Source organism: Homalodisca vitripennis, chromosome X (assembly GCF_021130785.1).
Source record: "Homalodisca vitripennis isolate AUS2020 chromosome X, UT_GWSS_2.1, whole genome shotgun sequence".
Taxonomy (NCBI): domain Eukaryota; kingdom Metazoa; phylum Arthropoda; class Insecta; order Hemiptera; family Cicadellidae; genus Homalodisca; species Homalodisca vitripennis.
In genome coordinates this window covers 18,244,614-18,388,792 of record NC_060215.1, presented here as the reverse complement: position 1 = coordinate 18,388,792, position 144,179 = coordinate 18,244,614, and the positions used below count along the sequence as shown (strand labels likewise).

The 144,179-nt window shown below is 33.1% G+C and overlaps 2 protein-coding genes across 2 annotated transcripts; both read left to right on the top strand.

Annotated features, from left to right (window-relative positions):
- Window positions 1-60,940: 60,940 nt before the first annotated feature.
- LOC124368484 lies at window positions 60,941-91,080 on the top strand. The gene is made up of 7 exons (XM_046825731.1): window positions 60,941-61,103; window positions 83,889-83,961; window positions 84,967-85,107; window positions 85,430-85,552; window positions 86,473-86,586; window positions 87,540-87,896; window positions 90,449-91,080. Exons 1-7 carry the CDS (start codon window positions 61,033-61,035, stop codon window positions 90,851-90,853), a joined length of 1,284 nt encoding a protein of 427 aa, XP_046681687.1. The 5' UTR covers window positions 60,941-61,032; the 3' UTR covers window positions 90,854-91,080.
- Window positions 91,081-97,737: 6,657 nt separating this feature from the next.
- Window positions 97,738-132,965, top strand: LOC124368483. Its single transcript, XM_046825730.1, has 3 exons — window positions 97,738-97,884; window positions 127,355-127,623; window positions 132,256-132,965. Exons 2-3 carry the CDS (start codon window positions 127,462-127,464, stop codon window positions 132,514-132,516), a joined length of 423 nt encoding a protein of 140 aa, XP_046681686.1. The 5' UTR covers window positions 97,738-97,884; window positions 127,355-127,461; the 3' UTR covers window positions 132,517-132,965.
- Window positions 132,966-144,179: the final 11,214 nt, after the last annotated feature.

Genomic DNA, 144,179 nt, shown 5'->3' with positions numbered 1-144,179 from the left:
TTTATAAATAATTATGACAGTATTATAATATTAATTACAGTATAATTATGACAGGAAAAGGGACATATTTATGTATTGGTCATCAACTATTTCTTAGTGGTGTAAAAAAGCAAAAATATCATACTTGTATATTTCTTTTTCACAACTAATTTTTTTAATATTTACTTACTGTTCGATGTAGAGATACGTACCAGAAACACTCGCGGCGAACTGAGGAGATCTGTGGGACATGGGGGAGGCTGGAGCGCGAGGGATGAACTGGTGCCGAGAAGACGCGTCGCAACGCCGCCGTCGGCGGGGGTGGGGGCGACCGTGGCGCCGGGACGTCCCCCCACGGCCACCTCCCGCAACAGAGTCGCGCCGCCGCCACCACGGCCGCCACAAACAAACAACATTGTTTACATCAGTTGACACACTTCGTTCTCCTTGCTATCGAAGATAATGAAATTAGAATACACGTTTAAATACGACGTATCAAAAAATATTAATACTGCATTAATTTTGAATGGGAAATAGTATTGAAATTGTAAATATACAACGAGCTTTTTGCACTAACTTCTAATTCTAACCACTAATTCTGAATTAGAAACCATCTTTTCTCTAATAACATGTAAAGTAAAATAACGTAACAATTAGTTTTTTATTGATGGTAAAATTTAAAATGATGAGAAAGTTCTTAATTTAAGTACACAAAATGTTTAAAGAAAACTTTTCAAATTCCAATACCCTGAATTCTCTTCGCACCCAAGAGACTTGGTGTATGGGCTTTGACATGTTGGTGGGTACAATACTAGATAATGTCCATTCATTAAAATTTTGATCTACGTTTGGCATGGATTGGTATCATCAACAACATTTACCTCGGGTATTTACGTTATGATGTTTCTAAGTAAATACTGTCCAAGTCGGGTTCTGATAACAGCGTATTATGGTTTAGTTTATCCCCACCTCACTTACGGATTGGCATTTTAAGGTGCCTGTGCCAACAATAAATTTTTAGAGGGTTTAAACCTAAATCAAGCGGTCAACATTACATCTTGGGGACGACGACATACTGTATGTACCGTGCCTTGGCCAATTGCCGAGATATTAATTCGTACGGGACTAGAGACAGAGATACCTACCGGAATGAGACATAAGACGGTGGTTTGAATTAAGAAATGCCCCTAATCTTAAGCCGTTTAAAAGTCGTATGAACCGCTCCTTAACGTCAAATACATTTTATGATGTAAACGATTATTTGAATGTGTCTGGGAAGCTACGCAATAACAAGACCCAATAAGTAAATTAAGTGATAAACATTGGAGAAATACGTGTCTGGCTGGAAGCGTAATGCGATATGAATTTCAATATTTTGGAATTTTTTGACGTTTGATATGCAAATTTATTTTGTTCACGCAATAAATACTTATCTTATAACTACTGACTATAGACTAATAATATTTGAAAGACTAACAGTCTAGAAATTCGCGTCTTAATTATAGACAGTAACTATCGTTTACAGGGTTCACTCATTGTTTGATCAGGAAAGAACAATGTTTGATTAATATGGTATTGGATTTATGTTATATATAACTAGTTCATTGTTATCCATCCAGATATATAACTGTAAATATTTTGAACTGCACGTATTCTTTCTTTCAAATCGTCCATTATAAGATGATTAATTGAAAGTAAAGTTTACGTATGTATTGATACCCCGATTAAATAAAGGGATCCGGGTTAAAAGTAAAATAATGCCTTATTTTACCAGGTGACCTCTCTAACGCTTAACCTGGGGACCAACGGATTAAAGGTGACTTCCGAGCCACAACGAATGGCCGAGCAGGCGGCGTGCTGCTTGCAAGGACAGGATCGCTCAGCGGTCACCCATCCAAGCAGAAGCCAGGCTAGACGTTGCTTGATCTGGTTATCTTGCGATAGCCATTGTATCCGCTAAACTGCACCATTGGTATGTATAACAATGTATATGATTAAAAAATTAAAGTTATATATTTCACACTATCATATTAGATATACGCATTTTATTATTTCCAAAACGCTATTAAAAATAAATTGAATTTTTTGTTAGTTTATTTGGATGTTCTGTTTTCCCTCAATTTATTTGGATGTTCTGTTTTTAATAAATTTAATGCTTAAAAAGTTTTAACATAAGTGTTTACCATTTTTTGACAATAACAACTAGGAAATCGTACAGGATACATTCGGTTTATAGGATACTAACACGCCAATAGTTATCTGAACGCTCAACGGTGGTAGACCATTCAAACCGGGAGTTGGAGGAATCGGATGCCTGAATTTCTCGTAATATCTACATATGACACTGAAAGTCGGAGAAGTGAAATATAGATGACACTGCTGGGGAAGGAGTACACAACTATAAAAGCTTTATAAAAAAATACAGTTTCAGAAACTGTGCCTTGTTTTCTTAACACCTAGGAAAAGGAGCTAAGAAACCTCCTAAAAATAAAGTCCTAAAAGGACCTTTGCACTTGTCTTCAGAATCTTCTCGCGATAACTGCTGTACCCGCTTCACTGCACCATTGGCTTAAAAGAGGAACATACGAAGCCTAAAATTAAAGTTATCAGTAGGTATTGCAATACCTGTACATAAACGCTTAAGAAACTATTTATATACTTTCTTTAGGGTGTAAACATATTTAGTTTGTTATAAATTGATTAAATTCAGGGTGTACTCGATTGTTTGTAAGTAAATCTCCCAATAAGGTATTGTTGTTCTTGTTCATTAATTTTATTTTATAAATTAAAAGCAACCGAGTTCGAGAAGGTACTATGTTTCCATTATGGATTAAGGTCAAGTATAAGTTCGTCAGAAATGGGATATACTGTAGATACTTTATTAAGGTCCCGCCAAGTTCTTCTTAAATATGTTTCTCCTTGTGCGACATAACTCTTTATACAAAAGTCGTAGAGCCTTGAAACTTAGATATCTCTTGGTCCAAGGTTGAACTCTATTGATTTTGGACTCTAAAGGTCAACAAAGTTTCTCTTACAGTCAGACAGTTGCAGACAGTTCGTTACGTTCTGTAGGATCACTCAATACACCCGTGTATAGATGTATTCAACATGCTATGAACCATTTTGCTGGATATTCAAATCCTCAATACATCTAACTATGGAATTTATTGAAAGACATATTAAGAATTATTAAGTAAACATTTAAGAAACAAATAATCAGTCCAGTAGAACATAGAAAAAATAATACAAAATTGTATGGTTTCCTATAGCGTATCTTGTAAATTTAAGAGACCACTTTGAACAATTTTAGGTAATTTAGTATTTTAAATGTAGTTGCTAGTAAATGTATTATCACAAACTTATTAAATACCCGAAATCTCTTTCTAGAAATTGTGTCGTGTGTCAGTCAATAATTCTGGACAGAAATGTCCTAGAATCTTAAAATTTAGTACATAGGTTCTTCTTGGCCCATGGAAAAACTATTGAATTTTGGGTTAAAACGTCAAAGGGCAGCAAAATTTTAGTAAGAAGGTCATAGGGCTATGCGCCTAATCGGTATTCAATACACGAACTACAGCAAGAGTATGGTGTTGCAGGCGTCGAATAGAAGGCACCCGTAGTAGCCAGGAATGAGTTTCAGTTCGGTAAAGACTTTCGTTACGTTCTGTCTGAACCTACGATACTAAGTTTTATAAGTTTACTAACCTTAGAAAACGGTGTACTGAAATTATTGAAGATTCACTGTTATTGTGCAAAACACCTTGTTATTTTGCGAGGTTTGACGATTTTTTTGGAAATCTATTTATTGTTTGAGTGCGATGCTTAGACGTGATCTTCTCAGACGAAAATGACTCCAGATTCATCCCAAGAAACTTTGTGAAGTCTGTTTATTCTAGTAATACATCATCCACAAGGAAAAGTATTTATGTTCGTTGACGTCACATCAAAAATTTAAAGTTTAAATCATATGACTGCTATATTGAGTGCGATGCTTAGACATGATCTTCTCAGACGAACATGACTCCAGATTCATCCCAAGAAACTTTGTGGAGTCCGTTTATTCTAGTAATACATCATGATCCACAAGGAAAATTGATCCACAATAACATGAAATGTTAGCGCCAATACCCGCTTTAAAAAACTAGAACAGCAATAGTTTGAAGGTGACGACTCTCAGACATAATGACTAATTAAAAATGTTAGATAACGGAGGATCAAACTTTCTAAGTTTTAGTTGGTTGCATTAATGTTTTATAATGGTAATGTAATACCATATAACCCAAAAATTACTTACCCCTATCTATAACCCCATTAAAATTGTCATTTAGTTTAGAAAAATAGTTCAGTTTTTCCCCCTCTTTATTTGTATCGCTACATTTTGAGAGTAATTGTGATATGCATTCTCTATCTCCAGATTCGCCTTATCATTTTAAGTATTTCAAATCATCTAATTTCTCTATTTATCAAGTCTATAAGATAGTTCTTAATCCACTCACTCCTTTTTGAGCCATTACTATTAACGTTTTTCACAGTACTTGATAAATAGAAACACTCTTCATAAATCCTATAAAAATTTGGAAAACAGTAAGATTGACGCATTGACAAACAATCAAACTAAAACACAATACATAATGATCTTATATGTCCAATTCCAATGCACGGCTGTCTACCCTTATATTTTGTAAATTCTGCACAAGAACACGATCAATAAAAGATTTATAGTTACTATATTCTAGTAGGCTCGTTCATTATATTTTCCAAAAATAATGTAAATAATCTTTTCCATAACCGTTATTTTTTAACAAACAGATATTCAAATCCCTTCTACAATAGTATTATTGGAAATACTTAAAATAATTTTAATCGTTTGAAATAATTTTAAAGTGTACTTACATAACGAAAATTGAATTATTTTATTAACTGACCAAAGATAACATGGACGAGCTCAAACAAGAACGATAAGTACTGTATAAGCTGTCGCCTACGTAGATTACATCACTGCCAGCTTGATTAAACATTTACTGTATGGCCTGGATAAAAAAATCATGCTGCAAACTGGCAGCTGTTAACGATGGTCTTTGCTGATCCAAACTTCAGTAAATGTAATGTTATATTGAAAAGGCAAACTGTTCAATCACATAACAACTTTGTCATAGTGTTTTCTTAAGTCCTAATATTGAAATTGAAGATTCTGAAATTGTTCGCTGGACATGGAGCACCACTGGACCAAACTCTCGCAAATCATATAATGAGGCTGGTTTTAGGATATTTTCCAGTTGTTTGGCGAAATACCTTGCCTTGTATCAGTCCAAACATATTTCTACCTATGTTCTCTAGGTTACTTGGAATGATATAACAGGCTCTTATTAATGTGGTCAAATGGTTGTTCACACAGATATCAGTAGACTTGTTAATGCCCTCAACAATATCAGACGTCTTAAGTTACACTTTCCCAAACATATTTCACGAACTTGACGATTCTAGAATTGCAGGAGTATAAGTTTTTAATTCCTTTCCTCTCAGTAGGGATTTTATGGAAAGCCTGTACGTCTATATCATAATTAATGAGGACACTAGCCATGCTATAGATAGCCTCCACTATACTTTACCATCTCATTTGCTCCTTAGGAAATTCAGTAACACCCTCAATTTGTACATGTTGTTTATTTACGAGTATGTTGTACCGCTCCAGCTGTTCAATCCTATTATGGTAAACAAAGCACTCTCCCTTAGCCGTCTGTTCTCTGATTTAAGTGCATTTTGCGATTCTTCTACAAATTTTACGTTATGATAAAATTCAAAAATTACCAATTTTACTGAAATCCAATAGATGCTTTCAGATTATCCAATTGAATTTCTAGTCCCAGTCTATACATTACAAATAGTTCGTTTTATCGTCTTTCCATATTTTAAATAAAATCCTCTGTAATTTATCTAAGTACTGTTTTGTTACGATATCCTTAGTAGCATTAACCCTGCCACTGTAGTAGATACCTGCCTCTCCAAGAGTCTCGATGATTACTGTTCATGCGATTCCACGTGCTTACCAAATTATCCGCACATTTACAATCATACTCAGAACAAAGAGCAAACGTTTATTTTCAGGCAATATATCGCTGCACGAGACACACTCACTCATTAAACTCCTATTAGCTGATAAAAATCAAAATCAAATCAAAATCGTTTATTCTCCGAAAAAAAATTTACAAATGATATATATTAATATATTCATTGTCTAAAAAATACAATTACAAGAAATATTTGGTTTTTAACGTATATTGTGTAAAATAAATTTTTATTTCTAATTTAATTATTTGAGAAATATTCTCACATGGGCTACTAAAGCCTATGCGTGAGAACGAGTCACCACAAAGTACTCGATTGGTATTTCAATCCTTAAAGATTGTTTTATATATCTTTAAGGATTGAAATTAAGTAAAGCAAAATAAATTAAAAATAATGTTTTATAGAATAAGAAATAAAACTAAAGTGAGAATGTATCTAGATGAAGTAAGTGAATTGAAATAATTATTAGAAAGACAAAACGACCAACTGTTGGAGATCAAGACCACGGACAGTCCTTGGTGCAACTCTTAGTTAACAGACGGACATCGGAAAAACTGCGCACAAAATTCACCATTCCTTATCATCGAGGGTTGTTATCTATATTTATGGCATCAACGTATTAGTCTCGCATGACCTCCCCCAGAAGACACACACACTCAAATTCACACACACACACACACACACACACACACACACACACACACACACACACACACACACACACACACACACACACTCGCACACTCATATGTACACAAAAACTAAAACTCGCTCACACTATATTACTTATTTCCTAATACATACTTACAAGCCAACATACATGCAATCATACTAGCTATCTACTTGTCCAAACAAACCCATACGCTTCCAGTATATTTCAAACATACCCACGCACTCACGCTTGTATCCTTACATGCCTGTTACACCAACACTTATATTAATTTTTCCGCCTCCCATCCTAACCCACATCATCCATTGTCTATAATTTGACGTAATCAAGAATTCAGTACGATCTCTTTCCACCAAATTTAGCCAATTAATAATTCAGCTTTTTAAAGAAAACATTGTTATATAATTAGTATTTTGTATGGCATCCAGCAATTTATTGAAAATAATGTGTGCTATATAATATGTATTAGTAGTAGAAAACGTTTTAATTAATCTCGGAACTCTTGTCTGTCCTGTAGTAGCATATCTTGTAGAATAGTCATGAGGCAAAGAGACAAATAGGTTTGGTTGATTTTTAAAAACGTAAATAACTAGTGCTTTGATGTAAAGCTCTCTAACATCCAAAACAACAGTATAACAGACAGTATAGTACGGAACAGACCACCGCATCCACGCATTTTGATTTTTCTTAATGAGATAAAATTGAGTAATTATACAATGTTGCACGATATGACAATATTTATAGAAGTACTGAGACTAATACCATAAAATGTAGAATAATAGAACGGCCTATAAAGAATTTATTGACTGTCATGATGCTTTGACCAACAGGCAATGAAAAAATCTATATACTATACTTCTAAACTCTCAGAAATGAAACTACGTGGCGCCTGGATGGGAGGTCCGAACAAACATACAGACAGACGGTAAACAAAGCAAAACACATATGTACTTTATATGACATTTCTTACTTATTTTGAACAAGTGCTTATATCGCTTTATAGTATTGAACATAAATTTAACAAACAAAATAACAAATTAATCTGTAAAATTATATTTCCTGAAGTTCTTTTCTGTTTATAATTGAATAATTTTAGCTTGTTATACACTATGAATTTAAAAAACAACTCTGTTCAACGTTTCTATCAAAATTTGATTAACTGTCTTTCAACATTTGTTTCATGGAAAACACTACTCCAGTTTTCTTGTAACAATTTTCTCATTCTACAAACGTTTTATTTAGTTTTTTTTTCCTAAAGGTTATCGTTTTCATTTTTGTATTCAGAGTCATTTCTTTAGGTTCAGCTGTTACTTCTAAGAAATTGTCAAATAAAACGCCTTCGTGGTCAGACAAGCAATATTGGAAAGTCTCAGATTAAAATTTTCTATGTGTAAGAATAACAAATGTTGCTTATACTGTGGCTCCTCTGACAGATCTCAGGTTGTTGCTGTAATTTTTTGTCTGAAATTGCAGTCAAAAAACAATATATAATATGGGATTACAGTCTTTGTTATATTAAAATAATAAGTCATAACAGTTGGATAACATTAAAATCTCCTAAAACAAAATATATTAATTTCCGTCCAGCTTTGAAAAGTCTCCTACCATTCCTGAAGTTGGTTACTGTAGTTTTAATAATCCAAATAACTAAACTGTATATTTAGTGAAAATACAAAAGCTCTTGAAAGACAGCTGCCATATGGCCTCTAACAGAGACGGTGAAATGAGCAGTAAAATGTCCCCTTACACAGAAATATAGAGGGTTGTACAATTAGTAGAAAGACAGCATTTCAGAGCTAACAGAGTTATTTGTTTACGTTCACTGTTATTCATTAATAACACTAATTTTCTGACGATGAATTCTGGCTAATAAGGCTTTTCTAACCCAACGGTCACCTGAATACTTCATTCACAAAATGCAATAATCACATTAATTTTAGCTAAACCCACTGCTTCCCTTAATTGAATTTTCCGCCCGTCGCCTTTCTTGAAATCAGATGGAATCCAAAAAGATGAAAAATGTCCCAAAAACTTGATTTAGGATGAATAATAAAAGAATCAGTATAGTAAATTAGTCAAACATATGTACAAACGTAGTCTCACAAATACCCGCCTATAACATACACCAATAAATTAGCCTTTTACCGAGGCAGTGATAATTATGAAATAAAATTAAAACACACTTAGCCTATCCCTAGAAGGGTTAAACAGGTGCGAACCTAACTAGTTTTAATTATTTGCAGAACGAAAAGGAAAGTTTTTACAGAATTTTAAATTTTATGAATTAAATCTCTATTTAATTGATCTACGGTTGAAAAATTTCAGGTTGTGATGACAGTCAATTCACTATCAATTGGATATCCTCATCACGGGAAAGTGGTATCAGTATAACCCAGCAACACCATGGCAATTGGATTATATTCGCATATCTGAATGCAATTCCCCAATCTCCTTTCGATCCTCCATATCTAATTTCAGTACCCTCTAAGTCTAAACTGGGAAACCTCACATGAACAGTGTTCCTGAACTGTCTAAAGGGAGATATGATCATAGGCATTTGGAAAAATCTTAAATATCTTCTAACTCCTAAAAAATCTCCTATCCTTACTCCATGGCTCCGAGATCAATGTTAAACCCCAAAGGCTTCCCAGTGAACCGTCGCCTAGTATTCTGATAACATAAGTAGAAATTCCCCAATCATCTCTAAGGCTTGCTATATTTATATAGTGATGTCATGGTCGTCATGAGAAAGCCTGACCTATGTATAGAGTTATGTTACCTGACCTAAGTTCTGTTTGGTTTTTTTCCACGATGGGCTATGTACATTTACAAGTTTTCATCTATAACTGTGAAATATTCCCTTGCGACACTGAACTCACTCGTGGTTAATATACTCAAAATTCTGTACTCCCAATACCAAGGAACTAGTTTTCAAGAACTAGTCTTCGTTATTCAGCCAGAAATAGATTTTATTTTTGATTCAATGTCCCCAGACTTGTATACTGTTAATATAGACTAAAGTGTTTGGGTTTAATTTAAACTATTATGGCTCGTGAAGAATATTAGTGTAGTTTACTCAGCTTATAGCGGGTACAGAGAAAACTTCCGCCTGAAGTAATCGAGACCGAGGGTGACAATGTAGCTGTGTACAAACGGGTGGTGGGCGAATGTCTACTCCGTCTCAGCTGGGTGGCTGTGGAGCTTCTTTCTTTCTTTATTTTTTAATATAGAAAGCATATATCCGCAAATATATGCAAATTCCCACAAACTAATACAACACGCAACCACAGACATACACACAATCATATATTTACAAAGATACTCAATTCCCCACAATTTAACGAGGGTAAACAAACGCCAGACTTCGGGTCACCATGGAAAGAAAATTTCACATACACACGACAGCAGTTATCCCTTGTCGGAGAGAGACTCCCAGAGGTCTAATGTTTTATTCAATTTAATAGTGCTGTATTCATATATTGTATACATACAAAAATGAATGGTGTCACATATAAACAAACATTTTATCTATCATAAGTAATGCGTAAAGGTAAAGTTTCAACTAAAATGAATTTGTCAATTCAATTACTCAGAGAGTTCACTAATACTATATATTGCTTTTGTTTCAAGACTGTTTTTCAAACTAGTATTATTATTATTATTATTGTTGTTGTTATTGTTGTTGATAATTCCTCTTGAAAACACAATAAAATATATTAATATTAATGAACTAAACTATACAAATCAAATTTAAATTTAAGCAATACTATGAAACATAACAAAAATAGCGAAGAGCTCAACACTACAACTATAGGAATAGAAAGATTAATACCAAAGAACTCTTCTGTTGAGCTCATAAAAGTGTTAATAAAACGTGTTAACAGCAATTATTGATTTAGTTTTAATCAATTTCCTGTTCTCCCAGTAAAACTGAGAACACTCGGCTCTGTGTGTTTTGAGCAGAATCTGTGATATTATGCGATTGAGAAAGCTCCGTGATATTTGCAGGGTAAACAGATGAGAAATTTCATGTGTTTAATGTTTTATCTGATAAAAGAGGTGTTAAGTGGATTTTTCACTCACTCTCAAAAATTGTTCAGGATTTTAGGTTTTTAAACTTAATTACGTTTTTTCTAACCAAAGGCTCAATCTATGTAACAAACTTTTATGTACCAGCTACATTTTCTATCCAGATAATATTGAAAATAATTAGGTAACTATGTCAACTATTCAAGTTGTTAACCAAGAACGTTATCATGTTTGAGGTTATTTGGCTACCTCTAGAGTTACTTTACCTCTGGATTTTTACACTTCTTTTTGGGAAGCCCTGTATACACATACTGCATATATACCACTGTTATACAAATCTGAGATATGTTTCAAATTTTTGCACTAGATCTTCATAAAGATTAAAATCAATAAATTATTTGTTCTGAACAGACAAAAAAGTGAGTTGATTGATAGGAAACTCTCAAACTACTATTCATGAGATAAATGCTCTATGTCTCATGCGCGTATATAAGAGGTAGGGACTCTGGCGGCTCAAGTTCCTCCTCCCGAAATTTTGAAAGACACACATTAAAAATGTCACCAAGTAGTTTCTTTAAAGTTGGAACCCATTTATGAGATTTTAAAGCTCAACAACTTCCTGGGGGAATATTCTAGAGCTCCTATTTTTGGAGGATATTTCATACTTCCCAAGACACCCAGTGCGTCAGCCCCCCCCCTTATAATTTTCTATATACGCCACTGCTTTGTCTATTCAATTTTTCATCAGTAGTCAATAAAGCTCACTAAAAACCTTTACCGTGCCGCTTGCTATGAAGTTGAAATTTCATTTATGCGAAATTGTTCAAGCACTGTTTAAATCAATCAATATTCTTATTATTAAGTCACATTTGTTTATATGCCACTGATAAAGATCATATGATTAACAATTAAAATGACTCTGTTCACTAAATCATTTATTTTGTGTTTTTATCCACAACATAAGACCAAAGTAGCCGGGGCACTTACTTAACATACAGAAATAAGGATTTCCGATGGACGGTGTTAACAATTTTCAATCACGATGTGGAGGGAGAGACTTACACCACATTTCACCCTCCAGGTCAACTCGGGCGAGAGTTATCGTGCTAACAGAAAGACAGAAATCCAATTTTTGTTATCAAATGTCAGAAGAGTTTACACGAAACGCTCAGGTAATAATACCATGCATACCCACATCTTCTATAATACGTTTAAATCAACACAACCGAAACATTAAGTAACAGAATGTATAAATTGGCATACGTAACTCTGAATATTCTGCCGACACAATCATTACTTTCTACTTACTACCCATTTTATGTATATTTGTTTAAGTATTAGAATATAATAGCTCATTATATATATATATATATGTGTGTTTTATATATTGTTTTATGTTTGCTGTGAAGCGATGGACTGGCTGCATGACTCAAGTTTCAAATACATATACCTGTATGTATTTTCTGATGGAATTCCTCCTATTTTTATATATTTTATTATAGGTTTTCCAGGATTGTTCACTTCTGGCTGGTTTATACTTTAGAGAAGGTAAACTTAAACTAGGTACAGCAAAAACCGACCTGCACTTAAATCTAGGCAACCTTATGGATGTCCAGGAGCGGCATATTACTAACCGCAAGTGTCGAGATTCTGGGGTGCAAGGGCAATTTGATAGGTTTAGTCTACTGCGGTAGACGACTGTTGGAGTTTGGTGGGGTTCGTTCCCTAAGAGTCTAGACGTAAGGTTGTGTCATCTCCTGCCTTCTTTGACTGGCATCCCCTTCTTCGAGGGGGTAAAAAACTATACACAACACTAATCATTAAAACTGAACTACGGAATATAGGTCACAATACATCTTCATTCGTCTACTAACCACATACGACTGACCAGAGGGCACTAGCCAATAGTAATCGTCACGGCAGACAAAAACGGCAGGTATTGTGACCTGTATTTCGTAGTTCAGTTTTAATGATTAGTGTTGTGTATAGTTTGTAATTATGTTTTAGGTTAGTTCTTTACCTGAAGAAGAGGTCAGATTGCAGATCTTGAAACGTAGTGTTACTGATTTCTTGTTTCACTCAACGATGGTAAATGTCCGGAAAAATCCTGTTTCCTTCACAATCCTTCCATCGTCAAAAATAACCTTCAAACAAAGAATTCTAAGCTTCTATCCTAAGATAATCCTAGATTAAAAAATGATGAATAAAATATACGAACTTCTCCTTCGGTACAGATTCCTCCTTGCTTCTAACATTAATGCCACCCGCAGAACATTAACATAGTAATAATAATGCCTTTATTGTCAAGCACTTTTCAATTTATACTGGTTTACAAAAGTGGTCCAATTATTACATTAAAATCCTAGAACCGATATTAAAAGTAAATAAAAACAATAATATACTATCCTCAACACGAATAGCTAGATAACATGATTGAGATCCACTTATTATTATGACAACGACATAATTTATAGCAAACAATACATAATAATGATTGTAAAATGAGTATTAAATAATTACTTATACAATATAAATGACTTGAACACTGATGTAAACTAAGGTGACATAATATCGACTTTAATTCACTTTCAACCAGTGCGCGCCAACTGTTTACGTTATGAGTGAGGTCATTGTTGAATGTTGGTCCACAGTAACAAAACTCTCTCTCGCTAATTTCGAGATGAACCTCCAGGAAGCGGAGGTGCACGTTGTCTAATATATAAAATGAGATTTTCCTTAGCGTCCATAAAAATGGAAACCCCCATAGCATTTCTAATGAAAGTCATGGTTTTTTGTAAAAAGTAGATACTCACAAGTGTAAACATTGAAAAGGTTCCTTATCTTATCCTATTTCGCCATCACCTTCGCTCCCAACACTGTCAGGAGATTACACCCTTTGTTTGAAGGTTATTTTTGACGATGGAAAGATTGTGAAGGAAACGGGATTTTTCCGGACATTTGCCATCGTTCAGTGAAACACGAAATCAGTAACACTAAGTGTTACTCTAGTGTTACTGATTTCGTGTTTCACTGAACGATGGCAAATGTCCGGAAAAATCCTGTTTCCTTCAGATTACACCCGTTAGAACCATAACTATGAACTTCTATGTGTGAGCATATGTTGACACTTTAATGATTACAGTAAAAGAAAAGCTTATCTATTTCAGTGTCTTACTATTAACCATGCCACATTTTTAAGGATACTAACTTAGTACAAATCCACTTTTTAAATTCACTTATTAATTGAAATAAATGTTTTTCTTGGTTAATAGGTTTGAAAAATTAAATACAACTTGTCCAAGATGGATTGATAAATTGTAATATGTTCTTCTATGACATTATTATCCAACTTACACCTCATAAAAGTCTGTTTGGAATACATTTTTACGCACGTTATTATTTATACTATAAAATGACCTGGCTAAATAAATATGGCCTTGCCTTTATTGATAATACTGCTTGTATAGCATACGTATACAACTAGAACCAAAATGTCTCTAACGTTGTGCAACCGTGTGTACTACAAATACCCAATTGCTCATATAGTTCCGTTTAACGCCGCTAGTAGCAGCACTGCAACGCTCGGGGCTCTGCTTTGATCCAAAAACGGGAGCATCAGATTTGGCTGCCTCTCCATGATTGGTGGAGAATTATTACAATTTGATTTACATTGAAGCCTTGGGGCGACTCTGCTTTGGTTCGTGAAGACTCCACAAGTTTTATGTTTGATTTCAATTGATTCTTATATACACTATTTCATTGTATATAAATAGTTCATTATATAGATATTATTTATAGTTTTTTATTTTTCATGTTTTTACAGGGGGGGCTGCCCCATAACTCTTATGGAAACTCTTATGGACGGGCTCTACTGTTTATAGTTTTTTCTAATTCCAGCATTTTAACTTGTCTCGCCACTCCTGGAAACACCATATACTCCACATAAATCACAATTAGTAACTTTCAAAAAACAAAAAAAATCATTTTTTTCTTAAATTACTGTTTAAAGTCAATATCATCAGGAGAAATCTATATCCCTGCACGGATTCTCCACAACTGGTTTCAAGCCACTCCCACAATAAGACATCATCTATAACATTGACTTGAAAGATGAAATGTTCTATTTATGCAATGCCGTCATGTTGCCCCATGTCATTTCACTGTTGACTATTGACTTAAGAGTGTCACCGGAACTATTCTAAGTTTAAATTCTTCTTAATTTCTCAATTTAATACAATATTTGTATTATATACAACTATTGTATTAAACGTTTCCATTAATTTAATATTGTATATGAAAATGCTGACACATCTGCCAAACCTGTGAGTGAAGGGGGGTTCCTTTTTTTAAACCTTTTTATCAATGATAGAAAACGTTTTAAATATAGCAATGCAACAAGCAAGATTTAATATTTAAAGTGAGTTGCTCTAAAATAAGAAGAAAAACTATGTGAGCGTATGATAGCTAGTGTGATAAACAGTAAAGTTCTTAGCATATATGAAGTACGTCATAAACCCGTATGGTATTTTAAACACATCTTTGCATTATATTCTGTTTTGCAATTCTTATAATATATTTTAACATAAGACCCATTTGTGTTGTTGCCATGGAAGAACAGAAAAAGGGAAAGTTTCCCTAGCATCTATGATTTAATTAATGGTTATATAAAGATGCCTGTGCACTACATCCAGGTTCACCCAACTGTGAACTTTATTTTTTTATTTTTTTTTTTTTTTTTAACCTGAACTGTTACATGAAGGTCCCTAATCTATCCTAATCTCTGCCCAATTTGGTATACTATACAGAAACTCGACATAAAAGTAAAACTATCTCAAGCATCACTGAGTTAAGTTGTAGTAAATGGAAGAAAACCACATTTACGCATAATATTCGTTCTTGATTTTTCACAACTAGTTTTATGTGCCTTCTAAAAGGGGTATTATCTGGAACAGTGGCATTAATAATAACACGAATTCGCATCATGGAAATGTATAAAAATAATTTTAGTGGTCGCAATGTTTGTACTCCACTCTGTGTCGTTCCTTCAGAACGGATTCGCATAGCATCTGACAGGAATGTAACTAGAATCCTTAATACGACTATTTTACTATTAAAATGTTCCTTAGCGTCCTTTAGGTAAGTGATAGTAATAAAAAGAACGTAATTATCACAAGTTATTCCATATTGTTCCGTGTCACCTCCAAAAACCTCTACAGCAGTGTAGGAAACAAGATTTTTCCGGACATTTGCCGGACAGTGACAACTACATCGTTGAACTACAGAATGCAGGTCACAATAGGTCTGTATTCTCTGACCAACAACCTACGACTGAGTTAGGTGGTTGGTCAGCGGATACAGACCTATTGTGACCTGCATTCTGTAGTTCAGTTAGAATGATAAGTGTTTTGTTTTGTTTTTTATTGAGTACATGTTTTAGAGTTAGTAATGTTGACTCACGACATTCCTGACTTATACGTGTCACAACGCTCTGGTATGATTTGTTCATTTTAACCTAGTTTTTAAATATGTGTTAGGTTATCTATTTACCTGAAGAAGAGACCAGATTCCAAATCTCGAAACGTAGTGTTACTGATCTTTTTGTATCGCTGAACGATGGCAAATGTCCGCCAAACACTTGCGTCCTTCACAATCCTTCCATCACCAAAAACAAACTTCTCTTCAGTAGATTATAACCTAGAACTTGAATATTATAATATTATAACCTTCCCTTATTATATCTGAGGTTTTGGAGCTTTCTCAAAGTGGTCACTTAGAGATATCCCACCCATCCTGTCCTGTTGACCAGAACATATTTTCGGGATGAACTCCAACTGGTGCGCAACTCTAAACCAAAGCGTTTCTCAGCAAAACGGAGGCAAGTTAGAGTAATATGAAGAAAACTACACCCCTCCAATCCACTCAATTTGGCTTTTCCATAATGGTTTATACAGAAGTTCTAAAACATCCGGGACAAACAAATTACTTTTTAACGAATTACGATAGACGAACCAAGTTTTGTATCCTGTTTAAGGTGGAGGTGTCATTAGAACTGGGCAAAACTTCTTAAATAGAAGCGTAGTCTTGTTATGCTGGGATCAAGACTGGGGTTTACCTTTCTCGGTACCCCTGTAGCTGCTGTTAAGCTTCAGTTTAAACTTCACCCTCTACAACTTCGGAGTCAATGTACAGATCTAACTGTGCTCTTCAAGTTGATGAACGTCCTGCTGGATTGTCCCGATATCCTGAGCAACATCGCGCTGGTGGATCCTCGCGGCAATCGCTCAATAACCATCTTCCACAGGAGATATGGGCCTACTTATGCATACCACGGTGGCATGCCTAAGCTCCTAAGGTTCGGAAGTGAGGCTGCAACCTGTACTGACTTCTTCGGGGTATCGCCTTGCATCTTTCAAAATTGCCATCTTGACTAATGTTATACTTAGCCACACTTAAACCTCACAAGCTTATACATCTGTACAGTCATTCATGACCATTATATTGTCATTACACCTTTTTGCTTGCTATTATTACTTTTTTATAACTCTTGCCACTGTTACGTTGTTATTTTGTTATACATTGTTGATTATTCCTGTTACAACTGATTTATTTATTCTCGTTTCTTGTTATCATTTGCATAGTTTTTTTTATTGTTGTAATTATTGTTATTTAGTTTATATAATTTGTTACAAAGATATTGTTTAATTTAGGATGTGTTTGCACTCACTGTTACTACTTAAATGTATTCCATTTTTCTTCTGTCACTTGGAATGTAATGTTACGATTTAAGTGGGCATGTTAAATGTAAATTGGTGTTGACCGTTGAGATAAATAAATAAATAAGCCGAAATTGCACATAATTAAAAACATTTTCAACTGGAACACTTTGAAGAAAAATCTAACCTCAAAATATTGACGAAATGGTGGACAATGAAATATTAGTATTCCGGGTACATAATATGTCATATCATAGTAAAATAGCCCCTTTAATCGAAGTAAACATTGGCTTTGAAACTATTTTACTGTCAGTAATAGACGCTTGAGCGATAATGGAAATCGGGTCAGACAGAGCCTGAATACGTGTGGTAACATACATACAACAGATTTACAGTCATGTAACACCGCATTGATGATATACAGTTGGCGAGCCGCTGCTCTGGTAACACCGAGATAACGCTGTTGTCATTTCTTACACAGTCTAGGCCACAAAATTGATTATAGCTTTTTTTGCAGTTCTGACATAGTTTCTGAACTTTTCTAACATGTTATATTATATTAATCTTTGCTGTTACAAAATTAAGTTGTATTCAAAAAACTATAATACAGTGTTGGTACCATTCTGTTACAGTTTTACATAATGTATACATTGATCATTTAGTTACAATTAAAAAACATATTTTATTATTATAAGTTGTATAATTTTATTATTATATGCCAATGCACTCAAATAATTAATCAATAACATGTAATTGTTTTATTTTAATTAAATTCGTATGATTTATTTTATTTCGGAAACGTGACACAACTTCTTTTATTTGAAATACTGTCTATAAATAATATGTGTACGTATCGCGTTTGATAAATATGAAGATCATGAAACAAAGTTAGGAAGGTACAGGTTTTTTACTTATAATGCTTTAAAAAAAAAATTAAAAAAAAAAAAAAAAATAAAAAAAGGAGTGACCGAACCCCTTTTAAGCCTTATTCTATCCGTCCTCATGGGCCACTGGCCTGTGCGAGGATCTTACTTATCAAACAGAATAAAGGGGAGAGTCGATACAGTACAAGGTTGATGGTACTGATTAAAAGTGCAACGGTCACAGACAGGACTTGAACCTGCGCTATCTCTAACTCAGACCCAAAGTCCAACGACTTAGACCACTCGGCCATCGGCACTCCCAACGTATGCGTGTATGTACGTTTCAATTAATTATTGTGAATAAATGCAACGGGAATAAAACAATGTCGGTAACAGATATTGCAATATTTATAGATACGTATAAACAATATGTATATTAATAACATGTTATAAAAAATGAAAAAAACTTTTATTTACCTTGAACGAAAGAGGGTGTAGTATTTTAAATCATAATATCTATTATAAAACAATTTTTTTTCTAATCAATTTCACACTGTATGTTTATACCTGGAAACTTAATATTCTGTTTCAATTGACATAACTAAGGTTGTTACATAGATTTATTTTTTTTCTTCCACTTTGTATATGAGAGAGGCCATACTAAGTGTAGCGTTTTTAAAGCTACATTGGTTAATTTTTTTAGTTAAAAATTTTGGAAAGAAATATTGGGATTTAATTTTAATTATATTGTGAGAAGTTAGGAAAAAAACAAATATGTAATCCTTTAGCAAGTTAGTTCTGGTAACCTGAATTATTAGGAAGGCGGTTCACTGCCTTGAATTGATCAGAACATGTCTGGTGTACTGCAGTTACGTCAGATCTGACAGGGCTATTGTTTCTCGAGTTGGATACGGCTGGGCCAATGAGGGAACACCGCGGCTGTCCATCAGAAGGCAGGAAGGGGAACTATAAAACCGCCAGTCATAATTTTCGCCCTTCTTTTGGTTATTATCGTGGATTAAGTTGATTACAGTGCGCCGTGTTTCTAATTTTTTTCCGCGAGGGATTTTGAGGTAAGCACCAAATGTTTTGTACGTTGTATTGAAATAGTCTTCCAGATCTGATATTAAATTAATTTGATCTCTTTTTTTATAGGAAAAATTAAATTTTATAGAAACTACAGAGCAATTTGCATAACTGATTCTTGATGAACTATAGAGCACAATTGAATCATACAAGTTACATTTTGTTCAAACTTGCAAGAAAAGTGAACTAAAATTGAACTTTGTTAATAACTTTGATTGAATTTTGGAAATTTAGTAATTTATTAATATTTAATTTGTACTGTTTTATTGTGAATTATTAATTGGAAATTAATTGAACTTCAATAATTGTTTGAGAGAGTTGTATCTGAATTGTAAAGATTTGAAAGTTATGATACAACTAGTAGAAAGAGAAGCTTGATTTTTTTATTTTGAATTTTGAGTGAACTTAGAAGTGAACATTTTTATTTTAGTTATTTTAAAGTGGTATTTGATTTTTATTTTATTTCAGAAGAGAGCTCTGATTTTTAATTTGATATATTTTATTGATATTTTTATTTCTTTGCCAAAGAAATTTTTTTTTAAATTACTAAACGGTTTTTGTCAATTCTTTGTGGAAAATACAATGATGAAAATTCTGAAACATTGTACTTTTTAATTTGTCAGTTTAAAATAAATCCATTATTTTTATTTAGAACTGTGATTTTTATTTAAGACAAACCAGATAATATTTACCAGTTAAGAATCTAGTAATAAATTTTACTGAATATTCACTCGGAGCTTACTAATCAAAAAATATTTTTTATCGTCTTGGATGTCTGAATATTAATATCTACAATCCAAGTCGTGACCTGTACTTGTCACTTGTGTGGTGTAATAAGTACTTGTTTCCTGGAGGAAAGTACTTTTGTGTCACAAAATTATTATCTATTTAGGTTAGCTACATATTATTTGCAGTGGTATTGAAACACTGCTTAAAATGTTGTTTTCCCTGGTGTAGTGATATCAGTCGTAGACTCGACAAATATCTCGTTGCGATACAGGCCATCATAGTCAATGTAGGCAGCATGCTTTTTTTTAATTTTCTTACAAAGTTGATTTAATTCCAAATTTTTAATTATTTAATTTCAAAGTTTTGAAAACGGTATTATAGAGGCTCGTCTGACCAATTATTATTACTATTATTATTAATTATTATTATTATTATTATTATTATTACTAGATCTAAAAGATCTCATGTCAACGCTGTAATTAACTAAAATCAAAATGGATTTTCTTGTTTTCATTGCAACTATTTTAGACCAAAGAAGCTCAAATCAGCGTATTAGTTAGTGCCAAATGTCTTCTTGCCAGCTGGGTTCTACTAGCATCTAATAGACGGGTTTAGTAACGGGAATTTGCTAAGGTAATGGGTTAGTGACTGGATTTTGGCAAGGTAGTGGAATGATGGTAAGGTAGGTGGATTTTGGCAAGGTAGTGGAATGTCTGCAATGCAGTGGGACATGAGTAAGGAAGTGGGATGTTTTAAGGCAGTTCAACAGAAAAAAATATTTGTAGTGTATTTTTTTACAAAACTCCCGAATATTGGACTGTAATAAACAATTTGACTTCATCTGAATGTATCAGAGTATGTCATGTTGTACCCTGAAGTGTCAACTGATAATTCCATATTCTTAAATATTGTGATGCACTTTCTTGCTGTATGTTATACAAACACAATAAAGACAATAAAATACCTACAAAAGCACAATCCCAAATAATCTGAAGGCGCCTTCAATTAAGCATATGGAAAATAATTTCTTAAATAAATAGCAGATTGCTGCTCTTAATTACGGGCGCTTCATGCAATGTCAGAAATTATATGGACAATTGTATTACACTGTTTATTTACTGTTAAATTGCTTTATTTGCAGATAATAATTATGAAATTAACTGTACTTTCGTTATGACCGCTAAATACTTTATTATTTTTAACGTATATGAAATGCTCCGAGTAGATTATTTATCACTAATTATTTAGTTACTTAGTAAGGTACGTGGATGTTAGGGAAAAGTTAGTGGTATCGTGGCAAGATAGTGGTGTATTGGCAAGGTAGTGGGATGATGACAGGAAAGTGAGATATTGGAAAGGTACTGTGATATTTTGCCAAGGTATAGTGGAATATTGGCAACGTTGTTAGATTATGGAAAAGTAGCGGTATAGTGGTCAGGTAGTAGGGTGTTGACAAGGTAGTAGAATAATGCCAAGGCAGGTGGGATGGTAGCAAGATAGTGGGTTATTTGCTAAAGTGGTGTGATATAGGCAGGGTAGTGGGATATTGATAAGGAAGTGGGATGTTGGCAACGTAGACGGGTTTTATGGCAAGGTAGTGGTATAGTGATAAGGTAGTAGGTACTTTATTGTTTTTTTTTTTTTTTTTATAGTTTATGCTCTGAATATATTATTTATATTTAATTTAGACCGTCAAAAAGGGATATTAGAAAGATAGTGGGGTGTTTGGCAAGGCGGTATTGGCAACGGTGCAATTACGGTTTAATAGAGGGAAGTATATGTGCATTGAATTTTTTACATAACTCTTGTTTGAATATTGGACTGTACAGAACAATTAGAATTAATTCTGATAATTTCTTACAGTCAAAGTTTTCGTTTATGCATTTTCTTGCTGTAAATACATTATAGAAGCGCAACAGACAATAAATTAATAACCTATTAAGCACGTTATTGGACTCTGTAGGCGCCTTCAATTTAGAATATGCAAAATTACTTCTAAACAAAATAGCAGATTGCTGCTAATTAACTGCAGACGCTCATGTTATATCGGAAGTAATACGGACTTGTTTTACACTAATTGGTTACTGTTGAATTTCGTTTTTCTGCAGATAATTACTGCACGCAGAGAAATTCTGCAGTAATGCCCATTCAATTAGAATATGCAAAATTAATTCTTAACTAAAATAGTATAAGTGTAAATTGCGTTATGAATGTTATTTAGATTTTAAATACTTTATCTGTTTTTTCGAATATTTTATGGTCTGCATAGTTAGATGTTGGTAAGTGGGTATTGGCAACCCTGCACTTACGGATTAACAGAGGGAGAATATGTGTTGTATTTCTATATAACTCTTTAATATTGGGACTGTACAGAACAATTACAATTAATTATGAGTATCAAACTGATGATTTCATATAAGCAAAATTTTCTTGCTGTAGGTAAATTTATAGAAGCGCTACAGACAATAAAGTAACCTGTTTAAGCAAAAAGTAGTTCGACCCTGTAGGCGCCTTAAATGTTGAGTATGCAAAATATCTTCTTAACTACACAGCACATTGCTGCTATTAACTACAGGCGCTCTAGTAATAACGGAAATGATATGAAATATTGTGTTATACACTGATTGGTTACTGTTAAAACTATGCTTTGTCCCTGGCGATAATTTTGAAATTAAGTTTACTTTCGTTATGAACGTTGATTGGTTTTTAAATACTTTATTATTTTTATTGTATATTTAATGTTCTGAATAGATTATTTATCATTAATTATTTAATTACCGTTAAAAAGGGATATTGGCAAGTTAGGGGGGTGTTGGCAAGGTAGAGGGATATTGCCATGGTAGTGGGATGTTGGTACTAAATGTGGTCTGTGGTTTTTGAAACATAGAATTTCAATCGATAATAGGCTCACCAATAAAGATCTTCTAAAAGATGCTTTCTGGGAAAAAAAGCTCAAAATGCTAATGAGGACTTCTCTGGAATTAAGCCCTAAAGTTTAATTTTGCTGTAAAAAATGAAAGTTGAGTCTGCCATAGAAGAGGGCGTATGTATTTGCAAAGTTGGATACCTCCAAACCATAACCCAGTTCTAGACCATAAGTTGGACTTTCTCCAAGTGTTACGACTACGGCTCACGATGAAGAAAAGAGACAGACCGCCTTCTTAAAGCGAGGTCAACAGAAAAGTAAAAGTATTCCACGAAGCTCCTAAAAATCAATGATATATAAAAGAAGAAGGATTAATACCATCAGAGAAGGAAACTCAAAATGCATCAGAAGATATTTAGAAAGTTAAAGAAGAATTTGATTTTTTTTACAAAAAACTAACATTTTCAAATTATGAATTTATTTAATATTTTTATTAATTATTTTTATTGAGCAAAACTTTAAATAGCTTTTGAACCTAAAAAGATATAACCGTGAAATTTGTTGGTATGATGACTTCATATTGCATGCTAAATTTTAGATCGTGGAAAACATTCTACGAGGATAAAACTTACAAATATAATTATTTTATATGTAAAAAAACGTTTTAAGACCTAAAAAAGTAAATCCGTAATTGCGTTAGCATGATTTCTAAACTCAAAATGTCACGTTCACTCATGTGCACTGAAAACAAAAGATATAATTTATTTGTGTATTTTAAGATACAAAAAGATTATTATTTGAAGTCTTTTGAGTATAAAAAACAACAAAAATTACAAACTACATAAATAAATCAACATTTCAAAATAGGTCTAAATAATCTACTGTTATGTATTTAAAAGTAAAAAGGTATTGAAAATCTATGAATTTCAACCATAAAATAAAAAAGTTATTAAAGGAGCAGAATCAACTTATGCTAATTTGTTACTTTTTTAATGTTCACTATTATTTTAACTCTTAGCGGATATTTCAATTCTAATTGAATTGGTAACTATTATTTCAGAATCTTTGCAGCAGAGTTTTTATTAAATTGATTACTTATTATATGTTAATTTCAATCACTCAGTAACATAGTTTAATAATGTAGTCAGGGACCTAGAGTCTCCTTAAAAAATTTGGAATGTTTTTTTTGCAAAATTTATGATGAACCTGAATTAATATATTTTTCCGAATATCAGGCTGTTTGAAATGATGATTATAATGTAGTTGGAAATACATCACTCTGTATCTGATTGATGTTGGGTAAGCTAGCTGACGTATGTATTTCAATCCAAGACCTTTAAGAGTGTAATGTCCAAAAGTGTACGGAATGCTGAGAATCTTTTACTTTAAAAATTAAAACAGGTTGTCAAAATGAAACTGGGATCAGGGGCGGCGCAAGATTCTGGCGCTTGGGGCAAAATACCCTTATCCCCCCCCCTTCATTTTCTAGAACGCTACGACAAAATCGTGAACTTCTTCCACGGCAATGTTTAGTAAGGAGACCTTAATTAGCGACATAAAAGAGTCCATGATGGTGTATTGTATCCCAAATATAAACTTTACGAATAAAAAACAAAAAAATATGTCCAATCACAAGGGCATTGCGCAAAAGCCCTCCTCACCACCACCACCCCCCACCCCACCACCACAACTAACCACCCCCAGCGGGGACAACACTGACACTGCGGTGTCGTCACTGTCACATAGAGGGTAACTAAATAGACCTTTCATACTTGTCAAGGTAAACGCGTAACTTTTACATAGTGTTTAGCCTGCCATACCACTTCAAGCTTTGACGGATTAATCAGTCTGTGAGAAGACATTGCATCTAATGCTAAAATCCATTCCTTTTGTAACAATGTGGTTGTGCTTCTATCTGGCTGCAAATAGCGGAACCAGCTGTTATAAATGCATTACAAAAAAATCTATTATATACAGGTAAAAAAGTCCCGCACGGGCTTGTAAAAATTTCAAACTGTTCTCAAGGACCGGTCTTTAATGACATTTAACGTACTCCATGTATAATCTAGATTTATTGATAAAACATTGTTTAAATGTATGACAATGTAAGATTTATCAGATTTTTTATTTTAAATCCTACACCGTTATAGAAAATAATACATTTTAAAATTGTATAGTTTTAGTATTTTGTAGTTTTTTTAATTTCCAAATGAATACAGATAAAGCAATAAAACTTGGCAGACCATTATTGCGCCTATAAATCTTACTACTTTTTGAAGGAACTACCACTTTTATCATGTCAGAGAGGGATGGTGGCCCGCAGGGTCAGTAACAAATTTTATAGGTCGAGTAGTACATCAAATTAAAGGTCTATATTAGTAGATTTACCAAATCCGGTTTAAACAAAAAAAAAAAAAATTTCACTGGTTTGAAGTTTGAAACATTTCCTGTTCTAGATGGCTTAATATTCTTGTTTTGGCTCAAGTTGAGAAAGTTAAAAGTTAGTAAATAAATAATTCTTGGACGTAATAAAAAGTTGGTGACTCTTCACATCCTATGGCGGTTGATCTTCAAAAGAGTTCGGCCAACAAAATTAACGAAAGCATATCTCAAGAAGTACATTGTTTTAAAGTGTAATGTAAAATGTACTACGTCAAGTTAAAGTGCAAAGCCCAACTTAAAAATAAGAACTTTATATTATAATAATTGATTCCTGGATTTTCTCTTTATCATTCATCTCTGATAAACATAATCAACTAAATTAATCAGGCCCATGGAAAACACGGCAAATCATGTCATGTTAGTAATATTTATATGAGTTACTACTACTTTAGACTTATTTAGTTTAAGAAATTTATACGTTTTTATTTTAATAAAAACAAGTCACACCCCACTAATTTGCAAATTTATGTTTAAAAAATGTAATATACTTATATATATTAAACCCTTTTTGTAAGGTTTAGTTGCAAGACATTCTTGAATACAAATTTAAAAGACAAAAAGTCCTCGTGGGTATATAAAAAAGGACCTTAAATAACAATGACTATCATTCATGAAAGAAATAAAACTAAACATGTTTGTTGGTCCAGACAAGAATGTAGCCAGGAAAATACATGAGGGGGGGGGGTTAAGACGAGTGATATTTTTCTGTAACTATCTGAAAACTATCTTTCAGCTGTACACGTCGATAATACTGATTTACTTTATTTATACTTTACACTTTACAAATAATAATAGTCGTTTTAAAAAGTAATTTAATACATTTTAAATTTGGGAGGGGTCCGGATTTCTTCACCCCCTCGCTGGCTACGTCCCTTGGATCCAGACCGTCAACATAAATAGTAGCAGAAATTATGTAAGTTTGTATAAACATTTCATCAGCACCGGTAATTTAGGACAGGCAAGTTTTATTTACTTAGGTTCAGCTGAAGTATTTCCTGTTATTGCAGGAGCATTTCGACAGAGAATAAAGTCCTTTACTACCTATTAGTGCTGCAGTAGTCACGTCGAATATTCCATCATCAAATTACACATAAGGAATGTCTCATATATTTTTATTTTACTTACAAATACAAATATAATACAAAATACTGTCAAGTTAAATAAGTTCTTTAAAATGACATGTGTTCTAAAAACTACTGTTCTTAAATTGCTGAATTAGGCGATACACTTAACTTAAGTGATAGAGAATCTGAAGGTCTAGAGTCTCTACAAAGTACCGGTACTAATAATTTTAAAAATCCTATTTTAATTAGTAGGCTTAGTTGTAGTGTTACTGCCGTTACTAAAATTGTCATCCTTAGATAGGGTACTCAATACTCCCTCGAGTTTACTACAAATAAATACCCTGATTTTTATTTGTGATGTTAAATTTTTTATTTATTTTGGAAATTTAACCCAATTATTTAAACGATAATATCTGCCAAAACACTTAATAAAAAGTATCGGACTGATAATTTTCCCATTATAAACGTATTTATTCATCATATGACCCAGATATACCACCAAAACATTCTTATTTACTCCCTTTAACAAATAGGATTTATTCAAGGTTTTTCAATGATAGTTAAAACATCCTTATAGATCTTCAGAACATAAGAAAAGTTCTGAGCATATGATTAACACATAGTCTTACGTTATGAGAAACAAAATATATTGATCCGGCAAAATCGATTATATTCTTCTTTAAGTAGTTGGAGAAGTAAACTACTGGCAGGGTTTAACGAGAGTTGTTCACGTAATTATATTTTCTCAGTGCTCGTGGATTAGCCTTTCGAGGCTCTGAATCTTTATATCTTTAACTAATGGTAACTTTTTAGGGATTCTAGAGTTTATATTTTGAATGAGATGACTTTTCAAAAAGGCATTTACAAAAGCATAGCATTATTGGGTCAGGGAAAGACAAATTGTTTGTAAAAAAACAACATGTAATGATTTTATTGCAAAAATGTATAATACGATTGTTTTGACAACGGTAGAGGAATTAAAAGAAAACAAATACCATTCAAGTTGATTGAATCCCCGACAAAACGTATGATGGGCCAATTAACTTTTATTGCTCGCTATGTCTTAATGGCTGTGCTGTGAGATAATATTCGTTACGTTCTTAAGTATGGAAAACTATACTGACGCTGAAAGGCAGACATGGTCTTGAAAATGGTTTTATTACTGGTCATGTCTATTGAAGTTATCAGCGGCCAATCGTATGCCAAAAGCCTCAAATGTGTCAGAACATATTCGGTATTGCAAGCCCAAATCGCCCAATTGGCTGCTCTCTTCCATCAAACTCTGTTATGTTGTTTATGCAACATATGGGCAGTGATCGATACTATGATCTAAGAGACAATACAACAACAACAACAATCTGAACTTGTCACCTCTTGCCCTGCGACGTGACGTGGCTGATGTTGTTCTTCTCTGGAAGATAGTGAATGGTCACATGAACTGTCCAGATCTCCTAGCTGAAATCGACCTCAGAGTTCCTGCAATCACAAGATCTCGAGATCTGCTGGGTCGAAGATACCACTCAACCAACTTCGACTTCAACAGTCCTTTCGCTAGGTTTATTCGCCTGGGAAATCGGGTTGCGTCTGGGTGTGACCTGTTTCGATGGACTTCACCAGGTTCGTCGGCAGGCCTCCTCTCTTCTTCTTTCTGTGAAAGACTAGAAATTAAAACCTAGTTAGCTTTAAGCTGTGTTAAGTGCATGTGCATTGTATTATATGTTTGTTGTATTTATTTAATTTCTATTGTTATTTGTTAAATTTTATATATTATATATTTTTAATTTATTAGCACTATTTATTTATGTTCGCTGTTATCAATCTTATAATTTCGTTAGCTAGTTGATTGCTTGTTCCTGTTGCACAAAAAGTTTTTAATAAATACTTTTTCCTTTACGTAATTATTTATTATTCTACTTTTGTGTTGATATCTACCTATACTTTAGTTGTTTTTTATGTGAAGTAAAATTTATTTAAATCAATTTTCTGAGTTGTTTCCATACTTGAGTAATTATTGTTGTTTGTTAATCTTTATTTTTATTTTTTGTTATGTTTTGGATATTTATAACTTGTTATATCTTTGGATACTTATTATTTATTAAATTTTTGTTTACCTATTTTGTTACTTTATGTAGATTTTTTCATCTGATTGTATTAATTTTTTTCCGCTGTAATTCTACCATATATGCTTGTCTTTGTAAATTGGCTGCTGCCGTTGGAAATAAATAAATACAAGGGCTGCCAAATGGCTGACATAAACAGCTTTACTGCTTGATTACTGTTAGTTTCAAAAAACAAAACTCTTTGAAACCTCATAGGAAAAGCCAAAATCCAAGTCCGCAGCAACATTACTGAGGACATTTGTTTCATACTGGAAATTTATAATGCATCCAACTAAACCATGCAGAACATTCAAACTGATCTTGGAGTTGTTTGCAATTTATAAAAATTCCCTTGAAGAATATGTAAAGGCTTACGCGAAAGATTTGATCATTACGACACAAAGTGCGTGGAAGTGTGTAAAAGGCTGCCGTCTATCATCTAGACTCTAAGAGAGAAAAACTTTTTACGACGAATCAGGTGATTATCACAAGATTTTGCCGGATCAATATATTTTGTTTCTCATAACGTAAGACTATGTGTTAATCATATGCTCATAACTTTTTCTTATGTTCTGAAGATCTATAAGGATGTTTTACTATCATTAAAAAACCTTGAATAAATCCTATTTGTTAAAGGAGTAAATAAGAATGTTTTGGTGGTATATCTGGTCTCATATGGATAAATAAGTTTATATTTGGAGAATTATCAGTCCGAAATTTTTTATTAAGTGTTTTGGCAGATATTATCGTTTAAATAATTGGTTAAATTTCTACAAAAAAATTAAATTTTAACATCACAAATAAAAATCAGGGTATTTATTTGTGGTAAACTCGAGGGAGTATTGAGTACCCTATCTAAGGATGACAATTTTAGTACCGGCAGTAACACTACAACTAAGCCTACTAATTAAAATAGGATTTTTAAAATTATTAGTAACCGGTACTTTGTAGAGACTCTAGACCTTCAGATTCTCTATCACTTAAGTTAAGTGTATCGCCTAATTCAGCAATTTAAAGAACAGTAGTTTTTAGAACACATGTCATTTTAAAGAACTTATTTAACTTGACAGTATTTTGTATTATATTTGTATTTGTAAGTAAAATAAAAATATATGAAACATTCCTTATGTGTAATTTTGATGGAATATTCGACGTGACTACTGCAGCACTAATAGGTAGTAAAGGACTTTATTCTCTGTCGAAATGCTCCTGCAATAACAGGAAATACTTCAGCTGAACCTAAGTAATTAAAACTGGCCTATCCTAAATTACCGGTGCTGATGAAATGTTTATACAAACTTACATAATTTCTGCTACTATTTATGTTGACGGTCTGGATCCAAGGACGTAGCCAGCGAGGGGGTGAAGAAGTCCGGACCCCTCCCAAATTTAAAATGTATTAAATTACTTTTTAAAACGACTATTATTATTTGTAAAGTGTAAAGTATAAAGTAAATCAGTATTATCGACGTGTACAGCTGAAAGATAGTTTTTCAGATAGTTACAGAAAAATATCAGTCGTCTTGACCCCCCCCCCCTCATGTATTTTCCTGGCTACATTCTTGTCTGGACCAACAAACATGTTAGTTTTATTTCTTTCATGAATGATAGTCATTGTTATTTAAGGTCCTTTTTTTATACCGACGAGGACTTTTTGTCTTTTAAATTTGTATTCAAGAATGTCTTGCAACTAAACCTACAAAAAGGGTTTAATATAAGTATATTACATTAAAAAAATAAATTTGCAAATTATTGGGGAGTGACTTGTTTTTATTCAAATGAAAACGTATAAATTTCTTAAACTAAACAAGTCTAAAGTAGTAACTCATATAAATATTACTAACATGACATGATTTGCCGTTTTCCACGGGCCTGATTAATTAGTTGATTATGTTTATCAGAGATGAATGATAAAGAGAAAATCCAGGTATTAATTATTATAATATAAAGTTCTTATTTTTAAGTTGGGCTTTGCACTTTACTTGACGTAGTACATTTTACATTACACTTTAAAACAATGTACTTCTAGAGATATGCTTCCGTTAATTTTGTTGGCCGAACTCTTTGAATATCAACCGCCATAGGATGTGAAGAGTCACCAACTTTTTATTACGTCCAAGAATTATTTACTAACTTTAACTTTCACAACTTGAGCCAAAACAAGAATATTAAGCCATCTAGAACAGGAAATGTTTCAAACTTCAAACCAGTGTAATTTTTCTTTTTTTTTTTTTTTAAAACCGGATTTGGTAATCTACTAATATAGACCTTTAATTTGATGTACTACTCGACCTATAAAATTTGTTACTGACCCTGCGGGCCATCCCTCTGACATGACAAAAATGGTAGTTTCTTCAAAAAGTAGATTTATAGGTGCAATAATGGTCTGCCAGGTTTTATTGCTTTATCTGTATTCATTTGGAAATTAAAAAAACTACAAAATACAAAAACTATACAATATTAAAATGTATTATTTTCTATAACGGTGTAGGATTTAAAATAAAAACGTGATAAATCTTACATTGTCATACATTTAAACAATGTTTTATCAATAAATCTAGATTATACATGGAGTACTTTAAATGTCATTAAAGACCGGTCCTTGAAAACAGTTTGAAATTTTTACAAGCCCGTGCGGGACTTTTTTACCCTGTATAATAGATTTTTGTAATGCATTTATAACAGCTGGTTCCGCTATTTGCAGCCAGATAAAGCACAACCACATTGTTACAAAAGGAATGGATTTTAGCATTAGATGCAATGTCTTCTCACAGACTGATTAATCGTCAAAGCTTGAAGTGGTATGCCAGGCTAAACACTATGTAAAGTTACGCGTTAACTTGACAAGTAAAAAAAGGCCTATTTAGTTACCCTCTATGTGACAGTGACGACACCGCAGTGTCAGTGTTGTCCCCGCTGGGGTGGTTTGTGGTGGGTGGGGGGGGTGGTGTTGAGGAGGGCTTTGCGCAATGCCCTTGTGATTGGATATAGCTATGAACTAGTCTTGACGTGGGACATATTGCCATGTCGTTGCTGTATTACCATTCCTATTCCGCATCATATTTAAACTTTTGGACTTAAAACTATTTTTTGTTTTTATTCGTAAAGTTTATATTTGGGGTACAATACACTATCATGACTATTTTATGTCGCTAATTAAGGTCTCTTTACTAAACATGCCGTGGAAGAAGTTCACGATTTTGTCGTAGCGTTCTAGAAAAGGAAGGGGGGGGGGATAAGGGTATTTTTGCCCCAAGCGCCATAATCTTGCGCCGCCCCTGATCCCAGTTCTCATTTTGACAACCTGTTTAATTTTTAAAGTAAAAGATTCTCAGCATTCCGTACACTTTTGGACATACACTCTTAAAGGTCTTGGATTTGAATACATACGTCAGCTAGCTTACCCCAACAATCAGATACAGAGTGATGTATTTCCAACTACATTATAATCATCATTTTAAACTGTCTCATTATTTATACGGCAAATATATTAATTCAGGTTTATCATAAATTTGCTAAACATTCCTAATTTTTAAGGAGACTCTAGGTCCCTGACTACATTATTAAACTATGTTACTTGAGTGATTGAAACAAACATTTATAAGTAATCAATTTAATAAAAAACTCTGCTGCAAAGATTCTGAAATAATAGTTACAAATTCAATTAGAATTGAAATATCCGCTAAGAGTTAAAATAATAGTGAATATTAAAAAGTAACAAGTTAGAATAAGTTGATTCTCCTCCTTTAATAACTTTTTTTATTTTATGTTGAAATTCATAGATTTTTCAATACCTTTTTACTTTTAAATACATAACAGTAGATTATTTAGACCTATTTGAAATGTTTATTTATTATGTAGTTTGTAATTTGTGTTGTTTTTTATACTCAAAAGACTTCAAATAATCTTTTTGTATCTTAAAATACACAAATAAATTTTCATTTGTTTCAGTGCACATGAGTTGACGTGACATTTTGAGTTTAGAAAACATGCTAACGCAATTACGTAATAATGGATTTACTTTTTTAGGTCTTAAAAAGTATTTTTTACCTATAAAATAATTAATTAACTTTTGTAATTTTTATCGTCTTAGAATGTTTTCCACGATCTAAAAGTTAGCATACAATATGAAGATATCATACTATACATTTCATGGTTATAGCTTTTTAGGTTAAAATTTTATTTAAATTTTTGTTCAATAAACTAAGTAATACATTATTAATTAATTCATAATTTGAAAATGTAGTTTTTTTGTAAAAAAATCAAATTCTTTAACTTTCTAAAATCTCCTGATGCATTTGATTTTAATTCACTAATGATATTGCTTTTTATTCTTTTATATTCTTTGATTTTAGGAGCTTCGCAAATCTTTTACTTTTCTGTTGACCTCACTTTACGAAGGCGAAGGCTTAATTCCAGAGAAGTCCTCAATGGCATTTTGAGCTTTTTTCCCCAGAAAGCATATTTTAGAAGATCTGTATTGGTGAGCCTCTATCGATTGAAATTCTATGTTTCCCCACAGACTCATTTAGTACCAAAATCCCACTACCGTGGCAATATCCCTGTTTAACTGTAATTAAATAATTAATGATAAATAATCTATTCAGAACATTAAATATACAATAAAAATAATATAGTATTTAAAAACCAATCAACGTTCATAACGAAAGTAACCTTAACTTTCAAAATTATCTCCAGACAAAGCAATTTAACAGTAACCAATCAGTGAAACACAATATTTCATATTATTTCCGCTATTACTAGAGCGCCTGTAGTTAATAACAGCAATGTGCTGTGTAGTTAATAAGTTATTTGCATACTCGACATTTAAGGCGCCTATAGTCGAACTACTCTTTACTTAAACAGGTTATTTATTGTCTGCCGCTCTTCTATAATTTACTTACAGCAAGTGAATGCATCACGATACTTTGACTGTATGGAATTATCAGAATTAATTGTAATTGTTCTGTACAGTCCAATATTCAAGAGTAAAAATTCACTACACATATTTCTTCTGTTAAACCGTTAGTGCAGGGTTGCCAATACCCACTTGCCAACATTTCACTATCTTTTTGACGGTAATTAATTAAATAATGATAAATAATCTATTCAGAGCATAAAATATACGAAAAAACAATAAAGTACTTAAAGCCTAATTAACATTTAAATCGGAAGACACTTATACTTCGTAATTATCTGCAGACAAAGCAACTTAATTAAACGATTAGTGTAGTATAATATTCCATATTATTTCCTACATTAAATGAGCGATTTTAGTTTGAAGCAACAATCTACTATATAGTTAAGAAGCAATTTTGCATATTCTAAATTGAAGGCGCCTGCAGATTCGAACTACTCTTTGCTTAAACAGGTTAACTTGTTGTCTGTTGCACTTCTATAATTTACTTACAGCAAGAAAATTTTGAATTATATGAATTATCAGTTGATACTCAGAATTAATGAAGGACTGGTATACAAAATTAATGAAATGCATTTCTCTTTAAAGATATTTAAACTGTCAAAGTGAACATCAATGTCGGATCCACCCAAAAGCATTGCGTTATAACCCCTCATCATCCGCAACAGAGGAAAAGACGATCGCATCACTGTGCGTGAGTGAGGTAAATTAAAAAAAAACTTGTTTCTTCTGCTGTTAAAGTTTGGTACGCGATAGCTGAGGGTCCCCAAACAGTACGTCATCCACCCGACCACGGACCAGGCCCCACAGATGTACTTGCTCCAAAACCCGCCTCCTCAGGCTCAGGCTCGTCAACACAAACATCTCCAACAGCTCATTGTATGGAACTAAATACGTGTAAACATTAAAACACTTGAAATATAAATATCTCAAAATCTTCTTTTGCACTCTTTCAAGTATATCATTATAAATTAAATGTGTAGGATTCCATACAATGGCGGCGCTTTCAAGTCTCGATCTGACCAAGGATGTGTACAACACCATAAAAGACCCGATGTTTCTAAAATTCACACCTTGTCTCATAATGAAAGCCCATCATTCTACTCGCAGCATTCACGCAAGTTCCTATATGAGTACTGAACGATAATTCGTTATCAATTGTAACGCCCAAGTCTTTAACTAAATTGACTCTGTCATAACGAAAGTACAGTTAATTTCATAATTATCTGCAAATAAAGCAATTTAACAGTAAATAAATAGTGTAATACAATTGTCCATATAATTTCTGACATTGCATGAAGCGCCCGTAATTAAGAGCAGCAATCTGCTATTTAGTTAAGAAATTATTTTCCATATGCTTAATTGAAGGCGCCTTCAGATTATTTGGGATTGTGCTTTTGTAGGTATTTTATTGTCTTTATTGTGTTTGTACAATATACAGCAAGAAAGTGCATCACAATATTTAAGAATATGGAATTATCAGTTGACACTTCAGAGTACAACATTATATACTCTGATACCTTCAGATGAAGCCAATTTGTTTATTACAGTCCAATATTCGGGAGTTTTGTAAAAAGACACGCTACAAATATTTTCGTCTGTTAAACTGCCTTAAAACATCCCACTTCCTTACTCATGTCCCACTGCATTGCAGACATTCCACTACTACCTTTCCAAAATCCACCTACCTTACCATCATTCCACTACCTTGCCAAAATCCAGTCACTAACCCATTACCTTAGCAAATTCCCGTTACTAAACCCGTCTATTAGATGCTAGTAGAACCCAGCTGGCAAGAAGACATTCGGCACTAACTAATACGCTGATTTGAGCATCTTTGGTCTAAAATAGTTGCAATGAAAACAAGGAAATCCATTTTGATTTCAGTTAATTACAGCGTTGACATGAGAACTTTTAGATCTAGTAATAATAATAATAATAATAATAATAATAATTAATAATAATAGTAATAAGAATTGGTCAGACGAGCCTCTATAATACCGTTTTCAAAACTTTGAAATTGAATTTATTAAAAATTTGGAATTAAATCAACTTTGTAAGAAAATTAAAAAAAAGCATGCTGCCTACATTGACTATGATGGCCTGTATCGCAATGAGATATTTGTCGAGTCCACGACTGATATCACTACACTAGGGAAAACAACATTTTAAGCAGTGTTTTCAATACCACTGTAAATAATATGTGGCTTACCTAAAGAGATAATAATTTTGTGACACAAAAGTACTTTCCTCCAGGAAACAAGTACTTATTACACCACACACGTGACAAGTACAGGTCACGACTTGGATTGTAGATATTAATATTCAGACATCCAAGACGATACAACATATTTTTTGATTAGTAAGCTCCGAGTGAATATTCAGTAAAATTTATTACTAGATTCTTAACTGTTAAATATTATCTGGTTTGTCTTAAATAAAAATCACAGTTCTAAATAAAAATAACGGATTTATTTTAAACTGACAAATTAAAAAGTACAATGTCTATAGCTTTCCACGGACCTCATATCGCCTTTTTTTTGGAAATTGGAGTGATAGAGGAAAATTTTAGTTTGTCTGGAAACACTCCAGTTTGAAGGGACATGTTTACGGAGTGGGTATCAACAACTCTTTAAGTTTTGCACAGGCAATAAGAATTTAGTTCAGTAGATCCTATTCTGTCTTTGGTCTTCTTAAAACAATTATCAGTTATTAATTTATAGGAAGCCTCGGTAGGAGGTTTTTCACTATGGAAGATAGTTCATTTGTTTTATAATCAGCAATTCCTAAACTGCAGTCTGGTCATTGGTAATCAGCTGATCGCAGCGTTAGTAATCTTAATTTATGGATTAATTTTTCAGACTAGTGTGTTCGAGGCTTTTACAAACAGGAAGACATCATGTAGAATTTTGTAGTAATTTCCCAATTCCATTAACCTGTATTTTAATTTTTGGGAAAAAACAAAGAAATGCTATTTTGCCTGCCATTTTGAAACCGTCAGAGATATGGGAAAATGTAAAATGTAAAACAAGCTCGGTTTTAAAATACCTTTAACCTAAGGTATAATACGACTTAACTTAGTACCCAAATTTGTATTTTTCCATATTTGAAATTTTACTTGGGTCGTGGGATGAACTCAAAATTTTAAATAATCCTGCCCTGTGGGGTATTTTTTGAATTTTATTTTTATGTAGAGTAATAAATTAAAACCAAATCGAATAACAGTAACCCTAATTTGAGGATGAAAAATATAAAACATCCTAATTTTAGATATTTAGCGACCATTTTGAAACGGATAAATTTGAACATAATTTCAAAGTTGTTTTTTATAAAGGAAGCTTTAAACTTATGTATCACTTGACGTCTGTTTACATTGAACTTTTCTATATTCGAACACACGACCCCTTATTTCAGGAACACCCTATAAATTGAAACATTTATAACTAACTTACACAGACAATTAATAATTAATTTAGTAGGTTTAAAATTCATTTGGTGGTTCTAGCTCTGCCGTGGAGCTAAAGGTATGAGACACTTAGTGAAGAGCAAAACATTCAAAAGGTGATTTCTCACAAAAAATTGAAAAGTGAGTTTTTGGCAGATTGCTATTCTCTAAGTTGAATCTCACGAGATTCAATAATTAGTTTCAGTCAAAAATGCTTTCTCCTATTAAAAATAAATGTAGAAAATAAAACTGACATCTCAATCAAAAAGTGTTTCCTCCATAGCCTATGTTCATTCAATTAGTGGTTTCTCCAGTGGACCAATCACAGCTGCTCACTTGTCACATGACCAGTTGTCATCTGTTATTACTCGTATTTTCAGCAGATATTTGAGGTTATAGTGAATGTTTAAAGTTATGTTAGACTGTTTTCATAAGTTTTTGGATTAAGTTAATGTTGTTTTTATTATAATTTTTGAAAATAATGGAAGAAGTAGTGGATGGTGTGTTAGTGAGCACTGGAAATAGTGGGGACACGCAAGAGACAGGCAAGTGGTGGGAAAAGGAAGGAAGCCAAACGTAAGCGGTACTCTGCACCATCAGGTAGTAATGTTTTACATCCCATGCAAACACTCCACTAAGACTTTATCATGCTCTGATATTAGACCAAATGATGTAAAGAAACTACGGGACAAACTTTATAAAGTACCAGAAAAACTTCGCCAAGATTCTATACTTTCTTCATTAGTCGTTACAAAGAACGTTTAAACGACGTAGCCTAACATGCCGAACCAATACAAGTCTCTTTCAGCAGGCTTGCCTTTTGCATGCCTTTTCAGCTAATTACTATATTCAAAGTAATGAAAAAAGAATTCCTGTTTGGAAGAAAAGTTTTCTTGCTATCACCAAAGTAGGGAGAAAAAGGCTAGCCAATTTAGTCGTAAAAGTTTATTCTGGAGAGCCTATTGAGGATAAAGCGAGGTGGTGATAGGAAAAGTAACAGGAGTATCGAAAAGAAAAAATAAAGTAAGAGATTTTATTTTCTAACTTGAGGGCATGTGAAAGTCACTATGGAAGAAAAAAGTCTAAACGTCTGTACTTAAATTGTAGATTAAGTATAAAGAAGTTGCACCAAATGTATAGTGACCAAGTAGTTAACAATGACCAGTACAAAGTCAGGTTTGCTATGTTTAGGAGATTATTCGTCAATGAATTCAACATTGGCTTTAAATCTCCATCAAGTGATGTGTGTAGCACTTGTGCACTACTTGATCAGAAAATAAAAAGTTTACCAATGTTATCTGCCGAACGTGTAAACCGTATGACTGAAAAAAGAATCCATAAGCTAAGGGCGAACTCATTTTATTCGTTCATGAAAGAAAACACTGATGAATCAGTTATGAATCTATGTTTTGATTTGCAACAAATCCAACAACTTCCAAAAACAAACATCCAAGATGCATATTATCTAAGGCAGTTGAACTTTTATAGCTTATGTGTAACAAGCTTAGATGGTAAAAATTCAACTTTTTACACTTGGTCTGAAGAACAGGCAAGGAAAGGTAGTACTGAAATTTCATCAGCTCTCTATAGCCACCTCAAAACAATGAACTTAGAAGGTATAAAAACTTTGAGATTATTTTGTGATGGCTGCATCTACCAGAATAAAAATAACATCAACCTTCACATGCTTTTGCATTTTTTGTATACGTCCAATTCAAGTGTTAATGAGATTAAGTTTTACTTCCCAGTGAGAGGACACAGTTTTTCTACCAGCAGACCGTGTTTCGGTAGGGTTGAAAAAGTCCTGAGAAAAAATGTTACATTAATATACAAGGAGCAATATTATGAAATATACAAGATTATTGGGGATGTGAAAGTTTTGGGTGTTGATTGGGAACTTTTAAACACAAAATCACGTAGCGTGCTCTTCAAAAATCTCCCATACATTTTCAGAATTGAAGCGGATTGCTTTTGAGAGATCCCAAGGAAGTGTAAAGGTCAATAGCTTCAAAAACTATAGGTTTGAGGATGAAAGTGAACAACTTGGGATTAAACTTCTGAAAAAAGGTGTCAAACTTTTCTAATATCAAGAAAACGGTCTTGGAACCTTTACCACTCAGTCATCATATTTCAGCTGAAAAGAAAAAAGATGTGGAGAAACTGCTGAAACTTTTGTATGGGGAAGATTGGCAAAATGAACCTGAAAACGCTTTTAAATGGTACAAGACAATCCTGTACGATTTACCAGACGGCAATGACGAAGAGGAAGAAGTGTGTGACTGTCTGGACAATGATATTGGGCTAAGGATCTGATGATGCAGGTTCCAGAACAAACCGTAGACAACAATGTAGGCTACTATTTTACTTTTCAATCGACCTAAACCTGTTCATGTATCAATTTCAAATAAACCCACTGATTTTGTATCATTTGTCTGAGTTTCAATCAATACCATTCAAAAAGTGTTTTATCCCATTGATATTCAATCAAAACGTGTTTTTCTCCTTGAGTTTCGGTCAAAAGGGGATTTATCCAAAATTAAAATGCATTTAACTAGTTTGTTTTGAGGCTAACATCTGCGACATGTCTATTGATTATCTACGGACCATCTATACTAATAAAAAAAAAAAAAAATCAAGGTTAAATCATGTGTTTCTGAGTTTTCTATAGGTTTTTTTGGTTTCCTGTAAAATTGCATCAGAGCGAGAAATCACCTTTTGAATGTTTGCTCCTCGTATGTAAAATGACTTGAGGGAATATGTTTTTATCTATTAAAAATATTAAAAAACCATTTTTTAAATTATATATAATTAAAAAGTGCAATTTCCTTCATTCACAGAACATGACACTTCCTGAAACTACTACCTCACGCACATTGTAAGGAAAATTTCATTTTTATCTTCAAACGTTTTAAGTTCGACCCGGGTACAAAATGCCTATTGTTTGGTTGAATTACTATGGAAACTTGTTTATTATTATTAATAATTTTTTTCTTTAATTATTACGGCTTTAAATTAAACAAAAGTAAAACCAAAAGAGGAAACAGGTAAATCATACAAAATTCTGTTGGGATGATGAGCGCCTGCATAGCATGAATGCAATATGGATACTCTCAGCAGGCACCAGTGACAGTGCGGTCTGCTCGAAATACAACATGGGCTGTATTACAACGTTTAACTTGATAGATTCACTGAATGAAATGATTTTTTGTTCTAATGTCGAATTAAAGAGTTGGGTAAATTAAGGTGTTTTTGAAATTTATCTTAAACAATACCAGCAAATTTTAACACACGGCTATTCCCTCACATTAATTCTACTGCAATTTTGTGTGTTTACTGAAAAAAGGAAAATTTGTCAAACTACATTTTTTTACATTACTTAAAGAAATATTATATTAAAAAAGTAAATATATATTTAGTAACACTGTACTTTGTTTAAATTTAAAACAAATAATTTTGTCTGTGCATAGTGTCCATAAGTTGCATTCCCCCTATATTGTGTCCATTGTTATTCCCCCTATATTGTATAAGAAAGTTTTGTTTTTCTAAGTAATTGAGAATTTAGATTTTGAGATAGTTTCACAGGTTCTAGTTAGACATTAGGATGTATAGTTCCACAGCATATAATGATTCAATATACTACCTTGACACAATAAGCAGGATGTAAAAGAGGTAATACACATAAACCTTATCGTCCATACTGTAACTTGCCACAGTTTTAGTCTTCCTTATGGTATCCTTATATTAGCTTATTTATAATGAACATTTCATAATTCTAGTTTTATTATTGATGAAATTAACCTATCATATTTATCTTTGCTTCAAACAATAAACACATTGTTCCCTAATATTTCACAGGACTGACAGAGGAAAGGTGTTCAGCCAATTTATATAACTATAGGCCTATATCATCATAATCCAATACCTACCAATTTTCCAGGTTTATCTTCATAAGAATTATTATGGATTTTAAACGTCCGAATACCTAAATAGCATAAATCATAATTAATTACAAAATAGGTCCTATAACCTGGTTCAAAACTTCCACGCATATTAGCTTATCATAGCTTATTAGTGTATTATTTTTCCAAGAAAATATTAACACTATTATTCCTGAAATACTAAGAAAATTTGTTTCCTTCTTTACTGACGAGTACGCTATTACATTATTCCTTTCGCGCATAATTCAGAGCGGTAATAAATAAGCTAAACATAGCTGTTTCAGCTCATATCTTCAAAGTGTTGATTGTAACTTACCAACTTATTCAAACTTTGCACTTTGCAATATTAGATAACATTACTCTCTCAGGGTATGAATAGTATAAAACTGCTTTCCCAGCTCAAGAGATAGCATATTAAGGTTTATGGTTTGTTTGGACTCCTCACTGTTACATCTAGGTCAGAGTTTACAGCCGCCCTACTCCTGCAAGTGGAAATATTGACTGAGGCACAAAACATAAACCTTGCATACCGTGAACAAATCACAAACTTTTAATATTTAAAATAGGTAAAAATATTTTGAACTTGATGAAATGTGTGTTTTATAGTTGGCGTCGGTCACAAATCCCTTTAAGTAAGTTCATTAGTGTATCTCGACTAAACATTTATGACCCTGTATAAGAATTCATTTCCCATATATTTTTTCTTTAGAAACAATAAAAAAAGTAAAGCAAAGATATCTTTCTTTAACAGGCTAAGTTAGGGCTAAGATGCCCTCTCTAACACAACCTGGGGACCAACGGCTTAAAGGTGACTTCCGAACCACCACCAATGGCTGGAAAGGCGGGCTGCTTGCAAGGACAGAATCGTTCAGCGGTCACCCATCCAAGCAGAAGCCACACTTGACATTGCTTAATCTAGTTATCTTGCGATAACCATTGCACCTGCTAAACTGCGCCATTGCTATGTATAACAATGTATATGATTAAAAAATTAAAGTTATATATATTTCACACTATCATACTAGATATAATAGCATTTTATTATTTCCAAAACGCTATTAAAAATAAATTTAATTTTTGCTTCATTTATGTTTCTTTATTATGTTCTGTTTTCCCTTAACTTATTTGGATGTTCTGTTTTTCATAAATTTAATGCTAAAAAAGTTTTTACATAAGTGTTTACCATTTTTTGACAATGGCAACTAGGAAATCGTACAGAATACATTCGGTTTACGGGATACTAACACGCCAATTGTTATCTGAACGCTCCACGGTGGTAGACCATTCAAACCGGGAGATGGAGGAATTGGATGCCTGAATTACTCGTAATATCTACATATGACACTGAAAGTCGGAGAAGTGAAATTATAGATGACACTGCAGGGGAAGGAGTACACAACTATAAAAGCTTTATAAAAAATTTCAGTTTCAGAAACTGTGCCTTGTTTTCTTAACACCTAGGAAAAGGAGCTAAGAAACCTCCTAAAAAAAGTCCTAAAAGGACCTTTGCACTTGTCTTCAGAATGATAGGTTTTCGGGATGGTTACGTTTGGAGGTAAGGACCTGCAAGGTAATAAACTTATATTTTCTGTAATACAAATTTGTAGAATATGTTTGATGTTTATATATATTATGAAAAAAATTATTCTAGACTGGAATATCTAAACCAACCTTGTAGTTACAACCCTGTAAGAGCTGTCTTATGGCCGATTTCCTCTGTATGAATAAATTAAATACCGACTTCTAGAAAATAATAAATTTGTCACAATCTGCATGCCACATTTCTTGAAATGCAATGGAAAAGGTGAAATGGACCACTGAAGTTAACATTAAAATTTGTTACGAGACATTTTACATTAACAAGTTACAAAAACAAAATTAAATGTAATTTGAATGAAATTTAAAACATTCTGATTGATTAACAACCTTGGTAATGTCCCTAACATCACGAAACCTAGATTGTATCATTTTTAGATTTTGGTGTGGTGGAGCCGAGTTTGGTTTGAACAAAATTTTTATTTATAGCCTTTTCAGATATCTTCCCTGAATAAAGTAAAAATTAAAAAAATATTGAGGATGACTCCAGGAGAAAATTACAAGCATTTAAAATGTAAAGTGGGACACAAAGACAGGACGGTTTGAGGCCAGACTATAGAACCTTTTAAACAAAATTAAGTTTTTTAAACTAAACAATATGTTATATCCTCCAATCATCTTTTATATATATATATACTGTACAAATTATATCCTTTCCATTTTTACAAAATGTCCCAAAATTCTGCTTCAAACAGCTACCACTACTCGTTGAATAATGAAATGGGTTTTCTAATTTTCCTGCCTTCAGATATAAGACCAGTAAATATAATTATCACATTAAATATTCCAAAATAGAAATATTAGTAAGTTTCATCCGGAAGAAAAAAAGTATTTTCTCCTGGTACATTCTGATAATGCGGAATTCTACAAAAAAAGTTTTCCACAGTATAAAGAGAGAATGTTACTGAAGCCTCTTTTTGTGCTTTTAACTCTGTAGAATACTTCAATTTCTCACGTAGAACTTTAGATGAAGACCAGTTACAAAAGGCACTAAAACGACGAACACAGGAGTTTTTCAAACCTTAAAATTCCTTTTTACAAAGTCAAAGACAAACGTCGAAAGACAAAAGTCAAAGACGGTAAGGCATGCGGTATTAGTTTAGGTAAAAGGTATTTTCTTACCATACACATCCTGTCCTAAGGTGTGTGTGTTTCAGCGAAAATCTGCTGATTCTACGCACTAACTCCTTAGCTGAAGAGACAAATCGAAGTCGAAACAGAATATCCGCAAATATGTCAAGAGCGTTAGCTTAAAGAATAAGTTTGCATTGACACAAAATCCAAAAGCGTTTTGGCCGTCACGGAGTAACGAATCCCAAAAGGGTGACCGGTTAAAATTCCTCTCCTTTGGTTGGATTCAACACTGTCACATAAACTGGCAGAAGAATAATTGTTCCAAAACTAGTTGATATGTTCCATGGTCAGCTGGTTTATATCTTCAGCCATTTCTACATATCTGGAATCTCCATAAAAATGAATCCGTTTTCTGAGGTCTTAAAAGCCGTATAATATTTTTATCCATAACTTTTGACCGCATATTTTCTGAAAAAATGCTACTGTTTAAGATGGTTTAGTGGTTTTTGGTTGGGTTAATTAAAAACATTTTAACTAAAATCTAGAACCCCATGAAATACGGATTTAATATACAGCAAACTAATTTCAAGTAGACTGTGTAGAAAGAGATCCATGTCGAGGATCTTCTATTGCTTAGGAACCACTTTAATCCCAAAACATACATAATTAAGTTATTTAGTAGGTTGGACAGTTTCGAAATCCTTCCTGTTTTGGCCTTACGGTGTTTGCCCATGAATCTATGAAGGTTCTCATACTGCACTGCTTACAACATCAAAATGTTTCCATAAAACGTAACTATTTTAAGAAGATTTGATTCAATATGAATTTTAAATTTAGCTCCATTTCATCTTCCACCCAATGTGGCGTGCAAAATCTGACATTGTCGCAGACTCGACTTCTGGAATCTGGAATCTGTAAAATCCGCATCTATCTGTAGAAATCTAAATAATAAGTCAGTTACAATGAAGTTACAATCGAACTCCTATCGATGTACGTTTCGACATCAGAGACAACGAGACTAAAAAGTAGGTCTGTCTGGTTTTATCCAGCAGCTATCCAGCGGAGTTTAGTTGAAGTGTTTTGTAGCATTGTTTCATCAGGTAACTAAAAATACCTTTGCGCTCGCTTTTTTGGAGCGACAGGATATTCAGGAGTATTTTCCCCCTGAAACATTGCAATTAGCGACAGTAATTCCTTTGTATAAGTCTAATAAGAAATCACAAATGCGGTAAATTTCAATTTTCAAATTTGGATTTAGGCCAAGTAAAAATACTTCTGACGCACTATTTTGGATTATTACCATTAAAATCGACTCCTTACAAGGAAATTATAATTCATTTCTTGTTTTCATTGATATATCCAAGGCTTTTGATTCTATAAATAGAAATTTGTTGTTTGATAAATTAAAGTGTATGGAGTTCAGGGGTTGGCCTAAAATGAGTTTTAAAGTTACGTGAGCAGCCGAATATTAGTAGTAAAGTTCAGGAAATAAATTATGCCGTTGTTGAAGGAAGCAGCTAGGACCGTTATTATTCTTGGTATATATATATATATATATATATATATATATATATATATATATATATATATTTCCATTATATATATATATATCAGATCAATTGAATCTAACAGGAAAGCAAAACTTATTCGTGGATGATACGGTGTTAATTATTAACGGTAAAACTTTTCATACGGTGTACAGTACTGCTTCGCAAGAATCAAGTTTATAGTTTAAATGGTTTTTGATATTATTTTAATGATTGAAATTGATAAGATTAAATGTATACCTATATAACTATGCGCCGTGTAGAATTTCAGGATGAAAACTAATCGAAAGTTTAAAAATCCAAAAATAACTAAAAAAAAATACTAAAAATATAGTTTTCATTCTTAACGTTTGGCAATTGTATTTAAAATTAATTAGTAACCTTTTTAGGATCGAACGGGAAATTTAAACCCCTAGAATTGTTTTAAACATCATTTTATGTTACAAAAGCTGTCATTTTTGACAACACCAGTTACATTGCTTAGTATTATAATTAGTATGTGTGTTTTATTGTTCATATTTGCTGTTGGTGACACTGATGGTAAAATGTGCATCAAAAAGTATGTTACAGATGTTGGCATTGATAACTAAATATAATATTTTTTTTGTTTATATGGTGCACACTTCCGAATTTATTTTACTCTAAACAGCAAAACTGTAATTCTATAGAAACATATTTACTAAAAAGAATGGTTGAGGATCCTGCACTAAAATTATGTCTAGTTTCCGAGCTATGACATAGTGAAGTTGTAATTGTATTCATATCTTTATTGTTTTAAAATTAAAATTGTTATTTTGTACTTTTCTGTTTGTACCAAATCTGTACTTAGATCGTATTATATCTAACTGGTAAAAGTGACACTTAACCCAATTATTTATCTTTTCTTTAAGGGGGGTCGGGAGCTCCATTTAAGCCCATGTTAAATTCTCAAACTTTAAGGAACATTTACCAAAAAACTTTAAATGATAGCACTTAGAACTTTTTTTCTTGATAAAGCACAACAATATACATATTTTAACACAAGATTTTTGTAAAAAAATATTTTTTGGATTTTTGGCAATTTTAAAAGAAATACTCTAAAAAATTACCAGTAATTTTATAAATTAGTCGCAATAAAAAATTTTCTGATTGAAATTTTTTTAAATCCATGTGTTAAAATGTGTAGAATAATGCCCTCTCCAACATAAAAAAAAAAATTGATCTATCATTTATAGTTTTGGAGATAATGTTCCTTATTTACCGAAAACATTCATTTTCGGAAAAAGCCATTTATTTGGAACATCCATTAGCTTAGCAAACTAAACTTGCTTTATAAATGCATTCCTGCACCATATGAGGGATTTTCTGCTTCCTCTGCTTCATAGTCATCTTCTAGCCTCTTTTTTGCCAGTGTAGTCTGTCTTTGACTTTTTTTCTATTTCATTGACGGCTTTATTCGCTTTTGTGATGCGTAGCATGTCCATGTCTTGAAGCACATACACACAGTTTACCCCAGGTACAATCCCTAATTTAGCAAACACTTCGCATCTGACTTATTGCCTTTGTTGAAGACAGCAATAGCATCATATACCCCTAATTCTAGAGTTGATAGCATGACAAAAGTTCGCTTGGGAATACGAGCCCAAATCATGTTATTGAGCGATTCACTTTGGTTCTGTTCAAGCAGGTTTTGAAGAATTTGCAAATTTACAATGTTATTAGTGCCACAGTTACCTTAGTACTTATTGTAATCTGCAAGACAAGAACTAATTTTCTTACTAGACAAACTCTTATTTTGAGGCTCTGGAGGAATTAGGCTTGGTGAACTAGTCCTAGGGTCTGGGCTTTGTGTACTAGGCCTAGATTCTAGACTTCTCACACAGTCATTATCTACAAACACCACTTTAGGCTTCCCTACTTGCTTACGTTTTTTAAAGACTTTGTTACAAAATCTAGGCATTGTAATACCTTTGAAATAAAACTTCTAACACACAGAAAACACCAGGAACTTCAGAAAATAACTTCAAATGTTATTCTTGGTTATAAACAGAAGAAAACAATTACAAACAAGGTAATGAAAGAAAAAAAACAGGTGACAAACAACTGTACCAATAGCAAAAAACGTAATAGTAATACAGCTCTATTTTCCATAAAGAGTTATAGTACAATATAAAATACTGTCTCCTCAATGCTGAAACTCTCACCAAAAATTTGAAGTGCAGCCTTTAGAAAAAGATTTTTTTATTCAAGAACTACTTGACCGATTTTCATGAAATTCGTCTTGAATTAACCGCTATGAATAGCAGAATAATATTCAATAAAAACACAAAAAAAGTAATTTTTTGACCCATTTGACCTCCCGACCCCCCTTAAAGTATTTTATCAGCGTTTTTTCCCGAAATCTTACAAAATCTCATTTGTGATTTGATCCTTTTCGACTCTCCCTGTGTTTAATCATTAATATAATATTTTTTTACAAAACTTCGTTCTCAAAATGCTCGAACCAAAAAGTTTTAAGAACTCTATGACCTCCCTAACCCCTGATAGAAAGGTCCTAGAAACTTTAAACTTGGTACATATCTTCCTCTTAGTGCAAGATAGAAATATATGGAAAAAATGTAACTAGTATTTCCACTTACCGTTACAATAGCCGTACAATCGGTCGGAACAGGAATGCTCGGCAGTCTTACGTTAAAAACCTTCGAGAAACGAGCCGCTGTAGAGACAAAAACATAAGAACAATATTAAACTGCAAACCCTTTCAACGCCCTTATGTCTGGTTCTATAGTCGTGGGAGCTATGGTATCGCATAAATAATATGGTTTTTAATGTATAACAATTACACATCAAAACGCTTTATGATTTTTATTTTAAATTATATACTTTTTGAGGATTTCAACTATGAAATGCAAAAGGTTTCAGATTGTTTGTAAATAACTAATAAAAACATCGAAATAACTAAACAGCGTCTAGATGCGTGTTAATTATATATTTTAAATGAAACAGCTTCTCTCATTCTACGCTAGAAAATAACGCCGTACAAGTGTATGAAGTTGACGTTGTTCTTATAACAACAGGTTGTTGTTAAAATCCAGATGGCCGCCAGTAGAGCTGGCCTTTAAAGGAGCCGTCTCTCGTGATTCTTGGACCCTGTTATCTTCACGACAGACGCGGCGCCCTCGCGCCAAGGCAGTGTTACGTTGGCTAACTTGCACATACCGCATGATACTCAGCAGTCGGCACATATGTTACACATGCGAGAAAACACTTTCTAAGGCTTCCCACTGGGTGATAGCTAGTTACAACGTGCTAGAATTTACTGAAGTATACAAATCTAGACTTTTATTTTAAGTTAAGCCTTAGACAATTTATTTCACTGCTTCACTATGCTGCTGTATATACGTACTACCAGGTAGTAATACAATAAGAACAATGTTTTATGAAATAGTAAATTTCTCTCCGTTACGACGGTGAGTGTTGCCAAAATCTGAAAGAATATTACGGGCTGTTGTGACCCATAGACCTGACCCCGTTATTGGTACTTCCCATTTCCATTTAGCGGAAACTGTTTGTCTAAGAGTAGTTCATATTAACTCCCACCTGCCTTCATATTTGTTACCATGGTGACTAAGGATAGTTAATTCATAAAAATATAATATCCTACATCAGTGGAACAGAGTGGGTTAAACGGTTGTTACAAATTTGATTTCATTTCATTTATAACACACATATGCTGGCGGAGTATAATGATGAATAGAGACAGTTAATTCCCCATAACAAGGTGTCTTACACCAGTAGGATAATATAGGTTAAACTTATAGTATACTACTTTAGCGTATCTTAATTTGTCATTATGTACAATAATGTTTATAATACTTATGTTTGACTAAATATCCAGATTCCAGGAATCGAGTGTTAGATTATGTGTAGTAACCCGTTTGCTCCCCCGTGCTTTGAGATCATGTTTAAAATATCCTAGTACATGAAGTGCAATTAGATGTTTCCTCTGCTTCTGACCGTAGGATAAATAAAGATACATTAATAAGTATAGTTTAAATGTAGCTAGGTCAACTTTATGCTTGTAAAATATTTCTTATTATTAGTACTACTTAACCCGGTGTTTGTTGTGCACCATTATTATCCAATATTAAACAATGAAAAGTTAATTGTCTTAATGGTATTAAAATTATAGTAATAATGCAAGTTTATATATTATTCGTTAAATTATTTAGAACAAATCAAATCAAATCATCTTTTATTGCACTTTTTTTACAATTCAACATTGCATCGCAATCGTCAAGAAACCCCTTATAATTATAGTTATAAGCAACCCCTTATACATTCACACACACAGTCAAACTTACATCTTCATACATTCTCTCAAACACATTCTCACTGACCTCAGATCCTATGCTCTCATAAATCCCAGCGGCTCATCATGAATTCATCGACAGAGTAAAACGCTCTAGACACCAGTAGGCGTCTTAGACGAGTTTTAAATTGATTTTGATTGTTGGAATTCTTTATACTTTCAGGGAGCCTATTGATCAGTTTGACACCAACTTCTTGAGGTAGATGTTGCGACAACGCTAGTCTGTGATGTTGAGTTCGATAGTTGTCCCTGCCTCTTGTTTCATATTGGTGAACGTCCCTGCCACGAATCAGAGTACACCTTGATCTGCAGTACGTAACCACCTCAAAAATGTAGAGGCAGGGCAAAGTCATAAATCCAAGCTCCCTAAAAGATTCCCTACACGACTCTCTGAAACTCAATTTTTGTATGATTCTCACAGCCTTTTTTTTGAAGTCTGAATACTCGTTCCAATCTATTTTTGGCACAGCCTCCCCAAAGTCTTACTCCATACGCAAAGTGTGGATGGATAAGGCCATAGTAGGCCATTTTTAAAACTTTGGGGGAACATAACTTTGCTAGGTTGCGCAAGGCATATATACCTGCGGAAACTCTAGCACATATGTGGTCGATATGGTCGTCCCAGGTCAGCCCTCTGTCAAGGAACATTCTCAGAAACTTTGTAGAGTATGTTTCCTCTAAAAGGACATTATCTACAAATACAGCTGGCCCATCCGAACGTGTATTCTGCCGAATGCAGAAATGTACAAAATTTGATTTGGTTTGATTTGTTTTCAAGTTCATTTCAGAAAAGAATTGAATACATGAATTCACTTCAACAAACGTTGTGATTTCCAGTTCTTGCAGTGTTTTGCTTTTAAAACAGAGAGTCATGTCATCAGCATATTGAACTAGTTTACCATGTTGGATCACCGAGTTCAATCTACTGACATAAATCAGGAATAAAAGAGGCCCAAGGATAGATCCCTGAGGGACACCATGAGGCATTTCGATTTTGTTAGATGTGACGTTCGAAATCTCCACGCTCTGATCTCGCTCCCTTAGGTAAGAAGCAAGCCACAGCTGCGGGAGTCCCCGAACGCCACATTTCTCCAACTGGTGCAGCAGTGTCTCATGATGCACACAGTCAAATGCCTTGGACAGGTCAAGAAATATGCTAAGCACATGTTCTCGCCGTTCCAATCCATCGACAACATTTTCCAAAAGGTTGTTCACAGCGTCAGTTGTGGATTTGTTTTTTCTGAATCCAAATTGCTCTGGATTCAGAATCCGCTTGTTTTCTAGAAAGCTTTCAAGTCTTTCATAGAAAATGTTTTCAAAAATTTTGCTGAACACCGGAAGAATTGATATGGGCCGATAATTGCTTGGAATGCAAGGATCGTCCTTCTTGAAAATTGGAATGGCTTTGGCTGTCTTCAAAAGAGAAGGAAAAGTTCCAGATTCGAATGAGGAATTTATCAGTTTTGTGAGTGGTCCTAATAAGTGCCTGAGGCACCATTTAAGTAACCAAACTGACATCCCATTTGCGTCACCTGTTTTCTTCGAATTCAGTCCCTGTATGACATGTGCTATCTCATCCCCACACACAGGAGGCAGAGCCATGGACGCAACCGGCTCCGGAACACGCCTTCCACAAGATTGAGTTTCCGTGAATGACGGATTCATTGAGGCAACAGAAGAAAAATATTTATTGAATTCATTTGCCACTAGTAATTGATCTTCAACAATTGTGTCATCAACTTTGATCACAAATGATCTGGAACCCTTGTCCTTACTCGCATCTCGAGAAGAATCATTAATAATTTTCCAAGCTGTCCTTGAAAAATTTTCACATTCACCCAAGGCTCTATTGATGTCATAGGCTTTAGCCGCTCGTATGACTTTCTTGTAGATCCTCCGGTATGTTCTAAAAAATTGTTTAAAACGTTCATTTTCAGATTCAATAAAGATTTTGTGAAAGAATTTTAGTTTTTCTCGAGATATGAGAATGCCCTTGGTCAACCATGAAATTTTCTGAGGTTTGGTATTGATTTTTGTTTTTTTAAAAGGACACGCAACATCTAGATAGTAATTGAAAGCATTAGCCTACTAAATGCCCGATACATGTCATTGACGTTTTGAAAGTTATTTAAAAAGTTCCAAGATTCATTTTTTAAAAGTTTGTTCAGATGGCAAAATGTTTTGAAAATTACAAACTCGTGAAATTTTGAATTTTGAATTTTGAGTTTGTAGTTTGCATCCATGAACCACTATCTCCTGCGCAAAATGGTCAGAGACCGCCGTATTCAAAACAGAGACTGTGGTGTCAGAAATGTTGGTAATGACGTCGATGGCAGTACTCGACGTCGCGGTCACTCGTGTCGGTGTATTCACGGACCAATTTAAGTTAAAAGATCTTAGAACATCGCGAAGCCGCTGGGTAAGGGGGTTGGTGTGGTCCATTGCATTGATATTAAGATCACCAACTAATACGAAATTCATTGAATTTTGAGAAAGACGATTTAAGAGATGCTCAAACTTTTCAAAAAAGGAATGTTCACAGCCATTTGGAGACCTGTAAAGTCCAATAACCGTTAATTTACCAAAAGAGTTTGACGAGACTTTGATACCTACGGCCTCAAAATCCAAGTCCAAACTGTTGTCAATTTTAAAAGTTTCGATTTTTTACGATTTTTTCACAAAAATTGCCACACCACTCCCTTTAAAATAATTTCGACAAAAATAGTTTGCCAATTCGAAATTTTGAATTTTGAAGATATTGATTGATTCGGGCTTGAAACCATGCTCCGAGACAACCAGCACATCAGGTTTAAGCTCTTCACACAAAAGCGCCAATTCGTAAACCTTGTTAGTCACAACTTGAGCGTTCTGGTAAATTACTTTAAGCTTGTGAATTGAAATTTTTGAATTTTGAATGTTGAGATTAGAAATATGAGCATTTTTTGATGTTGGATCCGAGGTCCTCCCTAGGTTGGTTCCGTACTGGTCGGCACTGTCAAGTTTTTTGAGACAGGAGAGCGTCCATCGAGACCATCACTAGGTAGTCCTCTCACGGTGTCCGCGTATGAGAGGCGCTGGAGATTTGGAGATGGCTGTAGGGTCCCAGTCGAATCTCCAACAACCTCAGTAAGCACTGGCTCGAGCGGAGAAGATGCGATGGCCGCCGGAGCGCTCTCGAGGGACGTTGACGGCGTCTCTGGACTCGAAGAAGCGAGAGCTCTGACAATCATCCCAGCCAGCATCCGTTTCCCCCGCATGGAGAGATGTTGACCGTGTCTCGTGAAATACCATCGGCCGACTTCATCAAATTTCAATAAGCGGACGTTGTGCCGGGCAGCCAGTTCCTCCACGAAGGCATTCACGAGCACGGTCTCCACGTGTACGGGGTGGTCCAGGTCCAGGTCGTGTCGATGCGGCAGAGTGGCGAGGAGAAGCTCGGTGCCGGCCGGTCTGGCCACGATGTAGTTCTCCAGGTGGCGGTAAATGTTACGCTGCTCGCCGACAGCCAAGTCATTGGTGCCGGCGATTAGCACCTCACACCGTGGTCCAGGGTCAGGTGACGTTTGGTCCGGACGTATGATGTCGAGCAGCCGGGCTCCAGGCATGCTCATGCCGCTAACCGATGTCCTAGGGCCGGTCAGCTTCATCACCATTCCCGCGATGTGACGAGGTGGCTGTCTTCTCTGACGGTAATTGATGTGTAGTGAGGGATACATGTCTGAAAAGATTGGAAATTTGCGTGTGTTAGTTGAGGTTTTGTTATTTTTTTGAACTTTAGGATTTTTGACTTTGTGAATTTTTTTTGCTGCGTTGTCAATATTTTTTTGCTTAGTTTTTTTATTTTTTACTTTTGGATTCGAGGCAATCGTCGTTTTTTCCCCACGTACCTGCTCCTGTGGTTTACTACTTGTTGCTATTTTTTGTTTATTTCTTCCCTGTACCTCCGTCCATGTCTACGCACACTCAAACTTTTCAAGTTGGAGTTTCAAACACTGGTTTTCAGCTGTTAATACTTCCATGGTTGTCTTTAGTGATTTGATCAATGCTATGTTTTCAGTGCATTGACCAACCATACAAGTAGGCTGCTCCTGTAGATCACACTGAACACCTGAGTCCACGAGAGCTGGAGAGGAAGCTGGAGGCACCTCACACTGGACACCGCAGTCCACTGTCGCGGAAGCGCGGGCGGTCTGGTCGACGCGGGGCGAGACACTCACAGGAAAAATGTGATCAGTGAACTGTAGCAGCCGAGTGAGAGATTCAATGGTGTGGTTTAGAAGTTTTTTATATTCTTCTTCAAGGCGCTCAAATTTATTCCTGATTATGTGGATCTCTTCTTCAGGGGCTTCAGGTGTTGGTGAAGTGTTGAGTGATACGGCGTGGGCGGGGGTGGAGTAGACAGGCGGCGAGGCAGGTGCAGGCGGCGCGGCGGGTGCGGTGGCCGAGGGTGCGGCGGGAGCAGGCAGCGGTGACGAGGTGCCGGCAGCGGCAGTGGCAGTCCGGGGCTGGAGTTGCGGCGACAACAGCGAACGCATAGTGACTGGGTGTTCGCCACTGTGTTTTTTGTTGCACACAGTCACTGTTGTCTTGTTTGCATCGGTTTTAATAGATGCGCCGCAGTTTTTTCCGAGACATCGCCAGGAAACGTCACCACTTTTTAAAACCCTATGCTGCCTGTACTTAACATTTTCAAAAAGAATGCAAGGTTTTCCAGTCTTTGTTGTTTCGATGGTAAATGACATCTTTCAATAAATAAATAATTAATAAATAGCAAATTACTCCAACAGAACAACAGCAGCAATAGAATATGTATAACAAAAAAAAAAAACAGCAACAATAACAATATAAAATATAGCAGTTAAAAATAATTAAAATCAATGGCGTTAACATACACAGCAAAAAGTAACGTCAGGGAGTAGTAACCGATCCAGCGTAACCCTGGCATATCAGGTTACGACGATACTGATAACTAACGATGATTGTACGCGATATCAATACCGGCTGATAAGGCTCGGCACTCCGTAGTTGCGTCAACGTGGTTCTATTGCCGTGTACAAGTCTAACCTTGTTAGTTTTGAGGTTAATTGTACAGCTAGAACTCACGGTAAATATTGTCCACGTCACTATAGAATTTCCTCAGCGCAGGTTAGTTAAGATCTTACAACAACAATCTTACAAAAAATGCAGGAACCTTTGTAAAGTGTACGAAATTACAAATGTCTGTGAAGGACGACTTAAAGTATCTAGAAGGTTATTGCAGATTTGCTTGAACTACATTTCTTGAGATAACTGGTAGCAATATAAACACAAAATAATAAAACCATATCCTTTTATTCTACATTACAAAATATATGTACAGTATTGCAGAGTGGTGCAATCTATTTTTGATTTGTCAAATATTTCTAGTTCAATTCAGAACCATTTGAAATAACTCATTAAATACAGAAAAAGTAGTAATTTTGTATCCCTCCACTTAAGACGCAGAAGGGATTCTTGTGCCCGCTTTAATTGGAAGACGCTAGACAGAGCTACCTTCCCCTTTTTACAAGGTATTCGCTACGCCTCCCCATAGGATCTCGACAAGAGGCGGTCCCTTCCCTATCCCCAAAAATTAGCGATCCTGAATATCCTGCCACTCCAAAAGCAAGCACAAAGGTCCTTTTAGGACGGAGTGCAATAAGAAGTTTCTCAGCTTCTTGTTCTAAGTGAGCAAAAAGAATATTAAGAATAAATAATATCAAAACTGTATTCAAGCCAGCCTAAAATGGAATAAAACCTACAAAATTGGGGTTGTGGAAAAATCATCCACAGCGGAACGTAGAAACAAAACTAAACGTTTCTTAGAATTCGACAAAACTGACTCTTCTCGTAATAGGTTATTAAATTAATTGTCTGCAACTACATTTTAGTTTTATTGTGCCAAATTTAATAGGAATGGTTTACTTTGATTGTACGAAGATTTGATTAATGTGGAACAATACACAAAATCGTCCAGCTCATAGCAAACACACCTATTAAGGATGAAGTACACCTGCATATCCATAACGGTACTATAATAAATAGTCATTTATTTGACATGACAGAACTTTACAACTGACTGTGCACATTATAAACTTTATGATATCTGACCAAATTACTTGAGATATTATTTTATTAACAATACTTTAAGATATTGTATAGCTACAGAGTAATAACTACGTTCTACTATTAAAACTAGAACTAGGCCAGTTGGCCTCACACATCGCTACTAAAAGGCCTCTTGCAAACTGTAGAATGTTCTTCTGACCAAGTAGGCTCTTAAGCTGCTTTTAGAATAGTTTATACTATTGATCAGTTAAAGTTAAATTGGTAAAGAGTTATATAGCTTGGATCCATATAAAATCAATAATTTTGAGGGAGTGAAAATCTGAATTTTTCTGAAACAATGTAACTTCTGTGCTTGGTATTATATCGATATTGTAGCATAGAAAAGAGATTACGATTTTTACACATGAAAGGTATAATGTGGTAAATTATTAAACTTGTAAATGTAAACGTGCCTCTTGACCGGACAACTCCCCACAACTGCACTCTGCCCAATACCCCAGACAACCTTGAAAGCCCTACTTGTAGCAGAAAGATTCTCTGAAAACTGCTAGAGGTAATCAAAACCATGTTATAATATCATAACTAAGTATAAAATTAAGCTGCTTGCTGAGATTTTAAATATGAGATTTCCATTTTAATTTGAATCAAAGTAAACTCCTAAAAACCTATTTAATGAATTTTTGTTTAGTTTGTGACCATTTCTGGAAGGATCTGTTAGGTAATTTTGATGAAGGATGGTCGGAAATTTCATTATATGTGCTTTTGAGAAATGTTAAAATAGTTTATTTAAAGAAAACAATGTTTTAAGTTTTTTTGGTAGTATTGTAAAATAGCACAGCAACATGGTTTAAAAATGTATGATTGAAAATAATAATTGTTTCCAACCGCGAAAATAATATAAATCTCTTGAAATAGGGAGAATTTCATAACCAACTATATCATATGCTTTGATAAAATCACAAAACAAGCCTATAGAGCTCTCTTAAGAGTCAAGAGCAAACAGGATATGCTTAGCATCAAAGGTAATACAGACTTTGTATTTAGGTTGGACCTTCACCCAAACTGACGAGGGAACAAAATATCCCATTTTTTTAAATATTTTTGCGTACGGTTTAAAAATACTTTGTCAAAAACTTTTGAGATTATTGGTGTGATGGATATTGGTCTGAAAGAATTTGTAATAGAAGCATACATTTTTAAATGGAAATGCTGTTCTTACTTTTAAATCTATTGGAAATTTATCCTGACTAATTGATGAATTAAAAATGAATGTTAGAATTAAAGCAATTTCTGGTATGTAAAAGAAGAATAAGTATGAAATATATCTTTGGTGCATTTGTTTTCGAATAATTTAGTGATACTGGGGATTCAAGAAGATTTATGTATTGGAAATAAAACTATCCAAATTTTTTTTAAACTGTTGGAACAGATATCAAAGTCGGAGAACATAAAGTAGTTATAGATTTTCTTAAGTCATCTCCTAGATTAATAAACGTGTCATTTGGGACAGATGCACTATAATTAGGACTTTTATGGTCATGCCCCTGTAAAGCCCTCACTGGGATATGGCTAATTACAATGTACTCAGCTACCTTTGTAGATTTAGTTTACATTATAAGTAAGATATGTTGATTCTTCAAAATATGGCAGTACCTTCTCAGCTCCGGAGGGCCGCCCAGCTGCAATATGCAGGCATCCTGCACTCCTACGATTTAAGTTCAGAAATAGAACTTCTGGGTAATCTATTTGGACTTTTGAGAAAAACCGCTTGTTTTTTTTTGTAAAAAATAATAACAGATTTAAATAATATAAGTAAAATGCATTGTATTTCTTAACTTTCTGTATGTCGGGAAGCAAATATTAAGTATACCGTAAATATTCAGTATACTAACTGCCCTCCGATTTCAAAAATGTCTTTATTAGTGCATTTTATGGATTATTTTAAGAGACATGTGATTTTTTGTTCTCGGCGGAAATGCCTTTTTCACTATTTTTGCTTTAGTTTAAATATGGAAACAGCGACTGTACAAGTACTGGAAAAATCGCTCCTTTATACGCTTCAAGTTTAAAATTAAAAGTCTGAGATTTGTAATTATCTATATTGCTATGAAATCTATTAGTGATACAGGCTACATAACTAAAATTTATTATATTTCTTAACCTTATTTAAGTTATGCCTGAATGCTTGCGTAAATGTTAAGTTCACCGCCTCCCACCGAATTAAAACATTCTTGTTTCGATGGATTTTGTGGGAAATTAAAAAAAGACGTGAGTTTTTCGTTTTTGGCGGAAACCTATACTACACTCGTTTATGTCATATATGGGGAGAATAATCATCCAAGTACGGGAAGAGTGGCTCTTTCAATGTTTATAACTTTTAAAATGAAATTCTCAATATATTAATCGATCAAATACGCATTGAGAATTTCATTTTAAAAGTTATAAACACTGAAAGAGCCACTCTTTCCGTACTTGGACGATCATTCTTCCCATATACGACATAAAGAGAGTGTAAAACAGGGTTTCGCCAAAAAAAAACCTCGTGTCGTTTTAAATTTCCCATAAAATTTATCGAAACAAGAACGTTTCAAGTCGGAGGCAGACAGTAAACTTAACAGTATACCTTAAATAATGTTAATAAATATAATCAGTTTCGGTTATGTAGCCTATAACACTAATACCCTTCATGGCAATATAGATCTTTCAAAATATCAGAATTTTAATTTTAAACTGGAAGCATATAAAGGAGCCATTCTTCCAGGATTTGGACGATCAGAGTTTCCATATTTAAGCTAACGAAAGAATAGTGAAAACGACGTTTCCGCCGGGAATAAAATAGCTCACGTCTCTTAAAAAGACCCATAAAATGCATTAAGAAAAATAATTTTGAAATCGGAGGGCAGTCGGTATATTCAATATTTACAATATACTTTACGTGGACCTCTAAATACAGAAAGTTAAGAAATGCCATGTATTATACTTATAACTATATATAATAGTAATAAAGTATATTCAATTTCAAATATTTTTATGCAGAACCTCATGATTATAATTAAGATGTATAAACATCGAAAAAGTTACCTCTTTGTGATAAAAATACGTTTCCGTCGAACACGAAAGAACATTTCTATCTCAAAGTTATCAATAAAACCCGTTAGAAAAAGATTTTTTTAATACGTAATATAATAATAACATTAATTAATTAAAGAGCAATGCCATTTTTATTAGTGTTAATGATTTGGGTATTTTTAGATACTATTAAAATTACATTTTGTTAGGTTCCGCAATCCCATAAAACGTGCATTCAAACGACAAGTTTAGATATACACCTTTTTTGAAAGAAAACTCTTTGGGCTACATTTTACTGATTTAACATACGATATTTATTTTGTAATCGATTATTGTTAAATCGACGGACATGTTTATTGACAACTCTTCTAGATAACCATATCCCTTTGTTCTAACAAGCAAATGACCCCTCCTCATTCCGTATTGAGGAACAAATTTGCCTATTAGTATGATGCTTATATATGATCAGGTCATAAATCTTCTTCTTCGAAACAAATGTTCCTCTTACCCCCTGGGTATAAACATACATTTTAGTTTTGATGTTTGTGTTTTTTAACAGTGAGCGGTAAGAGGGCAGAGATTGTCGTTGAAGAATTCTTCCATTCTCCTACCACTTCTCACCATGATCCAGAAGTCTCTAAAAGTCACTTAAAATATTCGTTTATGCAAGCCTACCATCAGACCTGAGATGCAGTCAATGAAAATGATACTTATAGTTTGTCTTGTAGATCATAGTAATGGATTAAGCTAGTATCCGAATAGCATGGGGTCTTATTTATACTCTACTGAAGTGATATAAAGTTGCATATAACTTAAGATGGGGAGGGTTGATCCACGTCACCTTCCGCTTATTGCACAGGCAATGAAGTCGAAGAATACCTGGGTGATACAGAAAGCGTTTCTGTCTAATCTCATCCCACTCGGACCCGACCACCAGGTCGACAATCCTGTCATCGAAGACTTATACGCTGTTTGATATAAACAACAGACATTAAACAGCACGTATGCACATGTGGTTTAAAATATCGATAACTATATGTGGGTCTCGCTGTGTATGTAACATATTTGTTCTGCAGTTCAGCCAAAGAGCTTCCCTCCCCTATCAGGCAGACTAGAAATACCAAACATGACATAGTTATCAGCTTATCGTCTCTTGAACACACTGATGTAACCTTTTCAGGAAAGCCCACTCCAGTACTTAGCCACAGGAAGGATGAAAATGCTGGTCGTCTCCATGAATCAACTGTATTTTCATGTTTCTTATAGTACCAGGAGTGAAGAAAGTCATTGAATATGAGGTGTTCGTTTGTATCCTGCCAAAACCACCATTAGCAACTTTCGTAGACTCGAAATAGTCGTAGAAACATCAGGTCGTCAATGTTGATTTCTAAAGTTAACTTCAATTGTACTTCCTGTAGATATTCAGTTATCCCACACGGAAACTTACATAACTGTAATTCAAAGAGCTCTGGATGACGATCACTAAAAGAATTTGTCTGAAATCAACAGTTTATTGACAAAAAACAGATTAAAGTTCTATCGGAAGGTTAATTTTATACAAATATCTTGGAACTTTCAGACGAAACGACAATCGTTCAAAGTTCCAAAAAGCAATACAATAGAATCAAGTTGTTTAACAGAATAACCGACGTACTCTAAGACCTTAAATTAATTAATATTTCTTAAGAATTAATAAATAAATCTTAAATAAAACTGTAATCATGAATTTATGATAGGAAATATCCGTCCCTCTTACGACTGTAATGTTCTTGGTAGCAAAGAACCAAATAGGTTCGAGTCATCATATAATTACGCTCTCCAAAACCTAAACCTTTACCAATTATCAACGTAATTCTTAATAAAAATTCTTTAAGACAATCAGCAAACTGTATTAATGTATAATGTAGACGAAGTTATAAATTGAGTAATTCAACAATATCCAGTAATTATATATGAGAAATTCTCATCTAATATATTTAACCTTTCGAAATATGATCTGACTTTTATTAAAGACTCCGATTCATTTAATGCATTAACTTTTGCACACTCATCAACATGTCTTTCCCTGGCATGTTTACGTAATTTATAGATATATATGTTTAATACTAGAACAAACATAAATATAAATTTGTTCACAAATAATATATACATACATATACATATATATATATGAATATGTGTACTGTATACTTTTGTACTAATAATAAGTTGGTACTACCATGACTCGGTAAAGTTGAAATGCTGCGCAGGCGCAGGTGCAGACACAAAGAAGGCTGTTATAAGACGTTTCCGTTGAAGAACGACTACATTCAGCTTTCAGTGTTATACGTGTGCGTAACAAGTCGAGTGATTCTCCGCGACTAAGGACTTTCGTGTTCAAGTTTTTATTGACTGTATCAACATGAAGAAAAATAAATTTTTCATTTCTACTATCTTCTCAGTACTAGTGTTCAATTGTATCATCGTAGAAAGGTAAGTTGTTCAACCAAAATCATGTGTTGTAAGATATAGAATCTGTATAGGCCCTTCAAAACTTGAACAACTTCTTTAATCCGTTTTATAGTCCAACGTTAATAATAGAAGTCGATAATTGTATAATGCCATTTAGTGAAATATTTTTTTCGTGAAATTCTGCCAATATTAAATAAATAATAAACAGAAAATATAAATATTTTATATTAAATATAAATATTGATAAAAATACTTGCATTTTTCAAATATTTGTACTTATATAATTTACTTTACCGTTAAACCAATAGTAAAGGCAGACTATAGCGGTTCACGTAGGTGACGCAAACAACCGAAGATTCTATTATCGTGCTTAGTTTGGAGGCGCCAATACACACGGGGTGGCGCCAATATTGCTGCCATGCGCTGTCCACTGCCGCCCTTCTCATCAACACCGGTGTGCGAAATGCGTAATCACGGGCTTAAGCGATTCTGTTTAATAAGGGCAATAAAATTCTCTGTTACATTTAATTGCGATACCATCGATATATAGTAAAATAAGTAACATAAGAATTTAATGTGTATTCTTCCAGGCCAAATACGTGCTGTTCAAAGATTGTTAAGTTATTCGTTATAGTAATGAACACAACCTTATATCTCCGTACACTGATTTGAATTACATACGGTTTAAGTGTTATTTAAATCGTTTTAGAACACTATATCGAAGTTTAAGTCACTTATACGAATTAAATTTGAGTAACTTAAGAACGTTTTTAAATACGAGGTAGTTCCAATGGAGGAGCCGCAATGGACGAAGAAGGTGTACTGCAAGCTGTGTATTTAGAATTGCATCAAATTATTTTACCAATTGCTTTATTCATTTTATTAAAAGGAACATTTTTGTATGGTGTAGTGATCACTTTGAAGTAGCTACAATGAAACTATGCATTTTTTAAACGATTCCAAGGATCATCAGAGGGCAGAGCCGTAATGGACGACGAAAGTGTACTGCAAGCTGTGTATTTAGAATTGCATCAAATTATTTTATCGACTGTTTTATTCATTTTATTAAAAGGAATATTTTTGTATGAAGTAGTGGTCACTTTGAAATATCTACTATGAAACTATGCATTTTTAAATACGATTTAGTTCCAAGGATCATCGGAGGCCAGAGCTGTAATGGACGAAGATGGTGTACTACAAGCTGTGTAATATACATTTTAATATTTAGAATTGCATCAAATTATTTTATTAACGGTTTTATTCATTTTATTAAGATTTATATTTTTGTATGTGACCACTTTGAAATAGCTATAATGAAAGTATGAATCTTTAAATACGATTTAGTTCCAAGGATCATCGGAGGCCAGAGCTGTAATGGACGAGGATGGTGTACTGCAATATGTGTAATATACATTTTAATATTTACAATTGCGTCAAATTATGTTATTAACTGTTTTATAGAATTTACCTAGAGTGGTATTTTCGTATGAAATAGCGATCACCTTGTAATAACTATAATGGAACTATGTATCCTAGAACTTCAGTAAACACATTCTCAAATTATCACATATCATCCTGATAGTTATTCCATATGTGTGCTACTATAACTTACAATGACCGAATCCACGTTAATACAAATATCATTAGAAATTATGACACATCAAACATTCACTTAATATTTTCAGCAGTTCTTCTGGACACCCTATACCATATTTGTTAAAATTCCAATCAAAATGCGTATAATTCCTTGTAAAGTTATGGAATCGTGGTTTTATATTTATATCTTATGATTTTATAAAATACTTATTTTCTAAAATTTTAACAATAATGAAACCAAACCCGATAGCACCAAGTTGAGGGTTGTATGTTTCAATGTTAGCTCGTTTATTAACACATTGAGGCAACTCTGTAGTTTCTTCACAACGAATGGATATTTGAATTTGTGTCGTATTTTCATCGTTCCTGTAGATATTTAAGTTTCATATTGAAATTTGAATATAACACTTTATTTTTGGAAAGTTACACATCGACAAAAATTGAAGTTTAATGATGAAAAACAAGCCTATATCTCACTACAGATTTTCTTAGAACTTTTCAATATGGCCTTTATAGAAATGGTGTACGGTGCATTGATCTGCAGGCACATTAAGGATACTTAGACAATAATCTAGGATGTGTCTTATGCACACTCTTTTATATGGCAATGTTTTTCTTTGAATTAAAGTTTTTTTTGTAGGAATGAAATATTTGTCATGAAGTTTAGTTAAATTAGTTTTAGTTTCGACATTGTCATAAAACTATGAGTACTCACTTAAGTTATTTTCTTTAACATAAACCGCTTTGCACAAAATTAAATGACTTTATACATTTCGAAAACTATTTTATTTCAGTTTTGGCATCCATTCATGAAACTATGAGTATTCAAAACATTATTTGCTTTAACTTACAATAACCCTTTAAACAAAAGTAAATTACTTTCTATATTGAAACACTCATATAAAAATAAATAAAATTCCTTGAACCAATATTTTATTATTACTAAAATACTGCTCTACATATATGCATACACAGAGTGTGTAAAATATTTAGAAACCCTTTAATGTTTTTTAACCATGAGAGATCAAAACTTCATACTTTGCACAATGTTATACGGCTATCTTAAATGCGGTACTTTATTACGAACTATCACATGTTTACACAGGGAGAACGGCCCATCGTCAGTGTCTTTAAAACTTTGAATAATTCCGTTAAAAAACTGCATAAGCTTTATACATTACAAAATGGTAGCTGTGAAATAACATCAATATTTAAGTTTTAAATGGCCGTCCTTTTGTATATGATTCAAGTTTTAGGGATCACTCTATTAGAAATGCAGCACTTTGAGTGCTGTAAGAATTGAATTTAGGTAAAGACTTTGAATATTGAATTTCGGTTACTCAAAGTAATCGGGAATGCCGATGGCCGAGCGGTCTAAGTCGTTGGACTTCGAGTCTGAGTTAGAGATAGTGCAGGTTCAGATTCTGTCTGTGACCGTTGCACTTGTTACCAGTACCATCAACCTCGTACTGTATCGACTCTCCCCCTTATCGTGTTTGATAAGATCCTCGCACAGGCCAGTGGCCAATGAGGACGGACAGAATAAGGCTTAGAAGGTGATCGGTCTCTCCTTAAAAGAAATACTTTTTTGTTGTTGGTAAACATTAAATTTGATAATATTAATTATTTAAGAACCAACCAGATTACAAATTACAAAGTTTGAAAATGAAAAAATGAAAATGAAAAATGACTTTATTTACAGAGGCGAAGTTAGGACTTAAAAGTCCTCTCTACCCACTTAACCTCCAAGTTTGTGGTAACTACTGACGTTTTTAGGGTGAATTATTGCAAAGTTTTAAATTTAAATTGTAATTTTTAAGATGGCGTGGCACACAAACGAGTGTTTGATACAGATATCGGTTACTGGTTGTATTTGTAAACCTCCACTGTATTGTATAGTCATAACCGTTCTATTAAAGAAGTAAAACTGAACCGATTGAGTACTACCCATAATATTACACCACACTAAGTGTCAGGTAACATGTTTAGACAGATAGACATTCATAGAGAAACATTTTTTACATTCCCCAGAAGTAAATAGAGAAATTGTGCCATCCTACTGAGTGGTAGACTTCAATGACGCTCAGCCAAATTCGACGGTTGGACATTCAGTAATATAAAACTCATTCTTGCGTATGATGAAATAAAGTTTCATGCAAAATTTAAAAGTCTACAAATGAAATATTTCTCTAGATATCTTCCCACATGATACACTCACATATCTTTAATTAGGCTGGGTTCTAAATCAGTGTTTAAAACTCCGGCGAGGTAGGGAGAGTACTACAAAGCAGGGATTTGCGGATATCAAATCTTGTCATTGACTTTTAACATGGACTTTACACCTATTATTTTTTATTTTTACTATTTTAATAACCTATACGTGTTAATATGTCAAATGTTAAAATATCATGTGAACTCGGGTTGTTTACAAATTTATTTACTCCGTTATATTTCCGTTGCTATTATCGTTACCAGGCCCGTAATCAGAACTGTGAACTTGCTGACAACTAATAATGTATGCTGTAATGTTTTTCTTTTGTTAATAGTATTTTCGCGCGAGCTCTGTGAGCTCTTGGGATGTTAAAAAGTATTGTAAACTTTCTTTAAATAAAGCATTTTCTACTGTCACACCACCGGATTTATTTGACAATTTTACCGGGGCCCGGGCTCTCAGGGGGCCCGGGCCGGGCCCCGCCACACGTCTATTTGAAGGGACCGTGTAGACGGACGAAATAGCTCAATCTAATAACAGTAACGCTATCGTAAGCTAAATTTGTAATATCGTTCATTAAAACTTCGAAACAACTTTGGCTATTTTAGAATAATAATCTTAATTTTGATGTAACAATCTTGATTGTGTTTATTTATATAGTGTATTCAAGCGGTAATATCATTAATAGTTCCTGCGATCAAACAACAAATACTAAATTTGGGTCCGATCTAATAATACAAATAAAATTAAAATTCACGTCTTTATAAAATATTTCTCGCAGTCATTAATATATTTTTTTTTATTGAATCGGACAACTAATAGACTAATTATTATATATTATTTGGAGTTTGTTAAATTAATTAAAATCAATGCTTAAAATTGACCAATTATTAAGATTTTTTATACTTATTTTTAGAAACACGTATTGAATCTTACTGTCGTTAACAGAATAATAAGATGTCAATGGGTTAATGGTTTGCAGGGGGGGGGGGTAGAGCGGCGTGACGAGGCCGCGGTGGCGGGAAATTATCGTACCCCCAAAACTCAGTACGGCCCTGGTCGTTACCCATCAGTCCAATTTTAAAATCTTTGCTGTCGCTCAGCCAATTCCCATGGAATGATGTGACAACATTAAACTCAGTGTTGCCTATTTCGAAATTAATGTTTATGCAGAAATTTATAGGTTCAGTTTGTTTTCGGGACATCGTGCGAATAGACAATTAGACAGAAATTAAATTTGTATAGCCCCTTGAGTGATAATCTTCGCTGACACTCAGTAAATTAATGACAACAACTATTTTTCGGCACGAGACTCCCCCCCCCCCTCTAAAAAGTCCTTATAATAGACTAAAACCAATACACTTAGGGAAGATTTTGTACGTAATAATAATACAGGAAACAGGAGAGGTCACGTGTAGTGCTCTGATTTACACCCCTTTTAGTCACGTAAATATGACGTCACGAGTGAGGAGGTGTTATATTTTGGAGAGGGGTAGGTTACTAAATGAGGCGCACCAACCAATTGCAGTGCTCATTCAGAATTTGTTGAAGCAAAAGTTTCAAATAATCAAATTTTATATCCAAGCAGCTTCCTTATATAATATTTCTATTGTTTACGGTTTTACGAAACACTTCTTGGAGTGTGGCTGTTTTAAGGTTATTTCTGGTGGTTTAAAAGTGTAGTAACTGTTGTTATTATAGTAAAGTTAAGTTATATTCTGAATAATTTGTTAAAAAAATATTTCTTAATATACTTTCATATTTTACTGGCAACATATGTATACATATGTATTACTACATGCTTAAGTAATAAATAGTAATTTGTTGTCAGGTTTGAAATGCCAAAGAAAAGTTTTATAAACAACTTATTCTTTGTGGTTTTTTGCAGTTTTTATAGGTTGACTATTGAATTCATGATTTGTTGGTGTTCGATTCATTAATTTTTCAATAAGACCACGTAATCAAAACAATTGGTAACACCATTCTATTATTTTAAGTATCGTATTATGAATTAAACAGATTATCCAATTACTAATTTTTTAACGGAAACTGTATAACTACACCTTCAACTGGATGCATCGGATGTCGAACTGCATAGGTGTAGAAGGGTGTGTAGAAGGGAGAAAGTGAAATCTGTGGGATGCAGGGTGCCGAAGGTGTTGTTCCCGGTACATAATAGACTGCAAATGTTACCATACGAATCACATCAATTGAAATATTTGAGTTATTTTACGACTATAAAAACCGATTTCTAAGACCACATAATGAAAAGCACGGTTTTATAAAATTTCAGAAAATTCAAGTAGAATGTGACGCATATCAAGTTTTTTAGAAGGGAAAACCCAATAAGTTACTCAACTCGAAGGTTTAAAATCTCCCGACAGCAAGACTAATGCAAGGCCATGTCACACTGCCGTGGCGTCGCGTCCGTCCATCCATAGGATGAACGTCCGCGTATGCCGCGACGGTCTCGAATCCCGTCAAACTACCAGACACGCGTCCACGTCTTTCTAGGAGTTGCTTATGCATTTCAATACTTTGAATTTGTTTAGTTATACACTGATAGTGGAATTAATAGTTTGTTATAGCTCTACAAAATTAATTTATTGTTCTGGAGCGTATTCATTAATAATTATTATTATCAAAATTATATTTTCATTATTACATGCAATACTATTTCTATTATGAACTTAGTAATTAGGGCATTCAATACTTTGATATACCTCTTTCAAACTATTGGTTTTTATATATAAGATGCACTTGAATGGATTATTTTGTAATTTTTGTGTTGGTGTTTTCAGTTTTGTAATAAGTCTTTATGTTTTTAAAACAAGGCGTATTTAATTTTGTTATAGATCAAACATAATATGAATAATAACAAATAAAATGATTGCATATAAACATGACACCAAAGTATTCATTAAACCTAGAACTGGCGGTCATTTCATCCTGGAGTGTCGGGCTGTTTTAGAAGGGGTTTTTAAACAAATTATTAAAAATATAAAATAAAAGGAGTAGGCAGTGGCAAGAGCGCGCGGTGCCCCGGTATTTGGGTTGGAAACCAAATTTTTATATATCGTAATGTGAGTGTTAACTCTCTCAACTTCTGTAAGACTCTTAAAGTAATTCAACTTAGTGAGTTCTTGCAGCTTTTTGTCATATTATACACTAGGCTTGTACTTTAGTACTACTTGCTGAAATAAAGTGAGATTTGCTCATGTACTAAGGGGGGAAAGGATAGCTTTTGTACGTTTCAAGCGATTATGAGAACACAAATTTCTCATTTTTCAAATAAGTGTTAGAGGGATGGTTTTTTATTATTGTCAGTAAAGCCTATAATCAACGGTATTGGTTACAAAAATGTAAAAAGTACATAAAACTTGTCTAATGTTTTGTGCTTTTTCTATTAAGGATGTAATGTGAGGTGTCACTTAATAAGTTATGACATTTAAACATATTGATTGATTGATTGATTGCGTTTATTACTATCATTTACACACAGAGCAAAAAAATTTAATCAAACAATTTTTCTAGAAAATTATCCCCTCATGGGCATCAACCTTTATGAGGGGAAATCTGAGATAAAGTAATAACACTAAAAAATCTTAAATTTAAATAAGGGTTACCATTATTAACAACATTTTCATTAACGAATGACATAAAAATATTAAACCTCTAAAAGAAAATGTACAATAACAGAGCACATTTAGTGAATAAAAAATCGACCTCTGAATGCATTAAGCTAATAAATAAATTTAAAATAATAAATTAGGAAAGAGTATAGCTTATGTAAAAGATTAAAGTTGGGAAATTAATACAATACTATATACTTGTAGCCTACTGCCAGAAACAATTTTAACATTGCATAGTATGCGTCACATAATAATAATTTATATTCATCAAAATATTAAAATGCCTTATGCTAATAAAGTAATGTAAAAAATGACAAAAAACGGCAATCAGAAAGACTATAATATAGAATTGTTTAAAATGAGTAGAAAGATTTGGATTTATACACTTCACACCTTAAAAGAGCTCACACACATACAAACACACACACACACCACGCGGGGGCACGCACACGAACACACCACGCGCCATTCTCGCACACGCGCAAATGCACGCCCTCACTGGCCTACATTCCAAAGATAACACAACTTCACCACACACTGGAACTAACATAAATGTTTTACAAAAACATATAACAGAAATTCAATACATCAAGAGTACAGCATAGCTAGGTGTAGATTGAGATACAATACTGAGGAAATATCTCGCCCCAGAATAATAGTAGGTTTTATGTAAAAGGTCTTGTGTTTTTTATATTTTTTGGTAATTTTTAGAAATTTGTATGAGCAGTATGGTGAGATTATGTTGAATTAAAAGTTTTCACAACTTTAGGAGAAATAATTCTGTTATAAATTGAAGATTAAGCAAATGGCTGTGGTTACTGCGAGTGAAAATTAAATTACGATCATTAAAAAGTTTACAAAACTAATGTTCGGATATATAATTGCGAGAAGTTAAAAACGTCTTATTAAAATTCTCCAAATAATAAATTTGTAGGATGAGTATAATTTCACTTCAGAGCTACTTTTATAATGGTGGACTTCTAAGGGAGCTAGGTTATTTTAAAAACAGCCACACCATGCTAAATTACCATACTAGAGTATTGATTGTACATAATCATCGTGTAAAATTTTTAATATGTCCGCAGTGAGTAAACTACGCAGAAAACAAAATATAAAAACAAATTTACGAAGTTTGTTCCGCATGTAAGCTACATGATTACTCCACTTGAAATGATGATCAAAAAGCCACACCCACGTATCAATACCCACACTATCAATACAATCACACAAACACATCCATCCTGGCTACCACATGTATGCAACCGTAGCTTAAAAACAAAAGGATCGCCGTCAGCTCGTATAGAGATTGGCATACATTTAGTTTTGGTTATATTAACTGTGAGCCGACATTGATCAAACCAGCGCTTGACAGTGAGCAGACAGCGCTCAGCCACATCCCTCACTTCCTCCCAGCTTTCACCCTCAAACAACAGAGCGGTGTCGTCCGCATAAAGAAATATCTGTACTTTACACGAATACAATCTTCCTAAATTATTAGTACAAATTAAGAAAGGCAAGGGACCAAGAGTACTGCCTTGCAAACCCCCATACTCAATTTTCTGAGGAGCGCTTGTATGGTCTAAAACATAAACAGCTTAATAGCGATCGGAAAAATAACTTTTAAACCATCTCCAAGAGTTCCCTTGTATCCCAATATTAGTTTTTTAGTAATAATCTTCTATCAAAAGCTATAGCTAAATCTATAAAAATCAACAACGGTTTTTTATTACGGATAATGATTTCGTGAACACTTTTAGATAACAAATATAAATCGTCAATTAAATTTTTATCTTTTCTGAAGCCGAGTGGATTTGTACGAGAATATTATTGATATTTAAGAATTTTTTGAGTTGAACTTGTATTTGAAGTTTACACACTTCTCCAATGATTTAGATAAAATAATATTACATAGACATGCACTATTCATAAAATATTACTCAATTATAATAGCATCATGTATGCTCTAATATTATTATGTTGTTTTGGAATCAAATGCCACTAACCCAAAGAATATTTTAAAATATTGAGACGTCAAGACTTAAGGTTAGGAAGACTTACTTGTATTATGAATTGTCTATATTTAATTAGGCTCAAAATTAATAACATTTCATAATTATATCTATAAATTATACAAGAAAGACATTTATCTTGGTTTTTCCCAATTATTGTATATTTAAGAACTGTAGTTCCATTTTACAAGGCGGGAGTATGTCAGACAACTGTACTAATTGCGTTGTGTAGTTGACCTCACTGAAGTTTCATGCAAAAATCAAGTTCAAAGTTCATAGTTCATTTTTTTCTATGGGATATACTGTGAAAGTCAGGTAGACAGGAGAAATGTCTCCCAACCCAAAAGAGTGATAGGATTCGCTGACTCTCGGCTATCAAAGTATACACTGGAATAACAATGACAGGTTTACGTTATAAAAATTATAACAGATATGACAGCCACAATACTTTATTTTTATTGTGTTACACTTATTCCATATAGCTCTGTTTTCACAATCATGGATTTAGGTTGAATAAAACATGGCAGTGAAACCTAAAAGTAAAGAAAAAGTGAATAGTCATTGATACAAAATATTCTCTATAGTAGATGAAGTACAACAAATGTTCAAAATATTGCAAAGTAGGCCTAATATAATCTTTACAACAAATTTGAATAAAGTACGTCAATTTAGTTACACAAATTGTATAAGTCGTACTACGAGGTAACATAGTATGATTCCACTTCCAAATAAATATGTTATTCACTACACGGATTCGTTAAACTTAGAATATTAAAAACACACCTCATTTTTTATCACCAAATTATTTAATTGATATTTCATTAAACCTAATTTCATTTATAACAAAGAAAGAATACGTTAAGAATCATGCTTAGTGCAAAATTTACTCAGACATTGGAATTATAAAATATCGTTTGACCAAATATAATTGGGGTAAATATGGCGACACTTTTTTCAGAAACGTTTTACCTGATAGAAATAGATTATGATAAAAAGCAGAGGCATTCGTGACAAGTCCTGACAAATACTGAAGACACACTTTTTTTTAATTTCTACACCATTTAGAAATTTTAATACATACGTTTTTATCTATTACCAATGTTGATAACAAAATCACCCCTGGCATGCCCCCGTCACACCGATTCACCTCCTTCCCCTAATCCCATTATTTTTTAATGATATTAAGATTCAATATAGCCTATGTTGCCAAAAAATAAGTACGGAAAAGTACTTAGTAGTCGGACCATTTTCAGCATTGTTTTAATTATCTTGATGAACTCTAAAAATGTATAATAATTACTCTATTAGTTATTTTTAGATATTAACGATTGTGAGAAATCTTTAAAATACGAGTTTTTAAATTTTATTTTTATTTTCAATTAAAGATGATTCGTGTCAATATTTCAGATATGATTCACTGGTTGTCAGTTTTTAAACCACATTTTTCGGGTGAAACTTATGGATATTTAATTTGTGTTGTAAAACATTTAGTCTCCTAGCTCTTCAGCGAATGTGCAGCTTTTTTTATTGTTTGCAACATTATGTGCCCAATGTGAACGATGAGTTTAGCTTTAGTTCACCCTGCTCTTAGTGCAGCGTCACAGACTTGACTGTTTGACGTCTGTAATTTGATTAAATTAATTCGCGATATAGATAAATAGGGCAACAATAAAATATACCTTTTAATGTTATTCTTAAAAAAAAACACGTATCGTGCTTTAAGGCCGTATATCACCAGATGTATTAAAACTTCTGAGTGTGTCTTCTACAGGTCATTACCAATTAAATAATCCTGAATTGTTTTGCCGACAATTAAAGCTGTCACGTCAAGGAGTCAAGTATGTGAGGCTGCACTAAGAGCAGGGTGAACTAGAGCTAAACTTATCATTAACATTGGGCACATAATGTTCTAAACAATGAAAATGTTGAACGTACGCTGAAGAGCTAGGAGACCAAATGTTTTACAAACCTTATTAAATATCCATAAGTTTAGCTTCGTTCCGTAAGTTTCGTCCGAAATATGTGATGTAGTAACTGACAACCGGTTATTGAAGTACACTAAATTATTGTGTTGCTCATCATTAAGAAACAATTCTAACCCGGCATTCTAATAGCCTACCCTTATCTCCCACCAGAAGAAAAATATCAATAAAATTATTTCCAGCGAGATAAGATCATTTTAGTAAATCAAAAGTTCATCAAATATTGCAGAAAGGCGTATAATATTGCAAAGGAATAAGTTATGAAAAGAGATCTTTCCTAGAGAAAGAAGTTGACTTCAATATATAATTATTGTTGTAACAATAATCGTTGTGGGAAACAATGAATTTTTATCATTCTCATCCATTATATCGTTTATATGCTCGAGTAACTCGCCCAGCCGGTTAAAATAATTCAAATGAGAAACATATACTCTTTAATTATATAAGCATACACTCGTACACATACAAATGTTATTAACGATTATACATTACAATTATAACTTATTATTTCCTGCAGTATGAAGCATATATACAGATCTATATTATTATTGTTTGTATATATACATTTGAAACAGCCAATATCACGAGGCAGTTACAATACTGCAGTATTTATTATATTTTAAATCCGTTCAATCACAAATTCTTGATAACCAACTAAACAATTAATAAAAATAAAACGATCATTAAATAAGAACGATGTTGTGTTTGGACATTCATCAACATGTAATATAGTTTCTGAATAAATAATAAAATAAATTATCAAACAGTTAAATCAAATAAATATCCTTAATAGTATAAATTAAAAAGTTCAGACTTTATCTAGACTATTATTTATTGCAATTTTAACAATGAATACACAAGCACATATAACAACAAGTGGGTTCAAACACATGTGCATTACCAGTTTTTACATATTAGGTGCAGGATGTATCAGTTTAATGATAATTTCGTATATAGTTTGCATTTTTTGCTTATTTTTGGAAATTTGCTGACATAAGTAAAACAAGTAAATTTATTGAAAACAGTGAAGCTGTAATCCTCACTCAAAATAAGTACTAATTCAGAAATTTATGGGGCAGAAGTAAGTAATAAAAAAAGATCAACGCTACAGTTTGTTTTCTAAACAAGATCCCTGTCGGAGCCGGGTCCCGGCCATCTCTCTCGAACGCTACGTATCTCACTTCACACATCTACCACATTTAATGTACACCTATATTATCTCGAAAATAATTATTTCACCTTTAGGTGGTATTCATCCACGTGTTCCAGTAAAATAAAAATATGTTGTGTGTTACTGTAGATTGTGATAACCTAAAAATAAGGAGAAATACACAGTTTTCTGATTAAAATTTAGGCTTCTCCAATTTAACTCCTCGTTATTCTAAAAGTAATGTCAGTACATCCTTTTTATACAGCATTTGTTGTACGTCTCTTGAAGAACGACATTCCAAACATTCTAAGAGAATTCTAAGTTTAAGCCTTTAAAATAAAGGTGTAATTAATTTTTTTGTAAACCCTTATGAAATCGGATATTAGTTATTATTTTGAAATTTTTTAAAATACTGTATAATACTATGCGTACTGGTTGTGAGTAGTGATTAGGATTCGTGGTAATTCAATTTTACGCCATCCCAAAAATATAAGGTACTTTTAAAGAGTTTTTATGATTACAACGCGTGGCTGATTTTTGGGCCGGAGGTACAGTCAGGTGACAATTCTGGCCGAGCCTCATCGTTCCCCAGAGGCCCGTGAAGTTCACAAACTCAACTACCACATTTTTCATATATATATATATATATATATATATATATATATATATATATATATATATATCATATTCTGATGACAAATTCTTTAGTTTAGCAATTTTATTAATTTTAAACCCCTGATTGAATGTGAGGAGGTCAACGGTACATAACACGCAGCTTACCAACTTTTAAATATGATAATTATTAGGTTTTTGGTACATGTATATCGTAAGTTCTCGTCAATAAATTATTATATCAGCAGTATTATACATTTTATGGGCTTTATGTAATGTGTAAGTCAACTTCGCAGTGTAACAATTAACTATATTACCGACATAAAATAAAGATAGTCATATATTCGGAACCATTATTTTTCGTTTAGATCATAATTAGGGCTTCCGCTTATGTTAATTTAATTTTCCGTTACTGCCTGTTTGTTGTCATAAAACTGCAATAACAAAAATAAACACAAAACTTTTAATTCAAATCGAATAAGCCAATTTCACTGCATGAAAATTTAACTTACTCACATTACATGTAAGTTATGTAACTTTTTTTCCGGTAAATATATGTATTGTTAGTTTCATGTTAGTTCCTATATGTAGGTTTATATGAATAAGATCACTAAATCACTAGCGGTATCCATTCATCAAAGGGCGATAAAAGAGAATTGTTGGCAAATTAAGATGGAAGTAGCCGCCATAACAGAATAACAGAACAGCGTTTATCCATAAATGAAACTTTGAAACATTGGAATTTGCAGATCGATCATCTATGGTTTAAATACTCTCATCTATGGTTTAAATACACTCATCTATGGTTCAAATGTATGTTTTCACTAGGACATGTGTTGTATTGAGGTTGAGAGGCACTACAGGCCATTGATCATATTAACTAAACGGAGTGGTGTTGTTTTGTCGAACTAGGAATTCCGCTCCTAAGAAATCTACGTTCTTGAAAGGTTCACCAAAGGGTCCATATACGTAGTTGCCCTTTTCATTTATACATTCATTCCGAAAATTTAATGTCTTGTCACTGAAAAGGTTACGGAGGCTAGGTCAGTTCAGTTCGCCCAGTGGGGTAGTTCGGCCTTTTCTTGAATTAAAAATTCCATTATTTAAGAGCGCACAGGCCTAACTCGCTGTTTGTTTTGTGTGAAAATTTTTTATTTTTTTACACACAGGATGCGTTTCATTACAGTAAAGACTGTAAAGATAGTAAATTGCCTGATTTCTAAATAAATACAAGTCTAATGAGTATAAATCTGAGTAAATATTCACACCCAGTACGTAGGGTATCATAGAGTATTTTCAAATTCTCGAAATATTAACTAATAACCGCTTTTGTATGGGTTTATAAAACAATTAATTACGCATTTAATTATTAACTTAGAACTCACAATTTCTAGTATGATGTGCTTCAAGAGACATAAAACAATTTCCGTTTAAGAATTATTTTTACTGTCGTTACTTTTGAAATAATGATGAGTTAAGTGGAAAAGCCTAAATTTTAAACAGAAAACAGTGTTTTCCTCATCATTGTTGGTTGTCACAATCCACAATATCACATAAAATAGTGTTCTTTTCGCGATTACAAAGGCGAATACTGCCTAAACAATAAAACATTATTTCCGTAGTAATATTGGTTAATATAGGTGTATATTTTAATGTGAAATACGTTTGAAGTAGGATGTGTAGCGTGTGAGGAGGTCGCTGGGTCCTGACTCCGTCAGGGATCTGATGTGGAAAAACTATAACTGTCTGTACTGGTCTTTATAATAACAGCAAAATAAATGTATGAAAACAATATACAGAACAAAAGCTAACTAATTAAATAAACACATTGAATTTGATGTATGCTATATGATTAAATAAAATTAATTTATTATTTTCCTCACGCATCGAATCGATCGTGAAAATAGTTTCACATACCGCCGCGCTTGGACATGGTTTACATTTCGTTAAATTAAGATGTTATTTTGAATTAAAATGCTACAAAACAATTTGAATTTTTCTTATAACGGAAATGTGCAAAACGATTGCCTGGAAATCAACACATTATCGTCATGTGTGCTCATTCTAATGCTATATGTTATGTTTTAATTATTTTTCAGACATAATATCAATATCGAAATTGCACAAAGTAATCGACTTTGTATTTATGCAACACATTTGTCACGATTTTTGGACTAAAAATTACGGAATGATTTGAATTATGTCGTAACAGTGTTTTTTATGGGAGTGAAGCAGGTAATGAAGGGGCAGACAGTTGCGCTAACTTGGGAGCCAACTGTCCTCTTACCGGTCCTGAACCAACGTGTGGGGTCTCATATAACTTAGCACGTAGATCAGTTACCAAGTGGATGGTTAACAAACACCTACAACATTGGAGAAATACTGAGGGGAATGTACAAGCAAAGCGGATGCTCAAGGGACCATCAAGGAACATTGCAGCAGATGCCCTTAGAATGAGTAAAACGGAGATCCGAAAGGTGACTGGTTTTATTACAGGTCATTGGATATTCCGAAGCCTCCTGAACAGAATAGGTATTCCAGTTCAGGAAACACTGTGCAGGAAATGTGGCGAGGCTATCGAAACAGCCAAGCACGTCATATTTGAATGTCCGGCATTACAGAGCAAACGCTCAAGATCCCTAGGTGTTCTTATGCATACGGAAGAGGGGTTGGAACAGGAAAGCATTGTTCAGAAGATCTCATGGTTTTGTAAAGGCCTGGGATTTGATACAGCTTAAACCTGGGAGAGGGTGCACAATAAGCCGGATGGCTGAGAGGCAACTACCAGGCCTAGGAAACCTGGCCCTCTAAAAAAAAAAAAAAAAAAAAAAAAAAAAAAAAAAAAAAAAAAAAAAAAAGGGAGTGAATGTAAGATGGCTGACAACTTCAGCGGACTCCAGGTAGGTCAGGGCGTTAGGTGTGTCCTGCACCACTCCCCGTTATATCTCAGGCGTCAGCTTCAACCGATAAGAACTGTGCTGCTGAGAAATACTCAGCTTCTTGCCGTCTTATCGCACAGTCAGTACTGTTATTGAGTATTTCTTACTCAACTGTAACATTTTCACAAATTGGTCATAAACAACACGTGTTGTTAATGACTATGCAAGATGTTGCGCAATACACGCAACCAAGACAACCGTTCCCTGCTTCAATCACAACTAAATATGACAGTGCCCTACTGTTTTATACGGCCGTCTTGCGATCTATCACCTCCCCTTTACGATGCTTCTTAATACCTCTAAAATATTGAAAGTTTAGCTTTTAACCAATTTTAATAATTACTTCATAAACTTTTATTCAATAACAAATAACATACCTTGTCTTGTTTGATTATTAGGGTTAGTTATGAATATCATCATATTATAAAGTATTTGTCGCATAATTTATGAAATCTGTAGCCAATAAATTACAGTTTTCTATTTTTTATCGAGATTTAAGTTACCACGTTTGCTCATCGACAAGGAATAGGCCTCTGTGGCCAGTGTGGGGCTAAATACGTGTACAACAGTGTACTATATGTGTTTATAAGTTTCATAAATAAGTCTTATTTTTATTTGATTTAAAACTAGATGTGGGTCATTTTTACATCTAAATAATACTAAATTGGTAGTTCTTGTCTTATCACGTAAATTATTGGATTGTACTAAAAAGTTAATTACTTTAGTCTACACTATGTCCCGTTAACTTTCTTTCAATCTGCAATAACTGTAGGAATTCTTTAAAGCTCCGTAACCACATCTTTAGACATTTTCAAAACCTAAATCTGTTTCCAGATATATACGAAAACATTTTTGGTACCCCACTCAAGTATTTGAACATTATTCAACACTAGCTAAATATTAAGTGTCACCTCTTTCTCAATGCTACACACATTGTAAGAAATAGAAAGTAAATTTCTAACAGGGAACGTAGCTTTGCTTTTCATGCGTAAACTGAATTAGATTCTCACATATACATAAAGGTTTAATACAATTGATGCATGAAAAAATATAGTGAGATAATGACTAATACGGTTAACTCAAACTATAGCAAAGTCATACAATACCAATATTTTATTTCCGTAAAGGTGTTACCAAACTGTTGCACTTACATAAATGACAACATTTAGAATCTGTTTATGTGACTTTGCGGAAAGATTTAAGTCTTGGTAAACCTTGATAAGTTTTACGCTTTTTCAACCATTATAATTTAGTTTCATTGTAGGAACGCATAATAAAGACATAGACAGTATTATAGTAAAATATAATAATATCGTAGATCTTTAAACCAATAAAAAGGCACAGAACAGTGTTAAGGATAATAAAACTTATTGTATTAAATAATATGTTTCCAACAGTACACATAATTTATTAATATCGATTGTCAATAGGTTTTAATGGAAACTAGATTCCATTACAATTAGTCATTATGAATTAAGTTCATGGGGTAACTAATATGACAAATATTAAACTGATATAAAAAGCTGAAAACCCAATAAATTATGTCAAAACAAAAACATATTCATCGAATTATAAAAACTGACACTCATACAAAGAATCTCCCAAAGCTAAATATCGACTCCTCAGGTGTAAGTTTTGAAGCATATACAGGGTGCTCTGTAACTCTCTGGACAAACTATGTCATATTGTTTCTCAGGTTAGATCCAACACTTTTCACCATATGAACATGGGGCTTAATTGAGCTGCCGTTTACTCAATTTTTGTATTGTTGGTTATTTGCAGCAATCTGTCACAGTTGATCAGGTCTAAATCAGTTATCTATTATTCCATTTAAATTCTTTTCTTGTCATTACATTTGTGATGAAATCCTATAAAGAATTTATATTTTCTCCTTGAGTAATATTGCTGCTTTTTAAATATTTAAAATTAAAAAGTTTTAATAGTCGCCATTTTGAAAATATTGAAGAAAATATCATAGTACTTTTTGGCATTAATTGGCCTTGTACAAATTCGATCCGAATTCGGTAGGATTTCATTTGTTACTTTTTAAGATTTTGTATTAAAAAAACATACAGAAAGACAGGTGGAGAAGTAAGCAAAGGAGACGAGCATATGGTGAAATGTGTTTGACTTGACCTAAGGAATAATGTCATATACCTTTGTCCAGATAGTTACGGGACACCCTGTATATAACATTATTTAAATATTAACAGTTAAAATGATTCTTACAAATCAGTAATATTTTATTAAAATTAATAGCCTTATATTGAAATAGTATCTATTAAAATGCCTATATATGTTTTAGAAAATTACAAACAGAGGTGTTTGAGACTAAACATGTGAGACTAGCGCATCTTAGTATACCTCAATATTTTGGCATATTCTATGACTATCAGATAAAGAATTTCTGCTAAATTTTTCCCAATACTCATCTTAGTTATTATTACGTTATTTTTATTTCCAATATCTGAATGACTGTTAATATCGGGTATCAATTTTGAACTATGTATCTCGTTGGTTTCAAAATAAACCAAATCTTTGACTTAACAATATACTGGGATGATACTTTTCTGCCTAAGGAATTGTTTTGATGTATGATTTTAAGGAGCTGTGATATTACAATTTTAAAACATTTACCCCACCAGAAACCAATTGTAGCATCATAATGAGGCCAATCATCAGTTAAACTGCAATTTCATATCTGGTACTTATTTTAATTAGAAAACAACTTAACGAAATTTTACAATTTTTTATACTATTTGAACTGTTTATTGGTGAGATTAATGTGCAATTGATTAATTTAATGAAGCAATTAACATGAGAACAGTGTTATACACATTTTACAATACTCGTACAAAGTACATGCCACTTGCACTTGGGATATTATTGTTTATTTCTTACAATATTGTTCTTTATTTGATAATTAATTACTCTACTCATTTAATAATATGATATATTTTATGATTACCCAGTCTTGAGTCTTGCCGTATACTCGGTACTAATAAGGTGAAATCATGAGGCTTGTGTATTGAGGCTTGAGTCTTCGTATGTATGAAAAGGCTGCAATAAAAATATTGCCGAAAACAAAGCAATACTTAAACATTGACGTGACCGGTGCTGCAGGTGGATGACGACTTGATTGAAGAATCTCAGATTAATTTAGGGATGTTTTACTTCTTCGTCGTTTTGTTGAAATAACTTTTGAGGATCACCATACAAGTCTCAATATTAGAATTTGGTGCGAGATAAGAACTTCTTGACAAAGTCTCAACTTATTAATATAATAAAAACGGACATCATTATTTTAGTCCGGTAAAATCAATGTTAAATACTAAACGCTACTATCATAACATTAAGTTGTTTAACAATTAATTATAATGCATTTATTTGCTTTTATCTTTTCTTGTTATGTTATTTTTTATTTGAATTATTATGACATCCATACTTGTTGTTTAAAAAATGTGTAAACCTTTATCTTCTTCTTCGTATGAATCTTAAAAATGCACTTTGTTATAAAAGGCCTTTCAGTGGTTTATATTAATTATATATTTATTATGTATCTCACGCTTACACATCCATTGTCTATCATATAAATTTTCCTGTTCAAACAGCACCGAAACTTTTGTAACACAATTAAACTTTTGAAATATTTTGTCCTTGTTGTGAAGTCATTAGGTAAACAGACATAAACCCAAAAACGGCGTGAACCGGATAAGTCTATTACTCAAAATAAGGCCGTAACTCAGTACTTAAGGGTAAAACCAAAGTCGTTTTATTTCAACCGACTCTTTTGCTGAGACTGTGTTATAAACTAGTTTGAAGGAATAATGGATAGTCCAGGTGGAAATATGTTTACGAAGCACTTTTAAAGAACTAAATTTACACCGTATATATGTAGTAGTACCTGTATATGATATATTGTCTACAAATAAAAAAAACATTCGGAAACATTTCTACGCAGAAACTACATACAAGAAATACAGATGGTTGATTACGGTCTGCATACAATGCTACTGGATACAAATCTGCAAATGTGGAAAGAGGTTTATAAGTGTGAGCATACATCTGAACCCCACTGCCTTCAATCCTCTTACGCGAGTTATCGCTGTTCAAATGTTAACCATAATTTTCGAGCTAACCCTGACGAGTACGAATCCATTACTACCGTCAGCGTTTACAATATTCAGAAGGCCGCAGTACCCGAAGGTAGGCTATTACAACCCGCACCAAATATGAGCGCCCACACTCGTACAATCACGGCTCTAACGGTCCTAGGCCCATTCACCTAAATAATTCTTATTTAATTCAGTTAATTTATGTAGTCCACGGTACTATGGTATTATCTGGAAGCCACTTCATGCCTATCTATTACTTGTTATTACTACTTGTAGATTACGTAATCATAAATTTGTTGCTAGTAATGTGCGCCGAAGTCCGCACTGGTGACCAGGAGCATTTCATTTGAACTATATTAATTCAATAAAGACTTTTTAAAATTATTACAACCCCCATGCGGGGGGAAATATGATTTATACAAAAATAAATGTTGCAAATATTAACGTAGGTGATATGTATGACCCACTTATACAGCCTAATAAATAGTAAATATGGACAAAGTGGACTCCAGATACTCGCCAAGTACCAGATCATCATACTAATATAATGAGTGCGAGTTCAAATGCCATATACTCATGAAGTTGTAAAGGACAACAACTTTTATGGAGAGGCGATCTCTTTTTAAGCGTTATTCTGACCGTCCTCATGGGCCACTGGCCTGTGCGAGGATCTTATCAAACAGAATAAGGGGGAGAGTCGATACAGTACAAGGTCGATGGTACTGATAAAAAGTGCAACGGTCACAGACAGGATTTGAACCTAACTCAGACCCAAAGTCCAACGACTTAGACCGCTCGGGCATCGGCACTCCCAATGTGTTGTATAATTTTAATGGTTTACCGTTGGAAATAAATAAATAAATAAAGTTAAGTGTAATACAGATAATCGATTGAGTCATTAATTAAATATATTATTTCCATCATTTGCTGTGTTCTAACTTGATCTAAAGTCCGACGTCTCAGACAGACCGCTCGCTTCCATAGAAATGATTTGAAGTACTTACTCCCTTATTTCCATTTCAATGTGTTACATTTATGCTCACATTTTTTATTCTTCATATAGAAAACAACAATTTTCTGTACGTCATTTGATTAGAAAATGATTAGATATATCTTTGTTATTACTCGTCGTAGGTCATTTACTTTGTTATTATTATACAGTCATTTACAACAACTGTTGTGTCTACAAATAATCTGATATATCGAGACTTTCAAGATAGCCACCTTGCAATGTTGGAAGTATGCAATCACTTTGAGTAAACATGTTTACAAACATCGATTCTTACTTATTGCAGTTAAATCTAGTCTAAATCAATGACATGCGTATAACCGATCAAATATTAAACATTTTCAAGAGCTTGAAGTTTCAAAATGTTTTAAAATATAATATTTTTTTGGCGATCGTTAAAAAATCCGTCATATTGTAGATTTTTTTCAATTTGATATTTCGAAATTACAGCCTTACATGAAATCCGTCTTTCTATGGACTGCACATGAAGTAATGTTTCATTTAATACAAATTGTATGCTTAATAATTAATTTTACAGTATAACTTAAACAGTACGTAAAAAAGTGTTTATTCTATAAAACACTCAATGATTATTATCGTAATTTCGAAGGTAATTAATTATTATCGTCGTAATTCCAGAACCATAAATATAACTTAGAACTGATTGAAACTACTTACTTTATTATTATAATAGAATATTCGATTCTTGGGAGTGAAAGACTAGTAAATCTTGGACAAGATCAACATACAGTTGTAATGTTACAATAGATTATGGATTATATAACACGAATATGCTTAGATACAAATTTAACTTGGATATGATTTTGAATATTAGTGAAATCCTGACATTTAATTCTTTCAAGTTTTAAGTTTGAAGGTTACAACCTTTTCTGGTATTACCTTACTAACATTGTAGTGTAAAAAATTGTTACAGTACATTTCCAATTGACTTCCATATTGTGTTTTATAGTTTCGTGATAATAAAAACAATTTATTTTAATTTCGTTTTTCCCTTCTTTTTGAGGGTAAAATTAACCTTTTTACATAAACGCATGAGCTTAAATATCAGCCCTTTAGATATTTTCATATTGTCCACTTTTGACAAGATTTAAGAAACATAACACGAAGTTGATCCTTTCAAAAAAAGATTAAATATCTCTATGAACCCTTTTGCATTATAAAATTTAAATACGGTGATGTATATTTTCTTATAATTGAAAATCAAAAGTCTCCAAAACGTCTCGCACAGTTAATGTTATTTGTCTCTATTTTTATCATACTAACGTAGACTTTCTCGAATCAGATGACAATCAGAACGGCATTACTAAATCGTCATTTCAGTGACAAATTTACTGATAACGACGATCTGTTATAATTAAATTATGACTTAAGGTACTCTCAAGGTTACATTCTTCATATACTTAATATTTACATACACATACTCGTGTACTATTCAATTACTCTGTTATTTATTTATAAATATCAACTGATAACCTAAACTGATCTTTACCTTGATTTTATCTCAGAAGCTCATATCCATCTAATTTCAGAGTAATGGGGATTGACACTCTGCCTAATGTTGAACCAACTGATGAGGCCGCTGTAAACATCGATATTGATGAGGTAAGCATTTTAATTTAAAACTGAATTATTTCAACAGTTTTTTTTAAGTTTTTTACATATTATTTTACCCATGTTACTTTTTAAATGATATGAACATTCCATAGTTCTATTACTGTACTGATTGTATAGGGAAACATGCAACACTAACCAAAAAAGTTTATTGTGTTTCCATGGCCCTACTTATACTAGCATACAGTTACAAAAATATAGAAGTTATGTCAATCCCTGCCTCCCCAGGGTACCTAATTACTTGAAAATAGTCGAGACTGCGGTTTCTTTTCTGGCTAAATTACTAATATTCTCCATTCTCTTCAACTTCTGTGTTTAGCATTTTACCCTGAATCACTGAATGCCTGCTTACAATACCACACTATTGATGATGATTGAATGTCTGGAAGAATCTGTGATTGATGATAGAATGTCTGGAAGGACCAGTGATACGTCATTGAATGTCGAATAAAATGACTGTGTCCGACCTCCTATATTTTGAAGTTGAAATATGAGCGTTTTTAATGATCGCATAATCTGACTGAAAATTAATTGATGACTGTCTTCTAAACATGTTTTCTTTAACTTGCGCTGTAAATTTCATGTCTAGCTTAGAATCAGTTTACTTGTAGAGGTCGAAGTCAAAGTCGGCATATGAAAGTTTTAAAACTCTCACAACGTTTAAAACAAGCATTTAACTTGTTTCTTAGTGAATCACACACACACATTGATTATTGAAATATTCACCATTAAAGGAAAATAAATTAAAATAACAAACAGTGCACAAACCTCTTGTAAATTCGCCCCTAACATCGCTCTTCTAATGATACGTCAAATCTATCAAACCTGCTAGGCGTGAACAACAGTTGATTAGTTGTCTAGCTTAAGAAGAGCAAATTTAAGTGATTGTGAGGCGATATTACAATACCTTTGTGATTTTTATCGATTGAGATACTACAGTTATAAACTAAGGTCTTATTGTTAGACATATGTTATGCATCTAATGATTGGTTGCAGATTGAGCAAGCCATAGTAACGCCGGGCCAGGCAATCCCTATTTCACCAGAGACTGACGACCTCACGGGAACCCCGAGCCATGCTACTGCCACATCGGCTGAGGAGAAAAGAATAGATGTGGAAGAGATGATTGATATTCAAGTAAGATACAAATGTTTCCTAACTATAATCATTTTTGATTCTTTGCTATTATATCATGTTCAATGTAGACAGAGTTACTTAAAATTTAAATACACATTCATGCTATGTTTTAATTAAAAATTAACAGTTGGTAATGATCCAAAAACCCTCATTAGTACAGAAAGAATCATAAATAATATGTACAGGAATTTAAACATCTCTAGTATTAAGATAGTTTGGTGGGTGAGCTTCATTTTTCAACTACCTGTTATTACTGTAAATTTAGAAGGGACATGCTTGCCTCGTTCTGTAAGTGAACACGACTTGTTATGACTGATTATAGGAAGCCATGCTGGAATGGGAGAATTCTCTTTCTTCTACTAAATCGGTAAATGTTGATGAAAGTGCTACACTGGACGACTCCACCAACACGGGCGGTTCAATGGAGGTCAACATCGATCTCAATGTACGTGCATACACATTACTTAACTCTTTACTCTTTTGATTCAAGAATCTAGAATATTTTATTGTATTACTTTATTGCCTGGTAATAATTCCAATAAATATTTAAACCTCTAATAAGCAGTAATAGGTGAATTTTCAGTCAAGTAGAAGAGTTAGACTAGCAAATGATGGAAATACTATATTTAATTAATGACTCAATCGATTATCTGTGTTACACTTAACTTTATTTATTTATTTATTTCCAACGGTAAACCATTAAAATTATACAACACATTGGGAGTGCCGATGGCCGAGCGGTCTAAGTCGTTGGACTTTGGGTCTGAGTTAGAGATAGCGCAGGTTCAAATCCTGTCTGTGACCGTTGCACTTTTTATCAGTACAATCAACCTCGTACTGTATCGACTCTCCCCTTTATTCTATTTGATTAGATCCTCGCACAGGCCAGTGGCCCATGAGGACGGACAGAATAAGACTTAAAAAGGATCGGCCTCTCCTTTAAAAAAAAAAAAAAAAAAAAAAAAAAAAAAAAAAACATTTGACACAATAAGATGGCATAGCTGACAACACTTGACATAGAAACAGCTGCCCAGAAAGACTGCTATAATATACTTATTAACTATAAATATAAATTACAATATTAACAAGTGATACCCACCTTAATAAAATAAATCATTTGCAACACAAATAGAATAATAAACCTTATACTAAGCATACACGTTCAAATTTATGACAATTTCAAACAATTTCCTCACGCATAAAAAAAGAAAAGAAAGATCCGAACATAAGTAACTTTCGTTTTTTTAACTTTCGTAAAAGTATAACTACAAACTAAATCTATCACTAAAAATAATACAATAATGAGTTTTAATTAAACTTAATTATAAAATGTAACTAAACACGACTTGTTATGACTGATTATAGGACGCCATGCTGGAATGGGATAGCTCTCTTTCTTCGGGAAATGCTGATGAGAGTGTTACACTGGACGACTCCTCCAACTCGGGCGGTTCAATGGAGGTCACCACCGATCTCGATGTACGTGCATACACTTTACTTAACTCTTTACTCTTTTGATTCAAGAAGCTTAGAATATTTTTTTTGTATTACTTTATTGCCTGGTAATAATTCCAATAAATATTTAAACCTCTAATAAACAGTAATAGGTGAATTGGCAGTCAAGTATAAGAGTTAGACTAGCAAATGATGGAAATACTATATTTAATTAAATACTCAATCGATTATCTGTATTACACTTGTTAACTTTCATAAAAGTATAACTACAAACTAAATTTGGCACTAAAACTAATACAATAATGAGTTTTAATTAAACGTAATTATAGATTTAATTTTCAATTCACATAAGTTATCTGGTCATCAAATAGTTTGATATAACATTCAAAGGCATGCTCAGAATTTAAAATCAATATATTTAAAATCCTCAAAATGATGCAGGAAATAATTCAGTCTGCAATTAATCGAGCATAGCAGCCTCGGATACTGTGGCCTTGCTTTGAACAAAATAAATATTACGAGATGAAATTAACTGTTCTCAGCTCGCAAGAAATTGTGCCAATCTGGGGGGGGGGAATTCCATATATGACAAACAAGTACAAATATGTTGTGTTTTAAGACGTTGTCTCGTGGTTAGGAATTCGTAATACGTATATACGTGTGTTCCTGATCCTTTCTTAATAAATGGAATTATTTATACAAAATGCATTTAAAGTTGTTAACAGATTCAGAAAATTTAGATTTTAAAATTGTAACAAGCACACTAGTATACGTAAACATAAACAAGAAAAGTTTAGGTCACTTTAATACATTTTTCAGTCATCCCTTAACACTTTACAGGTATATACGGATATAACGCAGGTAAACAGTGGTACTGAAGTAGTGATCAAATAGAAGAATAGAATATTGCACTTACTCTGATTTTAAGACGTTAACTTAGGAAAGAAGGCTTTAATATTCCGTATGTTTGATTACAGGATTTAATGTACGACTGGAGTCATCCCGATGCATCTGTTGACGGTTACCGGGAATTCTTGCTTAGGACTAGGCCCGAAGTAAAAGAACTACTGGATGATCCGGATTACGTTCGATGGAATTTCCCCATGCTTGTTCCAATGGAAGAATACCTAGATGATTTGAGAGTTAATTCGGATGATATGCCTTGGAATCGTCCAAGAGATCAGGATGGTGAGGAGAAAGACCTACATCAAACCACCTGCCCTACAGTAGAAGGAGAAGATGCCATCTTTCAATCTAGTTTTAACACCGACTACAGCGAATCCACATCACTAGATAGGAGGGCCTCCAGAAGAAACCAAGATAGACCGAACAAAGTAAGTACAGATTTATCAGGAACTTTATTTCGAAATATTTAGGTTGTTTATTAATGTCGAATTAACAATTTCCAAAGATTATTTGCCATTATATCAGAAAAGTATTTTCATGCAAAGTCATTATCTATTTATTTTTCTATGAGTGATAAAGTAATAAACAGAACAGTTATAAAATCTTATCTCACCTCAAGATCAAACTGGTTCGTAGAAATAAAATAACTGATAGGATGACATCGTTACAAATCAAACAAACATCAAAACAAACACAAAAATATATTTATTAGTTATTTACTGTATCCTCTGATGGAGATACTCCATGACAAATAACTATAACCAGATTATTCTTCATTAATAAGTAATGATATTTAAATGGAGTTGGTGTTCTGGCAAATATATTTATAGTCTTGTCATGTTAGCAATTGTTTTTTTTTTATTACTGTTATTTATCTTGTAGTAATCTTCAAGTTATAATTGTATTTCTGTACAAACTCAACTCAATTATTAACTTATACTTTTTATACTTATATTTTGGTAAGAGCAGATTTCAGAATAATTTTTGGGCACAAATCATTTGATGGTTCCCGAATTTAGCTTGAATTGGTATCACAATTATTAAAATTAACTAAAACATTTTATTGGGTTTCTTGTCCGATTCACCGGATACCCTATTAAGAAACAAATTAAAAGTCTTATTACATTTTCAATATAGTTTAAAATCGTAATACTTTGTTAAAACAAATTTACTTTTCAGTAACTTAAAACATTTTAATGAAACTTTATTGGTATTTAAAATTTGACACAGTAAAGGTGTATATATATATATATATATATATATATATATATATATATATATATATTAATTGTTATTTAAGTTAAAATAATTAGTTGATTGGTTCAAAGTTCTAATAAAATGTACGAACCCGTAAACTGGGGTTTTCTTTCAATCCGGGTCTAACTCTCCAGTAGTTTTGTTGTAGCAATACATCACATGTAACAAACTAGGCTTCCTATTGGTTAACAAGTGTCAGACCTTCCATCAATCCGATAAAAAAATTAGTTATTAACAATGGCATACCATTTTTTTAATTTGCAGAATTCAACTCGTCCAATTCAAGCTACTTTAGCGGTTCAATTCAATATAAGCTACTCGTGCTCGTGTGCATTTACGCTCGAAGAAAGTGTATTTCAACTATTAATCGGTTTAAATGTATATCTTAGATTTATGCCAGATTTATTTTCACAAGTTTGATCAATCTTAACTTGTGAACACATTAAACTCATTTTCAATGTGACAGTTAGCGTTAGGAAAATATGCATACGTCTTAATGATCAGTCATAGTTATTAAAGATATCCGTGATTCATGAAACAGTTATTAATTAAAAATACTTATCCGAAATATTGTTTACTTAAATAGAATCATGTGTTTTACATTTCAATTACTAGGATTGGTATCAAAAACCCGGAAATTACAGTATTTTAAACCAAGAACAGCTTTTACGAAGACAAGAGTCAAAATGCGTATGACTGTTTTATTTTATGATTATTTGAATTACATTATTAACATAAACTAATTTAAACTACATGGGTATTTTTTGTACATAGTGCGTGATCCGTTGATTGCAAAATTAATATTTTGCTCTAAATATGAGTTATTTTATGAAATTAGATAATAATTGGTTTTAAATTATTTAAATTACTCAATTCTTATATCATAAAAGTTTACTTGTTCAAAAATGTGAATGCAAGATCATACCAACTAGTACAGACTACTAGCAAATAACGAAATATTTGAATTTCTGCGTCGACAAATCTTTTACAACCAGCAGTTAAGAAGTTTATTTTTGACGATGAAAGGATTGTGAAGGAAACAGGATTTTTCCGGACATTTGCCATCGTTCAGTGAAACAAGAAATCAGTAACACTACGTTTCGAGATCTGTAATCTGATCTCTTCTTCTTGGGTCGTAGGTAGTTAGTAGACGAATGAAGACGTATTGTGACCTTTATTCCGTAGTTCAGTTTTAATGATTAGTGTTGTGTATAGTTTTTTATTAAGTGCATGTTTATAGAGTTAGTGAAGTTGACAAACAACATGGTGGTTGTGATTCCTGACTTAGGCGTGCCACAACGCTTTGGTAAGATTTGTTTATTTTAACCTAGTTTTTAATTATGTATTAGGTTAGTTCTTTACCTGAAGAAGAGATCAGATTGCAGATGTCGAAACGTAGTGTTACTGATTTCTTGTTTCACTGAACGATGGCAAATGTCCGGAAAAATCCTGTTTCCTTTAGCAGTTAAGAATAAGCATCGGTAAAGTTTCCAGTCACCGACTTCTTTTATCTCTTCAGACGAGTGTGACTCCGGATTGTAGGAATCAAGTCTGTGACAGCGTAAAATATCAGACGCTGTACTAAGAGAATGGCGAACAGGAACTAAATAAAACATTCACATCGGTAGGCATGTCTTAACGAGGTCGTTTCAAAAGATTCTGAGCTTTAAATATTTTGCTATCTCAGTTTCAGCCCACCATTATTCCCTGTATTGTGTTTTAGGTTCCAAGTGCAATTGACGAGGAGGACGAAACTTATTCAGACTATTCCGAGTACTCACTGTCCAGATGGTTTGATTCTGGCTCGTTTGATTCATTGATGTTGCCTCAAAAGAACCATAAGCGAATGGGACCGAATGAGGCTGAAGCACAAGAACCGGTAACCAGTCCAAACGGACAACCGCATGCTGAGGCTGATGGAGAGTCTGATGGAGAGGCTGATCTTTCTACAAATCAACCATTGCCAAATGGACCCGTTTCTTCTAATCCAGATACAGCTCAACAGTGTGTAGAAACGGATTCTATTGTATCAAGGCATGCCGAACCGGAATCCTTTTTAATGCAAATCGTAATGTGTTTCTTAACATTGTGCTGTTGCTTTCGCAAACCGGATGGTGATTCTAAATAACATTTTTCCATTGTAGCAAACAGTGCAAAATGGTGTTGTGTACTACCATCTAAACACAGCTAAACAGACCTCAGACAGAAACAGTGAATTTTAACAACATTTTTTCACTGTTACTAATATTAGTTTTTAATATACGTTTTTTCTAAGTATTAAGTTTTTGGTAAATCGTTATTTTAATATCATGTTATTTCAGTAATACATTTTGTCATTGTTTTTTCTTTAAAATGCAAAAAAAACTATGTGTTTCTTAAACTTGTGCTGTTGCTTTCGCAAACCGGATGGTGATTCTAAATAACATTTTTCCATTGTAGCAAACAGTGCAAAATGGTGTTGTGTACTACCATCTAAACACAGCTAAACAGACCTCAGACAGAAACAGTGAATTTTAACAACATTTTTTCACTGTTACTAATATTAGTTTTTAATATACGTTTTTTCTAAGTATTAAGTTTTTGGTAAATCGTTATTTTAATATCATGTTATTTCAGTAATACATTTTGTCATTGTTTTTTCTTTAAAATGCAAAAAAAAACTATGTGTTTCTTAAACTTGTGCTGTTGCTTTCGCAAACCGGATGGTGATTCTAAATAACATTTTTCCATTGTAGCAAACAGTGCAAAATGGTGTTGTGTACTACCATCTAAACACAGCTAAACAGACCTCAGACAGAAACAGTGAATTTTAACAACATTTCTTCACTGTTACTAATATTAGTTTTTAATATAAGTTTTTTCAGTATTAAGTTTTTGGTAAATCGTTATTTTAATATCATGTTATTTCAGTAATACATTTTGTCATTGTTTTTTCTTTAAAATGCAAAAAAAACTATGTGTTTCTTAAACTTGTGATGTTGCTTTCGCAAACCGGATGGTGATTCTCAATAACATTTTTCCATTGTAGCAAACAGTGCAAAATGGTGTTGTGTACTACCATCTAAACACAGCTAAACGGACCTCAGACAGAAACAGTGAATTTTAACAACATTTTTTCACTGTTACTAATGTTAGTTTTTAATATCAGTTATTTTAAAGGTGCGTTTTATGTTTTGCTAAATCGTTATTTTCATTTCATTTTATTTCAATAATACATTTTGTCATTGTTTTTACTTTAAAATGCAATAAAAATTATTCTTGTGTTATAGTCTATTTTTTACCTGTATATCATCGAAGCTCACATTTGTTAGTATAAAATAATTATACAAGTTGTTTCTAGTATGAGTTGAGCTATTAGAATATATATACAACTTTAATTTTTACAAATGTTTTCATATAACAAAACATAATTTTTCCGGGATTTTTCCTTAGCCTGTATTTATACATATTTTGTCTCATATTAAGAGACAAAAACCATTGCTCGATAAAAGTGTCAAAATATATCATTACATTCTAATATAAAGTTTGAAATGTAATCTACATAAGAGTAAGGGTATTTTTTTGTTATTTCGTTGTTTCTGATAGTAAACAATACTTACAAAACGGGATGGCAATTTTATACTTCCTGTACATCAAACTAATATAGTATAAATCATAATGATAGTAACATTTTGTGGAAGTAATAAAATGTCTTCAATATTAAAATCATCTGCTACTGTCAGAATACTATATTTTAGCTTTTAATATTGACAATGCACTTGACAAAGATAAAGTCAAAACGAAAATTTTTTCAGCTATTTTAGTGCAAGTGTGATTCTATTATTTCTCAGAAACATATATATGGACATCACCTGATTAAAACTAATATCTAAATCTGGATCGTAGCGGTTTGCTACAGTTGCTTACTTCACAAAAGTTTGCTAAGCTAATGCAACACTACTTAATAATTTAACGTAGCATTGCAGTACTATATTTATTTGTTAACGTCTTACTACAAACAAAAAATATTAATGTTAATTTAAAGCTACGAAAATATTTAAAAAGTAAAATAGGTCTTTTTTATTTTAATAGAAATGAAATATGCAAAATTGACTATTTTACCGAGTTCTCAGACAGAGAAATTGATACTGGAAACGAGCAGAAGTCGAATAATGATTCCCTCGTTTCATGTAAATTGCCAGTAAAACTAATTTAAAGTACACATTGTGAAAAACCTATATGTATAATGCTATTGTACTTCAAGTATGCAACCAGGATTTTACGAACTCTATCCGCGGAACACATCTATTAAGTTTGAAATGATTTCCAAAATTATCTCAAGCAGTACTTGTATAAAATTTTCTTATAACATCCTGTTAATAAGTACAAATATAAATTGATTTATTTTAATATAATATGTATTAAGTTTTGCGGAGTAGTTTTTAGTGCTATTTTAAATTGTTTAAAATTGCTAATAAAACATTTTATGTATTGTAACAAATGAAAAAGCAAGTAAGAAAATTATTAAATATCAGTTACTACTCTAATGCCGTATTTATATTTAAATATATTGGCATACAAATGATAGTTTAAGATTACCGTACATGAAATGCAATACAAAATTAACTATTAAACCCTTCGTATACATAATACAAAAAGGAATTTATATAATTTACTATTAATTAATATATATCTAAATAACTTATAAAGACAATATAAAACACAACCGACCCATTAGTAAATAACATTAATAATGATAAGACGATAGGTGATAAATAAATAATAACAATAAGAAAAGACGGTAACAGTCGCGTAACGAATACATTCATATAGTCAAGGCTTTACTAGTTAAGGTTGTCTATATTGTGGCAGTAACTACCACAATAACTAAGGTCTGCGATAACAGTCTGCTGAGTCCTTCCACCTGCAACTCCGAGTTCCGGGAATGGTTGTCTTTGTCGCACCTGCTCTCCATCTCTTTCAGTCTCAATCCTCCTCAACCCTAAATCAGGTATCTATTTAGCATCAGGACACCTTTGTGTTTTACAAACGTTCTTTAAGAAATTCGTCATAAATAATTGTTACACCATTACATCAAATATTTGGTATTGTTCTCTTCATAACATTCTCAAATTTATATTTATACAAATTCGTTATAATTTCGTTATAACATACATTAATTTTATCTCTAAGCGAAAACTTCCAGTTTGGCCTATGAGAAAAAATATTAAATGTTTATGAAAAATATGAGGTTTTAAAACGTTGCTAAATATTTTGTTTTTACCACTTTTTAAAATTAATAAAAAATTAGATATAAAAAAATATTTTCCAACATTTCTACGGCCCTCAGATGTCCAAAACCTTACGAGATGTCGAAAAATTGCAATAATAATAAATGTGTTAACAGATTACCTAATATTTAAAAAAAATCTATTGTTGCGTCATCATTTGTAAATATTTGAGTTACAACTATGCAGTTTTGAATAATATACAGTTACATTACGGAATAGTGGTGAACTGCCATAATTTACGGTTCAATCCAAACTAAAACTGGTTCTAAGAGAATACTTACACATTAGTAGGAAAAGTTCTCCACCAATAAAGGTCTGGGCTCTCGACAAGTACAAGGTTTCAAGAGACTATCCACATTTGTGCAAAAACAACTTAATGCTAATTCCAAAAACATGCATTCTATAAAACATTCAGTATAAAATAGTGTCTAGTCAATAGCATTGAAATCATGTTGTCCTGTCAGATCTTTCATCGACCATAGTCAATAATCAATTTGAAAAAATATTTAATTTTTGTGTTTTTCAATGTGATTAAGAAATAGGGATAAATTATTAGACAAGATTAATTCAATGGATAGATAAATTTTATTAATTCGGCATTTATACAAATTTATAAACTTCGGCAAATTTCAAGCATTAAGTTGTTTTATGTGGTGAGAATGTCATATTAGTTTCATCTTCTGAGGTATTAAGCCTTGGAAGGAAGACTTTGCGGAAATGGAAGAGTTCTGCTTGAACACAAGGTTAGTGCTCTGCTTATATAGATACAATATAGCAAAAGAATATTTTATGTTGAAAATGGGTGTTTCATAAGACCCTTTTACCATTTGCGATGCTTTAATAATTGTAAAATTTAATATGAAAACCCCAAGACAATTATGTCGTACAGTTTGTTGACCTTTCCACCTTTTTTTATACATCAAAGAATAGTAGTTTATTCAATAGGAATGATTTTGACGGCGAAACCCTAGGACAATTCACAGAACACAACAATCCATAAGAGTTCATTATCATGCATGATTTGAAAAATAAAAGAATTACCGATAATTTTGTTACAACAGCAACATAATATTCCAAGACTTGCTATCTTCCTTTTCCTTTAGATTTTAAATTGATGCACTCAGGTTTAAGCATGAATGGAAGACACCTGAAACAGCTCCAATGTCAAGAGAGACCCATACCAGGCGGGAAAACATCCTAAAGGCATTTAACATATAATACAACATTATTATAATGTGTACAATAGTACTAATATTATAATGACATGATAGTATCCGAATACTAAAATTACAGCAAGTCAGTTTACCAACAACTTTTTGTTGAATATGAAATTTAAATTATTAATCACACCCCACTATTGACAGTTGGTTGCATAGTTTGTTATGTGTGTGGTTTATTGAACTAATGAACTAAAAAGATATCATAAAACTACAAATACATCTACTTATTCAACAAGGTATAAATTATTCAGCAGTTTATTTTCCTATTTAAAAATAATACCACGGCTCTCTCATTAATTAACACCACTTGTATGTTTCAGTAATCAGGTCATTTTTATCAAACTATTGGATACACCAGTAAAATCGATTACTACACACATTTAGGGTAGTTGTCAAAACTGGATATGAAATAGAATCCAAGCCAGATCCTTGAAAAGCCCCATTTTTCCAATTAATTCGCTAAAACATTGCATTTTAATACATTGCATGAACAGGATTTCGGACATTTGCCATCGTAATAGGTTATGAAAGGTATAACGTTTTGAGGATTGGAATCTATCCTCCGCTTCACTTCTTTCTGTGTATTTTTGTATGTATTAATACCTCCCCCACCTGACGAAGAGGATAGATTCCAACCTCGAAACGTTGTGTTATACCTTTCATAACCTGTTACAATGGCAAATGTCCGAAATAGTGTTATCCTTCCAAATCATCCATCGTCAATAAAAAACTTTAAACGAACAAAAAAACATTGCATTAGTGATTACTGCAGGATTAACCGCTACTTGCATTCTGCCAACAAGTTAGGTTAAATGTTAATCAAAGTTAGTTATCAAAACAATGACCTCTGATAACTATGTTTTCCAATCTTAAATATAAAGAATGACTATCACCATTGAAGCCATATTAGCCTTTACTAATAATCCTGTACTGTATTACTGTAGTACTGTATTAATACTCGTACCTATATCATGGTGATTAATAACCAAATTAATTGGAAAAATATGCAGGACAGTCCTGCAGAAATGCTAAATCACAATTTCACCATGTTCTTCCTGAGCTGTAACTTCTCATTACATAATTTAAATGAGCCCTAGAAATGATTTCAAGTTTCAGTCTAATATTAATTAAAAGGAAAATTCTTCTTTTTATTATTGCGGATGGTACTTTTTTACAAAAAAGCCTCATCTTTGCTTTTATCCAATGCCCTAGAACATTATTTGATTTTTACTTCATATCATTTAAAGGATAAACATAGTTATCTTCACACCATTAAAAGAACATTCTGTGTTAATATGTCACTATCAATATTATCAGCACAAAAAAGGATTATATTTACTGCCCCAAACGTATCCTAATTTTTACAAATGGATCTAACATTAGGATACGAGAATCCAACGTTTACATTATTTAACTATGCAGATTTTTTATTGTGAAAATGAACTGAAACTGTAATATTCATCATTGATCAAACAGTTTCCACAACGTTTAATTTAAACACCGTTAATTACATTTTACAAAACTTTATACCGCCTAGGTTGTCTAATTCAGCTCAAAGTAAACCTACTTTATGTAAACGTAAACTTTATATTTTTAATATTTCAGTTACTAAAGCATTATTGGATAGTAAGTGGTGTAAAGTAAAGTAAAATAGTCTTATTTTGCCAGGCGAAGTTAGAGCTAAGAAGCCCTCTCTGACACTTAACATGGGGACCAACGGCTTAAATGTGACTTCCGAACCACCACCAATGGCCGGACAGGCGGGCTGCTTGCAAGGACAGGATCGCTCAGCGGTCACCCATCCAAGCAGCAGCCATGCTCGACGTTTCTTGATGTGGCTATCTTGCGATAACCGTTGTACCCGCTACACTACGCCATTTGGCTATTTTGGTGTAGTTTTTTATTTTCAAAATAATTACTGTATCATTATATTTCAAGAGAACTGGATTATTATTAAAGCGGAGTAGAATATCTTCACATATAAATAAATTGTTACAACTTTGTGTATATATTTCTTCTGAACTGACAAATGTAGAATTTCATAATATACCCAAAAAAACTATGATTCATCCACAAAGCGGGAATTTAATTAAATTTGTATAAATGGCAATAGCCGAATTTTATTTCAATAAACATTGAACACAAAAAGTACTTGCTCCGCCGGGACTCGAACCCGGATATCTCACTTGCCGGGTGAATGTGCTACCATTACACCACAGAGCCGTTACTTTTTACGATTCGATTTTTATTGAAATTTTATATATATATATATATATATATATATATATATATATATATGCTTGCCCGGCTAATGAAAAACCCGGGTTCGAGTCCCGGCGAAGTAAGTACTTTTTGCGATTCCATGTTTGTTGAAAATTAAATCAGGCTAGACAATATTTTCGTTAGTTGATCTATCCGATGGGCTATATAAATAATCGAATAATCGGTTTGTGACTACACAACCGAATGAATCGGTAGTTTGCATTCGATGAGTCACACAACTAGTATTCTCCAGTGTTATCAGCAAGACCGGTTCCGCCATAGTTCTGCGGGTTCTTCAGAAAAACTAACTTAGTGTCATCTTCAGTGAACATTGGTGGTCAGTGTTTCAAATTTGTGCCTTATTTCTTTGGCGAACTTCCTTATTCCTTATTCCTCAGACCAGGAAGGTAAGTGTTCTATATAACTACAATAACAACAAAATAACTTCAGTACCTATTCTAGTTTTTGTTTTTTTACATTTTCAATTTTAATAAATGGTGAAGTACATCTCTATCGACCGTCAGTAAACCATAAAATTATTTATAAAGACATGTATTTTAAAAATTAATTGTTGGTCTACAAAGCTATAGATATTTCAATTGGAATATATCATTCATAAACATTCAAAGTTTAATGTTTTATTATATTATTACTGTTTATTGTGAAATAGACCTTAAGCATCTAGAAATTGTTTGCTATACATTCTAAAAGTATACAAAACAGTGTTTGAAACTTAACTTAGCTGTGGTGAGGGTAAAAACAAGATGGCCTCCATTGAAATCATCTCCTAAGGTATCCTAATTATGGGTCATTCACATCAACGTTTGACAACAAGTTATTAATATATCATACGGATTTTCAATAAAGTGCATATTCAACGTTTTAAAAATAGTTATGTCAAGTAATTAAATATTGTATACAAAATGTGTATTCATTTTCGAATTAAGAACTTATTCACAATAATATTTAGTTGTGAGTCTCTGATTAGGATTAGGCCCATGATGTTTTTCAGAACAACGATTATTCAACGTTTTGTAGATATTAATATCTAGCAATTAAGTATCATGGTTCAAAAGTTAATGCTATTTCAAATTATGGGTTACTCACAATGATGTTTGGCAATAATTTATTTATATATCTTAAGGATTTTAAAAATAGCACCTAATTAACATTTTTCAAATATTTATAGTAATTATGTATTGTAACTTTGATTAAAAGTGAATACGGTTTCGAATTATCAGATTATTCACAACTTTTCGTTAGCAGTTTTTGATGGCTCATAAAGTTTACGATAAAGCGCGAATTCAACGTTTGGCAAATATTTATATCTAGCAATTAAGGGAGTATTGTAGATAAAAAGTTGGTATGGTTTCGAATTATTAGGATTATTGTTTTGATAGTTGTTTTGATTTGAGTTTTTGATATCTCATGAAGTTTTCAATAAAGCGCGAATTCAACATTGGCAAATATTTATATCTAGCATTTAAGTATCGCTGATAAAAAGTGAGTATGTTGTTTCTAATTTTCAGATTGTTCACATGAACTTTTCGTTACAAGTTTTTGATAGCTCATAAAGTTTTCAATAAAGCGCGAATTCAACATTGGGAAATATTTATATCTAGAAATTAAGTATCGCAGATAAAAAGTGAGTATGGTTTCGAATTATTAGGATTATTGTTTTGATAGTTGTTTTGATTTGAGTTTTTGATAGCTCATGAAGTTTTCAATAAAGCGCGAATTCAACATTGTCAAATATTTATATCTAGCATTTAAGTATCGCTGATAAAAAGTGAGTATGTTGTTTCTAATTTTCAGATTGTTCACATGAAATTTTCGTTACAAATTTTTGATAGCTCATGAAGTTTTTAATAAAGTGTGAATTCAACGTTTGGAAAATATTTACATCTAGCAATTAAGTATCGCTGATAAAAAGTGAGTATGTTGTTTCTAATTTTCAGATTGTTTACATGAACTTTTCGTTACAAATTTTTGATAGCTCATGAAGTTTTTAATAAAGTGTGAATTCAACGTTTGGAAAATATTTATATCTAGCAATTAAGTATCGCTGATAAAAAGTGAGTATGTTGTTTCTAATTTTCAGATTGTTCACATGAACTTTTCGTTACAAATTTTTGACAGCTCATGAAGTTTTTAATAAAGCGCGAATTCAACGTTTGGAAAATATTTATATCTAGCAACTAAGTAAGTATCGTAGATACGAGTAAAAAGTGAGTACGGTGTTTCTAATTTTCAGATTATTCACAAGAACTTTTCGTTACAAATTTCTGATATAGCTCATGAAGTTTTTAATAAAGCGCGAATTCAACGTTTGGCAAATATTTATATCTAGCAATTAAGTGAGTATTTTAGATGAAAAGTGAGTACTGTTTCGAATTTTCAGCTTATTCACAACAACTTTTCATTATGAGTTTTTGATGGCTCATGAAGTTTTTAATAAAGTGTGAATTCAACATTGGCAAATATTTATATCTAGCAATTAAGTATCGCTGATAAAAAGTAAGTATGTTGTTTCTAATTTTCAGATTGTTCACAATTCGTTATGAGTTTTCGATAGTTCATTAAGGTGGTAGTCTTAAAGGTTGGAAGAAATAGAGTGATACATCAGTATTTTGATAACTCTAACTGACCAAATGAAATGTATGAACTAATGGCATCTACACATCCCTTAAATAAATTCACTAACAATCATGTTTTGTTTAAAACTTTCAGGATAGCGGCTGTTTGCATTTTTACAACTTTTTTATCTCAGATTTACATAGAATAGATCGAATGTAAAACATTTCTGGTACAATTCGAACAGTTTTACTCAATGTTTTTATTATTTTATTAACTAATAATTTTATAACTTATTCCAACACGCTAAAAATTTAAAGATAGAGGCGTATGGTTCAAAATAATATCACCATATCTCAAATACAACTTATCAATTTTACGAAATATTCAATTGTACTTTCGATCATGGTAACATGGTTCCATTTCTATTTTTATGTGTTATAGGGTTTCAATATTGTACATTTCAAAAACAATAAAATAATGAGTGAATGAAGTAATTGCTGAAATTTCTAATTGACTCTGAAAAACCTTTTATTGTAAAAGACAAACTGACAGCTGGTAAGCCTTTTCTTAAACTGGCCCCCTCTGAATTAGATATCAAGTTAGTTAATTTGTAAATTAAAAAAAAAATACAATTAGTTATTGTTGTCCGATTTTTTCCTACACGTTTATTCGTTTATGCCAACTAAAGTTTTACTATATTACTGTGTTGCCTAACTTTACCACAAAACCCAACCTTTATTACGGTAGTGAAAAAGGTTTTTAAAATTCCGGAATCACAACTCTGTAAGATAACTTCACTAAGCACAGGTAATTGGTATTTTTATGATTCCACGATAAATCATAGTTGTTTGTAATAGGTATTAAATACAATTTTGGAACTGAGCTCAAGTAAAAACGGTGGAAGATAAGAAAGTTTGTTTTATGTGTAAGTATACGAATTATAACTCTAGGGAATGACATGTTTTAAAAATAAAATGTCACTTGAGAATGATAGATTTTTTTAAATTATAAAGTATGCTATTCTCTTTAAGCATATTCATATAGATTTTTTAACTTATAAGGTATGCTATTCTCTTTAAGCATATTCATATTCATAAGCATATTCATAACAATTCGAACCCTTAGCCTCGGCTATGGGCTCCATTAAAACATGCCACTAATTATAATTTTAAATTCCCAAACTCTGTCAAAAATAAAAAAGTTTTTTTTTCCTACCTTTGTGAAAATTATCAAAAAAACGTTGAGAATGAAATGATTTTTCACTGAGTCGCTCACTGGAAAACAACAAGTTGGGCACTTCTACATGACTTGCGATTTTGATCATTTGCATCTTTAATTTTTCTTTAATTAATTAAACAGCAACATTCTGAAATCCTTAATTTTTATTATGTCCTGTTTTTAATTTTTATTGTGTCCAGTTTTTAGGGCTCAAATTACCCTAAGTTGTCCTTAATTATAAGCCTGGACCGTATCGATAAAAAATAAGAGGGGGCACTCGAGGGAGTAGATATTTGCCAGAGCCGTCTCCGTAAAAACTTTGAGGGGAGCACTCGGCAGCAAGCCTGTTAATGAAACTAAATTGCCCGTCATGAAATTTTGAAATTCATATAAAAACCAACATATACATCGGAATGACACAATATTTTGTAGGCGTACTTATTGAGAGGTTTATTTCAGGAAAAGTGATTCAAAAATTACAGATATTAATACTTCTAAGATAATTCTAAAATGTGCTTAAGAACTATAGAGGTTAGAATTTATATGTTAAGTGAAAAGTTATATTTTCAAAGTACGTTAAATTTGGCATCGATGTGCTAGATGAAATGTAGTGACTCTTTAATTTGACCCTCTACAAACCAACAAGAATCAAACATTCATGTTATTTGAGTGAAAATTCTAATGTTTAATATTTTAGGACACATTTCCAAACATACAAGAATAGATTGACCAAAATGAGGAAGTGCATAAACGGATACGTATTTCTTCAGTTTGGGCCTTATATTTCCAAAATAAACCCTGTGGAAAAACAAATATTCAGAAATATTAACTCATTAAATGCTACTGGGGTGTCAAATTAAAGCGATTCTTATCCTGAATCCAAATTTGAAACAACGTTTGTGTAACTGGATCCCCATAAAAATAATATGTTTTTTAAAACGTACCTCAGTACAGTATATTTTCTTAGTGCTTCAGAATACAACTTTGGTTAGTATAAGAGTTGAAACGTGAGCCACTCACTGTCAAAAACGTTTTGATTCTGAAAAAGTAACTATTTTGAAACATACTGGCTTGGGATATCAAATTGAATTCTTTCTCATTATTAAATTGAATACAACTTCTGCTCTCCACAGTTAAAATAATATACTTCGAAAAAAATGTATGAGTTTTATTCCTGAACACGAATTGTACGTATTCTTTTATGTCACAGTATGTATCTAGTTTCACCTGCCTAAAACTGGTCAGGATCCAAGTTGAGTGCAGAGTGGGTACATGCTGGTAACCACGGGAACAAAGTACAAGTACCCATAGCAAGTAGTCTTCTGTGTATCTCACCACATTGAGGACACCTCAGTAAGAGTACTTGTACTTTTTCCATGTTTAGCAGCAATTGCCCACATCATTAACGCATGTGTATTGTAACCATAGGCGTATACCTTAGTTGTAACCAAATATATTTTTAAATTTGTTTTAACTGAAAATATGCTCGTAGTCTAAAGTCTCGCGCGCACTACGACGGAACGGACGGAAACGACAGAACGGACGACTGGAAATTTTAAGATAGGGTGCGCGCATTAGGACGGAACCGCCGCGCCACGCCAGACTCGTCTTGGGTGTTTTAATCAAGTTCTCAGTCTGTGTTAAAACATGTCAAAGATGCTTCAGTGCTTAGATGAAGAATTAATTATTGTTGCTGCATTCGTAAAAGAAGAAGAAGAGGCAGAGAGAAGACGAAGAAAAGCCAGGTTTTGGGTACATAACATAAACACTAAAAGGTTAGCTTTGGGGGAGTTTCATACGTTATTCCCAGATTTGATAGAAGACGATGAAAAGTTTTTTCATCGTCACCGATTTCTTCCCAACAATTCTCTCTTCTATTGACGTTAAAATATTCAGGATGACGCATGTTGTACAGCTCGGTGTAGTTTTGAACAAGAAAAATTAACTTGGAGACATCCATTTTGGCTCAGAAGATATAGCTGGAATAGAGAAAATTTCCTTCCGTTCCGTCTGAGGTGTGTGCACTTACAACACCGGACGGGACGGACCCGACGGAGCCGACGCGCAGAATTTGTTCAAAAGTTCTTTTCCTCAGATAATCTGAATGACGTCCGACGCGTCTCTTCCGTCCCGTCCGTCCAAGTGCGCGCATCTCCATAACAATCAATACTATTCATATTTGAAAAATTCTGTCGTGTCCTTCCGTTCCGTCCGTTCCGTCGTAGTGCGCGCGAGGCTTAACACAGTTCGTTGTTATTTGTTTTCACGCTGCAACTGTAACAGCTAACAGACAGTATATCGCGAGACTCGCCCTTGAGTTGTTCCTGGTAAGACGAGTCCATCTGCAACCCGTGGGGAGACAATACAACCACTGTTACTGCCACACCTGCCGCGCTTCCAGCGAGAGACAGCGAATGATGCAACAAACGTCTACATGCCATCTCACTGAACGGCTTATTTTCAATAGTTCAATGTTTCCTGTTTTCTTGTTTTCTTTGAAAAGGAAATTCATACTCTAGCATTTTTATATTTTACTATCTCGAGGGATGCCTTTCGTTGGCCGCCATCATGGCTGGAGGCTTTACTGTCAGCCACCTCAATAGGGAACGCTCGCCGATAAAGACTTAGATAACGATTCTACCTTACTTTAAGTTATTAACATATATTACGTGATACAAGCATGGGTGCGTGTTGGGCAACGAGTTGGATGCGTCATAAGCATGTGAAAAGTTTTTTGAATATAGTCAAATCATTTACTGGCACAATTGCAATACAGTTTTGTGTGCACGCTACACCACAGTTAAAATATCACCCTCCAAGTTATTATCATAAATTTCTACCCTAAACTAAATGAAAATTGACAGATAATTCATAAAATGATGGGGCCAGCCTGGACAAGACTGTAGTGAGCCTCTCCGATCAGATGACGCCTCAGACGCGCCTTAACTTTAATACTAGGAGATTTTGTAATATCTTTGGGCATAGAGTTAAATATTTTTGGACCATAGAAGTATTGTGACTGTTTAAATAAACATAATCTAAATATTTCCATACTGAGCTCGGATCTGTTTCGGGTATTGTAATTATGCTTTGTAGTAGGAAACGATTATTTTGTTCAAAAAAAAAAATATAAGGACGTGATAAATAAGTAGTGAATCGTTATTGAATTAATTTGGAACTAAATGTATTCACATATCTATAAATTACAATCAGTTGACAAAATATATCAATACAGTGAAAAGTACCCACAAAGACTACATGATCTGTGAGTGGGGACGAGTACCTTTATCAGTCCGTAGGTATCTTAAATATCCATATCTATACAGTACTATTACACAAATAACAACTTAAATGTATTACAACTTGATTTGGATATTACGAGTAGATAACGGTAGTCGATGTAAATGGATTAATGCAATGTTTCACTTTATAATTGTTTAAAGTAGTCAGCTTTTTATAATTGTGGCTTATTTAATCCATAGTACTAAATCAAATTATAAACGAACGATTTCACGATTTTCATTTTAATTGACTTTTTTAGCTTGGATTAAATAATTAATTATTTATACTAATCAATTGATTATTCTTATACATTTCTTATTTTACAATTTTAGAGTCTCAAACCTATGGGGAATGCAAGTGATTAGTAGCATCAGTACTTAATAAGACAGAATTCAAATCAGAATAATATATTTAATTTAAAATGTTTGTGACACAAAAGTCTATAATATAGCCAGGGTGTATTTCAAATTTACAGTTGAGGTCTGAAATAACCGGAATAAGCGTATATACATTGTATACGCATATATACACATGCATACAAACACAGAAGACAATGACTAAGTGTAATGCAATGCAAGAATGCTTCTGCTGCATATAATCCTGCGCCTATCAAAAACTCCCTAGTATATAATGTATGATATCTAAGGAAAGTGCGGGACAACGCAACATAGCCCATGTATAAAAGAATCAATATTTCACTGAACGCCCGTGTGTTCTATGTGTAAGTTCTTTCACTGCAGTGCAACACCTGGTTGAAAAAGTATTTATCAACTATATTTTACAACTATTATAGTATTATTTACAATTATTGTCTTAACGTTTAGGGAAGCCTCTACCATCAGTTGTTGGCGGACTAAATCCAATTCTACCTAACTATAGACTGTGTTATATTAAAATTGGGATGAAACCATTTCAACTACCTGTACGTCAGTATTGTCAGTAGTAACCAACGGTCTGTGGGGAGTTCCAATTTATGTCTATAAAAATGGCCCAGGCTACACCGGTGTGTGTAACCACATTAGCAACAAAAATACACAGAGTAAAAAAAAATTGTGAACTAACAGAATATTATATTAATCATATGACATTTTCTGCGACTTGTCAACAAGTGTGGTGGTTACATTACTGTGTTGGTGGGTTTCATACACAGTTTGTACATGTTAGCTTAATCTACAATTCCATCTTCATAGGAACCTAAATTACTGTATTTTGTTGACTTGTATCTATACTATTATATACAAATCTAATAGCGTCTCTGTTCGTGTGCGTGTTACTCAATCACATTAAAGCTACTGGACCGATGGTGATGTTATTTTACATGGATATTCTTAGGGCTCCAGGTTAACATATAGGCAAATTTTTATTTCGAAATTCCCTCCGGGCTACGCCCCACTGGTCTATAAAGTTGTGAAAAATCCCATCTTGGTATCTAAGGCATTACTGCAAACAAATATTATTAATTGAAAGAGCCTGTTAGACATAATGATCTGTTATGTGTTAACATTGTTTTGTGACAGCAAAAACACGTTTGATTAATTTTATCACTAGTTCCGATTCGTTTACATTTATATTCTTGAAAGCATAGAATACACTTTGTGATAACAATACTTCTAACTCCAACCTTTTGTGCAACCGCTGTTGAGTAAGAAAATATCCAGATAAGAAAATTAGGTTTTAGTAAAAATATACATTTAAATTTCAATATACATTTCAGAAAATATCAAGTATGAAGTGCTTGGTCAGTACTGTAATGCAGATATCAAAGACAAATATAGTACCTGTCTTTTACTATATATTTAAAAACTTTTATAAAAACCATCTTAGTTGTCTTTTAAAGTATCCTTCTCAGACCTGTTTATTTACTTGTATATCGGGTATGCCTTGATCGGGGAAACAAGACAAAGTCAACTATGACCCAAAGAATACTAAAACCTGAGTAAACTACAATGGCCATAAATACACACTTTTTGACATATTTTTTTAATCGTGGCAACAAGGCTAATTCTATATTAGCGTCGGAAAGATAATTCACTCAAACCAGAAGTGCTCATACACGGGCAAAGCCTGCGAAATTGAGTCGAAGCCGCGGATAACTGCTAGCCATTGATAAAAATGGGGTGGATCTCGTGTATGCTAGATCGACTGTTCCTATTACCTCACTATCTTGTCTGCCTGTTAAATACAAATATTTTATCGATTTAAAATAACTTTACGAAGGTCTAGAGTCTTTACATTTATAACATAGCTATACACTATATAGTAGAAGTATACGGTATTTATTTCATTAAAATACAATAAATATGTATATGTGATTCATTTTAGTAGAAAAATAATTCAAACAAACTCAAATGTCTTGTTGCCAGGTTTTGTGGGATACATTAGCCGTACTTAAGAATATACTTAAATTAAATGCCAGTTTAATTTAATAGTTTTCAAACAGAATAAAAAAGATGGTATTAATATGTTTGAGGAAATAATAGGGCCCCCAAGGCTAAGCCTGTTTGGAGGTTCCATCAATGTATTATGACAAATGGTATACAAGAATCCAGCTTCAGAATTACAAAAAAATAAAATTCAACTTCTCACTCAAAAAACATAAACAAAAAACGCATATATTTAACATGCTTAGTTGTGCCATGTAATGTAAAATAAAATAACTCCTTGTAAAATATACACTGACGCACATAATTACATACATATATTCATATAATAATAAAATAATATTAATACAGTCATTGCGCATATAAAATTATAAGAAATCAAACAATTAATTAACAATACCTTGCTGCAATTTATTCTACTATAGCTTTAATTTACGCATGAGTGCTTTTATATGCCTATTATAATGAATGACCTCAACGAAGAAGTTTTATAATTTATAGCTCGAAAATCAATGTAGCTCGTATGTTTGTCATTGAAGAAGGAAGTTTTTATTTAGTTACATGGTTTCTAGCAATGTAAGAAAATCTAAAAAATATTCTAAACGTATTCATATTTAAAATTAGCCACTACGAAATTTAACAGGCTGAGCGTTAAACAGAATCCCTCTTGCTATTTGATGACGAAATCAAATTTCTGTCTTCGTGTACACACAGACAGACACTGTACACACTGTACCTTTCGAACGAATTAGCTCAGAGGTTTGAAATTTGATGCAAAACTCCATGTCTACTACTTTTTATATCGAAATTGAAAATAGTAAGTTTTTGTAGGAAACACAGATAACGAATTGTCGTGGTTTTGTAACTCAAATAAAAATCGTTTTAATTAACAATTGAATTAAATTTTGTAACAATATTTAAATGTAACAATATCCATTTGCATTACAAACGTCAATTTTTCATAACTATTTTTTTATTCATCCCATATCAAGGCCACATTCAAACTTACAACATTCAAACATTCACTCCCCATTTATTCCATGCCAATTACGCCCACTTTCGGCGCTGGAGCCAGTTTCCTCATCGCGTGGTCTCCCAGTAGAATGCCAGAAAACTCTGTAAAAAGCGTTTGAAGCCAGGTATAGTTTGATACGAGTTTTTAACACCTTGGGCGTTGAGGCATTATTAATTGGGTTTGGAAGTCTGTTTATAAAATGAACACCCTGCTTACGAAGATAAGTGTTCATAAATCACCGTTCTGTGCATTCCAGAACGGTAGTTATATCTGCCTTTTGTCTCATATCCATGCATGTCTCGTCCTTTGGTTAAGGCACATTTAGCAAACAATATAAGGTTGGTTCTAAGATATTAGAGACATGGCAAAGTCAACAGTTGCAAATTTTTAAACCTGTCCTGCACGACTCTCTGAGGTTCAAAATTAGTGATGATGCGAATTGCTTTTTTTGTAATTTGAAAACTCTCATAAAATGGTTGTTTGCACAGGCTCCCCACAAAACGATTTCCATACAAAAGATGGGGATAAATTAGCCCGTAGTACGCCGTAATCAGTACCTGGCAATATTTTGCCAAAAGATTCTTAAGACATAAACGCCTTAGGATAATTTGGTACAAACATGATCAATGTGATTTTTCCAAGCCAACCCTCGATCCAAGGTGTATAACAAGGAACTTTGAAGAATATACTTCCTCCAAAATGAATCTCCAGTAGTTAAATCATTTGTTCATTGCCACTGTTTTCTCTCAGAAGCAGCCGATGCGTGGACGTCAACTGCTCAGGAGTAAAAAACATACGATTACTATTTTTTAGATGATAATCTGTGTAGATATATTTAAAAATCAACACTCTATCAAATATATTTAGTTTTATATTTAATAATTTTTTAATTTACAAAATATTATGAGTAATTCTCGTACGAGTACGTGCTCTTTTTTTTCAAGTAAAAAGACATACTCTGGACATTTTATAATCTATAAATCAAAGTAAAAAAGGTAAAGGTTATGAGCTGTATATTTTAAGACACGTGGCCACTAGGCCCATTTTACAGGACTTCTGTAAATTACCTTTCAAATGGCGTCTTATGCTTGGCTTACTAGTTTTAGTTATCAGGCGGTCTCCAAAAAGTTCAGTTTTGTTTTTATTTTCCGTGAAACGGCCGGCGACCTCCAGGTTGACAAGAGTGTACAGAATACTCCCAAACCCCACAGTGATGGTAACCCCCCCCCCCCCCCCCCCGTATGATCATCCTTGAATACGCTTGCAATCTATATGGAAACGTTACAAGCTATCGGCAATGTACCGATACTTTGCTACGGAAAATATATTTTACCCTTCACATGTTCAGACATCTTACTTGTATAACGGACACACTAACGGAATTTTCTAGCTTAATTAGATACTTGTTATTCACAAACAATAATGTTCCTAAATCTTAGTAATTTTTTCCCAACATTTGTCTTGAAAAATTCCATGGTTGAAATTAAGAAGTTTGTCGAATTTGTTTTTTATGTGCACTCAATACAACCAAAGAGTTTCTAGATGTATCTGGATGGGTTTTGATATACATATTCTTGCTGTTTATTGAAATATTTCATTGAGTAACATAAAGTTTACAAGTACTTTCTACATATGAAAAATTGTCTTAAAAAATTTAAATAGCATATTATGCGTTCTACTATTTGGCCGAGCTATAACGAACCCTATCACTCGTGGAGCTGGACAAATTTTATTTCTGTCTGTCTGTCTGTCTGTCCGAACGATATCTTGAAAACGAACTGGCCCGTAAACTTAAAATTTTGCATGAGCCTTCATTTGAGCAACACTGAGTTCGATCTTAGTACAAGTTTTCCATGAGATTTGGCTGAACGTTAGCGAATATCTTTTCGTTTGTTTTATTAATAACCATGACAGCAACGATAACATAGAAGAAAAATTAAATTTGTAAACAAAATGAGCTCATGTTTCAACAGTTTCAAATATATGACACATTAACATATGTGGCCTAACTATCCCAACACATCCAACATCTTTTTATAGTGATTTTGTGTGTAAAACCGTATCATTTTAAATACTGACTCAATTTAATGAGTAAGAAACCTTAATGTATCATGTTGCAAGATATTTAAAGAAATATTTTATATAGATTTTAAATTCAGCATGAAATTTCATTAGTACGATGTTTGCATTAAAATACTACGATTAATTTTTTATATTAAAAAGACACTAGCAAACTACTCAACTGCATTTTAATATAAAAAATACAACGGGACCTAAACTAATTAAAGCCCAGTATACATTTGCTTGTTTCTGTATTGTACTTTTTGTGATACAAGTCCTTCTTTCCACAATAGACCACTTCGTATAATTTCTTAAACATCAAACTTATTATTACTTTTACTGATTTTGTTCACTTAACAAGAAGGTGAGGGAAACCGCACTGAGAACATGTTTCCAATGCCCTATCCACTAGTTTCAGAGTGATAGGATAATCAGAAAGAGTGAGGGCCGCCTCATGTAGAGCTCATGCGGAGAGATAGCAGGCACTATCTCGGACGTGTCATCTTGGAAGAATGGGATGGGCAGCTCTGTACCAGCATTTGCAGTCATCGAGGGTAGAGCCTTACACCCTCATTTTAGGCTTTAAAAAGCCTTTAACATTAAGAGAGCCCCATTTACCCCAACAGTCTTACTCCGCAGTAAACTAGACCTATTAACCAGCATTTTAACTCCAATATCTCGATATTTGTCTAATATCTTTGACTGAAATTAACCTTGATGCCAATAGTAATATCTCTCTATAAAATCATGTTCTTACAACTGTTATGTTCTCATCATACATTATGAAATGAAATTAAATGAAAATTTCTTTATTCATACAGGCAAAGTTAGGGCCGCATGGCCCTTTCTTACACTTAACCTGCGACAACGTAAAATTAAAACATTAATTAAATATTACCTTAAGAATTAAAAAATTAAAGAAATAATTACATCTAAACAATGTTGTGAAATTAATATAATATTTTAACATGATAAAAGTAAAATTTAACAAATTAATACGTTAACTGCTTCTGTAATTCTTAAAACATATAAAATAAAATTATGCTTGTAGTATACAAAAATAAAATTAAAGTATTTATTGCTGATGAGTTCTAACTTTTATCACACACAATCTCACATTCATCCCTCTGCCAGTGTCGCGCCCACAGCATCTCAGACCGGACCTGCCCTGGCTAACCGCTGAAGCCAGTTATGCTTCAGTTTCTCCAAAAAAAAACCGGGAACAGCTATCGATGGGAGTAATTTGTTTGGGGAAGGGCATTCCACAACCTGCAAGCCATTACTTGGAAGGACTCAAACACTGGAGTCCTGTGCTGAGGCATGATGCATGTATGCATATAATACAGTATGTTTGTTGATTATCAGTAAACTACTCATTTAGGACAGAAGCTTAAAACTGCCTGCACTTCGCCCACTGGCGTAGTCTTTTTAAAAAAAACAGGCGTACACTGTTTTTGTCACCGATTCTTTATAGGCGTAAAAAACTAATTTCAACGTAAAATACGTTATAGGTTGTTGAAAATATAAATAATGTTTAGTTGTATCGTCACTAGAAGTTTACGTTATGTCGTGATCGGTTTTTTTTGTTGCGATAATGACTTTGAAATACAATAATCAGCAACATATCTTAAAATAACTCTCTAAAGACACTGATTTGCAACGTGGCGTAATCAAACCAATAATTTTTTTACGTAAACATCTAATGTACCCGTATGATTTTTCCATGTCCGACACACTCATTAAGGTTAATGATATTTATGTATGGATAGTATAAATCTATCTTTGAGATATACAATATATTATAATTAATAACAATTTAAAAATGCTGTTGTTTAAGGATTCTTGTTTTATCCACCATAAATTCTCAATATAACATAGATTGTATATAACGTCATGAAAAAGTATTCAACTACAAACCCGTGCGTCAGGTACAAATGACGTCAGAGATTCCTTTGTTATCTGGAATCTCTATGTTGGCTCCAAGCGTACCGCTGACGGTAGAGATTGTCGGTATTTACCATTGCTTGCTTAAATTCAAGTATATAAGCATTGGTAAGGTCACATTCGTTCATTCCACATTACAAAATACATGTGGAGATATTCTTATGTCGTGTTGCAAATTGATGACATAAGAATATCTCAAAGATGATGACATAAGTTTTGGTTGGGAAAGTATTTATTTTTATTGCATAGCCCTTTCAGATAACTTTCCTGAATACATAAAAACAGAAAGGATTTGTATTACTTTAAAAGGGAATAAAAGGCATTTAAAGTGGGACATTTAGACCTACAATAATTTTAATCAAGGCCAAATAAAAATGTCAAAATATATCAATGTGAACTTCTTATAAAACGTAGATCCGTTATTGCTTCAGGACATGTATTTGTATTCATGTATTACTGTAGAACTATATATTTTTAATGAAATATAATTTGAGAAAAAGACATTTCTTCAATGAGTTTATTAAGCGAATTAAATATTGTATTCATAAAAATTATGCACATACTGTAATGTTCATGTTATTACTTTAAAAGACTTTTCTTTGGGACTGATTATAAGGTGTCCCTTAATTCTGCTAAAACCCCTACTACTCGTCGCAGAGTTATGAAAGTATTTTCCATTTTTCCTTCATTCAGAATTGGAATTTTACAGGCCATGCCCAACATATTCTTTAAATTGTTTAAAAAATTTCGAATTTTAAAACCGGTTCATTTTACCTTCTCAGTTATTTCTACGAATAGATACAATTCTTGGTAATTAAATTCAGTAATATTGTGAAACAGTATAGGCTTATAAACGGTACGATTACTCGTTTACTTTAATTACTCTCTTTCTTCTGTATTCTTAAAAAAAGAGGAAGATCCCCTTCTTCCCTTATTCTGCATGTCCTCATGGGCCACTGACGTGTGCGAGGACCTTATCAAACAGAATAAGCTATAATTACCCTAAAAATAAAGATTGCCAGGAGCCCCAGTGAATATAAAAGATGTCTTTAAAATTATCGGTCTGTTATATTCTAAGAATATTCTGAACACAGATGAAATGATCCACACCATACCAAATTTACGAGGTGTAAAATTTACGAGGTGACCTATTGCCAAATTCATTTCGTCTATCCCATTATCAATTGGGGAGTACGCCTGAGGTCAAGAGTCGCCTCACACACACACACACACACACACACACACACACACACACACACACACACACACACACACACACACACACACACACACACACACACACACACACACACACATACACCTCCACGTTCATTGTCAATGTTCACGATATGAAGTGACTTGCGCGTTCAAACGAAAGGGTGTCGACTGCGGCAAAGTAAAAAAAACCTATTTAGTGAAATATTTGTTAAAAATTAAACATTTTAAGTAGTGTTTTACTAAATTACGTATTCAAGTTAACGACTAAGTGCTTCATGAAGTGATCAATGCCGGCTCTTTTTAACCGTCTGGTCGAGAAAAAAGGTCACGATGGTAGTTTGATCAATTCTTTTTCCATATAATTCTAAAATTATACTAAAAAATAGTACACATATCGTTTATAAACATTTGGACTTAATCGTTTCAAAGTTGTAGTGTGCATGGAGCATCAAAAACAGATACCTTGTTCGCTCCTACCTACGTTGCATTAATTGTTTGTGAATAATCTATTTTCAATCTTTAAACGCAGAATCAAACAAGCTAAATTGTAATAAATTTAACAATATTGTAGCCATATTGGGTAATTTGTGGAACGTTCAAACTAAAACGTCTGTACTTTTTGATCCGAGGGTGGTGTCCGTTCCACGTTTTCCCTTCGTGTATCCAGAAGTTATAATGTCATTGTGGTACACGTTTATGGTATCATATATCAAGTAATGATGCTTGCAATAATGATGTACATATACGCATTATTCACTTTAGGGTAAAAATAACAATACTCAAACCATGGATTTGATTGGGAAAGTGCACCACGTGACCAACAAGGTGCAAATATGGCTGTTACGAACCCTCTATACTATCTAAATCATGTCACCTTGGAAGAAAGGGAAGCCAGCTCTGTACCAGCCTCCACAGTCAAAGCAGGGAAAGGTAGCACTCCTTTATGCCCGGGCTAGCAACTGCCTCTAACACTTAAGGAGCTGCACCAACTCCAACAGTCATCCCCCGCAGAAGACTATATCTATCGACTACCCTTGCACTCCAATATCTCGGCAATCGAGGTCAGTGATGTGCCGACATCCATGGGGTTGCCCAGATTTAAGTGACACATCAAAAACTGTGACTTATGCTTTTGCTACACCCAGTTTAGGTTCAACTGGAAGGTAGACACTTTCCAGTTGGAAGTTTAAACCACTTAAGAGTGAACTCCCCCCCCTCTGGGGTAGGACCAACTCTTAAAAATGTACAGAATTGTCTGTACATAATTCAAAAATGTAAGCGAGCGGTATAATTTCGTTTCGTGTCAAACATTGAAAAAAGGACATAATTGATCAACAATTAGTAGTCATATTTGGCTTATCTCAATTTATCACGATTTAGAATTAATGATGTCCAATTGAATCGTACGATTTTTCTAGTTCCTTTAGTCGGGTTGAACACATATATTTTATGAGCATTGATTAAACCTTAAATAATGAAGACTGTTGAATGAAAATTTGTGTGACCACAGAATGACATCTGTGTAACACTGGGCCCTAATTGGCGTTTGTCAAGCCCTCTGACGTTACTGTCTTCTATATTCAGCTAAATGGCAGCATTTAAATTCAACGTGAAGTTATCGGCAGGTTGGTTGATACAAATGTGTGCAACCTTTATAAAATAGCCCTCACACTTCTATCAGTTCGTAGACTTACTTAGGAAACTCCTTGTTGATAGTAATAGAAAACTATTGAGTAATATGTACTCCAGAGTATCCTATATCCAACATTATATTTTGAAATTTATATTATTTTCTAGCCCCAAACTTTAGTGGACCCTCCATGATTTTCACAGTTTATTAGAAAGGTATTTCTATGCGATAAATTGTTAAATCAGACATGCGCTATTACTTATAAACAATCAGCGCGATAAACAACCTATCTTCTATTCAAAAAGTTTAAAAACACGTATGTGGCTGCTGATTTAAATTCAGTATGAGAAGTTGAATATTTACCAAGTAATTTCAAAATCACAAAACTTGCATGTTCAACTTAGCGAACCAATTCCAAACGGCCAATTTGGACTGCAAACCCGGTATATTTCAGATTATAATAGTCTTACTTATGTGAAACGCGTTTCTTTATATGGTGTCTTAAATGTAACCGATATCATATTAACGTGTTCATGTTATTTGATTGTATCAAACAGTCTGATAGATACACATCCAAAAGATTCTACTATCATTTTCAGAGCCCAGGACCCCGAAATTTTGAGGTTCTCTGAAACTAACGTCATATTCTGGTTTTCTAATATTCTAGAAAAAAGTACAGTCCATTAAAGTAATTGATTGGTTTAGGAATTGTGTATTTTTAAAAAGCTGGAAATCCTTCGTCTTGGTCTTAGTTTTTCAAATTGACAGGAACCCTTAATTTTTTATCAGGGTATTTTTACTCTACCATATTTAATTGAACGAATATTTAGTTTCTTAAAAACCTGTCGACTCTTTTGGAGAGAGGTGTAGGAAACATAACAACAATTTATTAGATACTTTCAAAGCGTCTGCTACTTTCTACAGTTGAAAATAATCGTTTTAAACTCAAAATTAATTTAAAATGCGTTTTTGAAAAACAAACTGTAATTTCCAACTCAAAAGGAGGACACTTTCAATTTATTGGTATACAATGCTTCTATACTCCCAAACTTTAAATGATATTATAAAATTATAAAAATCATAGAAACACAAATTATGTAAAATATTTAAGTTCGTAATAAGCTGGCGCCGTTTTTTTTGTAACATACTTGCTTTTTGTAATAAAATATCAATTATTTAGTTTGTTTACAATACACAATTCACATGATTTTGGAACATCCTATTTATGAACAAACGGACCACTTGTGAAACGGTCTGTCATTTAATAACCACATGATTACTTGAGTAATTTTCATTCGTAAGTAAATATCTACACATAAGATATCAAGTAGCCTATTAAGCAGTTATTTCATAATTATTATTAGATTATCGCTATTTACAGCTAAAACTGGTACAAATTTCATGACAATACAGGTTTTATAACTTTTTATTGACGAATTTATTAGATGCTTTCAAAATATCTGTATTGTTACCTCATAAAGATAAAAATAATAAATTTAAATTGAAAATTCAGTTTGTGCCCCCAGATGTGGTTAGACTTCCAGCTTCAGATATTTAACGTAGCTAAATTTAAAAAAAAATTGCTTAGGTTATTGACAGGGCCGGTGTAAGCTTTTCTGGCACTCTAGGCAAAAATGATATGCCGCCCCCCACCGCTACCCACTCGTTCGCTCCCATTCCCTTCCACACAGAAGCTCTAAAACAGAACTTCTTCCAAGGCATGTTTACGTAACGAAACTTCAATTATCCAACAGGATATTTAATTTGTTGCAGTTTTATTTTTGTCAGAGATGGAACTAGTTCACTTGAATCTGGATAGGTCTACTTAGCTTTTGTATAAGCCAAGCTTTTAACGGGGTGCTGGCTAACCAAGCTACGTTAGATACAAGTAGTAAAGACTACACGGCTTTGACATAAAAACTACAAAACTACACTGATTAGTGGGTGACCTACTGAAAGTAGCACAGACAAAGGAATGTTTCTATGAGGTAGTAGGGATGGGACATACCAACGACGTGACGTGGCGTACCGAGCCAACCTTCAAGGCCTTACCTAACAATAGTCTACTGTGTCCCGCGCTTACCCCCGTGCCTAACGCTGGCATCACTATCACACAGAAGGTAGCTAATATAAGTCTCTTGTACGCTTTTCATCTTAGAGCGTAACTGAACCAAAGTTTACTCTGAAAATTCAAGTAATTTGTTATTCAATAAAGTCTATTTTAAAAGTAACACAAGCCCGTTTTATCTAGCTTTTTGGTAGAAGCATAGTGATTTATTCACATTTTTGTAATTTTTCATCCTTTTTCCGCCCTTGAAGCAGCCACCCACCCTAGGACGCCGCCTAATTTACGTAATGGACTCATAGTTTATTGAAGTGACTCGTGGAAGATGTAACCATTTTTTAAATCATTTTCAGGAAATATTCACAGAGAAAGAAATCAAATATTTAAAAAGTTGCAACTGTGAAAAATATCCAATTTCACTTTTTGCCACTGCAGGCCCATGTGTGGATTAAATTCCAAAAACATTCATCGTAATCATGAACCTAATAATCTTATTCGTAAACTATACACATTTGTCGATTTTAAGTACTAAGAAATAAATAATTATAATTTAAAATTTGAAAATGCTAGGAAATGCATTATGCGAATTGTGTGTCTGTAAGGACCTAATATTAGATACGGCATTGGCGACCTCACAAACTTAGAGTCTACGAGTTATCTTGTAAACTCAAAGACTAGATCCAAGCATAATAAAAAATATTAAAATGTATATTGTAATCGATAAAATGTTGTATCCAATACAACTTGCCCCTTTTAACCTGAGAAAAATAAAAATATTTTTCAATTAATAATCTGAGTTAATTGGTGAAAAGGTCGGTGTCATACAGTCTATAAAATTTATAGACTGTATGACACCGACCTTTTCACCAATTAACTCAGATTATTAATTGAAAAATATATATAATGGTTTTTCTCTTGTGGTCCAGAATCATTGATTATCCCGCATTTCCCAAATTGAGACTCCACTTATCCTGTATGCAGGGCCGTACTCAGCCTTGGTGGGCCCCGGAAAAGATATTCAACCGGGCCCCGTCATGTCCCGCCACCACGCCCCCGTAGTACCGCTTCAACCCCCCCCCCCCCCCCATTCCACGTTATCCCATTGACGTCTTATTACTTTGTTAAATATAGTAAGATTCAATATATGTCGCTAAAATAAGTGTAGAAAATCTTATTAATCGGACCATTTTAGGCATTGATTTTAAATAATTTAGTGAACTCCAAATATATATGGTAATCAGTCTATTAGTTGTCCGGTTGAAATTATTTTTAGATATTTATTTCTGTGAAAAAAAAAACTTTAAGAGGCGTGCTTTTTAATTTTTATTCTTTATCAGACCGGACACAAGTTCTGAGGTATTTGTTGTTTGATCGCTGGAACACTGCGATCAACACAGATTTTGTTTTATTGACTTTTCTGCTTGAATGCACTGTATAAATAAACACGATCGAGATTATTAAATCAAAAGTAAGATAATTATTTTAAAAGTAATACTCGCGGTTTCTTCGAAGTTGTAATGAGCGATATTACAAATTGAGCCTAAAATAGAGTTACATGTATTACGAGTTATCTCGTAGATTGAGTTATCTCGTCCGTCGACACTGTCCCCTTCAAATAGACATGTGGCGGGGCCCCGGTAAAATTGTCCGAAAACCATAATTTGAGTACGGGCCTGCAGGTATGATATCATTAATAGCTGTTGTGAAACAGATCAACTTTTTACAAGCAATATCAAATTTACATAAGTATCTCCTCAATTTACAGAACGTGTCAGACCACCTGTCAATATACGCAATGAGGACCTGTAAAATAAAATGTAACAATCCTATGTCTACACTTAAAATTCTTATAAAATCGATTCCGATTTCGCTAAATGTATCTTTTAGGGCATGTAACAAAGGTATAAATACTTTTCCTTGGTTCTTCGGAATCGAAAATGCAGGGGTTTACAGTTGGAACAAAGATTATTTTTCAATTCGTTGCGATGCAGATAGTGAGCCAGGTAGTGTGATACACTCTTTATATTACTTAAACTGCCATTCAACAAATAAACCGTAAAAACATACAATAGTGCATTCGTACCTATCATGGTTTGTACACTATTTCAACCTAGTCTGATTTCACAAGCTAAGATTTATAGAGATATATTTTGTCAGAGGTGACATTGGCTAACCCAAAAAGCTAATGCCTTCTTTATGTAAGCCAGTAACTCATCTTCACTCACCAAAGAGGCGTGGATGGCTTATAAGGATGAATAAGTTAACTGATTTTATGTTAATTAATAAGTGAGAACCATAGCTAATTCGATATGTATACAGAGTTTATAAACATTTTTTTCGTAACTGAATAGTTGTATTTTATTTGTGCGCGGAATTAGTTGACAATGGGATATAAAAATTAGAGTTGGGCATCAAGTGAAGCTTGCATGATGAATTATTTTCATTAGGATGCACACTGTTTTCGACTGAGATAATGATTTTTATTTTTATTTTAATATATGATTACAGCAGATACCTGACTGAAAGTATTAAAATATAAACTTATTTACTATTCCACAACGAGGTTTAGTCATTTAAAGCAGAATTTGGAGGCATCTTATAATCTGACTCAAGTATAAGTGGTTGAAAATAAGGATATTTATTTTTACACTATTCACATGGTCGGTGTCTGGAGGGAATGGTATGAATATTAAATAGTATTACTATTGCATTCATGTTTTTGGAAGGCGTTTACATTAATACCTTAAATTAAACCTCGTTCCTTCCTTGATTTTAAATATGATTTAGGTTATTTATTCACCTGAGGAAGGGTCAGATTGTAGATGTCGAAACGTAGTGTTACTGATTTTTTTTTTTTTAATTTTTTTTTTGTGAACGGTGGCAAATGTCCGGAAAACTTCTTCACCACATCCCTCTTCATTACGGGCTCCTTTAACATTTATCTATGCTCACATTCAGTGATTTTACTTTAAAATTGTTTTTGAAATATGTTTAATATTTTTAAAGTATCCAATACACCTAAACATAATTCTATCCTTGATGTTCGATGTTATTAGCACGGATGGATCTTTTATAAATTATGATTTTGTGAGTTACTAAAATTACCTCAACTTGTATAGGTTAATTGTGAATCTTCTGGTTAGTAATAGTGCAGTTGCAAATTGCAGTGACCTTGGGCATTGGATAAAAAGGCACTCAAACCTTAAAAAAAACTTTTATAGGTAGCCCATTTTGACCGGGTACGCGCAGTCGCGCATGGTTAGAAAATTGATCACCTGAAAACGGACGGTATGTGCACACCATAAAACGTTTGGAATATTTAGTTGAACCTTTCTTTTTATGTTAATTGGTATTCATACATAATTTTTAAAACGGTAGAGTAATTTTTTTACTTTTCACTTTTTAAGACAATGGCTAATATTCAACCGATGGGCGTTTAAGGGACACGCTTTACTACTACAGGTTGAAACTGTATACTGTCTATCAAGAACGTAGCAAGGAAATAATTTGTGGGAGGGGGGATGAACAAGATGTCTGATATTTTCCCATAGTGCACAGAAAGTAAGGCAAATACTGTCAACCGCTCATTCCCCATTTTGTTCCTTAAAAAGTTCTTGACCCGTTTTAATGTTGAGAACGATCTTTCAGTAGCACAATTTCAAAAATACTGAATTATTTAAATAATAATAATCGTTTGTTAAAATGTAATTTTAAACCTTGAAAATTTAGGGGGTCCAGACCCCTTGACCCCTTCGCTTGCTACGTCCTTGCTGTCTATTTACCTATGTTTCTATTCGTTTGAATACCAACCACTTTTATTGACGAAAAGTATTGTTTAAAAAGGTGTTATTTGTGCTCAATGATTTCTTTATCTGCATATTAAAGCAAACCAGCACATCCATGGAATATATCAAATACATAGGCCTAATTGAGAAATAATAAGAGCCTTATAGGCTAATAATATATGGTTAGGCTACAAAATAAAAAGTGTAAATTAAGGGTAATTATTTTTATAACAATAGGTCTAATATTATAAGGTTAAACTTTACTTTTTTCAATTAGCCTAACCGTTATTTTCCTGACAACAACATAAATAGCAAAATTTCTGTGCTCACATAAATAACTTGTTTTGTTCTAAATTGAGCCAAGATATAAGATTTTAATCAACTCTACAATATTTGAAATTAAGAATATTAGCACTTTTTAAATTAATTAAAATATGTGACTGCTGTCATGAAAATAAAACTTGGATTTGTTCAATAATAATGCATATGGATTGCAAAATCACACATTCTTGTGGAATGGTACAAAACAATCCAAAAAGAAGCAGTTTTTCGCTTTTGGCATTCAGTTTGGCTCCTCTTAGACTTAAGTTAAGTACTAATCGATTGCAACGGCGATTTCATGTAGGTGTGGGACGTACGTGCCAACAATACACACCAGCGATACCCGGTTATTAGCCTACTTCCACTGTTCTTTATATTTTTTTAGAAGAAGGCACTTTTAGGCTATAATTCGACTGGGAAAATTTTCCTACAAACTCTTCGGCCAGGCTCTTCTGGAAGGTTCAAGTATTTCATTGGGTTAAATTTTTGTTCTTTTAAATAATTGTAAGTGAAATTTATTAGCCTGTAAGCTAATATAAAAAATAAAATGCATCCTCCTCACATTCAAAAAACCTCTTACAATCGTCGTCTGTGTATAATATGCCTCTCCGTTGATTCCGCGTGAAAATTGTAATAAATATTCAAGTATACTTCTGAACTGTAACTAAAATTATTGGTAACCGCTTTTAATGTTGAACTGTAAAAAATGTTAAAAGGTAGACAACTTACGCATAAACTAATACAAAATATGTCTGTTATACATAATTAACTTTTATCTTCCAAATTAAAAAGTTATTAGCGAAATACTATATCTCAATAAAAGCAACATGCTTAAAAGATCTTCGGTTGAAATTTCCACCTCTTTAAATAGAATAATATTGAAATAGCACTTGTTCAGGTTTAAACATGAACGTTTCTACAACGTTCCTTAGTCAATAGAAAACTCTGAAGCTGTAGAGCCCATTTTCCTATAGTCGGTCACTCAAAAATATACCTTATTATCCGCTGGTCCAAATATCGATCATTTGCGTTCCATTAATTTTCCAAATATTTGGTTTTGCGTTACACGAAACATCTTTGTGATTTATAATTAACCTATACAGAGTTTTAACTATTATAATAGACTATTATTTAAGCTTTTTGAAGATCAGTGGTCACATCTCCAACATATTTATTTTCATGTAAGACTCTGTAATATATAGCCTACGCCCATGACATTTTACTTGGTACTTATCACCAATTTAATATGAATAGTTGAGATAGATTACTTTCGTTTTAGCTGGAATCATTCTCCAATCAAATATGATTTACTAATACTGTTTATCCTAAATTCAATTCAATCAATATCGACTTATCCAATCAATGCTACGTTGGCAAAGGAATTTGTATTGCTGCGAGATAATATATATAGATTGCTTTATTGTTTTCGTTACTAACATAGGCTATGTGTTCGTTGCATACTGGTTTCACTCCTACAGAACTACAGTTTTTCTGAAATAAATATTACAAAATATATTAGTATTTACCGTTTGACCTTGATTTTTTTGTATACCTTAATACCTCATCTTTGCGTGTTACGGCAAAGATTTAACTATTATTGAAACTCCCAGTTACTCCTGCAATTGGTAGGCCTACTCCCAACTGTTTCGAAGGCTAAGTTAAAATATTTAATTGTAACTTTAAATGTAGTCCAACTTAAACAAAACTGTTCAGTTTAGACCCAACACAGCTTATATTAATTTGTTTGAACAATTATTTTGTTTGCAAAAATAAACATTTATATAATAAATTTTTGTTTACATTAAACATGGACTTTTAGTAGGCTAAGTGTACTCTTCTTAGTGACTTATTATTTTAAAATATTAATAAGAAAAGTTACTTTTATTTTTATTTTATATTTAATCTAAACAATACAGGTAGTGATTATAACAAAGTAAACAAATTTCTAATTTTAAAAAATGTAATGACAATGTAACCAACTTCATAAAAACTATCAGTTACTCGCTAGTAAATCGTAAGTCAATTTAAAATATTTTACTGAAATTTTAAATGAGGCATTATTTGAACCAGACTTTAGATTAGACCAATGATATATTAAGTTGCTTTAAAAATTGTTTTGTGAAAATTAATAATAACAGTTTTTATAATAGGTATACTAAATATTTTTCTTGGCCAAAATGAAGCATAGACTACAATAAGTTAAATTCTCTATGTAGACTATCATACACATTTAAATAATATGGCATTTTATTTTGCTATGATCCCAGATTCAATCCATTCAATATAGACTCTAATGCTACCTTAGCAAAATAATTTGTATTGCTGCGACATAATGTTCTTAGTTTTATTGATTTCGTTAATAACATAAACAATGTATTTATTGTACACTGATTTATCTCTTACAGAACTACAATTTTATTGAATTAATATTACAAAATATATGTAGTCTTACTATTTAACCTTGTTTTGTTTGTATACCTTAATACCTCATCTTCCTATGTTAGGGCAAATATTTAACTACTATTGTAATTACTAGTTTCTCGTGCAATGGCTACTCGCAACCATTTCGAGGTCTAAATTTTAAATATTTTATTGTAACTTTAAATGAAGTCTAATTTGAATAAAACTTTCAGTTTAGACCCAATGCAGCTTATAGTTGTTATAAGAATTATTTTGTGTACAAAAATAAATAGTTTGTAATAAATTTTGGTACATGTTAAGCATGGATTTGAAGTAGGCATATTGTATTATTCTTAATGACTTCATTACTTTGTAACATTAATGAGAAGTTATTTTTTATCTTATTTTACATTTAATCTAAACATTATAGACAGTGATTATAACACAGTAAAGAAATTTCTAATTTTTGAAAAATTAATGACAACATTACCATTTCATAAAAAGTAACAGTTAGTCGCAACCAAATCGTAACAACATTTTATAATATTTTTCTGAAATTTAAAATGAGGTCTTATTTGAACTAAACTTAAGGTTAGACCAATCATAGATTAAGTTGCTTAAAAAAATGTTTTGAATAGATTAAAAGTCAAAGTTTTTGTAACATACTAAATATTTTTCTTGGTAAAACTCAAGCGTAGAGTATAATAAATGTTCTGCATAATTTATGCTAATATTATGTATAATATAATATTATGCTATGAAACATAATACAATAAATATGACATTTTATTTTCCAATGATACCAGATTCAATCTAATAAATATTTTCTATAATGCTACCTTAGTAAAGCAGTTTTTATTGCTGCAACATAATATAGTTTGTTTGACTATTTTCATGTATAATCGCCACACGCAACTGTTTTGAAGTCTAAATTTAATTATTTAATTGTAATTTTAATTGAAGTCCAATTTGAATAAAACTTTTTATTTTAGACCCAAAAACAACTTATAGTTTGTTTACCAATTATTGAGTATATACAAAATAAAAAAAATGTAATAAATTTTGTTTTTGGTAAACATGAATTTGTAGTAAGTTACTCTAATTTTAATATTCTTAGTAACCATATTACATTACTAAGTCAAGTTATTTTTAGCTTTCATTCTAAACTCAGTCCAAATAATATACATAGTAAATATGACATATTAAACCGATTTTTGGTTGTAATAAATTTAGCATTTATCCCATTATTCAACTTAATGATAAATAACGGTAGCATATTTGATGAATGTGTGCGAGTTGTTCGCATACAGGTTAAAACTTTCACATTATACGCAAAATAGGTTATGACAAATATTTTGTGCAAAATTAAATTTTAAATAATTTTAAAAATAATACATCTTTCCCAGATCCAATCTGAAAAATATAGACTCTAATTATAATATTGTAGAACAATTTACGATTGTGTTAATGTAAAATTATTTCTTGAAAATCCACAAATTATCGCTAGGTACAAACAGGGCCGTAGTCTCGGGTTTCTCGGATATTTTGGTAGGGCCCAGGGCGGGCCCCATCCCAATACCTAATCCGACGGCCCTGTTTCGACGATACACTTTTAGAAAGATCGAGATCAGTCTAATAACGCTAACTTGTAACATTTAGAATATATGATATGGTCTGTCCGTTTGTTGTTTACTTACTTTCAAGTTTAAAAAAGTATTAATATCTCTGAGGAGAACAAATCAATTCATTAATTACTATACAGAGTGTCCCGTAACTCTCTGGACAAAGGTATACCACGTTATTGCTCAAGTCAATATAAACATATTTCACCATATGAACATGGATCTCTGGTGCTTAGTTTCCCATATGCCTGTCTGTATGTGTTTTTATTAAAAAATTGACATTTCGAAAACCAATAAATTAAATTATACAAAATGTAGCTGAAATGTCCATGATGACAAGGCCGATTACTGAAAAACACATCATGAAATTATCTGTAGTATTTTCAAAATAGCGGCCATAAAAACTTTTAAATTAATAGTTTTTAGAGGATATTATCACAAATCTAATATCACCAAAATTATTTAAATCGAATAATAAATCATTGAGTTAAATCAGATCTTCTGTGATAGGACATGGCCCACATTGAAAGCTGCCGTTATTCATTTTTTGTATTGTTGGCTATTCTTTTAGAACCATTTGAACCAAATTTAATATGATTGACATTATTAGTTTTAAGATATTAATTTTTTTAACGCATACAGACTGACAGATGGGAAACTAAGAATCAGAGACCCATGTTCATATGGTGAAATATGTTTGTCTTGACCTGAGCAATAATGTATAGCTTGAGTAATGGCGTAGCCTAGAAATTATTTCGTGGAGGACCAATAACAACAGTAGGGGGTGTTATAACCATCAGAAAAAGGTCCGGGCATGTTCCCTCAGAAAGTTGAATAAATATTATGGCTAAACACTATTTTAAGGCAAACATTTATTGTATGAAACCCCTTATTAATTCAAATATAGTAATGAATAAAAAAACATTAAAAACACGTTTTTCAAATTAAAATGTAAAGTTTGTTGAAACATATGAAATAAACAAATAAACTTCTGATTTCATTTAACAAAAACATTATTCTCACCCCTGATTTTGCTGTTTTGTGAAATACCTCGTCTGCTGTTATGGGAACTGGGTAATGCACCGACAGTAGCGCTAACCCCGTAAGTCGATCATTTCTATGGAATTTCAAAGTTGCGTTTTTTTCCTCTTCAGTGACGAAAATTATCTCTCAACTTCAGCTGTAGATACTGTCAAAGTTGTGAGAACCAACAACCATTAGTTTACGTTAGGGTATAATATTTGATCGCACTGTCCAAGATGGCCATAATTTGTTTTGGTTTATCATTGTTCTGTACATCATACCATTTTCCCCTCCACATTAAGTACTCAGATTCAATACTGCATTGTGATTATCTGTCTTCATAGAACAGTTTAAGGTTACTTAACCACTGAAACTGCTTACAAGAAATATGTATTCCTGACCTTTTATTAATAATTGGGGGAGGGTAGGGCCTCCCTGTCCTCCTCCTAGCTACGGTACTGAACCTGCCTATGAACGAAGAGGTTGTTACCTAACGTGAGTCATAAAGGTTTTTACTGTATGCTGGCCGTCAAAGAGAACGTTAAGGAGTTTAAATTTCCTAATTTAAGCCAGACAAGTGTTTTGTGTACAATGTATCTCTAAACAGCTGTTAAAGCACTGCAGCAATATTTATGTTTTTATTGTTATTATATATTGTTGTTATTATATTATATTTATGTTGTTATTATATTTGGAACATTACGCAATACTTTTGAATGGCCATTTTTGTGGTTTTACAATATGTATAAGAATCGTTAGTTCAAATTTTGAAAATTTTCAATATGTTCTGAGAGCAATTTCAATCAGTATTTTGATCTAATAGGGTAGAACTACCTACATTTAAACTTAATGTCTATAAATCTGGAAAAATTCTGTATATACAAATTTATGAATCTCCCAAATGATTTACGCGTTTTCAATTGTAATTAGGTTGAATTAACTTAAGGGCCCAAAAAACGTAAAGTGTAAAGTATAGCTGTACGTGGCCCTAAATATACATCTGAAAACAAAACAATGTTTCATCTAATTTTAAAGAATTAACTAATACTAAAAACATAATTTTCAAAATTAACCGGACTTGCATTGCTGAAAAGGTTTGCGCAATATCGATCATAAACTTATTTTGAATATTGTTGTGTCATGGTTCTGTTTTTTAATGCCATCACTTTTATTGTTGCTCTGATATAAGTGTTTTCAAAAGTATTTCTGCAGGAATATATTTCAGTTTGATTTACAGGTTTCAGCAATGATACCTGTTTTGTCTTTAGTATTGCCTCTTGGATGAAATATCCTTGTTTTCCTAATTATAAACTATTTGCATGTCCTTTGCTGCAGATTTGATTCGCTTACGATCCTAACAAGGCGATCAGCGGAAACGTCAATCCAGACTTGGAAGAGGATAGCAAGAAAAGTCGACTATCTCAGTTTGAGTTCACGGAAAAATGAATCGCTCCAACGCTGAATCTCAGAAACCCGCTATTTTGACTCCAGTAGTGGTTGATCAACATGAAATACCGAAGGTGTTCAAAATTGCCAGGCGACAGTCCATCAGCGCACACAACGTTACTGCTCGTGTCATATGCACCACATCTAACATGAAAGAGGTATGATGTACATATTACTTACCTGACTAACTATCTCTTATAAACACTATTGGCTTATACGGGTTATAGCCGCTAGACCTTCTGGTATTTGTACTGAATAAATTATTAGTCTTACGAGTTACCATATCTTAAATTGTATATTTAAACTTGCACGTCCCCAATGATTATTTTATACATAAATAATTATTTTTATGTGTTCTCTGTTTGGGAGTGCTGATGGCAGAGCGGTCTAAGGTTTCGGGCTTAGGATCTGAATTGGAGATAGCGCAGGTTCAAATCCTGTCTGTGACTGTTACACTTTTTTATCAGTACCATCAATCTTGTACTGTATCGACTCTCCACCTTATCTGTTTGATACGATCCTCGCACAGGCCAGTGGCCCATGAGGACGGGCGGAGTAATGCTTAATCGGTCTCTCCTTAAAAATTTGCATCGACTGTTTAAGCGGTTTGTTATATACTTTTTTAAAGGGCTAAATAAACTTGTTTCAATATCCTTCATGGATATTAACTAAATATGTTAATTCAAATTAATCTACTATGCACTTTAGAAAACACATTTATAATATCACCTTCAAAACTTTCAGCTGGCAAATTACATACAGCAACACAATCACTCTGTAAATATGTGTTCTCATTACGAGCAACAATATGCCTGTGTGGCAGCTTTCCAGCATTAGCCTAATCAGTATTTAGAAAAATAGCTGGTTACGTGAGAAATAGCAATTACTGTATCTATGCTCACTAACTTGACCTAACATACAGTATTATTAAGTTTAAAATCGTCTATATGTTCGTTAAATTCATTCTTATTTAAACTTTATTATCACTTTTTAATTTGATCACTTCCATTTTTACAAAAACAAAATATGTGATAAAATGCACATTCCGGTGTGGTTATTATTTTTCCAATTAATTTAAAACCAGCTCTGGATTCGCTCTAATCAGTTGTTTTTGACACTATACGACATAAACAGATGCATACTTTTTCTTTTTAAATTACTTTCCATTTTTTGCAGACCTCTCGTTCGCTCACTATTGCATAATTAAATTTGCACTTACCGAATTAGATACACAGATTTCATTTTATGTATCGGTAACCAATCCTACTTACCAAGGACATTTAGTTTGTGTCACACCAGAAAACAGAACCCACTGTGTTTGAATCCAGCCAGCTTCACGATTCTGTGTGTGTAATGCTGTGACTAATATTCAACCTCCAAGACGATTTGGCTCCAATCCATATACCATCTATATCCAAACCATACCCTAATCCTTGACTTCCCCCATAACCTTGATTTTTACCCCATAAGAGTAATTTAAAATTTTAAACACTTGTACGCCCTTAAGTTTGACCGTGTTGTAATTATATTTGATGTCTCATTTTAAAGATATAATGCATCCAATCTCACGACTTTTTTTAATGGAAAACCGATAAAAATGTTGAAAATAACAATTAGGATACTTATTAATTGTATCTTTAAAATTAGGCATTTTCCATAATTATATTTCCCATAGTTCTATGAAAAATAGGATCGTCAAAGTGTTTGAAGTTTAACATTGTTTTTATGAGGCTAAATTAAAGACCAGAGAAAATGTTTATGGGGGGGGGTCAAGACGAAATTCTGGGGTTCCCCAGGAAATATTCAAATTTTTGAAACTTTAAAACTTTAAGAAGCAAAATAGTGAATTTTTTATAAAGAATTTTGAGTATGTTGTATTGACGATTGGTGTTAATAATTGTGGAGGCACTGCTTTAATAGGCTTTGTGGGATTAATAATTGAAATCAATTGGACTTATTTAATAACGTAAATAAAAAAGATAATTTTATTGTCTACAAACCACACTACATAGTATACAAATTCACATTGAGAAATGATTATATGTAAAATAGTTTTTACAAAATTAAAATTCTTCTCGTTTTCTAACCCATAATTTCTAGTACTTGCTCTGAATAAACTGATATTCTCCCGTGGTTTACATAAAGTAAGGCAAGTGCAGTCAACCGCTCATTTTGTTCCTTAAAACATTATTGACCCGTTTCATTGATAAGAACGAGCTTCGGCAGTACATGGCAGTATTAATGAATAATTTCAATAATAATGATCGAGTACTACAAAAATAATGTAATACATTTAAAAATTTGAGGGGGTGTCTGGACCCCTTTAGACTCCCTCGCTGGCTACGTCATTGATTTATCGTAAGCCTTGCTTGTGATAATAGTAACTTACATTTAACTACATTTTCATTATTTTCTAATCAAAAATAAGAAATATAGACAGTAAAATAACTTCCAGGCGAGAGCTAGTGCTATAATATCAGCTACGTTAAACGTCATAACAGGTCAACGTACATACCGATGTTTATCCATACTCTCGATAAATAACATCAACCTTACTTAGCAAATATTAGCTAGTATGCCCTTCCTCCAGCCGTTCTTTCCAGTCCTCGGATTTAGCTAGAACGGAAAGATTTTCCTGGAAAGGTAACCTCTGATTTTGGAGGTCCTTCAGAGACAGAGAGCAACCCCCATTTAATTTAAATGTAAGAGAATCCGTATTTTAAAAATAGATACTATTTTTTACGGAGATAGATGCTACTCTCAGAGGTGACTAAAACGGAAGTTTTCGAAAGTTTTCCCAGAAATTATTTGGTACCCGGTTCACGTACTTGGAGGGATAAATCTTTATTTTTGCAATTACTCCTCTTCATGTTAATATTAAGAACCCGTACTCCGAAAAAGTCTTTCATGTAACTAACATCCAGGTGTAAGGGTGACTTTCAAGCTTCTTTTTATGACTTGATCTTCTTTTCCCTCTTGACTTAACATAAGAAAATCACCATCTCTCGGATAAAAACGTTTAGATACCCAAGGTTGAAAGTTAACTACAAACTAAGAAGTAGAAATGCATTAACAAGAGTTGATATGTATAAAGAAAACAATAAATTCCAATTTTTATGTACTTGGTAACGAGAAACGTAGGGTTACTGGTTTCTTGCGCTTTTCAACCGAACTGCATCCTTGAAAACTCATAGCTCGAAGACATGTGATCCAGTTAAAACCAAATTTGTATTATTTTACAAAAGGTATAACATAACGTTTCGAGGATTTGATCCGATTCGGACAGTATCCCACTTTCATCCGTGCCGGTGTAATGTGTCATTGTGATTCTCGTACTCCTGACTTGTACTCAGGACTTGCATTCTCTGCAGTGACAACACCTAGACTAGACTCCAAGTAGATTTTGAGTATATTTGAACCCTTTTCTTTCCCTTCTTTTCTTCTTTCGGTTCTTTATTTTTGTATGTACTAATACTTCCCCCACCTGACGAAGAGGATAGATCCCAATCCTCGAAACTTTGTGTTATACCTTTTGTAACATATAACGTACCCAGCAGGGATCACTTCTGGCTGGTTTATACCTACCAGTTGAATCCACCACTGGGCACAGCAAAAACCAATGTGCCACTTCAATCTGGGCAACCTTATGGATGTCCAGTAGCGGCACATCACTAACCGCAAATGTTCAGATTCTGGGGTTCATGGGCAATTCGATAGGTTTAGTCTACTGTGGAGGATGACTGTTGGAGTTGGTGGGGTTTGTTCCCTTACCTCAGAGGTTCTTGTTAACCTCAACAAGGGTGTGCCCCCCTGCCTACTTTGACTGGAGAGGCTGGTTCAGAGCTGACCTCCCCTTCTTCCGGGATGACTTTGAGATGTAGTGTCCCTAATTCTTCCTCATGGATCTCTATAGGAGGCGGCCCCTACTCCCTAACCTTACCTATCCTGAATATCCTGTCACTCCGGAAGCAGCGCAAAGGTTCTTACAGGACTAAGTGCAATTTATAAGCTTCTTGTCCTAAGAGAACAAAAAAACATATAACGGTGGCAAATAACCAAAATCTTGTTATTCTGCCCATTGTCAAAAACAAACTTTAAATAAAGAACAAATTTATATGCTGTTACAAATGTCCTGTTTTTTAATATTAAATTAAATAATGTTATAGTGTATATAAAAAAGTTGTTATTAAATTATAGTTTAACATTTTATTCTTGACCGGGCGGTATAAAATATTAGGAATTTTTCACGTCATAGCACTCTTAAAGCCGTTATGTTGCGCGTATTAGCGTGTTGTTTTGTAAACCACTATTAAAACGTTATATTTTCATCACGGATTTTATTGAGCAGGTTTTGTTAGTTTGCCGCGGCTGGCGCCTGCTTGTTTGGACGCAAAATCCTCGTTCTCACGAGACAACACCGCACAGTGCAAGTTAAACTGGCAATACAATGACAGATTTTTTCACATAATCCTAAAAATTCAAGCACGAAAATATTGCACTTGTAACGATCTTGCATAATCATTTGCTTGTAATCGTAGAACAAGTCTCACAGTTTTCAAAGTTTCGATTTGGTTGAAAAGCACAAGAGACTCCACTTTTTGATCCCAGAGAAGACTCTTACTACCATTTGTTCTGTTACCTTACTTCCTTCATAGCCCATTGCGTGTGTTGTCAGTGTGTTCTTGCACTTCGTGAACGTTATTTCTGCCAGTAACGTTTTAAAAAAATACCAAGTTTTTATATAACTTTTCGTTTTCGTGTTTTACTTACTTTTTGATTGCTTGTTACAGTCTCACGTGATCGAGGAAACTAAGCAGGTGGCTAAGGAAGAAGACGAAGTTTCAGTATACGATAGCATTGCCGAGTCTGTGGACTCTGAGTCTTGTGTGATCGACTTGCAAGTGTTAATTAAAGATGAAGAAGTCGCAGAGCTCTCTCCAGCCCCTAAGGAAGAGGACGAAAAAAGCGCTGAACCTGAACCAGAGCGCCCTCCTACTCCTTCTTGTGCCAATACTCTCTGCCAGGCGTGTTGCGGTTGCATGCCCTTTTAGAGGGTTTTAAATGTGTTCTTTAGAGTATACTGGGTGCATATTGAAGATTACTTAGATCACTTTCTCTCTTTTATTAAAAATAAAAATGCACCAAAGTTTTATTTATGTTAAAAATTAACCAAAGTTGTTTATATCAAGTAGCTTGATTCCGATTGTTTTTATGTACTAATTACTAAATGTTTGTTACGTTTTCATTCTCTAATACTGTTAATAATATTGATACTTTTGATATTGTTAAATTCTGTTACATAAGAAATAATGTGTGTAATACTTGTATTGAAAATGTTGAGCTTTTTAGTAAAAATATTTCCAATATTAATGCAGTAATAGTTGAAGTGTCGGTCTGTGGGAAAATTACAAGAAATCAATACTTAAAGGATCAAAAGAACTAATGAAATGAATATGAATAAAAATTTATAAAAATACAAAAAAATATATATAAAATGTATAAAAGCACAAAAAATAATAAAAATGTAAAAAATACAAAAAATAATAAAAATGTAAAAAATACAAAAATAAAATTGTTAACGAATTAATGCGTTATTTCTACCAATATTCCACAGTGTCCTTAAATGAAACAGGTAGTATTTAGTTGGCGTTCTCTGTAGTTCTTCTGTATAACATAGACCTCAAATTCCAACAGCCGTGAACTAATTTGCATCATATAAGCACATAACTTGGTTTTTCTCGAAATCGGTCAAAGTTCCCCTCCCCCCTCTAAAAATTATCTATCTACAGCCGCGCTGGTTTTGGAGGGAATTTGTCTTAACTTGAGATACTTAAAACCAAAAATCAGACACATAAATAAAAGTTACATCAGCACTGGCTAACCATATCTATACCTACTATGTACCTGTATAGAAAGTAGTGATTGTTAGTATCCATCCGGTTGTCTCAATGACGTGTATAGACAATTATTTATGGTGAGGGGAGGGGGGGGTGAAGTGTTGACACACTGGATGGTTTACCTTAAAAACAGGGACTCGGGGATGTTCCCTTGGGAAAATTTTGAGCTTCAAAGCCTCATAAATTTTGTTCTAACTTACAAAAAACTGGGTGCAATTTTAACGCGTGTCTTTCAAACATTCGAAAAGCCTCTTTCCTTACATACGCGCATGAATTTATTGACGGTGATATAGCTATTATTTATATAGCTGACAGTCTGCTTTAAGGCTGTTAATCTATGAAAAATATTGTGTGAAAAAAGTATCGTGTGATATTTTTAACCCTTTTGATATTCTTCCATTCCAACCTAAACTAAAACAAGCGTGGTTAACTTGATCTATCCCGCGGGAATTTCTATATCGATTTCAACAAAAACCAGGTTGTGTCGACTTCAGGCTGTCGTGGTTTTTGCCATATTAATGAGGAGCTCATGTGCGAGTCCTCAATCTGTGTTATGGCAGTAAATTTTGCATAAACAAGGGTTTAACAATCAACTCAAGGAATACATTACTGTTTCTCTTGCTAAGAATGGTAGGCTATAGGCTGCTGAAGATAACTCTAGTGAAATCTTGAATTTTACCCGATGAGAACGACGTTAAACTTCTAACGCTTTTAAGCCCTTATTTTTGGTCGTGAAATTTTGAGAGATGTCTAATTTTAAAGATGAAATCAATACGTATATAAAATTATTTTAATTTTACTTTTAAAATCTGCACTTTTTTAATATTTAAATTACGAAGTACAGAAAGGATTGTGATATATTTCCTTAAAAAACATTACAGAGTCGAAAAAACTAATAAAGCGTTCGAATGTGTAATAGCCACATGTTTTTTAATGAGACATTTCTCAAAACTTGAAACCATGATCAAGAACGTAAAAGAGTTTGAAGTTTATCATTGTACTTATGGGGTTTATCGTTGTACAAATCTACTGGTATTATGAGACCAGTCTAGTCTAATGTTTATTGCAAAGGGCAATGTTGACAGTTTTCTGCTTCACCAGCAGCAGAAGTGACAAGCAAACAATTATTTTATTTTTTTATTTAATCTATAAGTGGTAGTGGGCAGTGTGCCACACTGAAGTCGGTCTTTCGAAATTGTAAGAAATTGGTTGAAGATCATAGGTCACCTCCTTGAGGTTATCACGATCGATGATGCCGCCGATACTACTCTCCTGGTTACTGCTAGAACTCTCCAAAGGAGAGAGAGACAGAGAGACAGAGAGACAGAGAGAGAGAGAGAGAGAGGAGAGAGAGAGAGAGGAGAGAGAGAGAGAGAGAGAGAGAGAGGGAGAGAGGGAGAGAGAGAGAGAGAGTGGTGGGAGGGGGAGAGAGATAACTCTAATTTGCTACCTATATAATAACGGAGAAATAGTTCAAGTCGATACAAACTTTAATAAAACATGTAAAATATTTTAACCGTATTAAAAGCGGTTGAAGAATGATAGGAATAACTTAATATTTACCAAAATGTATTAATACTTGTTTCTTAAGTAAGATGATTCAATTCAAGGAGTACCATACATTCCCAATAACTCTTGTGGTAACTGTTTAAGAAAATTCATATCATTAAAATAGGCCTATAAAACTATACTCCTAGATTTGAGGAGATAGATTTAACTGAATTTAACATTTCAAAACACATATCCGTTTTTTCTGTGCAATGTGCAATAGTTAAGATACAACTATTTGCTTTTGAAACTTTAAACGGCCTCCATCTCAAAACCTTAAAAGTGCACAAGTGTAAAAGTTGTTTTTAAATTATTACATTGTATAAAAAAGTTCCATTACAGGTCTACTTTATGCAATAGTTGAGATAAAAATGTTACGTAAACGTCGATGACCACCATCTTGAAACTTTATTTTGGTTGAGACTGGCTGATGGACCCATCCAGTAAGTATTATTTTCGTAACAGTTTTATTTTTAAGTTTATTAAACATCTGTTATATTACAGTATATCGCGGTTTCGGAACTGAAATTAACCTCATCGACGAAAATACAAGTGTCTTCCAAAAAGTCCCGTAATAAGATTGTTCGCAAAAGATAGACTTCTGTTAAACCTACTTACAAAAGTCCATTTAAGACAAATATTCCAAATTGGGTGATTCATGTGTCGGAAACTAAAATTGAGTACAATACGTATTACTGCTTATTAAATATTCATTTCTCTAAGCACAATAGTGTAATAAATAATTGTCAAATAACGTCCCTACACATAAAAGTGCTTACAGTCCAAGACTTTCTAGCTTTAGGATTTTCAGAAACCGTTAATTTGGTATCCACTTGTTCGTGGATATTGCAAAAGTATGTTATAGTAATTAAGGATTTACTCTATTGTAAACACTACGCAGTGGACTGGATAAGTTACTACTAGTTAGCTCATGTTAATTCATATCACAAATAGTTATTTATAACTCTAGGCACTAGATTCTACATTCTACTGAGTATATTATACTTTTTATTCACCTCGCCGAACGAAATTAAAAAATATAACAGCTGAAGTTTTGAAGAAAATTCTTTATGATTATTAAATTTAATATCTTTACCATCCAAAGGAATAATTATTACTTAAAACGTAATAAAATAAAACTAAAAAAAAAGAAAATTAGAACTCTAAATCTAAATACTTGATGTTAACTGTTAATTTAATCAAAAACCCGGTATCCAATGTATACAAATATAACGTGAGTTATACCGTGGTGATCTATGGGTTCTTGCGACTGGTTATGATAACGTGATAAAACCTCGTCTTGGGCGTATGTATATAGGAGTTATATATGACCCAAATAGTAATGTTAATGTTATAACTATTCTGAAAGTGATAACATTTGTTTACAACGTATCTCTGTTTTGAGCAGATTCCCACGGTAAGACTGAAATTTCCAAATCCGTTTCATAGCAAATAACCTAAAAGGTAAAGCGAACATGTATACATGTTCCACATAAATTCGTTCTGCAGTGTCGGATATTTCATGATGAGTCAGTCAATGGTATTTGAATTTAATGTATATAGATAAATGTGTAAATGTGCGTACTCTTTAATCACTTGCAGGGCCGTACTAAGCTTTGGCCGGGCCCCGTCATGTCCCACCACAGCGCCCCCTCCGCACCGCTTCGCCCCTCCCCCATCGTTATCTCATTAATGATAAAATCAACTATTTCGTTAATGATAGTAAGATTCAATATATGTTCCAAAAAATAACTATGGAAAAATCTTATTAATCGGACCATTTAAGCCGTTCGGACCATCAAATTAAGCGTTGTTTTTAATTAATTTAGTGAACTCCAAAAATTTATATAATGATTAATCTATTATTTGCCCCATTAAAATTATTTTTAGATATTAATATCTGTGAAAAATATCATGAAAAGTTCTAATTTTTATTTTTATTATCAGACCGGAAGCAGTGTTGAGGTATTTATCACAAGAACTATTATTGACTTTTCCGCTTGAATGCACGATATAAATAAACACAATCGAGATTGTTATATATCAAAAATAAGATTTTTATTTTAAACGTAATGGTCACAGTTTCTTTCAAATGTTAATGAATGATGTTACAAATGTAGCCGATGATAACGTTACAGTTATTAGATCTAGGCTGACCCTTCAAATAGACGTGTGGCGGGGCCCCGGTAAAATTGTCCAAAAAACCCGGTCTAAGTACGGGTCTGATCACTTGGGTATAGGCAAACATGTAACAAAAACACCTATAACACACACATAGTCAATTCCCAGTTGGGAGTGCCGATGGCCGAGCGGTCTAAATCGTTGGACTTTGGGTCTGAGTTAGAGATAGCGCAGGTTCAAATCCTGTCTGTGACCGTTGCACTTTTTATCAGTACAATCAACCTCGTACTGTATCGACTCTCCCCTTATTCTGTTTGATAAGATCCTTGCACAGGCCAGTGGCCCATGAGGACGGACAGAATAAGGCTATATCATGTTTCAATATTTATAATCTATTAAAACAAAATCATCAAAATGTAACCTGAAGAATGCGTCATTACACTCGTACGAAACGCGAGTTTGTCACCATACTGATTTTAGTGGTGAAAATAAAAAAAATAAATAACCTATTATTGGCCGAACGATGATGTGAACTTTTCCCGAGATGTAAGTATTTTCTATGTGAAGGAAAAAAGCGAACTGATTAGAATCGCCATGTAAAGATTCTCACGTCTTGACAGCCCATTGAACTGAACGAGTTAAAGTAATACAGTAGTTTAAACTGGGGTAGTTCAAAATTGTAAATAAGAAACGTAAGGGGAACTAAACCTAATCACTGCTCTTAGACCAGTAAACATTGTAACTACAAATTGATTCATCTTCCACAAATCCATCGTCCAATTAAAATGTCACAAAATATAATTGGAGAAAAGACTTTGATCATAACACGTATAATGGGATTTGTACCTCGTTGCGTGTTCTCAGGTAAAATAGAAGAGACAGATTAAGCCAAGATTGAAATTGCAGATAGGAAAACAAACAGCACCTTGGTTTAATAATTTTCGAAAGTTAAACTGAATTATAAGATCATAATGGAGATTGCATTAACTATTTTAATTAAATAAACAATAACTGTTTGGATTAACCAAGAACTAGATGTTATGTTACGCTGTTCCTGCAAATTATGCTTAACAAAATGAATAAAATATGGTAGCAGAGCGTTTTCATTCACTCGTCATATGTTTAGTAATTTTGTTCATTGATTCTGTTATATCTGTATTCCAGTGAGACAAACTAATAAAAGTTATTCTTGATGGAAATCGTGTGGTTTCATATAACAAAAATGTTGATTACTTCCACATCAAATTAAATTTCAAAAGCCCTTCGACGGCTAAGGCATTATCAGTTAATAAAAACAGTTGAAATTAAATTTGTTTTGTGGAAGTAATACAAACGTCTTTTATCCTAAAATGGTAACTATTCTATTTTAAACTGGGAAAAACGAGCATACTAAAGTTCCTGAACCATATATTTGAGAAGAAACATGAATTAATTGTCTACACGCTTTTGTATAGGACACAAAAACCAATGATGTTTAATTTTCATAATTAGTTTTACTGTACAAGTAGGAAAGTTTAGCGTCTAACATGTTATAGTTATAAAAGTGTTGAGGTGAACTACCTAGGTATCAATCATAGCACTTCCTTTAATTAACCTGAAGACTATTTATTCCCAATTATAAACCTAAGACAAAGTTTATCAAACTTCTACCGCTCAATTTGCGTCGAGCGACGGCTAATTAGTAGACTATTGTTTATATTTTCAAAGAGATTGACACAGATAAATTAGTATTGTATATAGCAATGTTCGAAAAATATGTTTGTTCATTTGTCTAAAGGAGAGACGATAGTTTTAAGAAATGCCAGATTTCTAAACCTCTTGCCCACTCTAAACAAAAACAAGACCATTATCAGTATTTTCCTGAACCCTTTTGTCCAGCCAAAAAACTACCTACATAATGACTTAATTAAATTCAACCAGTATATCTATAAGCCATGGCATTTTAATAAAACGCGCTTCACATAATACTCTCTCTCATCAAGAACGCAACCAGGAAAATATTGGTGGTGGTGGGAGGGGGGTCAAGACGACAGATATCTTCCCGTAGTGGGCAGAAAGTAAGGCAAGTGCAGTCAACCGCTCATTCCTCACTTTGTTCAATAAAAATGTTTGGCCCTTTTCAATGTTGAGAACGACTTTTCACAACTACATGTCAGTAATACCGAATTATTTACATTACAATGATCGTTTGCTAAAACATTATTTTAAACCAAATAAAAGATTCGGGGGTCCAGACCCCTTGGACCCCCTCGCTGGCTACGTCCTTGTACTCTAAAGAAATTATAAATTATAAAAACGCCCTAGTGCTAAGAAGAGCTGATGATGTAGAAACAAGATGGAGGTCAAGCTTCGTCCAGCTGTCATATTGTATCATGTTTGCTTCATCATACTCGACACTGTTATCTGTTTTGCAGGAAAAGTGTGCGCCTTTGGGCGGGGCCGCACCATCAGCACATTCTCAGCACATGCATTCGGCGAATGACATCATCCTTCTTCCTGCCGCATGGCGATAAGCGGAGGGCGTGGCTCGACGCACAGTAGACTGTTGACAAATTCTAAGTAAAACAATTATACACTAGAAAATGTTTTACCAAACGATTTTGTTCTCCATGTTACATAATCCCGAGTATTATAAAACCGTATTTAGTATAAAGTCAACTTTTGAATATTGTTTTCTGGTCTCTCACCCCTCATTGCAATGCTCCACCATAGTGAGGGCATGTAAATGTACAATTGGATAATAAATACTACATATTTAATCGTATATTTAATTGAAACTTGGTTATAAGCTGTTGTTTCAAATTTGAGGATGAATTACAAATCACTTACAAAAATTTTGGTTACTATTACCAACGAAAATTCTATTCTTGAACGAAATTCTGACTACTTCTTAAAGTTGGCTTACCTTGACTGCGTCAATTTTGTTAGGAATATTTGATTGAATAGATAAGTAGTATTGATTGGGATGGCGATTTTAAAACAACGCTGGGACTGACAAATGAGAAACCAAACCATTCATTTTGAAATGTAAAAAAATAATTCTGAATATTTATAAAAATGCGAAAAATGAAACGTGTTCCTAAAATACTGTACAACATGTAGGCTCGTATGATCCTTCCTGGTACATTAAAATCATGCTTAAGTACAAACATATGATGATGTTTCATATCCTAAAGTTTCTTATAATATTGATTGTAAAGAACAGTTGTTTCTTTCTTGTTCGAAAAATGATCACCTTGACTTTCTGACTAAAGATTTGCTGGGCACAGGCCTATGTCAAGCTGTCTCAAATAATCGAGTATATATGGTATATCAATATATCGTCTAAAATGTATAAAGAATTGAAGAGCTTTTAGTACTTTCATAGAACACCAAGATTAAAAAATAATGTTAAGTATACAGGCGTATATAGTACTAATAACGCTGAAGTTCTAAATAGAATATGATCCAGACTTTGGTTGTTTTAATTATAATAACACAGTTTATTATAACACACATAGGCTTATGCTCCTGTGGATACGTACTGTTTTAAACTATAATTGCACTATTTTGCTATTTATAGTTTACTATATTACGAGACACATATCATTGCAAGCATGGGTTGAGGCAGAAAACTGTTTAGAACTGCATTAAACGCATTTAGGCCTGAGATGTAATGTTTAAAATTCGCATGCGTTTAGAACACTAGTTTATTGCTACAGCAGTTGTATTAAATATATTAATATACACCTCTTTATATTGTCAATAAATAATAAAGCCAAACGATCAGGCTTGCAAGGACATGTCTCGTACTTACATTAGTGTTATTAAAATGATCATTGGAAAAATATTTTAAAATTCAATTGACTTTACAATTCACCGGGAGACTCATTCAATAAACAGAGGAATTCCGAAATTTGGAAATCGGTAGTAAATATTGACTTATATATTTCAATAGTCAGCAAATATAGTCAACATATTTATGGGTATATTATGGTAATGTTGTTAAAGTAGCAATGGCCGAGCAGGCGGGCTGCTTGAAAGGACAAGATCGCTCACCCATCCAAGCAGCAGCCACGCTCGATGTTGCTTGATTTGGTGATCTCGCGATAACCGTTGTACCCGCTACACTGCGCCATTGGTAGGCTGCATTTACCCACCACAGCTCTGAACTAACCCATTGCTATCTGTTCAACCAGTTATTCTTTTTCCAGTGTAAAAATTTTAACTTCGAACATGGAGTGTACACTCACAACACGGTCGCTCCCACTCTACACTGTACTGACAACTCTAATGGTCGGAATATTCTTTGAATCATCAATTACCTGTCGCCCATTGTTAGCCAGTTTTGTTCACTCTCGTATAATTTTGTTATTTTTATTACATATTAAATTTACATGCTAAAATAAAGAAAATAAGTGCACATAAATGAAGATAAAGAAGTCGCATAAATCGTTTATTTGTTGAGCATCCGCCAGTTACAATACTGTTTTAAGAGTGGGAATGTTATTCAGGAGTGCGGCTACCTCAGGTTGGGACCTATATTGTCGGAAATGAGTTTTAGTCATGTTAAAAATAATTAATTTTCGCTAAACCAGACATAGAGACTGTTCACAGCTGGAGAGAGTTCTTGGTCGAGTGTTGTGGCTGATTCGGTTTGAACATTAACAATTGTACCGGCAACATATTGCCCAATGTAGTTCCTATGGGATAAAAGAAGTCTATGTATTGTCAAGATAGATCCAGCCTTAATGACTGGTTTTTCCTAACACGAAGCTACCTTCGTAACATGGAAACTACTTGCCGTAGGAACTCACTCTCTATGAGAGTGCTTTGTTTTACTCGCGGCAGCAGTCTCCAAAACTGTGCAAACCGATACTGGATATCTAAGGGTCTTCTTTCCATGTAATACACAGATATTCTCATATGGTAACATTTTATTCTAATGTAAAAGGAACTTAATATGACCCCGACCAGGGTTTCCAATGGAAGCGGAGTCCACACATGTTGCTGATACCATGATTTTGAATTCTAAACCCAACTGCAAGCCGAGAATTGTTATTGCTATGTGAAACTTTTGATTATGGGACCAAAGGTGGAACACATGATATTATGGTTGGTGGGTGGATGGTTCAAGTAATCTATGGCAGTGTAGTACGTCATATACTAGTATCCCAATGACGTCACAGACGGCAGTGACGCGTTACATTGTGTATATTATAGTACGAAAGCGAATTATAGTACGAAGTTGGTAAACCTACAATTTGAACCTTTAGTAAAATCAGCTGATCCTTTGATTTTATCATAAAACTGTTAGTGTCTAGTTCATAAAAAAAAAAAATACAATTTAACTCAAAATGGCTGTCCTGAAGTGAGTGATTGTTGGTTATGTTTTCAAAGATTTTTGTTTTATAACAATGATCAAAACAAATCATTTTAAATTATTTATTTCGTGCATTTAGTGGCCTGTAATTTATATTTTGAAGTTGTGTAATGTATTACAAAATACTTTACAGTTGTAGTGTTTAATTGTTCTAAACAGACCTATTAGAAGTTATCAACCATTATTAAAATTACAATGGATTTAGAACTGTGTGATAGTTTATTAAAATGGGTAAGTATATTTTAACAACTATTTACAGTATGCAGTAGGCTTACATTAGAATTAGTCACACAAACAAAATGATTGTAATTAACCACTAGCCTATATAGGCTATCTTCTTTACTCACTCCCCAAAGCCTGTTATAGGCAAAGCTGTTCTTTGCCTTTATGGAAATATTATATAAGTATGTGCATTATTATTTTTACTGTCATGATTAAAACATAAACATGATTTATGGGCACTGTAGTCAAACTTAAGTGTCATTAATAAAGCAGCGTTGCAAATGTCAGATACAAAGTAACCTTTTATCACTTAAATGCATGTAGGCTATAATACGCTATTAATCCAAGATTGTTGTTCATTTTAACTTTTTTCCTTATGCAAATATAGTTACACACATGTTATGGATTTCCATTGAGTAGATAAATAAAATATGGATAAAAAAAAACAATAACTAGCCCCATCAGCAATGTTTGGTCCTCTGTCATTTTTTCGCGTTATTGCCAATTACTTTCCATAATGCTATGGGTCTGTTTTGGTTCCTATAAAGGTTATACTTATATTCGGACCAGTTTGTAGTATGTAGGTACTTACTGAAATATGAATTTTTATAAGGATAACTTTTGAGATTTTGATACATTGATTGAAGCCTTTAAGATGGAATACACTAGTATATTATATCTGATTCAAAATCAGATGATTTTTACATAGTATACCTAATTGTGACAGCGGGAAGCCTTTTAAGTGATGATGGTAAAAATTTTTTACTTAGACAAATGGTCAACATTACTAGTTCTAAATAATTAGTGTAGTACCTATAATCTGAAAACGTATAGCTACATATGTACTAGGTTTTATTTTACTATAAGTTCTTATTAGTAAGTTTATTTGTCACCGATAATCAATTACTTTAGCTAGGTAAACTTCCATATACTTGATTGTTATTTTTTAACTTTCGAGTCCAAAAATCAAGCAGAGATGACTGATCAGTGTTTTCTCTGTATTACACAAAAAAGGGTCACACCTCAGTAACTGGTGCTCCTAAATAATCAATGGCTAGATTATCATTACACTAGGACGGGATATATTTTTAAATAACTAATTGTATTAATCAATAACTATTATTGAATTTGACAAAAACTCAATTACGAACCTATTTTAAAGTTTTGGTGCACACCTCGGCACTTGCAGGTGAAATTCAGAATGTAAAGAAATTACCATAACCAAAAAACCTGAATCATTAGTTTACAGTATGTTTTCTACCAATCTGTTTTGGTTATAGCTTAATATATACATTAAATTTATTGGTGGGATGGAGCATCTCTTTTATTGTTTGGATATAGGCTAATTGATATTTGTTTATCCTTTTAGTTCCAAATTTTATGTATAGTTAAGGATGTTGCAAAAGCGACTGAAGAATCCCAATGACCGTATACACCATGAAAAAATTGTACCGCGATAATGTTTTTACGTTTTATAAGTTTGTTGGTATATAAACAATCAGAATGAACCAAATTACAAGAAAAAGAATATCTATAGCAATTTTGTAAGATTAATTAGCTATAG

What these genes read in the sequence shown, in the direction of transcription:
- LOC124368484 (XM_046825731.1), top strand. Translation starts at nt 61,033, where the DNA reads ATGAAGAAAAATAAATTTTTCATTTCTACTATCTTCTCAGTACTAGTG. An exon ending in AGGTCAACATCGATCTCAAT is followed by an intron (nt 85,553 to 86,472) that starts GTACGTGCATAC and finishes GACTGATTATAG; the next exon opens with GACGCCATGCTGGAATGGGA. An exon ending in AGGTCACCACCGATCTCGAT is followed by an intron (nt 86,587 to 87,539) that starts GTACGTGCATAC and finishes GTTTGATTACAG; the next exon opens with GATTTAATGTACGACTGGAG.
- LOC124368483 (XM_046825730.1), top strand. Translation starts at nt 127,462, where the DNA reads ATGAATCGCTCCAACGCTGAATCTCAGAAACCCGCTATTTTGACTCCA. An exon ending in CCACATCTAACATGAAAGAG is followed by an intron (nt 127,624 to 132,255) that starts GTATGATGTACA and finishes TGCTTGTTACAG; the next exon opens with TCTCACGTGATCGAGGAAAC.